Below are 144,179 nucleotides of genomic sequence, written 5' to 3'. Positions count from 1 at the left end.
ACGTTACTATGGCGATCCTTCCCTTACCGCACGTTACTATGGCGATCCTCCCGTTACAGCACGTTACTATGGCAATTCCCCCCTTACCGCACGTTACTATGGCGATCCTCCCTGTACCGCAGTTACTATGGTGATTCCCCCCTTACCGCATGTTACTATGGCGATTCCCCTCTTACCGTACGTTACTAAGGTGATCCTACCCTTAACGCACGTTACTATGGTGATCCTACCATTACTGCACGTTACTATGGCTATCCTCCCATTACTGCACGTTACTATGGCTATCCTCCCATTACTGCACGTTACTATGGCTATCCTCCCATTACTGCACGTTACTATGGCTATCCTCCCATTACTGCACGTTACTATGGCTATCCTCCCATTACTGCACGTTACTATGGCTATCCTCCCATTACTGCACGTTACTATGGCTATCCTCCCATTACTGCACGTTACTATGGCTATCCTCCCATTACTGCACGTTACTATGGCTATCCTCCCATTACTGCACGTTACTATGGCTATCCTCCCATTACTGCACGTTACTATGGCTATCCTCCCATTACTGCATTTGCATCTCAACTAACGATCTGTGTGTGTGTTCGTTCCAGGCATGCGTTGTATGCCGCTGACCCCGTGGGAGAACACAGTGGTCAATCGTCTGCTACAGCCCACACACTCCTACTTGGCACGCAGCCGCAGCGCCATGAGCCTGTCTGGAGACACAGGTAACACACCTGAACACACACACACACACACCAACTATATCTCACTGATGGGTGCAGTGAGCTCTGATTGATTACATCACTAACCTGTCTGATGTACTGATGGGTTTAGGTCCTGACCAGTATCAACAAATTCTCCTTCTCTTATTCTCTCTCCCTCTGCTCCATCCCTCACCACCTCTCTCCCCTCACCACCTCTCTCCCCTCACCACCTCTCTCCCCTCACCACCTCTCTCCCTCACCACCTCTCTCCCTCACCACCTCTCTCCCTCACCACCTCTCTCCCCTCACCACCTCTCTCCCCTCACCACCTCTCTCCCTCACCACCTCTCTCCCCTCACCACCTCTCTCCCTCACCACCTCTCTCTCCCCTCACCACCTCTCTCTCCCCTCACCACCTCTCTCTCCCCTCACCACCTCTCTCTCCCCTCACCACCTCTCTCTCCCCTCACCACCTCTCTCTCCCCTCACCACCTCTCTCTCCCCTCACCACCTCTCTCTCCCTCACCACCTCTCTCTCCCTCACCACCTCTCTCTCCTCACCACCTCTCTCCCCTCACCACCTCTCTCCCCTCACCACCTCTCTCCCCTCACCACCTCTCTCTCCCCCTCACCACCTCTCTCTCCCCCTCACCACCTCTCTCTCCCCTCACCACCTCTCTCTCCCCTCGCCACCTCTCTCTCCCCTCGCCACCTCTCTCTCCCCTCGCCACCTCTCTCTCCCCTCGCCACCTCTCTCTCCCCTCGCCACCTCTCTCTCCCCTCGCCACCTCTCTCCCTCTGCTCCACCCGATCGATCGCTCCTTTCACCCATCCTGTCCATGTCTAACCCCTGATTTGGTGGTGACCGTGTGACAGGAGCCATGCCTGTATGTCCTCGCTCGGTGTCCTGCCATCCTATGGGATCTATGTCCTTCAAGTCCATCCAGTCCCAGCCTCTGACCGTCTGCCGCAGCCAAGAGCCACGCCTCCCCAGGGACATGACCAACCGCAGGAGGACCACCGGCAACGCACCGGTAAGATATCCCATGACGACAACAACCCGCGCCGGTAAGATGTCACATGACAATAACAACCCGCGCCGGTAAGATATCCCATGACGATAACAACCTGCGCCGGTAAGATATCACATGACGTCAACCCGCGCCGGTAAGATATCTCATGACGATGTCAACCCACGCCGGTAAGATATATCATGACGATAACAACCTGTCATGTGTAAGATATCCCATGACGATAACAACCCGCGCCGGTAAGATATCACATGACGACAACAACCCGCACCGGTAAGATATCACATGACGACAACCCGCGCCGGTAAGATATCCCATGACGATAACAAACTGCGCCGGTAAGTTATCACATGACGACGTCAACCCGCGCCGGTAAGATATCACATGACGACAACAACCTGTCATGGGTAAGATATCCCATGACGATAACAACCCGCGCCGGTAAGATATCACATGACGACGTCAACCCGCGCCGGTAAGATATCACATGACGACAACAACCCGCGCCGGTAAGACATCACATGACGACAACCCGCGCCGGTAAGATATCACATGACGACAACAATCCGCGCCGGTTAGACATCACATGACGACAACCCGCGCCGGTAAGATATCACATGACGACAACCCGCGCCGGTAAGATATCACATGACGACAACCCGCGCCGGTAAGATATCCCATGACGATAACAACCCGCGCCGGTAAGATATCACATGACGACAACCCGCGCCGGTAAGATATCCCATGACGATAACAAACCGCGCCGGTAAGATATCACATGACGACAACAACCCGCGCCGGTAAGACATCACATGACGACAACCCGCGCCGGTAAGATATCACATGACGACAACCCGCGCCGGTAAGATATCCCATGACGATAACAAACCGCGCCGGTAAGATATCACATGACGATAACAAACCGCGCCGGTAAGATATCCCATGACGACGTCAACCCGCGCCGGTAAGATATCACATGACGACGTCAACCCGCGCCGGTAAGATATCACATGACGACGTCAACCCGCGCCGGTAGGACTTGATGCGTGCATCGGTGAAAACCAGGTCAGTCAGACACAAAAGATCAGTCAGACTGTGGGCTCTGCACCCATCTCTCTGTCTGTTTGGGTTTGTGATGGATTATGACATTATTAAAGCTGAACTATGCAGAAATCCCTCCATTCTAATACCTGATTTCAGTATAAAGTATCATTTAACCATCTAAGCCGCTGACAAATGTATTTTTCAAAGCTGATGTTCCAAACCTGAAAGTAAAAGACACAGAAACAAATTAAGAATGTGAAGCATAGAAATAACGTACATAGAACATAGATATACCACTTCTTAGACTTGCTTTCATTGAGATCGACAGATCTATAACCCATAGTTCTATGTGAATTTGGTCAGGTCGCCCAAAAAGTGACAGTGCAGCTTTTTAAAGGCCCAGTCCAGTCAATGAGGAGACGGGAGAGGCCGGACTTGCAGAACGTCAAGATTCACAAATAGAAACAAGTTCTGGCTGTGCAAACGTGCTTGAGCAGTGTGGGCCCAGGGATTGAATTACATGTATGTGCACATTTATTTTGCAAATCCAGCTTTTTTTTGGGGGGGGGGGGGGGGGGGGCATTTTAATGTAAAACGATCATAGTTTGGACTCCCACACTGTCCCATGTTAGCATCAATACGCTACCGTCAGGACCCCACACTGTCCCAAGTTAGCATCAATACGCTAACTTCAGGACCCCCACACTGTCCCATGTTAGCATCAATACGCTACCGTCAGGACCCCACACTGTCCCATGTTAGCATCAATACGCTAACTTCAGGACCCCCACACTGTCCCATGTTAGCATCAATACGCTACCGTCAGTCAGTTTGGACCCCCACACTGTTCCATGTTAGCATCAATACGCTACCGTCAGGACCCCCACACTGTCCCATGTTAGCATCAATACGCTACCGTCAGGACCCCCACACTGTCCCATGTTAGCATCAATACGCTACCGTCAGGACCCCCACACTGTCCCATGTTAGCATCAATACGCTACCGTCAGGACCCCCACACTGTCCCATGTTAGCATCAATATGCTACCGTCAGGACCCCCACACTGTCCCATGTTAGCATCAATACGCTACCGTCAGGCCCCCTACACTGTCCCATGTTAGCATCAATATGCTACCGTCAGGACCCCCACACTGTCCCATGTTAGCATCAATACGCTACCGTCAGGACCCCCACACTGTTCCATGTTAGCATCAATACGCTACCGTCAGGACCCCCACACTGTCCCATGTTAGCATCAATACGCTACCGTCAGAACCCCCACACTGTCCCATGTTAGCGTCAATACGCTACCGTCAGGACCCCCACACTGTCCCATGTTAGCATCAATATGCTACCGTCAGGACCCCCACACTGTCCCATGTTAGCATCAATACGCGCTACCGTCAGTAGCCCCACACTGTCCCATGTTAGCATCAATATGCTACCGTCAGGACCCCCACACTGTCCCATTAGCATCAATGCGCTAACTTCAGGACCCCCACACTGTCCCATGTTAGCATCAATACGCTACCGTCAGGACCCCCACACTGTCCCATGTTAGCATCAATACGCTACCGTCAGGACCCCCACACTGTCCCATGTTAGCATCAATACGCTACCGTCAGGACCCCCACACTGTCCCATGTTAGCATCAATACGCTACCGTCAGGACCCCCACACTGTCCCATGTTAGCATCAATACGCTACCGTCAGGACCCCCACACTGTTCCATGTTAGCATCAATACGCTACCGTCAGGACCCCCACACTGTCCCATGTTAGCATCAATACGCTACCGTCAGGACCCCCACACTGTCCCATGTTAGCATCAATACGCTACCGTCAGGACCCCCACACTGTCCCATGTTAGCATCAATACGCTACCGTCAGGACCCCCACACTGTCCCATGTTAGCATCAATACGCTACCGTCAGGACCCCCACACTGTCCCATGTTAGCATCAATACGCTACCGTCAGGACCCCCACACTGTCCCATGTTAGCATCAACACGCTACCGTCAGTCAGTTTGGACCCCCTTCTGTCATGTGGTGTCAGAGGAAGAGGAGGCAGTTCCACATTAATTGAAGATCGTTTCATCCGTATGTGTGTCTGTGTGTGTTTAAGGATAAACATAAAGACTTTGTCAGGAAGTCTTGGAGCAACCTCTCCCTGCCTCTGACCACACCTCCTCTGACCACGCTGCCTCTGACCACGCCTACTGCCAAGAGGTTCCGGTCACCAGGGAAACAGCAGAGTAGAGTGACAGCGCCCTCACCTGGCAGGTTGGTGGAATAGCAGCTCATAGACATCCTAGTGTTGTCCTCTTTCTATACTATGACTTTGTATGTCATTCTATGGACCGTCTCCTGAACTACCTCATCTAGTGTTAGTAACTGTTAGGTTCTGACCCACTAACATTGCTCTAAGGCTCTGGTTAAAAGCTCTGGTTAAAGGCTCTGGTTAAAGGCTCTGGTTAAAGGCTCTGGTTAAAGGCTCTGGTTAAAGGCTCTGGTTAAAGGCTCTGGTTAAAGGCTCTGGTTAAAGACTAGGCACTAGGCAGGTAGCCTAGTGGTTAGAGCATTGGGCAAGTAACCAAAAGGTTGCTAGATCGAATAACTGAACTGACAGTTCATCTGTCATTCTGCCCCTGAACAAGGCAGTTAACCCACTATTCCTAGGCCGTCATGGTTAAGAACACATTGTTATTTACAGACTTAGTTAAATAAAGGTTAAATATAAATAAAAGTACTGAACTATATAGCGAATAGGGTGCCATTTCAGAGTAGCCAAATACGCTCTCCCCTTCCTCCCTCCAGACCCCCCCAGAAGCTGTCCCTTCCTCCCTCCAGACCCCCCGAGAAGCTGTCCCCTCGCCCATCCACCCCCAAGCAGCTACGGTCTCCCAGGGGAGAGGACTTGGGGAACCTCAGGCCCAGTAGGACAGTGCCAGAGAGCCTGTCTCTGATTGGACTACAGGCAGGAGGACCTGAGGGAGACCAGGGGGCTGTGACCCCCTCCCAGCCCCGCCCCCAGAGCCTGGGCCAACCCAAAGCCTGCCCCAGCACAGACACGAAGGACACACTGTCATCAGTCAGCGGTGAGTGGAGGCCACACACATCAACAGCTAGCGTTCTGTTCTGTTACTGCAGCTGGTCTGTTACTGCAGCTGGTCTGTTACTGCTGCTGGTCTGTTACTGCTGCTGGTCTGTTACTGCTGCTGGTCTGTTACTGCAGCTGGTCTGTTACTGCAGCTGGTCTGTTACTGCAGCTGGTCTGTTACTGCTGCTGGTCTGTTACTGCTGCTGGTCTGTTACTGCTGCTGGTCTGTTACTGCTGCTGGTCTGTTACTGCTGCTGGTCTGGTCTGTTACTGCTGCTGGTCTGTTACTGCTACTGGTCTGTTACTGCTGCTGGTCTGTTACTGCTGCTGGTCTGTTACTGCTGCTGGTCTGGTCTGTTACTGCTGCTGGTCTGTTCTGTTACTGCAGCTGGTCTGTTCTGTTACTGCAGCTGGTCTGTTCTGTTACTGCTGCTGGTCTGTTCTGTTACTGCAGCTGGTCTGTTCTGTTACTGCTGCTGGTCTGTTCTGTTACTGCAGCTGGTCTGTTCTGTTACTGCAGCTGGTCTGTTCTGTTACTGCAGCTGGTCTGTTCTGTTACTGCAGCTGGTCTGTTCTGTTACTGCAGCTGGTCTGCTCTGTTACTGCTGCTGGTCTGTTCTGTTACTGCTGCTGGTCTGTTCTGTTACTGCTGCTGGTCTGTTCTGTTACTGCTGCTGGTCTGTTCTGTTACTGCTGCTGGTCTGTTCTGTTACTGCTGCTGGTCTGTTCTGTTACTGCTGCTGGTCTGTTCTGTTACTGCTGGTCTGTTCTGTTACTGCAGCTGGTCTGTTCTGTTACTGCTGCTGGTCTGTTCTGTTACTGCTGGTTTGTTCTGTTACTGCTGGTCTGTTCTGTTACAGCTGGTCTGTTCTGTTACTGCAGCTGGTCTGTTCTGTTACTGCAGCTGGTCTGTTCTGTTACTGCAGCTGGTCTGTTCTGTTACTGCAGCTGGTCTGGTCTGGTACTGCAGCTGGTCTGTTCTGTTACTGCAGCTGGTCTGTTCTGTTACTGCATCTGGTCTGTTCTGTTACTGCTGCTGGTCTGTTCTGTTACTGCAGCTGGTCTGTTCTGTTACTGCAGCTGGTCTGTTCTGTTACTGCTGCTGGTCTGTTCTGTTACTGCTGCTGGTCTGTTCTGTTACTGCTGCTGGTCTGTTCTGTTACTGCTGCTGGTCTGTTCTGTTACTGCAGCTGGTCTGTTCTGTTACTGCAGCTGGTCTGTTCTGTTACTGCAGCTGGTCTGTTTATGTTACTGCAGCTGGTCTGTTCTGTTTCTGTTACTGCAGCTGGTCTGTTCTGTTTCTGTTACTGCAGCTGGTCTGTTCTGTTACTGCAGCTGGTCTGTTCTGTTACTGCAGCTGGTCTGTTCTGTTTCTGTTACTGCAGCTGGTCTGTTCTGTTTCTGTTACTGCAGCTGGTCTGTTCTGTTACTGCTGCTGGTCTGGTCTGTTGCTGCTGCTGGTCTGGTCTGTTACTGCTGCTGGTCTGGTCTGTTACTGCTGCTGCTCTGGTCTGTTACTGCTGCTGGTCTGTTAATGCTGCTGTTCTGTTACTGCAGCTGGTCTGTTAATGCTGCTGTTCTGTTACTGCAGCTGTTCTGTTACTGCAGCTGGTCTGGTCTGGTATTGCAGCTGGTCTGGTCTGTTACTAAGGCTGGTCTGTTACTGCAGCTGGTCTGTTACTGCAGCTGGTCTGTTACTGCAGCTGGTCTGTTACTGCAGCTAGTTGGATACTCAGCAGCTTTTCTGGATATTCCACAACACAGCATTGTACAGCCACATGACGTGTGTGTGTGTGTGTGTGTGTGTGTGTGTGTGTGTGTGTGTGTGCGTATATAGAGAGTGTGGGCAGTTCCCCAGCCCATAAGTCTACTACAGGCACCACAGACCCAGAGGAGGCCACACGGGTCCTGGCAGAGAAACGCAGACAAGCCCGGGAACAGAGGGAGAGAGGGGAGGAGAGGAGAGGGATACAGGAGGAGGCAGAGAGGTACAACTGTGTGTTCTGTGTGTGTTCTGTGTACTGTGTGTGTACTGTGTGTGTGTGCTTACTCTCTGTGTATACAGGTGTGGTAAGGCTGAGGAGAGACAGAGGAGAGAGGAGGAGGAGGAGAGAAGGAGGGAGGAGGAGGAGAGAGCCCAGCAGGATAGAGAGGAGGCAGAGCGACAGCAGAAACAGGTCAGACTCTCTCTCTCACACTCTGCCTGTCTGTAGAGGGGTTGCCCTGCCTGTAGAGGGGTCGCCCTGCCTGTAGAGGGGTCGCCCTGCCTGTAGAGGGGTCGCCCTGCCTGTAGTGGGGTCGCCCGGCCTGTAGAGGGGTCGCCCTGCCTGTAGAGGGGTCGCCCGGCCTGTAGAGAGGTCGCCCGGCCTGTAGAGGTGTTGACGTTATTATCTTTACTCATACACCCATATTTCTCTGTCTCTCTCTGTGTGTGTTCTCAGAGAGAGGAGGAGGAATGTCGTCAGAGGGAGGATGCAGACAGACTGAGGAAGGAGAGAGAGAAACATTTTCAGAATGAAGAGGCTGAAAGGTTGGAGAGGAAGAAGGTAACACGTTACAGGGTTTCCCGTCTTAACAGAATGCGACCGGAGAGGGTGTTTCCATGGCGACAACTAAAACCGGAGATGGTGTTTGGTGTTTCCGTTATATTGTGCCGCTGCTAAGTTGTTGTCACCATGGCGACAACTAAAACGTCAAATTATACTCCTAACGAGGCACACTTTCAAGATGGGAGAGCTACGGTATCTACACTTTCAAGATGGTAGAGCTACGGTATCTATGCTTTAGAAATGCTAGAGCTACGGTATCTATGCTTTCATGATGGTAGAGCTACGGTATCTACACTTTCAAGATGGTAGAGCTACGGTATCTATGCTTTAGAAATGCTAGAGCTACGGTATCTATGCTTTCATGATGGTAGAGCTACGGTATCTACACTTTCAAGATGGTAGAGCTACGGTATCTATGCTTTAGAAATGCTAGAGCTACGGTATCTATGCTTTCATGATGGTAGAGCTACGGTATCTATGCTTTAGAGATGGTAGAGCTACGGTATCTATGCTTTCATGATGGTAGAGCTACGGTATCTATGCTTTAGAGATGGTAGAGCTACGGTATCTACGCTTTCATGATGGTAGAGCTACGGTATCTACGCTTTCATGATGGTAGAGCTACGGTATCTATGCTTTCATGATGGTAGAGCTACGGTATCTATGCTTTAGAAATGCTAGAGGTACGGTATCTATGCTTTAGAAATGCTAGAGCTACGGTATCTATGCTTTCATGATGGTAGAGCTACGGTATCTATGCTTTCATGACGGTAGAGCTACGGTATCTATGCTTTCATGATGGTAGAGCTACGGTATCTATGCTTTAGAGATGGTAGAGCTACGGTATCTATGCTTTCATGATGGTAGAGCTACGGTATCTATGTTTTCATGATGGTAGAGCTACGGTATCTATGTTTTAGAGATGCTAGAGGTACGGTATCTACGCTTTAGAAATATCCACGAATGGCCGACACGCACTCGTATCCACGAATGGCCGACATGCACTCGTATCCACGAATGGCCGACACGCACTCATATCCACGAATGGCCTTCACGCACTCGTATCCACGAATGGCCGACACGCACTCGTATCCACGAATGGCCGACACGCACTCGTATCCACGAATGGCCGACACGCACTCGTATCCACGAATGGCCGACACGCACTCGTATCCACGAATGGCCGACACGCACTCGTATCCACGAATGGCCCGACACGCACTCGTATCCACGAATGGCCGACACGCTCTCGTATCCACGAATGGCCGACACGCTCTCGTATCCACGAATGGCCGACACGCACTCGTATCCACGAATGGCCCGACACGCACTCGTATCCACGAATGGCCCGACACGCACTCGTATCCACGAATGGCCCGACACGCACTCGTATCCACGAATGGCCCGACACGCACTCGTATCCACGAATGGCCGACACGCACTCGTATCCACGAATGGCCGACACGCACTCGTATCCACGAATGGCCGACACGCACTCGTATCCACGAATGGCCCGACACGCACTCGTATCCACGAATGGCCGACACGCACTCGTATCCACGAATGGCCGACACGCACTCGTATCCACGAATGGCCGACACGCACTCGTATCCACGAATGGCCGACACGCACTCGTATCCACGAATGGCCGACACGCACTCGTATCCACGAATGGCCGACACGCACTCGTATCCACGAATGGCCGACACGCACTCGTATCCACGAATGGCCGACACGCTCTCGTATCCACGAATGGCCGACACGCACTCGTATCCACGAATGGCCCGACACGCACTCGTATCCACGAATGGCCGACACGCACTCGTATCCACGAATGGCCGACACGCACTCGTATCCACGAATGGCCGACACGCACTCGTATCCACGAATGGCAGACACGCACTCGTATCCACGAATGGCCGACACGCACTCGTATCCACGAATGGCCCGACACGCACTCGTATCCACGAATGGCCGACACGCACTCGTATCCACGAATGGCCGACACGCACTCGTATCCACGAATGGCCGACACGCACTCGTATCCACGAATGGCCGACACGCACTCGTATCCACGAATGGCCGACACGCACTCGTATCCACGAATGGCAGACACGCACTCGTATCCACGAATGGCCGACACGCACTCGTATCCACGAATGGCCCGACACGCACTCGTATCCACGAATGGCCGACACGCACTCGTATCCACGAATGGCCGACACGCACTCGTATCCACGAATGGCCGACACGCACTCGTATCCACGAATGGCCGACACGCACTCGTATCCACGAATGGCCGACACGCACTCGTATCCACGAATGGCCGACACGCTCTCGTATCCACGAATGGCCGACACGCTCTCGTATCCACGAATGGCCGACACGCACTCGTATCCACGAATGGCCGACACGCACTCGTATCCACGAATGGCCGACACGCACTCGTATCCACGAATGGCCGACACGCACTCGTATCCACGAATGGCCGACACGCACTCGTATCCACGAATGGCCCGACACGCACTCGTATCCACGAATGGCCCGACACGCACTCGTATCCACGAATGGCCCGACACGCACTCGTATCCACGAATGGCCCGACACGCACTCGTATCCACGAATGGCCGACACGCACTCGTATCCACGAATGGCCGACACGCACTCGTATCCACGAATGGCCGACACTCATGAACGGGTGCGTTTTTAAACCATGTTTACTCTGTTAATCGCTTCTTTTGATCGATCAATATTGTGATTTAAGAAATACATTTGGCACCGTTTAAAACCTGTCTTTCTGATAACCAGAGAGATATTTTTATAGGAACATAATGGACACATGCCTCCCATGCAGACAAAAGTACAGATATGTAATACTGAATGAGTACACTGACACTGAATGAGGACACTGACACTGAATGAGGACACTGACACTGAATGAGGACACTGACACTGAATGAGGACACTGACACTGAATGAGGACACTGACACTGAATGAGGACACTGAATGAGGACACTGAAGGAGGACACTGACACTGAAGGAGGACACTGGTTTATACCATGTTCTGGTTGCAGGGTCATGAAATAGGCTACAACATCTAATATTCCCCTTCCTGGGCCGCTACTGGGTGTTCATACTGTTGTTCAAACACTCACATCAGACTGTTCCACATCAGACTGTTCCACATCATACTGTTCCACATCAGACTGACACAGGCACCCTGTGTTTACTTCCAAATGCAGGCACCCTGTGTTTACTTCCAAATGCAGGCACCCTGTGTTTACGATTCTACCCAAAGCTGTTCATTATGGTGTGTTGAGTGTCATTTCTCTCCTACCTCTATCCTCTCCCAGCGGCTGGAGGAGATCATGAAGAGGACGCGTCGCTCAGATCAAGTGGAGAAGGTAGGAACCACTATTGCTATATAACTGGTTAGGGTATGTGTTTTACCAGGATTCAAATGATGCCACTCTCTCTCTCTCCTCTCTATAGAAAGCCGCTCCTCAAAAGAACATAGACGAATCAGGTAACTCCTTACATATCTGTCCTCTCAGTGGTCAATTCTTATAATACCATAGTATAGGTTCAGTCCCATATTCACAGTTCTTTTTATAATGAGTATCCCTGTGTTTTTGTGATTGGTTGCGTGTGTTTTTCTCCAGCGTCAAACTGTGATTCTCCGGGCCCCTCAGTGCGCCTGTCAGGGGCCGAGCACAGCGACCGCAACGGAGCCTCCAACCCTAACACTGACCCCAGCCTCAACACTGACCCCAGTACAGCACTGCTGCCACCTGCTGACGAGAGGTAGGACACACCACTACTAATAATACACTGCAACTAGAACATCTAATAAAGGATATTCCTCTCTCTCTGTGTGTCTGTCTCTCTGTGTGTCTGTCTCTCTGTGTGTCTGTCTCTCTGTGTGTGTGTCTCTCTGTGTGTGTGTCTCTCTGTGTGTGTGTCTCTCTGTGTGTGTGTCTCTCTGTGTGTGTGTCTCTCTGTGTGTGTGTCTCTCTGTTTCTGTCTCTCTCTCTGTCTCTCTCTCTCTGTCTCTGTCTCTCTCTGTCTCTGTCTCTGTCTCTCTCTGTCTCTCTGTCGTGGAAATTTCCTCTATTTACCAAATCATGGGAGCAAACCACACACAAGTCAGAGTTAGTTATCAAAGTCCATTTTTAATTATATCAGCTCTATCACAATCCTGTGACTCTCAGATAAATTCAGTGTCTATAAATGAATTCTCTTAGAGCCCCTTCTACATTTCAAATGAGGTCCTTTATAGCAAAGACACACACAGGATAAGACAGCATTGGCATAATTCATCGTTCAGCTTTGTCTCCTTTCTCAAACTCAGAACCATAAACCAACCCTCCATATCAACAGGCATATATCAAATTGTCATTTAGATACAACCAACTCTAAATACAACCAATCCTATCTTGACAAGATCACAGAGACACACTGACTGGCACACAGACATTGTGGAGCCAAGAGATATATTTACACATGATGATACTTTAACCTCTCCCCTCTCTGCGGCCCAAGCAACTTAGTCTTGACATAGAACAGATAACTGCAACCCTGCCACAGTATTATACAAAAATAACATTCTTGATGAGAAGTAACTTACAAACATATGATGAATATAAAACATTTTACATATGTTACCAACTAATTCTGATTCTTCCACAACATCTCTCTCTCTGTCTCTCTCTCTCTGTCTCTCTCTGTCTCTGTCTCTCTCTCTCTGTGTCTCTGTGTCAGGGAGAATGGGTTGTTTGAGGAGGTGATTGTTCTCCCTGCTGACTCCAGACTTCCTCCTGGTGAGGAGCAGCATGTACCTACCACTGCGTTCCAGGAGAACGGGATCGTGAAGCCGCTGCGTGAAGGAGTAGATGACCCTCCAACACAACACACAGCAGGTCAATAGACATCTTCCTCTCTTCAGCTTGTATATCATTTTCACATTGCAATAAACAATTTACTCTTCACTATTTCCATCTCCACTTTGTAATGGAATTAGATTTTAAAACGTCAGTTTAATAGTGACTCTTCTCCTTGGCTCACAGATGTCTGATGGCTGGAAAAGAGGAGATGGTGAGAGATGAAGGAGAGGTGGAGCCATGGACAGGGCCTCCTGGTGTCCAGGTTTCTCCCCATGTTACCAGAACCTCCTTCCAACGCTGCCCTCCTTCTCAAGACTTCTCACAGCATCTTCTGGCCTGGAAAGAATCTGTTCCCAACTCAACGCTGCCCTCCTTCTCAAGACTTCTCACAGCATCTTCTGGCCTGGAGAGAATCTGTTCCCAACTCAACGCTGCCCTCCTTCTCAAGACTTCTCACAGCATCTTCTGGCCTGGAGAGAATCTGTTCCCAACTCAACGCTGCCCTCCTTCTCAAGACTTCTCACAGCATCTTCTGGCCTGGAGAGAATCTGTTCCCAACTCAACGCTGCCCTCCTTCTCAAGACTTCTCACAGCATCTTCTGGCCTGGAGAGAATCTGTTCCCAACTCAACGCTGCCCTCCTTCTCAAGACTTCTAACAGCATCTTCTGGCCTGGAGAGAATCTGTTCCCAACTCAACGCTGCCCTCCTTCTCAAGACTTCTAACAGCATCTTCTGGCCTGGAGAGAATCTGTTCCCAACTCAACGCTGCCCTCCTTCTCAAGACTTCTCACAGCATCTTCTGGCCTGGAGAGAATCTGTTCCCAACTCAACGCTGCCCTCCTTCTCAAGACTTCTAACAGCATCTTCTGGCCTGGAGAGAATCTGTTCCCAACTCAACGCTGCCCTCCTTCTCAAGACTTCTAACAGCATCTTCTGGCCTGGAGAGGATCTGTTCCCAACTCAACCTAGAGGTTTCTACAGGGGTGGAAGGGGATAATAAACCTAGAGATTTCTACGGGGGTGGATGATGAGGTAAACCTAGAGGTTTCTACGGGGGTGGAAGGTGAGGAGGTAAACCTAGAGGTTTCTACGGGGGTGGATGATGAGGTAAACCTAGAGGTTTCTACAGGGGTGGAAGGTGAGGAGGTAAACCTAGAGGTTTCTACAGGGGTGGAAGGTGAGGAGGTAAACCTAGAGGTTTCTACGGGGGTGGAAGGTGAGGAGGTCAACCTAGAGGTTTCTACAGGGGTGGAAGGTGAGGAGGTAAACCTAGAGGTTTCTACAGGGGTGGAAGGTGAGGAGGTAAACCTAGAGGTTTCTACGGGGGTGGAAGGTGAGGAGGTAAACCTAGAGGTTTCTACAGGGGTGGAAGGTGAGGAGGTAAACCTAGAGGTTTCTACGGGGGTGGAAGGTGAGGAGGTAAACCTAGAGGTTTCTACAGGGGTGGAAGGTGAGGAGGTAAACCTAGAGGTTTCTACAGGGGTGGAAGGTGAGGAGGTAAACCTAGAGGTTTCTACAGGGGTGGAAGGTGAGGTAAACCTAGAGGTTTCTACAGGGGTGGAAGGTGAGGAGGTAAACCTAGAGGTTTCTACGGGGGTGGAAGGTGAGGAGGTAAACCTAGAGGTTTCTACGGGGGTGGAAGGTGAGGAGGTAAACCTAGAGGTTTCTACAGGGGTGGAAGGTGAGGAGGTAAACCTAGAGGTTTCTACAGGGGTGGAAGGTGAGGAGGTAAACCTAGAGGTTTCTACAGGGGTGGAAGGTGAGGAGGTAAACCTAGAGGTTTCTACAGGGGTGGAAGGTGAGGAGGTAAACCTAGAGGTTTCTACAGGGGTGGAAGGTGAGGAGGTAAACCTAGAGGTTTCTACGGGGGTGGAAGGTGAGGAGGTAAACCTAGAGGTTTCTACAGGGGTGGAAGGTGAGGAGGTAAACCTAGAGGTTTCTACGGGGGTGGAAGGTGAGGAGGTAAACCTAGAGGTTTCTACGGGGGTGGAAGGTGAGGAGGTAAACCTAGAGGTTTCTACAGGGGTGGAAGGTGAGGTAAACCTAGAGGTTTCTACAGGGGTGGAAGGTGAGGAGGTAAACCTAGAGGTTTCTACGGGGGTGGAAGGTGAGGAGGTAAACCTAGAGGTTTCTACGGGGGTGGAAGGTGAGGAGGTAAACCTAGAGGTTTCTACAGGGGTGGAAGGTGAGGAGGTAAACCTAGAGGTTTCTACAGGGGTGGAAGGTGAGGAGATAAACCTAGAGGTCTCTACAGGGGTGGAAGGTGAGGAGGTAAACCTAGAGGTTTCTACGGGGGTGGAAGGTGAGGAGGTAAACCTAGAGGTTTCTACAGGGGTGGAAGGTGAGGAGGTAAACCTAGAGGTTTCTACAGGGGTGGAAGGTGAGGTAAACCTAGAGGTTTCTACAGGGGTGGAAGGTGAGGTAAACCTAGAGGTTTCTACAGGGGTGGAAGGGGAGGTAAAGAATAGTGTACACTACTGATTCATGTTTTAGTTTGATACTTATTGCTGTAAAGAATAGTGTACACTACTGATTCATGTTTTAGTTTGATACTCATTGCTGTAAAGAATAGTGTACACTACTGATTCATGTTTTAGTTTGATACTCATTGCTGTAAAGAATAGTGTACACTACTGATTCATGTTTTAGTTTGATACTCATTGCTGTAAAGAATAGTGTACACTACTGATTCATGTTTTAGTTTGATACTTATTGCTCTAAAGAATAGTGTACACTACTGATTCATGTTTTAGTTTGATACTCATTGCTGTAAAGAATAGTGTACACTACTGATTCATGTTTTAGTTTGATACTCATTGCTGTAAAGAATAGTGTACACTACTGATTTATGTTTTAGTTTGATACTTATTGCTGTAAAGAATAGTGTACACTACTGATTCATGTTTTAGTTTGATACTTATTGCTGTAAAGAATAGTGTACACTACTGATTCATGTTTTAGTTTGATACTCATTGCTGTAAAGAATAGTGTACACTACTGATTCATGTTTTAGTTTGATACTCATCGCTGTAAAGATGAAATGGGATTTTTCTCACTCTTGCGTTTCTTCTGTAGAGCTTAAAAACATTTCCTTTCTGTTTTTGCTATTTTTTCTATGACGATCAGATTTAGTGATTGATTAACCTCCGAACCCAAAGATCCCGCCAAATTCACATCGTGTCAGTGATTTGATTGGCTCCTCTCTCAAAGCCAGTCAGCAGGAAGGGGTGGTTCCCCCCTGTAACAGTCATCTCCTCCTCTAGATGACTCCCTCTAGATGAAGGAAGGGGTGGTTCCCCCCTGTAACAGTCATCTCCTCCTCCTCTAGATGACTCCCTCTAGATGAAGGAAGGGGTGGTTCCCCCATGTAACAGACATCTCCTCCTCTAGATGACTCTGTAGTGAAGGAAGGGGTGGTTCCCCCCTGTAACAGTCATCTCCTCCTCTAGATGACTCCCTCTAGATGAAGGAAGGGGTGGTTCCCCCCTGTAACAGACATCTCCTCCTCTAGATGACTCCCTCTAGATGAAGGAAGGGGTGGTTCCCCCCTGTAACAGTCATCTCCTCCTCCTCTAGATGACTCTGTAGTGAAGGAAGGGGTGGTTCCCCCCTGTAACAGACATCTCCTCCTCTAGATGACTCCCTCTAGATGAAGGAAGGGGTGGTTCCCCCCTGTAACAGACATCTCCTCCTCCTCTAGATGACTCTGTAGTGAAGGAAGGGGTGGTTCCCCCCTGTAACAGTCATCTCCTCCTCTAGATGACTCCCTCTAGATGAAGGAAGGGGTGGTTCCCCCCTGTAACAGACACCTCCTCCTCCTCTAGATGACTGTAGTGAAGGAAGGGGTGGTTCCCCCCTGTAACAGACATCTCCTCCTCTAGATGACTCCCTCTAGATGAAGGAAGGTGTGGTTCCCCCCGGTAACAGACACCTCCTCTAGATGACTCTGTAGTGAAGGAAGGGGTGGTTCCCCCCTGTAACAGTCATCTCCTCCTCTAGATGACTCTGTAGTGAAGGAAGGGGTGGTTCCCCCCTGTAACAGTCATCTCCTCCTCTAGATGACTCCCTCTAGATGAAGGAAGGGGTGGTTCCCCCCTGTAACAGACATCTCCTCCTCCTCTAGATGACTCTGTAGTGAAGGAAGGGGTGGTTCCCCCCTGTAACAGTCATCTCCTCCTCTAGATGACTCCCTCTAGATGAAGGAAGGGGTGGTTCCCCCCTGTAACAGACACCTCCTCCTCCTCTAGATGACTGTAGTGAAGGAAGGGGTGGTTCCCCCCTGTAACAGTCATCTCCTCTAGATGACTCCCTCTAGATGAAGGAAGGGGTGGTTCCCCCCTGTAACAGACATCTCCTCCTCTAGATGACTCCCTCTAGATGAAGGAAGGGGTGGTTCCCCCCTGTAACAGTCATCTCCTCCTCTAGATGACTCCCTCTAGATGAAGGAAGGGGTGGTTCCCCCCTGTAACAGTCATCTCCTCCTCCTCTAGATGACTCTGTAGTGAAGGAAGGGGTGGTTCCCCCCTGTAACAGACATCTCCTCCTCTAGATGACTCCCTCTAGATGAAGGAAGGGGTGGTTCCACCCTGTAACAGACATCTCCTCCTCCTCTAGATGACTCTGTAGTGAAGGAAGGGGTGGTTCCCCCCTGTAACAGTCATCTCCTCCTCTAGATGACTCCCTCTAGATGAAGGAAGAGGTGGTTCCCCCCTGTAACAGTCATCTCCTCCTCCTCTAGATGACTCTGTAGTGAAGGAAGGGGTGGTTCCCCCCTGTAACAGACATCTCCTCCTCTAGCTGACTCTGTAGTGAAGGAAGGGGTGGTTCCCCCTGTAACAGTCATCTCCTTCTCTAGATGACTCTGTAGTGAAGGAAGGGGTGGTTCCCCCCTGTAACAGACATCTCCTCCTCTAGATGACTCCCTCTAGATGAAGGAAGGGGTGGTTCCCCCCTGTAACAGACATCTCCTCCTCTAGATGACTCCCTCTAGATGAAGGAAGGGGTGGTTCCCCCCTGTAACAGACATCTCCTCCTCTAGATGACTCCCTCTAGATGAAGGAAGGGGTGGTTCCACCCTGTAACAGTCATCTCCTCCTCCTCTAGATGACTCCCTCTAGATGAAGGAAGGGGTGGTTCCCCCCTGTAACAGACATCTCCTCCTCTAGATGACTCTGTAGTGGAGGAAGTGTGGGTGGTTGTTGTTTCGGCCACACAGCCAACAGATAGTTCAATATTCAATACTGTTCAATCGTTGACCCCTGGCATTTCTATGAATTCTAAAATAACCTTATCCGATAGATTTGAATCGTCTTATGATCACTATCAAGGGTTTATTAAATGAAGTTGATGCTGCTGCTATTTGACTTTCCTTTGCCTTATCATTTCACAGAGAGAGAGAGAGAGAGAGAGAGAGGGAGAGGGCAGTTCAGAGACTGTCAGAGAGTCTACACCATAGAGAGATACATTCAAAGATGTTCCCTTGAATTCTATGGTAAACACACAGTAAAGTAATGATATGCATTCCCAACATGTCAATAGTGTTTCAGGGGGTTAGTTTGAGCAAGGCGAGGCACAGAATCACTCATCTTGATCAAATAATAGTTGAAAATAACTTGAATACATAGTTATTTGATATGCAAGGAGATGTATAAATCAGTAATGCTGTGAAGTCTGACTGCAACGCAGTTGATCTCAAAGACCGTGAAGTCTGCACATAGTAAACTAATTCCAAAGACCGTAAACACAGTCTGCACATAGTAAACTAATTCCCATATTCTACTACTCTTCAGCTCTCGGTTCTCTTAGCTTAGCACCAATGGTTCCATGTTATGTCAGAACCCTCTGAACTGTTAGCTTAGCACCAATGGTTCCATGTTATGTCAGAACCCTCTGAACTGTTAGCTTAGCACCAATGGTTCCATGTTATGTCAGAACCCTCTGAACTGTTAGCTTAGCACCAATGGTTCCATGTTCTGTTAGAACCCTCTGAACTGTTAGCTTAGCACCAATGGTTCCATGTTCTGTCAGAACCCTCTGAACTGTTAGCTTAGCACCAATAGTTCCATGTTCTGTTAGAACCCTCTGAACTGTTAGCTTAGCACCAATAGTTCCATGTTCTGTTAGAACCCTCTGAACTGTTAGCTTAGCACTAATGGTTCCATGTTCTGTTAGAACCCTCTGAACTGTCACAGAACCATAAAACATAGATATGGAATGATCTTAGGTCGTCTGTGACTTGATGTTCCATGGCCGGCATGCTGTCCTATCCTGGGCAACGGGTGGGGCAGTCATGACACGGTTGGGACTTGATTGACCTTTCTGTTCTATGATCTTTTAAAAGCACGTAGGCATTACTACCATCGCTTCCCAAATGGCACCCTAGCCATTACATAGTGCACATTTGGGATGCGGTCTACATTTCTTTCAAATGAAGGTTTGAAGGGGGTAACTACATGAAGAACATATTAATACATATATTATATATTATGTATATATTTTACTAAGACTGACCACAAATAAATGGTCCTTCACTGAGACGGAGAAGGCTGGAAACAGAATGGGTTCTATAATATTACTCTAATGGTTCTGAACCATAGGGTGGGTTCTCTAATATTACTCTAATGGTTCTGAACCATAGGGTGGGTTCTATAATATTACTCTAATGGTTCTGAACCATAGGGTGGGTTCTCTAATATTACTCTAATGGTTCTGAACCATAGGGTGGGTTCTATAATATTACTCTAATGGTTCTGAACCATAGGGTGGGTTCTCTAATATTACTCTAATGGTTCTGAACCATAGGGTGGGTTCTATAATATTACTCTAATGGTTCTGAACCATAGGGTGGGTTCTATAATACAACTCTAATGGTTCTGAACCATAGGGTGGGTTCTATAATACAACTCTAATGGTTCTGAACCATAGGGTGGGTTCTATAATATTACTCTAATGGTTCTGAACCATAGGGTGGGTTCTATAATATTACTCTAATGGTTCTGAACCATAGGGTGGGTTCTATAATACAAGTCTAATGGTTCTGAACCATAGGGTGGGTTCTATAATAGAACTCTAATGGTTCTGAACCATAGGGTGGGTTCTGTAAGAGAACTCTAGTGGTTCTAGGGTTCTTCTGACTCCGTGCTCCTGTCTGGCTTCATAGTAACTGCTTGTCAGAGCTTCTGTCAAGTCGTTTCCCAACTGTTCCATCTGTATAGCATGTCAATAAAACACATTTTGTCTGGAGGATGTTTCTGACTGTTTTTCTGATTGTTAATACACATCTGACCAGCAGAGGGCAGACTATACCACAGCCTGCAACAGCCTCGTCTACCGTGTTACAGCCTCGTCTACCGTGTTACAGCCTCGTCTACCGTGTTACAGCCTCGTCTACTGGTACAATCTGGAAGTGGTTTAAATAAATGGATACGTGTGTGTGGTTATATAGCCTGGGTGGTGAGAAGCAGCACAGGCCTCTTGATTTGGGCCGGAGCTCCTCAGTTAGTGTGATCATCTTTATAGATGTTGTGGTGTTAATGGTGGATAAGGTGTCTGTCTGAGGCACTCTGGGAGACAATAGGTCCAAGTCAGACCTACAGGGATGTTCCAAATGGACCCTACTGTATATCCTGCATGCACTAGCACACTATATAGGGAATAGGGTGTCATTTGGAACACAAAAGGCCCAAATTAGACAGCACTTTAAATGAACCACACGTTTTAGACGACTCACTAGTCAGACGACACTCTGCTACTGAACGGTGGGACAGTACAGGCTAGTCAGACGACACTCTGCTACTGAACGGTGGGACAGTACAGGCTAGTCAGACAACACTCTGCTACTGAACGGTGGGACAGTACAGGCTAGCCAGACGACACTCTGCTACTGAACAGTGAGACAGTACAGGCTAGTCAGACGACACTCTGCTACTGAACGGTGGGACAGTACAGGCTAGTCAGACGACACTCTGCTACTGAACGGTGGGACAGTACAGGCTAGTCAGACGACACTCTGATACTGAACGGTGGGACAGTACAGGCGTGCAATCACTGGAGAATAAACTGGATGAGCTCTGTTTGAGACTATCCTGTCAACGTGATCTGACGAAATCTAATGTAAATATATATCTAGCCTGTTTTTTTTTTTTATAGATCGGCAGGACAGAACAGTGGTGTCGGGGGACCGTTCAGTAGCAGAGTGTCGTCTGACGTTTAACAAGAACTGTTCTCTAATATTAAGGAAGTCTCGAGGTTCTGCTCGCCTGAGTTTTAAATATATATTTTTTCACCTTTATTTAACCAGGTTGGACAGTTGAGAACAACTTCTCATTTACAACTGGAGCAAAATAAATGAAATAACAGCCCATCCAACTACCTCATCCCCATACTATTTACAGATGAGCTATGTACAGTCGTGACCAAAAGTTTTGAGAATGACACAAAAATTAATTTCCACAGTTTGCAGCTTCAGTGTCTTTAGATATTTTTGTCAGATGTTACTGTGGAATACTGACGTATAATTACAAGCATTTCATACATGTCAAAAGCTTTTATTGACAATTACATGAAGTTGATGCAAAGAGTCAATATTTGCGGTGTTGAGCCTTCTTTTTCAAGACCTCTGCAATCCGCCCTGGCACGCTATCAATTAACATCTGGGCCACATCCTGACTGATGGCAGCCCATTCTTGCATAATCAATGCTTGGAGTTTGTCAGAATTCGTGGGGTTTTGTTTGTCCACCCGCCTCTTGAGGATTGACCACAGGTTCTCAATGGGATTAAGGTCTGGGGAGTTTCCTGGCCATGGACCCAAAATATTTATATTTTGTTCCCCGAGCCACTTAGTTATCACTTTTTCCTTATGGGAAGGTGCTCCATCATGCTGGAAAAGTCATTGTTTGTCACCAAACTGCTCCTGGATGGTTGGGAGAAGTTGCTCTCGGAGGATGTGTTGGTACCATTCTTTATTCATGGCTGTTTTCTTAGGCAAAATTGTGAGTGAGTCCACTCCCTTGGCGGAGAAGCAACCCCACACGAGTGGTCTCAGGGTGCTTTAATATTGGCATGACACAGGACTGATGGTAGCGCTCACCTTGTCTTCTCCGGATAAGCTTTTTTTCCGGATGCCCCAAACAATCGGAAAGGGGATTTGTCAGAGAAAATGACTATACCCCAGTCCTCAGCAGTCCAATCCCTGTACCTTTTGCAGAGTATCAGTCTGTCCCTGATGTTTTCCTGGAGAGAAGTGGCTTCTTTGTTGGCCTTCTTGACACCAGGCCATTCTCCAAAAGTATTCGCCTCACTGTGCATGCAGATGCACTCACACCTGCCTGCTGCCATTCCTGAGCAAGCTCTGTACTGGTGGTGCCCCGATCCCGCAGCTGAATCAACTGTAGGAGATGGCCCTGGCTCTTGCTGGACTTTCTTGGGCACCCGGAAGCCTTCTTCACAACAATTGAACCGCTCTCCTTGAAGTTCTTGATCATCCGATTAATGGTTGATTTAGGTGCAATCTTACTGGCAGGTAAGGTAACCATGGTTGACAAAGGAAGAACAAGGATTCCACCCCTCCTTTTGAAGCTTTCAGTCTGTTTTTCAAACTCAATCAGCATGACAGAGTGATCTCCAGCGTTGCAATTCATCTGATTATTATTCATGGAGACTTCATACCTGTAGTGTAAATACTTTTCAAGCTGCAGTATTTCCTTGATAACCTTTTTAATGACATCACAAAATAACAACTAATTAGCGTTATATAGATCATCACTGACCATTCCACACATTCCTATGTTAAAAATATTGTCCCCGTATTTGTTTTTTGAACATGTCAGAGATTCAGCAGGAAAAGGTATGTTAACAAAGAACATTCTTTGGTGGATTTTGGAAAGGGAGATCTCTCTGTATCTCTTCTCCATTAATGTACGACACGGTGTGAGCTGTCAAACCGTCCCACTTCTGTGGGTGAGAGAAGTCTGGTTACTATCAACCATCAGCCAAGATCATCTGACCCATTCGACTCCTGACAGTACAGTCATGACAGTTGTGAAATAAGTTATATTGGTGGTAGTGTCTACAGTAGTAATGGTAGTGTCTGGTTATAGTAATGGTAGTGTCTGGTTATAGTATTGGTAGTGACTGGTTATAGTTATAGTATTGGTAGTGACTGGGTATAGTTATAGCATTGGTAGTGACTGGTTATAGTAGTGGTAGTGACTACAGTAGTAATGGTAGTGGCTGGTTATAGTAGTGGTAGTGTCTACAGTAGTAATGGTCGTGACTGGTTATAGTAGTGGTAGTGACTGGTTATAGTAGTGGTAGTGACTACAGTAGTAATGGTAGCAACTGGTTATAGTAGTGGTAGTGGTAGTGACTGGTTATAGTAATGGTAGTGACTGGTTATAGTAATGGTAGTGACTGGTTATAGTTGTGGTAGTGACTGGTTATAGTAGTTATAGTTATGGTTGTTTCTCCACCATGTACGGTAGACTTTTACCTGACCATGTCATGAGATCAGGAAAAACTCCAGGACCCAGTAAAGATGTACGAATTTTGCCACTCAACTTTTGAACCTGTGGTGCCACCTTCTGTAGAGAGCAGAGTTTCGTTTCATCCCAGCACTAATCACATAATCTGACAGAGAGGAACGGTCTTCAGGTCCGTTGATGGAATTCTGCTGGCACGCCGCGCCCCCCTCGGCTGTACTCCACTGGACGCGCTGCGCTTTAAATAGCAGGTGTTTGAAAACTGTTCATGCTCAGCCTGTCACTACTGTAGGTCTGCCTGCTGCGTCCCTCTCTCTTTAACTCCGTCAAAACACACGCGATGTCAGCCGCCAGCACCGAGACGAGCGCCCAGTTGCCCGCGTCCGCCAGCCGGGTGTTCTTCCAGCCGCCGGCCGGGGTTGGGTGCGCTGGTTCCGGCCCCATTCCGCGTGATGACCCGGTCCAAAGGAAGCAGGGAAAAGTGACGGTGAAGTACGACAGGAAGGAGCTGCGGAAGAGACTGATACTGGAGGAGTGGATCATTGAACAACTCAGCGATCTGTACGACTGTGAGGTGAGGAGAGGAGGAGGTTTTAATTGTCGCTTTTTGTCGGTTATTTTTGGAGGATTCGGGATGAATTATTAATTGCCAAGATAATCAGTGTATAAAATGTTACCTTTAGATTTTGGAGTGTGTTTTGGTATGTTTGCAGTGGTGGTGCGTAATGCCCGGGGAAGGGGACATGGAGGTGGTTTGGTTAGCTGTGTAAATCCGCGGGTCACACCGGTCTATTGTCCCCTCTCTCCCCGGCTACATTGTCTCACCCCTGGGCAGGCAGCTTCCAAGAGAGGGTCGCACAGAACAGATGAACCACTGGACAGAAACGGTTTGAATCAACGTTTCCACGTCATTTCAACCAAATATGTTATCAATGTTAGGGCATTTCGTAATTTTTCCACCGAACTTTTAACCTAAATCCAATGACATTGTGACATTTGTTGAGTTCACGTTGAATTCACGTTAGTTGACAACCCAACCAAATGTAGACATTGAACTGAAGTCTGTGCCCAGTGGAAAATGACTGTTTTGAGGTCGTAAAACACACCACGCAGCTGCGCTTTAAGCATCAGAGTCTTTTTGTAGACGAGTCCCGTCTCCTTTAACTGCTGCGTTCACAGTCGGCTCTAGAGGGCTGATTTGTTAACAGGCCGACAGACAGACAAACATTGTCTGACACTATTTTTTCTTTCCGGGAAAGGCATTAAATAATCTGCGCTCTTTACCAGAATACACAATCTGTTTCATTAATTCATAATGTTGACCCGAATAGCTTGTGTTTTCTATTGATTCAAAATAATGCTTGAAGCAAGGGCAAACTGCTGGTCTAGATAATGATTGGTTGTCTGGTATGTGAGTCCATTCATGTTACCATCTGCCTGTGATGTGTCGAGTCGGGAATATTCTTAACCCTTCTGATCACAGGCAAGTCTGTGTCTTTCCCTGAGAGATGGTATTGACCGAGACATTGGAATGCGTTCTCACTCGCTCTGCGGTGGTCGGTACATAATTTAACATTTGAAGAGCTGAGAGCTTCTCCACAGTGCTGTGTGATCCATATCATGCAGGATGCTGCTAGAGAGGAGAGGAGAGGACAGAGCAGTGGGTTAACCAATGAAATGAGGACAGAGCAGTGGGTTAACCAATGTGGGTTAACCAATGACAGGAGGAGGAAAGGACTGTGGGTTAACCAATGAGATGAGGACAGAGCAGTGGGTTAACCAATGACAGGAGGAGAGGGCAGTGGGTTAACCAATGACAGGAGGAGAGGGCAGTGGGTTAACCAATGACAGGAGGAGAGCAGGGCAGTGGGCTAACCAATGAGATGAAGAGGACAGGGCAGTGGGCTAACCAATGAGATGAGGAGGACAGGGCAGTGGGCTAACCAATGAGATGAGGAGGACAGGGCAGTGGGTTAACCAATGAGATGAGGAGGACAGGGCAGTGGGTTAACCAATGAGATGAGGAGGACAGGGCAGTGGGTTAACCAATGAGATGAGGAGGACAGGGCAGTGGGTTAACCAATGAGATGAGGAGAGCAGGGCAGTGGGTTAACCAATGCGAGGAGGGCAGTGGGCTAACCAATGAGATGAGGAGAGGGCAGGGCTCCAGAGGTACAGACCCTGCGCAGACTGATAGGAACTGTGTTAGCTGTATCCACTAGCGGTTCTGAGGTGGGGTGGGTGGGGAGGTGGGGTGGGTGGGGGGGGGGGGGCAGTGCCCCTGTGACAACAATTTCTGCCCCCCTTGTGGCCCCCGAAATAATTTTTACATAACTAATTTCTGCTATCATTCTTTTTTTTTTTTTTTTTTTTTTTACATCTGTTAATCATGTAACTGGCCCCTCTAACAGTACAACTGCCCCCAGCTTGGCCCCTCTAACAGTACAACTGGCCCCAGCTTGGACCCTCTAACAGTACAACTGGCCCCAGGCTGGCCCCTCTAACAGTACAACTGGCCCCAGGCTGGCCCCTCTAACAGTACAACTGCCCCCAGCTTGGCCCCTCTAACAGTACAACTGCCCCCAGCTTGGCCCCTCTAACAGTACAACTGGCCCCAGCTTGGACCCTCTAACAGTACAACTGGCCCCAGGCTGGCCCCTCTAACAGTACAACTGGCCCCAGCTTGGCCCCTCTAACAGTACAACTGGCCCCAGCTTGGACCCTCTAACAGTACAACTGGCCCCAGCCTGGCCCCTCTAACAGTACAACTGGCCCCAGCTTGGCCCCCCCAGTTGAAATGGTCTAGAACCGCCACTGGCTGTATCCCAAAGCATTGGTCTCTCGCTCAATCCTGGCAACAATGTGACAAATGTTCTCTATTGAAACATCCCCCTGATACCTGCATGATGAAGACTGAGCACTTCTGAACTGACAGTTGTAATGATCTGTAGCCATGCCAGTCCTTCCTGGCCTTAGCTGGTTATCCCTGGTCTGTAGCCATGCCAGTCCCTCCTGTCTGTAGCTGGTTATCGCTGGTCTGTAGCCATGCCAGACCCTCCTGGCTGTAGCTGGTTATCCCTGGTCTGTAGCCATGCCAGTCCCTCCTGGCTGTAGCTGGTTATCGCTGGTCTGTAGCCATGCCAGACCCTCCTGGCTGTAGCTGGTTATCCCTGGTCTGTAGCCATGCCAGACCCTCCTGGCTGTAGCTGGTTATCCCTGGTCTGTAGCCATGCCAGTCCCTCCTGGCTGTAGTTGGTTATCCCTGGTCTGTAGCCATGCCAGTCCCTCCTGGCTGTAGCTGGTTATCCCTGGTCTGTAGCCATGCCAGTCCCTCCTGGCTATAGCTGGTTATCGCTGGTCTGTAGCCATGCCAGTCCCTCCTGGCCGTAGCTGGTTATCCCTGGTCTGTTGCCATGCCAGTCCTTCCTGGCCTTAGCTGGTTATCCCTGGTCTGTAGCCATGCCAGTCCCTCCTGTCTGTAGCTGGTTATCGCTGGTCTGTAGCCATGCCAGACCCTCCTGGCTGTAGCTGGTTATCCCTGGTCTGTAGCCATGCCAGTCCCTCCTGGCTGTAGCTGGTTATCCCTGGTCTGTAGCCATGCCAGACCCTCCTGGCTGTAGCTGGTTATCCCTGGTCTGTAGCCATGCCAGTCCCTCCTGGCTATAGCTGGTTATCGCTGGTCTGTAGCCATGCCAGTCCCTCCTGGCTATAGCTGGTTATCGCTGGTCTGTAGCCATGCCAGACCCTCCTGGCTGTAGCTGGTTATCCCTGTTCTGTAGCCATGCCAGACCCTCCTGGCTGTAGCTGGTTATCCCTGGTCTGTAGCCATGCCAGTCCCTCCTGACTGTAGCTGGTTATCCCTGTTCTGTAGCCGTGCCAGTCCCCCCTGGCTGTAGCTGGTTATCCCTGGTCTGTAGCCATGCAAGTTCCTCCTGGCCTTAGCTGGTTATCCCTGGTCTGTAGCCATCCCAGTCCCTCCTGGCTGTAGCTGGTTATCCCTGGTCTGTAGCCATGCCAGACCCTCCTGTCTGTAGCTGGTTATCCCTGGTCTGTAGCCATGCCAGACCCTCCTGTCCGTAGCTGGTTATCCCTGGTCTGTAGCCATGCCAGACCCTCCTGTCCGTAGCTGGTTATCCCTGGTCTGTAGCCATGCCAGACCCTCCTGGCTGTAGCTGGTTATCCCTGGTCTGTAGCCATTCCAGTCCCTCCTGGCTGTAGCTGGTTATCCCTGGTCTGTAGCCATTCCAGTCCCTCCTGGCTGTAGCTGGTTATCCCTGGTCTGTAGCCATGCCAGACCCTCCTGGCTGCAGCTGGTTAGACCTGGTCTGTAGCCATGCCAGACCCTCCTGGCTGTAGCTGGTTATCCCTGGTCTGTAGCCATGCCAGACCCTTCTGGCTGTAGCTGGTTATCCCTGGTCTGTGGCCATGCCAGTCCCTCCCTGATGTAGCTGGTTATCCCTGTTCTGTAGCCATGCCAGCCCCTCCTGGCTGTATCTGGTTATCCCTGGTCTGTAGCCATGCCAGTCCCTCCTGGCTGTAGCTGGTTATCCCTGTTCTGTAGCCATGCCAGACCCTCCTGTCCGTAGCTGCTTATCCCTGGTCTGTAGCCGTGCCAGACCCTCCTGTCCGTAGCTGGTTATCCCTGGTCTGTAGCCATGCCAGACCCTCCTGGCCTTAGCTGGTTATCCCTGGTCTGTAGCCATGCCAGTCCCTCCTGGCTGTAGCTGGTTATCCCTGGTCTGTAGCCATGCCAGTCCCTCCTGGCCTTAGCTGGTTATCCCTGGTCTGTAGCCATGCCAGTCCCTCCTGGCTGTAGCTGGTTATCCCTGGTCTGTAGCCATGCCAGTCCCTCCTGGCCTTACCTGGTTATCCCTGGTCTGTAGCCATGCCAGGCCCTCCTGGCTGTAGCTGGTTATCCCTGGTCTGTAGCCATTCCAGACCCTCCTGGCTGTAGCTGGTTTTCCCTGGTCTGTAGCCATGCCAGACCCTCCTGGCTGTAGCTGGTTATCCCTGGTCTGTAGCCATGCCAGACCCTCCTGGCTGTAGCTGGTTATCGCTGGTCTGTAGCCATGCCAGTCCCTCCTGGCTATAGCTGGTTATCCCTCGTCTGTAGCCATGCCAGTCCCTCCTGGCTATAGCTGGTTATCCCTGGTCTGTAGCCATGCCAGACCCTCCTGGCTATAGCTGGTTATCCCTGGTCTGTAGCCATGCCAGTCCCTCCTGGCTGTAGCTGGTTATCCCTGGTCTGTAGCCATTCCAGACCCTCCTGGCTGTAGCTGGTTATCCCTGGTCTGTAGCCATGCCAGACCCTCCTGGCTGTAGCTGGTTATCCCTTGTCTTAGCCATGCCTGTTTGTCTGTCTGCCTGTCCGTCCGTCCGTCCGACTACATTAGTATCATGGTACTACATTAGTTTCATGGTACTACATTAGTATCATGGTACTTCATTAGGGGCGGCAGGGTAGCCTAGTGATTAGAGCGTTGGACTAGTAACCGGAAGGTTGCAAGTTAAAATCCCAGAGCTGACAAGGTACGAATCTGTCGTTCTGCCCCTGAACAGGCAGTTAACCCACTGTTTCTAGGCCGTCATTGAAAATAAGAATTTGTTGTCAACTGACTTGCCTAGTTAAATAAAGTTTTTTTACATTTTTATTATGGTACTACATTAGTATTATGGTACTACATTAGTATTATATCTACTATTGTTGTCGCTGTTGTTTTCATATTTGTTATGTGTATCACTTGGCAACATTGACCTTGCCCTTCATGCCACTACAGAATATTGAATTTGAGAGAGGAGAGGGAGGGGAGAGGGCGACTGGGGTGGTGTTTACTCCAACGCTGCCAGAGGCTTGCGGCTATCAAGAATGATGCTTACGGTGACCAGGGATTATCAGAGGAAGTTTCAGGATGAACAGACGGGGCATCCATTTCGACGACAGTTGGGAAGTGATGCGAAACCATAGTTTTTCTCCCTTCAGAACTGAAGTTTAGAGGTAACGTAACGTTAGCTAGCTTGCTAGCCTAGCTGGACTAAGGAAGTTAGCAAGCTTATGTTACTGTCCTGTATTGAACTCCTAAAGCCATCAGCTAAATCAAACATTCAGAAAGTATTCAGATCAATCTATGGATTTCACATGACTTGGCAGGGGCATGAGAGGTGCTGGGAAGGCAGGGCCATGAGAGGGGCTGGGAAGGCAGGGCATGGGAGGGGCTGGGAAGGCAGGGGCATGGGAGGGGCTGGGAAGACAGGGCCAAAGGAGGGGCTGGGAAGGCATGGCCATGGGAGGTGCTGGGAAGGCAGGGCCAAAGGAGGGGCTGGGAAGGCATGGCCATGGGAGGTGCTGGGAAGGCAGGGCCATGGGAGGGGCTGGGAAGGCAGGGCCATGAGAGGGGCTGGGAAGGCAGGGGCATGGGAGGGGCTGGGAAGGTAGGGCCATAGGAGGGGCTGGGAAGGCAGGGCCATTGGAGGGGCTGGGAAGGCAGGGCCATGGGAGGGGCTGGGAAGGCAGGGCCATGGGAGGGGCTGGGAAGGCAGGGCCATGAGAGGGGCTGGGAAGACAGGGCCATGGGAGGGGCTGGGAAGACATGGGCATGGGAGGGGCTGGGAAGGTAGGGCCATAGGAGGGGCTGGGAAGGCAGGGCCATGGGAGGGGCTTGGAAGGCAGGGCCATGGGAGGGGCTGGGAAGGCAGGGCCATGAGAGGGGCTGGGAAGGCAGGGCCATGCGAGGGGCTGGGAAGACAGGGCCATGGGAGGGGCTGGGAAGGCAGGGCCATGGGAGTGGCTGGGAAGGTAGGGCCATGCGAGGGGCTGGGAAGGCAGGGCCATGGGAGGGGCTGGGAAGGCAGGGCGATGAGGAATTTAAAAACTGTATGGTTGAATGAGATGGGGCAACAGGAGTGGCTAGTAAGTCTGGCTACACATCTGACTGACTGACTGCAAATTGAGAAATGATGTGACTAAACTCAACAAGAAGAAGAAGAAACTGTAAAAGATGGCATATTCATTTGATGTTGCCAATTATTTTAATGTATTACATTTTAATATTATGTCATTGGCAAGGTGGGCAAACTTATGCAGGAAATGCCAACAACGAACAGTGAGCCATCGTACTGACAATTTAGATTACAAATAATAATAATAATAATAATGAAAAAATAATTGTACGTTTTGAATTTGAGTCTTATTATCAATTTCTTTCAACCAATCAGTGAATTGTGTCAGTGCAGTACATGTTGAGTGCCCTTCTCCATAAGCATGCTGAGAGTCTGTTATTAATTTGTTTACAGAGAAATAGCATTGTATTTGGTCAAACACATTTTTTTCCAACAGTTACCTAAGAGCTGGCAGCTGATAGGTCTGCTGTTAGAACCAGTAAAGTCCACTTCACCACTCTTGGGTAGCGGAATGACTTTGGCTTCCCACCAGGCCTGAGGACAAAGACTTTCCTCTAGGCTCAGATTAAAGATGTGACAGATAGCAGTGGCTATAGAGTCAGCTACCATCCTCAGTAGCTTTCCATCTAAGTTGTCAAGGAGTTTTGTCATTATTGATGGATAACAATCATTTTCCCACCTCTCCCACACTAACTTTACTCAGAGGGTCTCTTCTTAAATGGAAGCTTCTCTAATGTCAAACAAATTCAATCATATTTACAGTGAAATGCTTACTTACAAGCCCTTAACCAATTATGATTTACTAAAGAAACTAAAGTAAAAAATTAACACAAATAACAATAACGAGGCTATATACAGGGTATTACGGTACAGAGTCAATGTGGAGGCTATATACAGGGGGTACCGGTACAGAGTCAATGTGGAGGCTATATACAGGGTGTTACGGTACAGAGTCAATGTGGAGGCTATATACAGGGGGTACCGGTACAGAGTCAATGTGGAGGCTATATACAGGGGGTACCGGTACAGAGTCAATGTGGAGGCTATATACAGGGTGTTACGGTACAGAGTCAATGTGGAGGCTATATACAAGGGGTACCGGTACAGAGTCAATGTGGAGGCTATATACAGGGGGTACCGGTACAGAGTCAATGTGGAGGCTATATACAGGGGGTACCGGTACAGAGTCAATGTGGAGGCTATATACAGGGTGTTACGGTACAGAGTCAATGTGGAGGCTATATACAAGGGGTACCGGTACAGAGTCAATGTGGAGGCTATATACAGGGGGTACCGGTACAGAGTCAATGTGGAGGCTATATACAGAGGGTACCGGTACAGAGTCAATGTGGAGGCTATATACAGGGGGTACCGGTACAGAGTCAATGTGGAGGCTATATACAGAGGGTACCGGTACAGAGTCAATGTGGAGGCTATATACAGGGGGTACCGGTACAGAGTCAATGTGGAGGCTATATACAGGGGGCACCGGTACAGAGTCAATGTGGAGACTATATACAGGGGGTACCAATACAGATGTGGTTAGTCGAGGTAATTGAGGTAATATTTACATGTAGGTAGAGTTAACCCTATCGGCTGTCTCCTCGTTGTCGGTGATCAGGCCTACCACTGTTGTCATCAGCAAACTTAATGATGGTGTTGGAGTCGTGCTTGGCCACGCAGTCATGGGTGAACAGGGGTGTACAGGAGGGGGCTAATCACGCACCCCTGAAGGACCCCCATGTTGAGGATCAGCGTGGCAGATGTGTTGTTGCCCGGGGGGGCGGCCCGGCAGGATGTCCTTGTGAATGTCGACCTGTTTAAAAAGGTCTTGCTCACATTGGCTACTGAGAGCATGATCACACAGTCGTCCGGAACAGCTGGGGCTCTCATGCATGCTTCAGTCTCGCTTGCCTCGAAGCGAGCATAAAAGGCATTATAGCTCATATGGAAGGCTTGCATCACTGGGCAGCTCACCCTGCCATGTCCAACGGGCATCAGAGTAAGTAGGATTCAATCTTAGACTTGTATTAACGCTTTGCCTGTTTGATGGTTCGTTTGAGGGCATAGCGGGATTTAGTGTCCCGCTCCTCTAGCCTTTTGCTCGGTGCGGATGTTGCCTGTAATCCATGGCTTCTGTTTGGGATATGTAAATACGGTCACTGTGGGGATGACGTCGTCGATGTTCTTATTGATGAAGCCAGTGACTGAGGTGGTGTACTCCTCAACGTCATTGGATGAATCCCGGAATATATTCCAGTCTGTGCTAGCTAAACAGTCCAGACCCCTTCCGTATTGAGTGAGCCACTGGTACTTCCTGCTTAGTTTTTTCTTGTAAACAAGAATGAGGAGGATAGATTTATGGTCAGATTTGCCAAATGGAGGGTGTCTCTGTGTGTGGGGTCTAGATTTTTCCCCCTCTGTTTGCACGTGACATGCTGGTAGAAGTTAGGTAAAACCGATTTGAGTTCCCCTGCATTAAAGTCCCCGGCCACTAGGAGCACCACTTCTGGATCAGCATTTTCTTCTTTGTTTATGACCTTATACAGCTGGTTGAGTGGCCTTATACAGCTGGTTGAGTGGCCTTATACAGCTGGTTGAGTGGCCTTATACAGCTGGTTGAGTGACCTTATATAACTGGTTGAGTGGCCTTATACAGCTGGTTGAGTGGCCTTATACAGCTGGTTGAGTGACCTTATATAACTGGTTGAGTGGCCTTATACAGCTGGTTGAGTGGCCTTATACAGCTGGTTGAGTGGCCTTATACAGCTGGTTGAGTGGCCTTACACAGCTGGTTGAGTGACCTTATACAGCTGGTTGAGTGGCCTTATACGGCTGGTTGAGTGGCCTTATACAGCTGGTTGAGTGGCCTTATACAGCTGGTTGAGTGGCCTTATACAGCTGGTTGAGTGGCCTTACACAGCTGGTTGAGTGACCTTATACAGCTGGTTGAGTGGCCTTATACAGCTGGTTGAGTGACCTTATACAGCTGGTTGAGTGGCCTTATACAGCTGGTTGAGTGGCCTTATACAGCTGGTTGAGTGGCCTTATACAGCTGGTTGAGTGGCCTTATACAGCTGGTTGAGTGGCCTTACACAGCTGGTTGAGTGACCTTATACAGCTGGTTGAGTGGCCTTACACAGCTGGTTGAGTGGCCTTATACAGCTGGTTGAGTGGCCTTATACAGCTGGTTGAGTGACCTTATACAGCTGGTTGAGTGGCCTTATACAGCTGGTTGAGTGGCCTTATACAGCTGGTTGAGTGGCCTTATACAGCTGGTTGAGTGGCCTTATACAGCTGGTTGAGTGGCCTTATACAGCTGGTTGAGTGGCCTTATACAGCTGGTTGAGTGACCTTATACAGCTGGTTGAGTGACCTTATACAGCTGGTTGAGTGACCTTATACAGCTGGTTGAGTGACCTTATACAGCTGGTTGAGTGGCCTTATACAGCTGGTTGAGTGACCTTATACAGCTGGTTGAGTGACCTTACACAGCTGGTTGAGTGACCTTACACAGCTGGTTGAGTGACCTTACACAGCTGGTTGAGTGACCTTATACAGCTGGTTGAGTGACCTTATACAGCTGGTTGAGTGACCTTATACAGCTGGTTGAGTGACCTTATACAGCTGGTTGAGTGACCTTATACAGCTGGTTGAGTGACCTTATACAGCTGGTTGAGTGACCTTATACAGCTGGTTGAGTGGCCTTATACAGCTGGTTGAGTGGCCTTATACAGCTGGTTGAGTGGCCTTATGATGCACAGAAGACCTAGCCAATCCATGTCGTCGTTCAGCCACGACTTGGTGAAACATAAGATATTACAGTTTAATATCCCGTTGGTAGGATAGTCTGGAACGGAGATCATCCAGTTTATTCTCCAGTGATTGCATGTTGTCCGATAGAACGGATGGTAGAGGCGGGTTACCCACTCACCGACGAGGCACCCTGATTTCCGCCCCCTGTACTTCTGTCTTTTCTTCACGCGAATGACGGGGATTTGGGCCTGTTCTCCGGATAGCAGTGTATCCTTCTCGTCGGACTCATTAAAGTAAAATATTTGTCAGTTCGAGGTGAGTAATCGCTGTTCTGATATCCAGAAGCTCTTTTCGGTCATAAGAGAGGGTAGCAGCAACATTATCGGTAGGGTTATGCATTACGGTTAGCAGTGTGGTTAGGGTTAGGCATGAGGTTAGCAGTGTGGTTAGGGTTAGGCATGAGGTTAGCAGTGTGGTTAGGGTTATGCATTACGGTTAGCAGTGTGGTTAGGGTTAGGCATGAGGTTAGCAGTGTGGTTAGGGTTAGGCATGAGGTTAGCAGTGTGGTTAGGGTTATGCATTACGGTTAGCAGTGTGGTTAGGGTTAGGCATGAGGTTAGCAGTGTGGTTAGGGTTAGGCATCAAAATCAAATCAAATCAAATGTATTTATATAGCCCTTCGTACATCAGCTGATATCTCAAAGTGCTGTACAGAAACCCAGCCTAAAACCCCAAACAGCAAGCAATGCAGGTGTAGAAGCACGGTGGCTAGGAAAAACTCCCTAGAAAGGCCAAAACCTAGGAAGAAACATAGAGAGGAACCAGGCTATGTGGGGTGGCCAGTCCTCTTCTGGCTGTGCCGGGTGGAGATTATGACAAAACATGGTCAAGATGTTCAAATGTTCATAGATGACCAGCAGGGTCGAATAATAATAATAAGGCAGAATAGTTGAAACTGGAGCAGCAGCACAGTCAGGTGGACTGGGGACAGCAAGGAGTCATCATGTCAGGTATTCCTGGGGCATGGTCCTAGAGCTCAGGTCCTCCGAGAGAGAGAAAGAAAGAGAGAATTAGAGAGAGCATATGTGGGATGGCCAGTCCTCTTCTGGCTGTGCAGGGTGGAGATTATAACAGAACATGGCCAAGATGTTCAAATGTTCATAAATGACCAGCATGGTCGAATAATAATAAGGCAGAACAGTTGAAACTGGAGCAGCAGCACAGCCAGGTGGACTGGGGACAGCAAGGAGTCATCATGTCAGGTAGTCCTGGGGCATGGTCCTAGGGCTCAGTTCCTCCGAGAGAGAGAAAGGTTAGCAGTGAGGTTAGCAGTGTGGTTAGGGTTAGGCATGAGGTTAGCAGTGTGGTTAGGGTTAGGCATGAGGTTAGCAGTGTGGTTAGGGTTATGCATTACGGTTAGCAGTGTGGTTAGGGTTAGGCATGAGGTTAGCAGTGTGGTTAGGGTTAGGCATGAGGTTAGCAGTGTGGTTAGGGTTTGGCATGAGGTTAGCAGTGTGGTTAGGGTTAGGCATGAGGTTAGCAGTGTGGTTAGGGTTAGGCATGAGGTTAGCAGTGTGGTTAGGGTTTGGCATGAGGTTAGCAGTGTGGTTAGGGTTAGGCATGAGGTTAGCAGTGTGGTTAGGGTTAGGCATGAGGTTAGCAGTGTGGTTAGGGTTAGGCATGAGGTTAGCAGTGTGGTTAGGGTTAGGCATGAGGTTAGCAGTGTGGTTAGGGTTAGGCATGAGGCTAGCAGTGTGGTTAGGGTTAGGCATGAGGTTAGCAGTGTGGTTAGGGTTAGGCATGAGGTTAGCAGTGTGGTTAGGGTTAGGCATGAGGTTAGCAGTGTGGTTAGGGTTAGGCATGAGGATAGCAGTGTGGTTAGGCATGAGGTTAGCAGTGTGGTTAGGGTTAGGCATGAGGTTAGCAGTGTGGTTAGGGTTAGGCATGAGGTTAGCAGTGTGGTTAGGGTTAGGCATGAGGTTAGCAGTGTGGTTAGGGTTAGGCATGAGGTTAGCAGTGTGGTTAGGGTTAGGCATGAGGTTAGCAGTGTGGTTAGGGTTTGGCATGAGGTTAGCAGTGTGGTTAGGGTTAGGCATGAGGTTAGCAGTGTGGTTAGGGTTAGGCATGAGGTTAGCAGTGTGGTTAGGGTTAGGCATGAGGTTAGCAGTGTGGTTAGGGTTTGGCATGAGGTTAGCGGTGTGGTTAGGGTTAGGCATGAGGTTAGCAGTGTGGTTAGGGTTAGGCATGAGGTTAGCAGTGTGGTTAGGGTTAGGCATGAGGTTAGCAGTGTGGTTAGGGTTAGGCATGAGGTTAGCAGTGTGGTTAGGGTTAGGCATGAGGTTAGCAGTGTGGTTAGGGTTTGGTATTTTTAAATGTTAATTTTATTATGCTCCCCTCACCCTACCACCACTCCCCTCACCCTAACACCCCTCCCCTCACCCTACCACCCCTCCCCTCACCCTACCACCCCTCCCCTCACCCTCCCACCCCTCCCCTCACCCTACCACCCCTCCCCTCACTCTCCCACCCCTCCCCTCACCCTACCACCCATCCCCTCACCCTACCACCCCTCCCCTCACCCTACCACCCCTCCCCTCACCCTACCACCCCTCCCCTCACCCTACCACCCCTCCCCTAATTGCAGTAAACTAATGAACAACAACACTTAGGCTTCTACTTCCACTTATACACATTATACAGTCTGGTTTTCAGAGCTTAACTATAAGTCCTAGCTTCTATCTCTCTCTCTCTGTCTGTGTCTCCTATGACCTTGTCAACAACACGTCTCCTCCCCCTCTCTTCCTTTTCCTCTGTTAGAACCAGATCCACACTATCATGTGAAGCTCAATGTTAGACAAACGGAGAACAGATCATTCATGAAAATGAAGCTGATGCGTTGGTCAATATGTTATACAGTACTGTGAAGACTGTCCTCTACTGTGGCTACAGTCTATTGATTGAACACTGAATCCCCTATGTCCTTGAAGGTTTGGGAAAAGCCAACTGACATTTACTCCTGAAGTGTTGAACTGCTGCACCCAAAGTAGTTATAATTTGACCCTACTGGTTATCTATGTTTGACCATCTTGAAGAACGATCTGGCCTAAATGGCAATGCCCTCCTATAATCTCTACTCGGTACAGCCAGCAGAGGACTGGTCACCCCTGGAAGCCTGGTTCCTCTGGTCTACCCAGTACAGCAGAGGACTGGTCACCCCTCAGAACCTGGTTCCTCTCTACCCAGTACAGCCAGTAGAGGACTGGTCACCCCTCAGAGCCTGGTTCCTCTCTACCCAGTACAGCCAGTAGAGGACTGGTCACCCCTCAGAGCCTGGTTCCTCTCTACCCAGTACAGCCAGTAGAGGACTGGTCACCCCTCAGAGCCTGGTTCCTCTGGTCTACCCAGTACAGCCAGTAGAGGACTGGTCACCCCTCAGAACCTGCTTCCTCTCTACCCAGTACAGCCAGTAGAGGACTGGTCACCCCTCAGAACCTGGTTCCTCTCTACCCAGTACAGCCAGAAGAGGACTGGTCACCCCTCAGAGCCTGGTTCCTCTCTACCCAGTACAGCCAGTAGAGGACTGGTCACCCCTCAGAACCTGGTTCCTCTCTACCCAGTACAGCCAGTAGAGGACTGGTCACCCCTCAGAACCTGGTTCCTCTGGTCTACCCAGTACAGCCAGTAGAGGTCTGGTCACCCCTCAGAGCCTGGTTCCTCTCTACCCAGTACAGCCAGTAGTGGACTGGTCACCCCTCAGAGCCTGGTTCCTCTGGTCTACCCAGTACAGCCAGTAGAGGACTGGTCACCCCTCAGAGCCTGGTTCCTCTCTACCCAGTACAGCCAGAAGAGGACTGGTCACCCCTCAGAGCCTGGTTCCTCTCTACCCAGTACAGCCAGTAGAGGACTGGTCACCCCTCAGAACCTGGTTCCTCTCTACCCAGTACAGCCAGAAGAGGTCTGGTCACCCCTCAGAGCCTGGTTCCTCTCTACCCAGTACAGCCAGTAGTGGACTGGTCACCCCTCAGAGCCTGGTTCCTCTGGTCTACCCAGTACAGCCAGTAGAGGACTGGTCACCCCTCAGAGCCTGGTTCCTCTCTACCCAGTACAGCCAGTAGAGGACTGGTCACCCCTCAGAGCCTGGTTCCTCTGGTCTACCCAGTACAGCCAGTAGAGGACTGGTCACCCCTCAGAGCCTGGTTCCTCTGGTCTACCCAGTACAGCCAGTAGAGGACTGGTCACCCCTCAGAGCCTGGTTCCTCTCTACCCAGTACAGCCAGTAGAGGATTGGTCACCCCTCAGAGCCTTGTTCCTCTGGTCTACCCAGTACAGCCAGTAGAGGACTGGTCACCCCTCAGAGCCTGTTTCTTCTAGGGCTGAGACGCTACCAGTATGACGATATTCGTTAGTATCGTGGCAAGGAAACAAAACACAAAGTGGATGTAACTTCTTTAGGAAAACAGCCCTGATGTTGAAAACAAACATTATGTTGTTATCCAGAGTCTCATGTATTTATTTTCCAAGCTGTAGCACACTATATTATAACACACAGCAGGACAATACTGGTCCCATCCCAGCCCCAGTTCCTTCCGGTTCCTGTCTTTCTAGGGAGGTTTCCTAGCCACTGTTGATGCTTTATAAAATACATTTGACTGGGAGCTCGATTTCCTGGTCTGGTCTGTGCTTCATTCTGTCCTGGTTGGAGTGTTTTGTTAATGTATGTGATCTGTCTCTGTGATCGATTGAACAGGTCTGGCCTGTGCTTCATTCGGTCCTGGTTGGAGTGTATGTGATCTGTCTCTGTGATCGATTGAACAGGTCTGGTCTGTGCTTCATTCGATCCTGGTTGGAGTGTTTTTGTTAATGTATGTGATCTGTCTCTGTAATCGATTGAACAGGTCTGGCCTGTGCTTCATTCGGTCCTGGTTGGAGTGTATGTGATCTGTCTCTGTGATCGATTGAACAGGTCTGGTCTGTGCTTCATTCGATCCTGGTTGGAGTGTTTTGTTAATGTATGTGATCTGTCTCTGTGATCGATTGAACAGGTCTGGTCTGTGCTTCATTCGATCCTGGTTGTAGTGTTTTTGTTAATGTATGTGATCTGTCTCTGTAATCGATTGAACAGGTCTGGCCTATTGACCTTTTTATAGAATGAATGTACAGAAGTCAAGTCTGGTTTCATTTGACCTCAAAGGCGACCTTGAATTAAAGTAACACTGGACAACAGCCATGTTGTCCAACTAAATCTCAGAAGACATTGTTATTATATTATCGGTCTTCACTAAGCCATTAGACCTGCGTATTTCCATGGTTACATCTGTCAGTATAGGCTACATTATTACCATGGACAGACAGGCTACATTATTACCATGGACAGACAGGCTACATTATTACCATGGACAGACAGGCTACATTATTACCATGGACAGACAGGCTACATTATTACCATGGACAGACAGGCTACATTATTACCATGGACAGACAGGCTACATTATTACCATGGACAGACAGGCTACATTATTACCATGGACAGACAGGCTACATTATTACCATGGACAGACAGGCTACATTATTACCATGGACAGACAGGCTACATTATTACCATGGACAGACAGGCTACATTATTACCATGGACAGACAGGCTACATTATTACCATGGACAGACAGGCTACATTATTACCATGGACAGACAGGCTACATTATTACCATGGACAGACAGGCTACATGATTACCATGGACAGACAGGCTACATGATTACCATGGACAGACAGGCTACATATTAACTCATTATTACCATGGACAGACAGGCTACATTATTACCATGGACAGACAGGCTACATTATTACCATGGACATACAGGCTACATTATTACCATGGACAGACAGGCTACATTATTACCATGGACAGACAGGCTACATTATTACCATGGACAGACAGGCTACATATAAACACATTATTACCATGGACAGACAGGCTACATTATTACCATGGACAGACAGGCTACATTATTACCATGGACAGACAGGCTACATGATTACCATGGACAGACAGGCTACATTATTACCATGGACAGACAGACCACATTATTACCATGGACAGACAGACCACATATAAACACATTATTAGTAATGCACTAATGATTACAGGAGTTCTAGGTCAGACTAACCAACAAACACGTGTACCAGCCATCATATGTGAACTTTCCGTCCATCATTGAACAGATTGCCATTGATCATTAGGCCCTGCAGGTTCCCCAGACTGACTGACTGACAGGTCAGGCCTGAGGGGAACGAGCTCCTCGAAACACCATAAATGATAACGGCTGTTTAAACGACTGACCCTGATCCCCCCCGTAGCTAAGTAAAGGGTTTTTCTCCTGGCTGAGGGGGGAGGGGTTTTATAGGTATTTTTTTTCTCCTAGTCTTCCTCTGTGTGATTTATTTACTAGCCGCTGTAGAGAACAAACCGCGTTTCCATTCTTCATTTTCACATCATACCGTATAAAAAATAGTAATGACAGCTGTGATGGAAACAGGACGTTTCTGGTACCATTTTTCTAAATGTTGACAGGTAATTTGTTCATTCAACATTGGTGGGATCTTTTTGTGTCGGTAAAATTAATTATGAGGGGAAATGGCGTTCGAAACACTTATTTATGCACAAATATTAACCTAAAAACCATCATATCGAAGTGAACTTGGATTCACGCATGATACACTACTTGGCCCAAAGTATGTGGACACCCCTTCAAATTAGTGGATTCGTTGCTGACGGGTGTATAAAAATCAAGCCCACCGCCATGCGATCTCCATAGACAATCATTGTCAGTAGAATGACCCGTACTGAAGAGCTCAGTGACTTTCAACATGGCACCGTCACAGGATGCACACCTTTCCAACAAGTCAGCTCGTCAAATCTGCTCAAGCTTCCCCTGGTCAACTGTAAGTGCTGATTTTGTGAAGCGGAAAGGTCTAGAAGCAACAACGGCTTAGCCGCTAAAATCTGTCCCCAATTATAGATGGATAGCTAGATAGTGCTAGATGCTGACTGGAATAGATTCAAAACATACACAGATAAGTGTGTATATTACAACACACAGCTGGCCCAGTGCCAGATATCTGACTTAAAACAAGGAGAAAAGGTCAGAGGTTGTTTAGACTCCTCTCTCTCTCTCGCCCTCTCTCACCCTCCCTCTCTGTCTCACGTTCTCTCTCTCTCCCTTTCTCTCTCTCCTCTCTCCTCAAATGTTCCTATTCCTCCCCAGAGAGACCAGGAAGATACAACCCTTTATAGAGACATGACTAGAGAGAATGTGTATTGTCAGGCCAGCTTAGGACCCCTTATAGAGACATGACTAGAGAGAATGTGTATTGTCAGGCCAGCTTAGGACCCTTTATAGAGACATCACTAGAGAGAGAATGTGTATTGTCAGGCCAGCTTAGGACCCTTTATAGAGACCTCACTAGAGAGAATGTGTATTGTCAGGCCAGCTTAGGACCCTTTATAGAGAGAATGTGTATCGTCAGGCCAGCTTAGGACCCCTTATAGAGAGAATGTGTATTGTCAGGCCAGCTTAGGACCCTTTATAGAGACCTCACTAGAGAGAATGTGTATTGTCAGGCCAGCTTAGGACCCTTTATAGAGACCTCACTAGAGAGAATGTGTATTGTCAGGCCAGCTTAGGACCCTTTATAGAGAGAATGTGTATTGTCAGGCCAGCTTAGGACCCCTTATAGAGAGAATGTGTATTGTCAGGCCAGCTTAGGACCCTTTATAGAGACCTCACTAGAGAGAATGTGTATTGTCAGGCCAGCTTAGGACCCTTTATAGAGACCTCACTAGAGAGAATGTGTATTGTCAGGCCAGCTTAGGACCCTTTATAGAGACCTCACTAGAGAGAATGTGTATTGTCAGGCCAGCTTAGGACCCTTTATAGAGACCTCACTAGAGAGAATGTGTATTGTCAGGCCAGCTTAGGACCCCTTATAGAGACATCACTAGAGAGAATGTGTATTGTCAGGCCAGCTTAGGACCCTTTATAGAGACATGACTAGAGAGAATGTTTATTGTCAGGCCAGCTTAGGACCCCTTTATAGAGAGAATGTGTATTGTCAGGCCAGCTTAGGACCCCTTATAGAGACATCACTAGAGAGAATGTGTATTGTCAGGCCAGCTTAGGACCCCTTTATAGAGAGAATGTGTATTGTCAGGCCAGCTAGGACCCTTTATAGAGACATCACTAGAGAGAATGTGTATTGTCAGGCCAGCTTAGGACCCTTTATAGAGACATCACTAGAGAGAGAATGTGTATTGTCAGGCCAGCTTAGGACCCTTTATAGAGACCTCACTAGAGAGAATGTGTATTGTCAGGCCAGCTTAGGACCCTTTATAGAGACATGACTAGAGAGAATGTGTATTGTCAGGCCAGCTTAGGACCCTTTATAGAGACATCACTAGAGAGAATGTGTATTGTCAGGCCAGCTTAGGACGCTTTATAGAGACATCACTAGAGAGAATGTGTATTGTCAGGCCAGCTTAGGACCCTTTATAGAGAGAATGTGTATTGTCAGGCCAGCTTAGGACCCTTTATAGAGACATGACTAGAGAGAATGTGTATTGTCAGGCCAGCTTAGGACCCTTTATAGAGAGAATGTGTATTGTCAGGCCAGCTTAGGACCCTTTATAGAGACATGACTAGAGAGAATGTGTATTGTCAGGCCAGCTTAGGACCCTTTATAGAGAGAATGTGTATTGTCAGGCCAGCTTAGGACCCTTTATAGAGACCTCACTAGAGAGAATGTGTATTGTCAGGCCAGCTTAGGACCCTTTATAGAGACATGACTAGAGGGAATGTGTATTGTCAGGCCAGCTTAGGACCCCTTATAGAGACATCACTAGAGAGAATGTGTATTGTCAGGCCAGCTTAGGACCCTTTATAGAGACAGCACTAGAGAGAGACCTGACAGTTAGGCCAGCCAGTCAATATGCAGCTTGTTCAAGATTTCTGAATGGGTTATAAACATTAACATCATTAGTTTATGGGTTTTAAACATTAACACCATTATTTTAAAGACGCACAGCCTTCTTTCAAATCAAATCAAATCAAATTTATTTATATAGCCCTATTAGCTGATATCTCAAAGTGCTGTACAGAAACCCAGCCTAAAACCCCAAACAGCAAGCAATGCAGGTGTAGAAGCACGGTGGCTAGGAAAAACTCCCTAGAAAGGCCAAAACCTAGGAAGAAACCTAGAGAGGAACCAGGCTATGTGGGGTGGCCAGTCCTCTTCTGGCTGTGCAGGGTGGAGATTATAACAGAACATGGCCAAGATGTTCAAATGTTCATAAATGACCAGCATGGTCGAATAATAATAAGGCAGAACAGTTGAAACTGGAGCAGCAGCACAGCCAGGTGGACTGGGGACAGCGAGGAGTCATCATGTCAGGTAGTCCTGGGGCATGGTCCTAGGGCTCAGGTCCTCCGAGAGAGAGAAAGAAAGAGAGAAGGAGAGAATTAGAGAACGCACACTTAGATTCACACAGGACACCGAATAGGACAGGAGAAGTACTCCAGATATAACAAACTGACCCTAGCCCCCTGACACAAACTACTGCAGCATAAATATTGGAGGCTGAGACAGGAGGGGTCAGGAGACACTGTGGCCCCATCCGAGGACACCCCCGGACAGGGCCAAACAGGAAGGATATAACCCCACCCACTTTGCCAAAGCACAGCCCCCACACCACTAGAGGGATATCTTCAACCACCAACTTACCATCCTGAGACAAGGCTGAGTATAGCCCACAAAGACCTCCGCCACAGCACAACCCAAGGGGGAGGGGGGGGGGGTGCCAACCCAGACAGGATGACCACATCAGTGAATCAACCCACTCAGGTGACGCACCCCCTCCAGGGACGGCATGAGAGAGCCCCAGTAAGCCAGTGACTCAGCCCCTGTAATAGGGTTAGAGGCAGAGAATCCCAGTGGAAAGAGGGGAACCGGCCAGGCAGAGACAGCAAGGGCGGTTCGTTGCTCCAGAGCCTTTCCGTTCACCTTCCCAATCCTGGGCCAGACTACACTCAATCATATGACCCACTGAAGAGATGAGTCTTCAGTAGAGACTTAAAGGTTGAGACCGAGTTTGAGTCTCTGACATGGGTAGGCAGACCGTTCCATAAAAATGGAGCTCTATAGGAGAAAGCCCTGCCTCCAGCTGTTTGCTTAGAAATTCTAGGGACAATTAGGAGGCCTGCGTCTTGTGACCGTAGCGTACGTGTAGGTACAGTGCCTTGCGAAAGTATTCGGCCCCCTTGAACTTTGCGACCTTTTGCCACATTTCAGGCTTCAAACATAAAGATATAAAACTGTATTTTTTTGTGAAGAATCAACAACAAGTGGGACACAATCATGAAGTGGAACGACATTTATTGGATATTTCAAACTTTTTTAACAAATCAAAAACTGAAAAATTGGGCGTGCAAAATTATTCAGCCCCCTTAAGTTAATACTTTGTAGCGCCACCTTTTGCTGCGATTACAGCTGTAAGTCGCTTGGGGTATGTCTCTATCAGTTTTGCACATCGAGAGACTGAAATTTTTGCCCATTCCTCCTTGCAAAACAGCTCGAGCACAGTGAGGTTGGATGGAGAGCATTTGTGAACAGCAGTTTTCAGTTCTTTCCACAGATTCTCGATTGGATTCAGGTCTGGACTTTGACGTGGCCATTCTAACACCTGGATATGTTTATTTTTGAACCATTCAATTGTAGATTTTGCTTTATGTTTTGGATCTTTGTCTTGTTGGAAGACAAATCTCCATCCCAGTCTCAGGTCTTTTGCAGACTCCATCAGGTTTTCTTCCAGAATGGTCCTGTATTTGGCTCCATCCATCTTCCCATCAATTTTAACCATCTTCCCTGTCCCTGCTGAAGAAAAGCAGGCCCAAACCATGATGCTGCCACCAACATGTTTGACAGTGGGGATGGTGTGTTCAGCTGTGTTGCTTTTACGCCAAACATAACGCTTTGCATTGTTGCCAAAAAGTTCAATTTTGGTTTCATCTGACCAGAGCACCTTCTTCCACATGTTTGGTGTGTCTCCCAGGTGGCTTGTGGCAAACTTTAAACTAAACTTTTTATGGATATCTTTAAGAAATGGCTTTCTTCTTGCCACTCTTCCATAAAGGCCAGATTTGTGCAATATACGACTGATTGTTGTCCTATGGACAGAGTCTCCCACCTCAGCTGTAGATCTCTGCAGTTCATCCAGAGTGATCATGGGCCTCTTGGCTGCATCTCTGATCAGTCTTCTCCTTGTATGAGCTGAAAGTTTAGAGGGACGGCCAGGTATTGGTAGATTTGCAGTGGTCTGATACTCCTTCCATTTCAATATTATCGCTTGCACAGTGCTCCTTGGGATGTTTAAAGCTTGGGAAATATTTTTGTATCCAAATCCGGCTTTAAACTTCTTCACAACAGTATCTCGGACCTGCCTGGTGTGTTCCTTGTTCTTCATGATGCTCTCTGCGCTTTTAACGGACCTCTGAGACTATCACAGTGCAGGTGCATTTATACGGAGACTTGATTACACACAGGTGGATTGTATTTATCATCATTAGTCATTTAGGTCAACATTGGATCATTCAGAGATCCTCACTGAACTTCTGGAGAGAGTTTGCTGCAATGAAAGTAAAGGGGCTGAATAATTTTGCACGCCCAATTTTTCAGTTTTTGATTTGTTAAAAAAGTTTGAAATATCCAATAAATGTTGTTCCACTTCATGATTGTGTCCCACTTGTTGTTGATTCTTCACAAAAAAATACAGTTTTATATCTTTATGTTTGAACCCTGAAATGTGGCAAAAGGTCGCAAAGTTCAAGGGTGCCGAATACTTTCGCAAGGCACTGTATGTACGGCAGGACCAAATCAGAGAGATAGGTAGGAGCAAGCCCATGTAATACTTTGTAGGTTAGCAGTAAAACCTTGAAATCAGCCCTTGCTTTGACAGGAAACCAGTGTAGAGAGGCTAGCACTGAAGTAATATGATCACATTTTTTGGTTCTAGTCAGGATTCTAGCAGCCGTATTTAGCACTAACTGAAGTTTATTTAGTGCTTTATCCGGGTAGCCGGAAAGTAGAGCATTGCAGTAGTCTAACCTAGAAGTGACAAAAGCATGGATTAATTTTTCTGCATCATTTTTGGACAGAACGTTTCTGATTTTTGCAATGTTACGTAGATGGAATAAAGCTGTCCTTGAAATGGTCTTGATATGTTCTTCAAAAGAGAGATCAGGGTCCAGAGTAACTCTGAGGTCCTTCACAGTTTTATTTGAGACGACTGTACAACCATTAAGATTAATTGTCAGATTCAACAGAAGATCTCTTTGTTTCTTGGGACCTAGAACAAGCATCTCTGTTTTGTCTGAGTTTAAAAGTAGAACGTTTGCAGCCATCCACTTCCTTATGTCTGAAACACATGCTTCTAGCAAAGGCAATTTTGGGGCTTCACCATGTTTCATTGAAATGTACAGCTGTGTGTCATCCGCATAGCAGTGAAAGTTAACATTATGTTTTCGAATAACATCCCCAAGAGGTAAAATATATAGTGAAAACAATAGTGGTCCTAAAACGGAACCTTGAGGAACACCGACATTTACAGTTGATTTATCAGAGGACAAACCATTCACAGAGACAAACTGATATCTTTCCGACAGATAAGATCTAAACCAGGCCAGAACTTGTCCGTGTAGACCAATTTGGGTTTCCAATCTCTCCAAAAGAATGTGGTGATCGATGGTATCAAAAGCAGCACTAAGGTCTAGGAGCACGAGGACAGATGCAGAGCCTCGGTCCGATGCCTTTAAAATGTCATTTACCACCTTCACAAGTGCCGTCTCAGTGCTATGATGGGGTCTAAAACCAGACTGAAGCATTTCGTATACATTGTTTGTCTTCAGTAAGGCAGTGAGTTGCTGCGCAACAGCCTTTTCTAAAATTTTTGAGAGGAATGGAAGATTCGATATAGGCCGATAGTTTTTTATATTTTCTGGGTCAAGGTTTGGCTTTTTCAAGAGAGGCTTTATTACTGCCACTTTTAGTGAGTTTGGTACACATCCGGTGGATAGAGAGCCGTGAGAGTGGTAGAGGAAGGGAAAGGTTCTTAGCTGTTAGCTGTGTCTTCATTCCACAATTCACTGTATCCCTTCACTGTTCTTTAAGCCTGTTCAGTATGATTCACTTAGCTGTTTCTTCATTCCACAGCTCACCGTGTCCCTTCCTCCATCTAAGGAGCACTACAGCTACAGGATGTATTTAGGGAATATAGAGGGAGGGGAGGGAGAGGGAGAGCTTCTCTCTTTTCTCATCTTTAACCTTTCCCTTCCTCTACCACTCTCTCTGTCTCAATGGGGGAGGGATCTTCCCTTCTCGCTCACCTTGTTGCGCAGCAGATTAGAGGGCTGAGCTTTGACATTTCCCGACGCCCACTCCTCCTCCTCCTGTTACTCCTCCTCATCATCATCATCATGTCCTCAGCCCCACAGACCTCATATAATCACCATGACCCACTTATCTCTCTCTCATTCTGCTGTGTGTTCTATATTATACATATTGCAGGACTGTGCACGTGCACCCGTTTTGGTTGCAAGAATGTTCTATCGCTTGCTTCATATACCCTAGGGGTTCTTCTTCACTGAACTGAACCAAATATAGAACCCCTAGAGTTCCTCTTCACTGAACCAAATATAGAACCCCAAGAGTTCCTCTTCACTGAACCAAATATAGAACCCCAAGAGTTCCTCTTCACTGAACCAAATATAAAACCCCAAGAGTTCCTCTTCACTGAACCAAATAGAAAACCCCAAGAGTTCCTCTTCACTGAGCCAAAATGTGTTCCATATAGAACCCTGTATGGTGCCATTGATGAATTATGGATGATGCTAATAGTCATATTCCTAGCTAAGAATATGACGTAATACACAATGAAATCATTATGTGCAAACATAGTTTGTAAATATTCCCAGGTGGCCAGTGAGGAATGATGACCCAGTTCAATCTTTGTACCAACTCTGCCTGACTTCTTTATGGAACAGAATAGTATGGGTTATTGTCTGACTTCTTTATGGAACAGAATAGTATGGGTTGTTGTCTGTCTTCTTTATGGAACAGAATAGTATGGGTTGTTGTCTGTCTTCTTTATGGAACAGAATAGTATGGGTTATTGTCTGTCTTCTTTATGGAACAGAATAGTATGGGTTGTTGTCTGTCTTCCTTATGGAACAGAATAGTATGGGTTGTTGTCTGTCTTCTTTATGGAACAGAATAGTATGGGTTGTTGTCTGTCTTCTTTATGGAACAGAATAGTGTGGGTTGTTGGTCTTCTTTATGGAACAGAATAGTATGTATTGTTGTCTGGCTGTCTTCCTTATGGAACAGAATAGTATGGGTTGTTGTCTGTCTTCTTTATGGAACAGAATAGTATGGGTTGTTGTCTGGCTGACTTCTTTATGCAACAGAATAGTATGGGTTGTTGTCTGTCTTTATGGAACAGAATAGTATGGGTTATTGTCTGTCTTCTTTATGGAACAGAATAGTATGGGTTGTTGTCTGTCTTCCTTATGGAACAGAATAGTATGGGTTGTTGTCTGTCTTCTTTATGGAACAGAATAGTATGGGTTGTTGTCTGTCTTCTTTATGGAACAGAATAGTGTGGGTTGTTGGTCTTCTTTATGGAACAGAATAGTATGTATTGTTGTCTGGCTGTCTTCCTTATGGAACAGAATAGTATTGGTTGTTGTCTGTCTTCTTTATGGAACAGAATGGTATGGGTTGTTGTCTGGCTGACTTCCTTATGGAACAGAATAGTATGGGTTGTTGTCTGTCTTCTTTATGGAACAGAATAGTATGGGTTGTTGTCTGTCTTCTTTATGGAACAGAATAGTATGGGTTGTTGTCTGGCTGACTTCTTTATGCAACAGAATAGTATGGGTTGTTGTCTGGCTGTCTTTATGGAACAGAATAGTATGGGTTGTTGTCTGTCTTCTTTATGGAACAGAATAGTATGGGTTGTTGTCTGTCTTCTTTATGGAACAGAATAGTATGGGTTGTTGTCTGTCTTCTTTATGGAACAGAATAGTATGGGTTGTTGTCTGTCTGTCTTTATGGAACAGAATAGTATGGGTTGTTGGCTGCCTTCTTTATGGAACAGAATAGTATGGGTTGTTGTTTTCTGTCTTCTTTATGGAACAGAATAGTATGGGTTGTTGTCTGTCTTCCTTATGGAACAGAATAGTATGGGTTGTTGTCTGTCTTCTTTATGGAACAGAATAGTATGGGTTGTTGTCTGTCTTTATGGAACAGAATAGTATGGGTTGTTGTCTGTCTTCCTTATGGAACAGAATAGTATGGGTTGTTGTCTGTCTTCTTTATGGAACAGAATAGTATGGGTTGTTGTCTGTCTTCCTTATGGAACAGAATAGTGTGGGTTGTTGTCTGTCTTTATGGAACAGAATAGTATGGGTTGTTGTTGTCTGTCTTCTTTATGGAACATAATAGTATGGGTTGTTGTCTGTCTTCCTTATGGAACAGAATAGTATGGGTTGTTGTCTGTCTTCCTTATGGAACAGAATAGTGTGGGTTGTTGTCTGTCTTTATGGAACAGAATAGTATGGGTTGTTTTTGTCTGTCTTCTTTATGGAACATAATAGTATGGGTTGTTGTCTGTCTTCCTTATGGAACAGAATAGTATGGGTTGTTGTCTTTCTTTATGGAACAGAATAGTATGGGTTGTTGTCTGTCTTCCTTATGGAACAGAATAGTATGGGTTGTTGTCTGTCTTCCTTATGGAACAGAATAGTATGGGTTGTTGTTTGTCTTCTTTATGGAACAGAATAGTATGGGTTATTGTCTTTCTTTATGGAACAGAATAGTATGGGTTGTTGTCTGTCTTCCTTATGGAACAGAATAGTATGGGTTGTTGTCTGTCTTCTTTATGGAACAGAATAGTATGGGTTGTTGTCTGTCTTCTTCATGGAACAGAATAGTATGGGTTGTTGTCTGTCTTCTTTATGGAACAGAATAGTATGGGTTGTTGTCTGTCTTCTTTATGGAACAGAATAGTATGGGTTGTTGTCTGTCTTCTTTATGGAACAGAATAGTATGGGTTGTTGTCTGGCTGTCTTCCTTATGGAACAGAATAGTATGGGTTGTTGTCTGTCTTCTTTATGGAACAGAATAGTATGGGTTGTTGTCTGTCTGTCTTTATGGAACAGAATAGTATGGGTTGTTGGCTGTCTTCTTTATGGAACAGAATAGTATGGGTTGTTGTTGTCTGTCTTCTTTATGGAACAGAATAGTATGGGTTGTTGGCTGTCTTCTTTATGGAACAGAATAGTATGGGTTGTTGTCTGTCTTCTTTATGGAACAGAATAGTATGGGTTGTTGTTGTCTGTCTTCTTTATGGAACAGAATAGTATGGGTTGTTGTCTGTCTTCTTTATGGAACAGAATAGTATGGGTTGTTGTCTGTCTTTATGGAACAGAATAGTATGGGTTGTTGTCTGTCTTCTTTATGGAACAGAATAGTATGGGTTGTTGTCTGTCTTCTTTATGGAACAGAATAGTATGGGTTGTTGTTGTCTGTCTTCTTTATGGAACAGAATAGTATGGGTTGTTGTCTGTCTTCCTTATGGAACAGAATAGTATGGGTTGTTGTCTGTCTTCTTTATGGAACAGAATAGTATGGGTTGTTGTCTGTCTTCCTTATGGAACAGAATAGTATGGGTTGTTGTCTGTCTTCTTTATGGAACAGAATAGTATGGGTTGTTGTCTGTCTTCTTTATGGAACAGAATAGTATGGGTTGTTGTCTGTCTTCTTTATGGAACAGAATAGTATGGGTTGTTGTTGTCTGTCTTCTTTATGGAACAGAATAGTATGGGTTGTTGTCTGTCTTCCTTATGGAACAGAATAGTATGGGTTGTTGTCTGTCTTCTTTATGGAACAGAATAGTATGGGTTGTTGTCTGTCTTCTTTATGGAACAGAATAGTATGGGTTGTTGTCTGTCTTCTTTATGGAACAGAATAGTATGGGTTGTTGTCTGTCTTCTTTATGGAACAGAATAGTATGGGTTGTTGTCTGTCTTCTTTATGGAACAGAATAGTATGGGTTGTTGTCTGTCTTCCTTATGGAACAGAATAGTGTGGGTTGTTGTCTCTCTTTATGGAACAGAATAGTATGGGTTGTTGGCTGTCTTCTTTATGGAACAGAATAGTATGGGTTGTTGTTGTCTGTCTTCTTTATGGAACAGAATAGTATGGGTTGTTGTCTGTCTTCTTTATGGAACAGAATAGTATGGGTTGTTGTCTGTCTTCTTTATGGAACAGAATAGTATGGGTTGTTGTCTGGCTGTCTTCCTTATGGAACAGAATAGTATGGGTTGTTGTCTGTCTTCTTTATGGAACAGAATAGTATGGGTTGTTGTCTGTCTGTCTTTATGGAACAGAATAGTATGGGTTGTTGGCTGTCTTCTTTATGGAACAGAATAGTATGGGTTGTTGTTGTCTGTCTTCTTTATGGAACAGAATAGTATGGGTTGTTGGCTGTCTTCTTTATGGAACAGAATAGTATGGGTTGTTGGCTGTCTTCTTTATGGAACAGAATAGTATGGGTTGTTGTTTGTCTTCTTTATGGAACAGAATAGTATGGGTTGTTGTCTGTCTTCTTTATGGAACAGAATTGTATGGGTTGTTGTCTGTCTTTATGGAACAGAATAGTATGGGTTGTTGTCTGTCTTCTTTATGGAACAGAATAGTATGGGTTGTTGTCTGTCTTCTTTATGGAACAGAATAGTATGGGTTGTTGTCTGTCTTCTTTATGGAACAGAATAGTATGGGTTGTTGTCTGTCTTCTTTATGGAACAGAATAGTATGGGTTGTTGTCTGTCTTCTTTATGGAACAGAATAGTATGGGTTGTTGTCTGGCTGTCTTCCTTATGGAACAGAATAGTATGGGTTGTTGTCTGTCTTCTTTATGGAACAGAATAGTATGGGTTGTTGTCTGTCTGTCTTTATGGAACAGAATAGTATGGGTTGTTGGCTGTCTTCTTTATGGAACAGAATAGTATGGGTTGTTGTTGTCTGTCTTCTTTATGGAACAGAATAGTATGGGTTGTTGGCTGTCTTCTTTATGGAACAGAATAGTATGGGTTGTTGTCTGTCTTCTTTATGGAACAGAATAGTATGGGTTGTTGTTGTCTGTCTTCTTTATGGAACAGAATAGTATGGGTTGTTGTCTGTCTTCTTTATGGAACAGAATAGTATGGGTTGTTGTCTGTCTTTATGGAACAGAATAGTATGGGTTGTTGTCTGTCTTCTTTATGGAACAGAATAGTATGGGTTGTTGTCTGTCTTCTTTATGGAACAGAATAGTATGGGTTGTTGTTGTCTGTCTTCTTTATGGAACAGAATAGTATGGGTTGTTGTCTGTCTTCCTTATGGAACAGAATAGTATGGGTTGTTGTCTGTCTTCTTTATGGAACAGAATAGTATGGGTTGTTGTCTGTCTTCCTTATGGAACAGAATAGTATGGGTTGTTGTCTGTCTTCTTTATGGAACAGAATAGTATGGGTTGTTGTCTGTCTTCTTTATGGAACAGAATAGTATGGGTTGTTGTCTGTCTTCTTTATGGAACAGAATAGTATGGGTTGTTGTTGTCTGTCTTCTTTATGGAACAGAATAGTATGGGTTGTTGTCTGTCTTCCTTATGGAACAGAATAGTATGGGTTGTTGTCTGTCTTCTTTATGGAACAGAATAGTATGGGTTGTTGTCTGTCTTCTTTATGGAACAGAATAGTATGGGTTGTTGTCTGTCTTCTTTATGGAACAGAATAGTATGGGTTGTTGTCTGTCTTCTTTATGGAACAGAATAGTATGGGTTGTTGTCTGTCTTCTTTATGGAACAGAATAGTATGGGTTGTTGTCTGTCTTCCTTATGGAACAGAATAGTGTGGGTTGTTGTCTCTCTTTATGGAACAGAATAGTATGGGTTGTTGGCTGTCTTCTTTATGGAACAGAATAGTATGGGTTGTTGTTGTCTGTCTTCTTTATGGAACAGAATAGTATGGGTTGTTGTCTGTCTTCTTTATGGAACAGAATAGTATGGGTTGTTGTCTGTCTTCTTTATGGAACAGAATAGTATGGGTTGTTGTCTGGCTGTCTTCCTTATGGAACAGAATAGTATGGGTTGTTGTCTGTCTTCTTTATGGAACAGAATAGTATGGGTTGTTGTCTGTCTGTCTTTATGGAACAGAATAGTATGGGTTGTTGGCTGTCTTCTTTATGGAACAGAATAGTATGGGTTGTTGTTGTCTGTCTTCTTTATGGAACAGAATAGTATGGGTTGTTGGCTGTCTTCTTTATGGAACAGAATAGTATGGGTTGTTGGCTGTCTTCTTTATGGAACAGAATAGTATGGGTTGTTGTTGTCTGTCTTCTTTATGGAACAGAATAGTATGGGTTGTTGTCTGTCTTCTTTATGGAACAGAATTGTATGGGTTGTTGTCTGTCTTTATGGAACAGAATAGTATGGGTTGTTGTCTGTCTTCTTTATGGAACAGAATAGTATGGGTTGTTGTCTGTCTTCTTTATGGAACAGAATAGTATGGGTTGTTGTCTGTCTTCTTTATGGAACAGAATAGTATGGGTTGTTGTCTGTCTTCTTTATGGAACAGAATAGTATGGGTTGTTGTCTGTCTTCTTTATGGAACAGAATAGTATGGGTTGTTGTCTGTCTTCCTTATGGAACAGAATAGTATGGGTTGTTGTCTGTCTTCTTTATGGAACAGAATAGTATGGGTTGTTGTCTGTCTTCCTTATGGAACAGAATAGTGTGGGTTGTTGTCTGTCTTTATGGAACAGAATAGTATGGGTTGTTGTTGTCTGTCTTCTTTATGGAACATAATAGTATGGGTTGTTGTCTTTCTTTATGGAACAGAATAGTATGGGTTGTTTTCTGTCTTCCTTATGGAACATAATTGTATGGGTTGTTGTCTGTCTTCCTTATGGAACAGAATAGTATGGGTTGTTGTCTGTCTTCTTTATGGAACAGAATAGTATGGGTTGTTGTCTGGCTGTCTTCCTTATGGAACAGAATAGTATGGGTTGTTGTCTGTCTTCTTTATGGAACAGAATAGTATGGGTTGTTGTCTGTCTGTCTTTATGGAACAGAATAGTATGGGTTGTTGGCTGTCTTCTTTATGGAACAGAATAGTATGGGTTGTTGTTGTCTGTCTTCTTTATGGAACAGAATAGTATGGGTTGTTGGCTGTCTTCTTTATGGAACAGAATAGTATGGGTTGTTGGCTGTCTTCTTTATGGAACAGAATAGTATGGGTTGTTGTTGTCTGTCTTCTTTATGGAACAGAATAGTATGGGTTGTTGTCTGTCTTCTTTATGGAACAGAATAGTATGGGTTGTTGTCTGTCTTTATGGAACAGAATAGTATGGGTTGTTGTCTGTCTTCTTTATGGAACATAATAGTATGGGTTGTTGTCTGTCTTCTTTATGGAACAGAATAGTATGGGTTGTTGTCTGTCTTCTTTATGGAACAGAATAGTATGGGTTGTTGTCTGTCTTCTTTATGGAACAGAATAGTATGGGTTGTTGTCTGTCTTCCTTATGGAACAGAATAGTATGGGTTGTTGTCTGTCTTCTTTATGGAACAGAATAGTATGGGTTGTTGTCTGTCTTCCTTATGGAACAGAATAGTGTGGGTTGTTGTCTGTCTTTATGGAACAGAATAGTATGGGTTGTTGTTGTCTGTCTTCTTTATGGAACATAATAGTATGGGTTGTTGTCTGTCTTCCTTATGGAACAGAATAGTATGGGTTGTTGTCTGTCTTCCTTATGGAACAGAATAGTGTGAGTTGTTGTCTGTCTTTATGGAACAGAATAGTATGGGTTGTTGTTGTCTGTCTTCTTTATGGAACATAATAGTATGGGTTGTTGTCTTTCTTTATGGAACAGAATAGTATGGGTTGTTGTCTGTCTTCCTTATGGAACAGAATAGTATGGGTTGTTGTCTGTCTTCCTTATGGAACAGAATAGTATGGGTTGTTGTCTGTCTTCTTTATGGAACAGAATAGTATGGGTTGTTGTCTGTCTTCTTTATGGAACAGAATAGTATGGGTTGTTGTCTGTCTTTATGGAACAGAATAGTATGGGTTGTTGTCTGTCTTCTTTATGGAACAGAATAGTATGGGTTGTTGTCTGTCTTCCTTATGGAACAGAATAGTATGGGTTGTTGTCTGTCTTCTTTATGGAACAGAATAGTATGGGTTGTTGTCTGTCTTCTTTATGGAACAGAATAGTATGGGTTGTTGTCTGTCTTCTTTATGGAACAGAATAGTATGGGTTGTTGTCTGTCTTCTTTATGGAACAGAATAGTATGGGTTGTTGTCTGGCTGTCTTCCTTATGGAACAGAATAGTATGGGTTGTTGTCTGTCTTCTTTATGGAACAGAATAGTATGGGTTGTTGTCTGTCTTTATGGAACAGAATAGTATGGGTTGTTGTCTGGCTGTCTTCCTTATGGAACAGAATAGTATGGGTTGTTGTCTGTCTTCTTTATGGAACAGAATAGTATGGGTTGTTGGCTGACTTCTTTATGCAACAGAATAGTATGGGTTGTTGTCTGGCTGTCTTCCTTATGGAACAGAATAGTATGGGTTGTTGTCTGTCTTTATGGAACAGAATAGTATGGGTTGTTGTCTGTCTTCTTTATGGAACAGAATAGTATGGGTTGTTGTCTGTCTTCTTTATGGAACAGAATAGTATGGGTTGTTGTCTGGCTGTCTTCCTTATGGAACAGAATAGTATGGGTTGTTGTCTGTCTTCTTTATGGAACAGAATAGTATGGGTTGTTGGCTGACTTCTTTATGCAACAGAATAGTATGGGTTGTTGTCTGGCTGTCTTCCTTATGGAACAGAATAGTATGGGTTGTTGTCTGTCTTCTTTATGGAACAGAATAGTATGGGTTGTTGTCTGTCTTCTTTATGGAACAGAATAGTATGGGTTGTTGTCTGTCTTCTTTATGGAACAGAATAGTATGGGTTGTTGTCTGTCTTCTTTATGGAACAGAATAGTATGGGTTGTTGTCTGTCTTCTTTATGGAACAGAATAGTATGGGTTGTTGTCTGGCTGTCTTCCTTATGGAACAGAATAGTATGGGTTGTTGTCTGTCTTCTTTATGGAACAGAACAGTATGGGTTGTTGTCTGTCTTCTTTATGGAACAGAATAGTATGGGTTGTTGGCTGACTTCTTTATGCAACAGAATACTATTGGTTGTTGCCTGCATTCCTGAGAAGATAAAAGGAGCAAAAACAAGAGTTAATGTTCAGAAAAAAACTTGAGTTAATCTGCCAAAATGAAGACAACGCAATGCAGACATATACATCTGATGCTGCACATTTAGCTGACCCAATGTTACAACGTAGTGATTGGTGCTTTGGAAACATGCTGAAGTACGGACCGACTGATGGGAACATGTCTACAACTTCATCAGAAATCTGTCAAACTCTCCTAAATAAGTGACAAGCTACATGGTGTTTATCAGTGCATTACCCAACATCCTTAGCTTGCTAGCTGACATTACATCCATGTGTTTACCAGTGATGCTAGCTAGCAACAGGCTGGCTACAACAAGCTAATAGAAGCTGGGTTTACACAACCAACGAATTTCTGCACATGCTGGAGAAGTTTGCCCTTCACAGATGAATCCCAGTTTCAACTGTTCCCGGGCAGATGGTGTGGGCAAGCGGTTTTCTGATGTCAAAGTTTTGAACAGAGTAGTACCCCATGTGGCAGTGGGGGTTCTGGTATGAGCAGGCATGAAGCTACGGACAAGGAACACAATGTGAATGAACAGAGATGCCGTGACGACGTCCTCCCATTGTCGTGCTTGATCTCCATATGTAATACTTTCTGGTGTGTGTATCACTGACTGTGTGTGTGTGTCTTGTGTTGCAGGAAGAGGAGATGCCGGAGGTAGAGATAGATATTGATGACCTGCTGGAAGTCAACAGTGAAGATGACAGAGCTGTAAAACTACAGGTAAATTGTATTTATTTATTAATATTTTGGGCGGGGGGGGGGGGGTGCAATTTTCTGCATCATTTCCAACCCCCCATATATTTATTTTGTAAATATACACAGTCAAAAGTTTGGACACACCTACTCATTCAAGGGTTTTTCTTTATATATTTTGTTACTATTTTCTACATTGTAGAATAATAGTGAAGACATCAACACTATAAAATAACACATTTGGAATAATGTAGTAACCAACAAAGTGTTAAACAAATCAAATATATATTTTAGATTCTTCAAATTAGCCAACCCTTTGCCTTGTTGACAGGTGTCATGACTGTCCTGTGAGGATCACAATGGGTCAGATCAGCTTGGATATTGCTGACAATAGCAGACGCTCTCTCACCCGTAAAGGGGGGAACTGTGGAGGGAACTGTAGGGTTTTTGACACCTCTACACCTGGTAGTAAATTTAGGCAGGAGAGAGCTCTCTCTTTACCCTTTAGTATCAAGCAAAGGAATAGTCTAGAGTCTAGAGAGACTTTTGCCTGCCCAAAACTCTATCTTCCAAACATGGATAATGGAAAAATAATTATAACATGAAGAATGTGGGGACCGGTTAGTGGGGAACTATGGAAAATAAATGTCATATTTATTGGTTTTCATTTTGTGATGTCAAAACTGTATTGATCAAATACTGTAACTTGGAAAGGATACCCCTTTATCTGTCAAGTCTCCATCCAATATGTTGTGAACACAATATGAACACTGATTAAAATATTTTTGATGAGATATGAATGTGATTTTAGGAGGGATAAGAGAATCAATATCCTATGAACTGTACATAAGTAAGTAGCCACGCCCTGAGTGAGGTCGGCGAGCATGTCAGTCGGATGAAGCCGCCCCCTTTGATGAGAGTGCATATAAAGCATTGCCGACGAAATTAACATTAGACAAGGAAACGTGAGCGATGTACGTTTGAAATGGTTGAAACCAACCTCAACACAAGGTGAAGAAATGAACTCACCTACCAGAGCAAGACACTGCCAGTCTGCAGCTGTGTGTTTGGAACTTTGACTATCTACCCGAGGTGGCGAGAGGACGTTAAGTAGCTGTTCTGAGGAATGGACACTCACTAGAGACCAGACAACTAAGATGGACATTGTGACCTCTTCTGGACAATCAGAGCCTTACACCTACAGGTGACTCAGCCAAAATACTTTCCAAGAAGAGGTTTCGACGGAGATAGATGATGATCGAAGGCATTTCACACGTAAAAGCATTCATGATTTCTTACTCCAAACAGCCGGGGGTTCATGGGGAAACTATATGACTTCCGTTACTGTGAGAATAATTCTGAAATGTCTCGACGAACGGTGAACTCACCCCCCCCCCCTCCATCTATGTTGTAACAAGCCATCATATGTTGTCAAACCTTTGTCTCATGTAGTAAGTGTTATTCTATGTTATTATTTAGTTAGCTTGTAAATCAGTTGTTAAACCAATTGGTGTAGTACTGAATCACGAGTAAGGCTAGGGTTTTTGCAGATGCATGAGGTTACGACTGTTCAGAATGATGATATGATAAGATATGATTAATAAGATGACGGTTTATTAATGTATATAATAGATACCTTTTTATAGAGTTTAATTCAAGAGATGGTAACTCTTTAAACAACCTCTGCAGGATTTTTAATGAATTTATTTGCAAATTATGGTGGAAAATAAGTATTTGGTCACCTACAAACAAGCAAGATTTCTGGCTCTCACAGACCTGTAACTTCTTCTTTAAGAGGCTCCTCTGTCATAAATAAATGCATTAAAAATCCTACAAAGTGATTTTCTGTTTTTTTTCTCATTTTGTCTGTCATAGTTGAAGTGTACCTATGATGAAAATTACAGGCCTCTCATCTTTTTAAGTGGGAGAACTTGCACAATTGGTGGCTGACTAAATACTTTTTTGCCCCAATGTATATCTCACTAGGTCAGGATATTAAACCTCCTCCATGTATATCTCACTAGGTCAGGATATTAAACCTCCTCCATGTATATCTCAGGATATTAAACCTCCTCCATGTATATCTCACTAGGTCAGGATATTAAACCTCCTCCATGTATATCTCACTAGGTCAGGGTATTAAACCTCCATGTATATATCTCACTAGGTCAGGATATTAAAACCTCCATGTATATCTCACTAGGTCAGGATATTAAACCTCCTCCATGTATATCTCACTGGCTCAGGATATTAAACCTCCATGTATATCTCACTAGGTCAGGGAATTAAACCTCCTCCATGTATATCTCACTAGGTCAGGATATTAAACCTCCATGTATATCTCACTAGGTCAAGATATTAAACCTCCTCCATGCATATCTCACTAGGTCAGGATATTAAACCTCCTCCATGTATATCTCACTAGGTCAGGATATTAAACCTCCTCCATGCATATCTCACTAGGTCAGGATATTAAACCTCCATCTATATCTCACTAGACCTTCATTATACTTCTTAAACAACATTATACTCATTTATCGTAATTTGCTGGCTCTCTTGGTGCCTGGCTGTTTATAAACAGTTGTGCTTAATATCTCTGGTCTCTATTTAGTTCAATAAACTTTATTGATATGGAATGTTAATCACTTACGTTGTAAACAATCTACGTCTCTCTCTCCCTCCCTTTCTCTCTCTCTCTCTCTCTATCTCTCTCTTCCTCTCTCTGTCTCTCTCTCTCGGTCTCTCTCTCTCTCTCTCTCTCTCTCTCTCTGTGTCTCTCTGTCTCTCTCTCTCGGTCTCTCTCTCTCTCTCTCTCTCTCTCTGTGTCTCTCTGTCTCTCTGTATCTGTGTCTCTGTGTCTGTCTCTGTGTCTCTCTGTGTCTGTCTCTCTGTCCCTGTCTCTCTGTCCCTGTGTCTCCCTCTCTCTGTCTCTGTGTCTCTCTCTCTGTCTCTCTGTGTCTCTCTCTCTGTATCTGTGTCACTGTGTCTCTCTGTCTCTGTGTCTCTCTGTCTCTGTATCTGTGTCTCTCTGTGTCTCTCTGTGTCTGTGTTTCTCTGTCTCTGTGTCTCTCTCTCTGTCTCTGTCTCTCTCTCTGTCTCTCTGTCTCTCTCTCTGTCTCTGTGTCTCTCTCTCTGTCTCTGTGTCTCTCTCTGTCTCTTTGTCTCTCTGTCTCTGTGTCTGTGTCTCTCTGTGTTGGTGTCTCTCTGTGTCTCTCTGTCTCTGTGTCTCTGTCTCTGTGTCTGTGTCTTTCTGTCTCCTTGTCTCTCTGTATCTCTCTCTCTCTCTCTCTCTCTCTCTCTCTCTCTCTCTCTCTCTCTGTGTCTGTCTCTCTTTGTCTCTGTGTCTGTGTCTCTCTATCTCTCTAGGAATCCTTAATAGACTGCTATAAACCCACGGAGGTGAGTAGGGACCCTGTGTGTTCCTGATAGCGTTGACGTTATCCATGAATTCCTATGGAAAACTGTCGATGGCGCATGAATGCTGAATGGCACCAAATAAATCCCATTAGATGTTGTTTTTTGGATTCGCTAGGACGGCACCCTGAGGGTCTGGTGGGAGTGGCTACTGGAGGGGGTGGATGTCGGGCTCAACGCACAGGCAACCAAACACACCCTCTCTCTCTGCTGACCTGAATACACACAAGTGCTGAATGGATAACGCACACACACTGAACCCTCTCTCTATACGTTCATAACCTGAAAACACTCACACTGAGTGTGAGTTAATCTCCCAGTTGACTTGTGTGTGTTTAGGTGGTGAGTGTTTGGGTGGAACAGGGGTTAAGCTGTTTTGTGAAAAGGAGAACACACCTAAATTTCATCTCAGGACACCCCATTCTGACTGTCCACTCTAAAGGACACCCCATTCTGACTGTCCACCCTAAAGGACACCCCATTCTGACTGTCCACTCTAATGGACACCAGGACACCCCATTCTGACTGTCCACCCTAAAGGACACCCCATTCTGACTGTCCACTCTAATGGACACCAGGACACCCCATTCTGACTGTCCACTCTAAAGGACACCCCATTCTGACTGCCCACCCTAAAGGACACCCCATTCTGACTGTCCACCCTAAAGGACACCCCATTCTGACTGTCCACTCTAATGGACACCAGGACACCCCATTCTGACTGTCCACTCTAAAGGACACCCCATTCTGACTGTCCACCCTAAAGGACACCCCATTCTGACTGTCCCCCCTAAAGGACACCAGGACACCCCATTCTGACTGTCCACTCTGAAGGACACCAGGACACCGCATTCTGACTGTCCACTCTGGACACCAGGACACCCCATTCTGACTGTCCACTCTGAAGGACAGCAGGACACCCCATTCTGACTGTCCACCCTACTGGACACCCCATTCTGACTGTCCACTCTAAAGGACACCCCATTCTAACTGTCCACTCTAAAGGACACCCCATGCTGACTGTCCACTCTAATGGACACCCCATTCTGACTGTCCACTCTGAAGGACAGCAGGACACCCCATTCTGACTGTCCACTCTGAAGGACACCAGGACACCCCATTCTGACTGTCCACCCTACAGGACACCCCATTCTGACTGTCCACTCTAAAGGACACCCCATTATAACTGTCCACTCTAAAGAACACCCTATGCTGACTGTCCACTCTAATGGACACCGCATTCTGACTGTCCACTCTAAAGGACAACAGGACACCCCATTCTGACTGTCCACCCTAAAGGACACCCCATTCTGACTGTCCACTCTAATGGACACCCCATTCTGACTGTCCACCCTAATGGACACCCCATTCTGACTGTCCACCCTAAAGGACACCCCATTCTGACTGTCCACCCTAAAGGACACCCCATTCTGACTGTCCACTCTAATGGACACCAGGACACCCCATTCTGACTGTCCACTCTAAAGGACACCCCATTCTGACTGTCCATCCTAAAGGACACCCCATTCTGACTGTCCCCCCTAAAGGACACCAGGACACCCCACTCTGACTGTCCACTCTGAAGGACACCAGGACACCCCATTCTGACTGTCCACTCTGAAGGACACCAGGACACCCCATTCTGACTGTCCACTCTGAAGGACACCAGGACACCCCATTCTGACTGTCCACTCTGAAGGACAGCAGGACACCCCATTCTGACTGTCCACTCTGAAGGACACCAGGACACCCCATTCTGACTGTCCACCCTACAGGACACCCCATTCTGAATGTCCACTCGAAAGGACACCCCATGCTGACTGTCCACTCTAATGGACACCCCATTCTGACTGTCCACCCTAAAGGACACCAGGACACCGCATTCTGACTGTCCACTCTAATGGACACCCCATTCTGACTGTCCACCCTAAAGAACACCAGGACACCCCATTCTGACTGTCCACCCTAAAGGACACCCCATTCTGACTGTCCACTCTAAAGGACACCCCATTCTAACTGTCCACTCTAAAGGACACCCCATTCTGACTGGCCACCCTAAGGAACACCCCATTCTGACTGTCCACTTAAAGGACACCAGGAGACCCCATTCTGACTGTCCACCCTAAAGGACACCCCATTCTGACTGGCCACCCTAATGGACACCCCATTCTGACTGTCCACTCTAATGGACACCCCATTCTGACTGTCCACTCTAAAGGACACCAGGACACCCCATTCTGACTGTCCACCCTAAAGGACACCCCATTCTGACTGTCCACTCTAATGGACACCCCATTCTGACTGTCCACCCTAATGGACACCCCATTCTGACTGTCCACCCTAAAGGACACCCCATTCTGACTGTCCACCCTAAAGGACACCCCATTCTGACTGTCCACTCTAAAGGACACCCTATCTGACTGTCCACCCTAAATGACACTCCATTCTGACTGTCCCCTCTAAAGGACACCCCATGCTGACTGTCTACCCTAAAGGACACCCCATGCTGACTGTCAACCCTAAAGGACACCCCATTCTGACTGTCCACTCTAAAGGACACCCAATTCTGACTGTCCACTCTAAAGGACACCAGGACACCCCATTCCGACTGTCCACCCTAAAGGACACCCCATTCTGACTGTCAACCCTAAAGGACACCCCATTCTGACTGTCCACTCTAAAGGACACCCAATTCTGACTGTCCACTCTAAAGGACACCCCATTCTGACTTTCCACTCTAAAGGACACCCCATTCTGACTGTCCACTCTAAAGGACACCCCATTCTGACTGGCCACCCTAATGGACACCCCATTCTGACTGTCCACTCTAATGGACACCCCATTCTGACTGTCCACTCTAAAGGACACCAGGACACCCCATTCCGACTGTCCACCCTAAAGGACACCCCATTCTGACTGTCCACTCTAATGGACACCCCATTCTGACTGTCCACCCTAATGGACACCCCATTCTGACTGTCCACCCTAAAGGACACCCCATTCTGACTGTCCACTCTAAAGGACACCCCATTCTGACTGTCCACTCTAAAGGACACCCCATTCTGCCTGTCCACCCTAAAGGACACCCCATTCTGACTGTCCACCCTAAATGACACTCCATTCTGACTGTACCCTCTAAAGGACACCCCATGCTGACTGTCTACCCTAAAGGACACCCCATGCTGACTGTCTACCCTAAAGGACACTCCATTCTGACTGTCCACTCTAAAGGACACTCCATTCTGACTGTCCACCCTAAAGGACACTCCATTCTGACTGTCCACTCTAAAGGACACCCCATTCTGACTGTCCACTCTGAAGGACACCACCACACCCCATTCTGACTGTCCACTCTGAAAGACATCAGGACACCTCATTCTGACTGTCCACTCTGAAGGACACCAGGACACCCCATTCCGACTGTCCACCCTAAAGGACACCCCATTCTGACTGTCCACTCTAATGGACACCCCATTCTGACTGTCCACTCTAATGGACACCCCATTCTGACTGTCCACCCTAATGGACACCCCATTCTGACTGTCCACCCTAAAGGACACCCCATTCTGACTGTCCACTCTAAAGGACACCCCATTCTGACTGTCCACTCTAAAGGACACCCCATTCTGACTGTCCACTCTAAAGGACACCCCATTCTGACTGTCCACCCTAAAGGACACCCCATTCTGACTGTCCACCCTAAAGGACACCCCATTCTGACTGTCCACCCTAAATGACACTCCATTCTGACTGTACCCTCTAAAGGACACCCCATGCTGACTGTCTACCCTAAAGGACACCCCATGCTGACTGTCTACCCTAAAGGACACTCCATTCTGACTGTCCACCCTAAAGGACACTCCATTCTGACTGTCCACTCTAAAGGACACCCCATTCTGACTGTCCACTCTGAAGGACACCACCACACCCCATTCTGACTGTCCACTCTGAAAGACATCAGGACACCTCATTCTGACTGTCCACTCTGAAGGACACCAGCACACCCCATTCTGACTGTCTACTCTGAAGGACATCAGGACAACCCATTCTGAGTGTCCACTCGGAAGGACACCAGGACAACCCATTCTGACTGTCCACCCTAAAGGACACCCCATTCTGACTGTCAACCCTAAAGGACACCCCATTCTGACTGTCCACTCTAAAGGACACCCAATTCTGACTGTCCACTCTAAAGGACACCCCATTCTGACTTTCCACTCTAAAGGACACCCCATTCTGACTGTCCACCCTAAAGGACACCCCATTCTGACTTTCCACTCTAATGGACACAAGGACACCCCATTCTGACTGTCCACTCTAAAGGACACCCAATTCTGACTGTCCACTCTAAAGGACACCCCATTCTGACTTTCCACTCTAAAGGACACCCCATGCTGACTGTCCACTCTAAAGGACACCCCATTCTGACTGGCCACCCTAATGGACACCCCATTCTGACTGTCCACTCTAATGGACACCCCATTCTGACTGTCCACTCTAAAGGACACAAGGACACCCCATTCTGACTGTCCACTCTAAAGGACACCCAATTCTGACTGTCCACTCTAAAGGACACCCCATTCTGACTTTCCACTCTAAAGGACACCCCATTCTGACTGTCCACTCTAAAGGACACCCCATTCTGACTGGCCACCCTAATGGACACCCCATTCTGACTGTCCACCCTAAAGGACACCCCATTCTGACTGTCCACTCTAATGGACACCCCATTCTGACTGTCCACCCTAATGGACACCCCATTCTGACTGTCCACCCTAAAGGACACCCCATTCTGACTGTCCACTCTAAAGGACACCCCATTCTGACTGTCCACTCTAAAGGACACCCCATTCTGACTGTCCACTCTAAAGGACACCCCATTCTGACTGTCCACCCTAAAGGACACCCCATTCTGACTGTCCACCCTAAATGACACTCCATTCTGACTGTCCCCTCTAAAGGATAAACCATGCTGACTGTCTACCCTAAAGGACACTCCATTCTGACTGTCCACTCTAAAGGACACTCCATTCTGACTGTCCACCCTAAAGGACACTCCATTCTGACTGTCCACTCTAAAGGACACCCCATTCTGACTGTCCACCCTAAAGGACACCCCATTCTGACTGTCCACTCTAATGGACACCAGGACACCCCATTCTGACTGTCCACTCTAAAGGACACCCCATTCTGACTGTCCATCCTAAAGGACACCCCATTCTGACTGTCCCCCCTAAAGGACACCAGGACACCCCACTCTGACTGTCCACTCTGAAGGACACCAGGACACCCCATTCTGACTGTCCACTCTGAAGGACACCAGGACACCCCATTCTGACTGTCCACTCTGAAGGACACCAGGACACCCCATTCTGACTGTCCACTCTGAAGGACAGCAGGACACCCCATTCTGACTGTCCACTCTGAAGGACACCAGGACACCCCATTCTGACTGTCCACCCTACAGGACACCCCATTCTGACTGTCCACTCTAAAGGACACCCCATTCTGACTGTCCACCCTAAAGGACACCCCATTCTGACTGTCCACTCTAATGGACACCAGGACACCCCATTCTGACTGTCCACCCTAAAGGACACCCCATTCTGACTGTCCACTCTAATGGACACCAGGACACCCCATTCTGACTGTCCACTCTAAAGGACACCCCATTCTGACTGCCCACCCTAAAGGACACCCCATTCTGACTGTCCACCCTAAAGGACACCCCATTCTGACTGTCCACTCTAATGGACACCCCATTCTGACTGTCCACCCTAAAGGACACCCCATTCTGACTGTCCACCCTAAAGGACACCCCATTCTGACTGTCCACTCTAATGGACACCAGGACACCCCATTCTGACTGTCCACTCTAAAGGACACCCCATTCTGACTGTCCATCCTAAAGGACACCCCATTCTGACTGTCCCCCCTAAAGGACACCAGGACACCCCACTCTGACTGTCCACTCTGAAGGACACCAGGACACCCCATTCTGACTGTCCACTCTGAAGGACACCAGGACACCCCATTCTGACTGTCCACTCTGAAGGACACCAGGACACCCCATTCTGACTGTCCACTCTGAAGGACAGCAGGACACCCCATTCTGACTGTCCACTCTGAAGGACACCAGGACACCCCATTCTGACTGTCCACCCTACAGGACACCCCATTCTGAATGTCCACTCGAAAGGACACCCCATGCTGACTGTCCACTCTAATGGACACCCCATTCTGACTGTCCACCCTAAAGGACACCAGGACACCGCATTCTGACTGTCCACTCTAATGGACACCCCATTCTGACTGTCCACCCTAAAGAACACCAGGACACCCCATTCTGACTGTCCACCCTAAAGGACACCCCATTCTGACTGTCCACTCTAAAGGACACCCCATTCTAACTGTCCTCTCTAAAGGACACCCCATTCTGACTGGCCACCCTAAGGAACACCCCATTCTGACTGTCCACTTAAAGGACACCAGGAGACCCCATTCTGACTGTCCACCCTAAAGGACACCCCATTCTGACTGGCCACCCTAATGGACACCCCATTCTGACTGTCCACTCTAATGGACACCCCATTCTGACTGTCCACTCTAAAGGACACCAGGACACCCCATTCTGACTGTCCACCCTAAAGGACACCCCATTCTGACTGTCCACTCTAATGGACACCCCATTCTGACTGTCCACCCTAATGGACACCCCATTCTGACTGTCCACCCTAAAGGACACCCCATTCTGACTGTCCACCCTAAAGGACACCCCATTCTGACTGTCCACTCTAAAGGACACCCTATCTGACTGTCCACTCTAAAGGACACCCCATTCTGACTGTCCACCCTAAAGGACACCCCATTCTGACTGTCCACCCTAAATGACACTCCATTCTGACTGTCCCCTCTAAAGGACACCCCATGCTGACTGTCTACCCTAAAGGACACCCCATGCTGACTGTCTACCCTAGAGGACACTCCATTCTGACTGTCCACTCTAAAGGACACTCCATTCTGACTGTCCACCCTAAAGGACACTCCATTCTGACTGTCCACTCAAAAGGACACCCCATTCTGACTGGCCACCCTAAGGAACACCCCATTCTGACTGTCCACTTAAAGGACACCAGGAGACCCCATTCTGACTGTCCACCCTAAAGGACACCCCATTCTGACTGTCCCCCCTAAAGGACACCAGGACACCCCACTCTGACTGTCCACTCTGAAGGACACCAGGACACCCCATTCTGACTGTCCACTCTGAAGGACACCAGGACACCCCATTCTGACTGTCCACTCTGAAGGACACCAGGACACCCCATTCTGACTGTCCACTCTGAAGGACAGCAGGACACCCCATTCTGACTGTCCACTCTGAAGGACACCAGGACACCCCATTCTGACTGTCCACCCTACAGGACACCCCATTCTGAATGTCCACTCGAAAGGACACCCCATGCTGACTGTCCACTCTAATGGACACCCCATTCTGACTGTCCACCCTAAAGGACACCAGGACACCGCATTCTGACTGTCCACTCTAATGGACACCCCATTCTGACTGTCCACCCTAAAGAACACCAGGACACCCCATTCTGACTGTCCACCCTAAAGGACACCCCATTCTGACTGTCCACTCTAAAGGACACCCCATTCTAACTGTCCTCTCTAAAGGACACCCCATTCTGACTGGCCACCCTAAGGAACACCCCATTCTGACTGTCCACTTAAAGGACACCAGGAGACCCCATTCTGACTGTCCACCCTAAAGGACACCCCATTCTGACTGGCCACCCTAATGGACACCCCATTCTGACTGTCCACTCTAATGGACACCCCATTCTGACTGTCCACTCTAAAGGACACCAGGACACCCCATTCTGACTGTCCACCCTAAAGGACACCCCATTCTGACTGTCCACTCTAATGGACACCCCATTCTGACTGTCCACCCTAATGGACACCCCATTCTGACTGTCCACCCTAAAGGACACCCCATTCTGACTGTCCACCCTAAAGGACACCCCATTCTGACTGTCCACTCTAAAGGACACCCTATCTGACTGTCCACTCTAAAGGACACCCCATTCTGACTGTCCACCCTAAAGGACACCCCATTCTGACTGTCCACCCTAAATGACACTCCATTCTGACTGTCCCCTCTAAAGGACACCCCATGCTGACTGTCTACCCTAAAGGACACCCCATGCTGACTGTCTACCCTAGAGGACACTCCATTCTGACTGTCCACTCTAAAGGACACTCCATTCTGACTGTCCACCCTAAAGGACACTCCATTCTGACTGTCCACTCAAAAGGACACCCCATTCTGACTGGCCACCCTAAGGAACACCCCATTCTGACTGTCCACTTAAAGGACACCAGGAGACCCCATTCTGACTGTCCACCCTAAAGGACACCCCATTCTGACTGGCCACCCTAATGGACACCCCATTCTGACTGTCCACTCTAATGGACACCCCATTCTGACTGTCCACTCTAAAGGACACCAGGACACCCCATTCTGACTGTCCACCCTAAAGGACACCCCATTCTGACTGTCCACTCTAATGGACACCCCATTCTGACTGTCCACCCTAATGGACACCCCATTCTGACTGTCCACCCTAAAGGACACCCCATTCTGACTGTCCACCCTAAATGACACTCCATTCTGACTGTCCCCTCTAAAGGACACCCCATGCTGACTGTCTACCCTAAAGGACACCCCATGCTGACTGTCTACCCTAGAGGACACTCCATTCTGACTGTCCACTCTAAAGGACACTCCATTCTGACTGTCCACCCTAAAGGACACTCCATTCTGACTGTCCACTCAAAAGGACACCCCATTCTGACTGTCCACTCTGAAGGACACCAGCACACCCCATTCTGACTGTCCACTCTGAAAGACATCAGGACACCTCATTCTGACTGTCCACTCTGAAGGACACCAGCACACCCCATTCTGACTGTCTACTCTGAAGGACATCAGGACAACCCATTCTGAGTGTCCACTCGGAAGGACACCAGGACACCCCATTCTGACTGTCCACCCTAAAGGACACCCCATTCTGACTGTCAACCCTAAAGGACGCCCCATTCTGACTGTCCACTCTAAAGGACACCCCATGCTGACTGTCTACCCTAAAGGACACTCCATTCTGACTGTCCACCCTAAAGGACACCCCATTCTGACTGTCCACTCTAATGGACACCCCATTCTGACTGTCCACTCTAATGGACACCCCATTCTGACTGTCCACCCTAATGGACACCCCATTCTGACTGTCCACCCTAAAGGACACCCCATTCTGACTGTCCACTCTAAAGGACACCCCATTCTGACTGTCCACTCTAAAGGACACCCCATTCTGACTGTCCACCCTAAAGGACACCCCATTCTGACTGTCAACCCTAAAGGACACCCCATTCTGACTGTCCACTCTAAAGGACACCCAATTCTGACTGTCCACTCTAAAGGACACCCCATTCTGACTTTCCACTCTAAAGGACACCCCATTCTGACTGTCCACTCTAAAGGACACCCCATTCTGACTGGCCACCCTAATGGACACCCCATTCTGACTGTCCACTCTAATGGACACCCCATTCTGACTGTCCACTCTAAAGGACACCAGGACACCCCATTCCGACTGTCCACCCTAAAGGACACCCCATTCTGACTGTCCACTCTAATGGACACCCCATTCTGACTGTCCACCCTAATGGACACCCCATTCTGACTGTCCACCCTAAAGGACACCCCATTCTGACTGTCCACTCTAAAGGACACCCCATTCTGACTGTCCACTCTAAAGGACACCCCATTCTGACTGTCCACCCTAAAGGACACCCCATTCTGACTGTCCAACCTAAATGACACTCCATTCTGACTGTACCTTCTAAAGGACACCCCATGCTGACTGTCTACCCTAAAGGACACCCCATGCTGACTGTCTACCCTAAAGGACACTCCATTCTGACTGTCCACTCTAAAGGACACTCCATTCTGACTGTCCACCCTAAAGGACACTCCATTCTGACTGTCCACTCTAAAGGACACCCCATTCTGACTGTCCACTCTGAAGGACACCACCACACCCCATTCTGACTGTCCACTCTGAAAGACATCAGGACACCTCATTCTGACTGTCCACTCTGAAGGACACCAGGACACCCCATTCCGACTGTCCACCCTAAAGGACACCCCATTCTGACTGTCCACTCTAATGGACACCCCATTCTGACTGTCCACTCTAATGGACACCCCATTCTGACTGTCCACCCTAATGGACACCCCATTCTGACTGTCCACCCTAAAGGACACCCCATTCTGACTGTCCACTCTAAAGGACACCCCATTCTGACTGTCCACTCTAAAGGACACCCCATTCTGACTGTCCACCCTAAAGGACACCCCATTCTGACTGTCCACCCTAAATGACACTCCATTCTGACTGTACCCTCTAAAGGACACCCCATTCTGACTGTCCACCCTAAAGGACACTCCATTCTGAATATCCACTCTAAAGGACACCCCATTCTGACTGTCCACTCTGAAGGACACCACCACACCCCATTCTGACTGTCCACTCTGAAAGACATCAGGACACCTCATTCTGACTGTCCACTCTGAAGGACACCAGCACACCCCATTCTGACTGTCTACTCTGAAGGACATCAGGACAACCCATTCTGAGTGTCCACTCGGAAGGACACCAGGACAACCCATTCTGACTGTCCACCCTAAAGGACACCCCATTCTGACTGTCAACCCTAAAGGACACCCCATTCTGACTGTCCACTCTAAAGGACACCCAATTCTGACTGTCCACTCTAAAGGACACCCCATTCTGACTTTCCACTCTAAAGGACACCCCATTCTGACTGTCCACCCTAAAGGACACCCCATTCTGACTTTCCACTCTAATGGACACAAGGACACCCCATTCTGACTGTCCACTCTAAAGGACACCCAATTCTGACTGTCCACTCTAAAGGACACCCCATTCTGACTTTCCACTCTAAAGGACACCCCATGCTGACTGTCCACTCTAAAGGACACCCCATTCTGACTGGCCACCCTAATGGACACCCCATTCTGACTGTCCACTCTAATGGACACCCCATTCTGACTGTCCACTCTAAAGGACACAAGGACACCCCATTCTGACTGTCCACTCTAAAGGACACCCAATTCTGACTGTCCACTCTAAAGGACACCCCATTCTGACTGTCCACTCTAAAGGACACCCAATTCTGACTGTCCACTCTAAAGGACACCCCATTCTGACTTTCCACTCTAAAGGACACCCCATTCTGACTGTCCACTCTAAAGGACACCCCATTCTGACTGGCCACCCTAATGGACACCCCATTCTGACTGTCCACCCTAAAGGACACCCCATTCTGACTGTCCACTCTAATGGACACCCCATTCTGACTGTCCACCCTAATGGACACCCCATTCTGACTGTCCACCCTAAAGGACACCCCATTCTGACTGTCCACTCTAAAGGACACCCCATTCTGACTGTCCACTCTAAAGGACACCCCATTCTGACTGTCCACTCTAAAGGACACCCCATTCTGACGGTCCACCCTAAAGGACACCCCATTCTGACTGTCCACCCTAAATGACACTCCATTCTGACTGTCCCCTCTAAAGGATACCCCATGCTGACTGTCTACCCTAAAGGACACTCCATTCTGACTGTCCACTCTGAAGGACACTTCATTCTGACTGTCCACCCTAAAGGACACTCCATTCTGACTGTCCACTCTAAAGGACACCCCATTCTGACTGTCCACTCTGAAGAACACCAGCACACCCCATTCTGACTGTCCACTCTGAAGGACACCAGCACACCCCATTCTGACTGTCTACTCTGAAGGACATCAGGACAACCCATTCTGAGTGTCCACTCGGAAGGACACCAGGACAACCCTTTCTAACTGTCCACCCTAAAGGACACCCCATTCCGACTGTCAACCCTAAAGGACACCCCATTCTGACTGTCCACTCTAAAGGACACCCCATTCTGACTTTCCACTCTAAAGGACACCCCATTCTGACTGTCCACCCTAAAGGACACCCCATTCTGACTTTCCACTCTAATGGACACCAGGACACCCCATTCTGACTGTCCACTCTGAAGTAAACCAGGACACCCCATTCTGACTGTCAACTCTAATGGACACCCTATTCTGACTGTCCACCCTAAAGGACACCAGGACACCCCATTCTGACTGTCCTCTCTAATGGACACCCCATTCTGACTGTCCACCCTAAAGGACACCCCATTCCGACTGTCAACCCTAAAGGACACCCCATTCTGACTGTCCACTCTAAAGGACACCCAATTCTGACTGTCCACTCTAAAGGACACCCCATTCTGACTTTCCACTCTAAAGGACACCCCATTCTGACTGTCCACCCTAAAGGACACCCCATTCTGACTTTCCACTCTAATGGACAGCAGGACACCCCATTCTGACTGTCCACTCTAGAGGACACCCCATTCTGTCTGTCCACTCTGAAGTAAACCAGGACACCCCATTCTGACTGTCAACTCTAATGGACACCCTATTCTGACTGTCCACCCTAAAGGACACCAGGACACCCCATTCTGACTGTCCTCTCTAATGGACACCCCATTCTGACTGTCCACCCTAAAGGACACCCCATTCTGACTGTCCACTCTAAAGGACACCCCATTCTGACTGGCCACCCTAAAGGACACCCCATTCTGACTGTCCACCCTAAAGGACACCCCATTCTGACTGGCCACCCTAATGGACACCCCATTCTGACTGTCCACCCTAAAGGACACCCCATTCTGACTGTCCACCCTAAAGGACACCCCATTCTGACTGTCCACTCTAAAGGACACCCCATTCTGACTGGCCACCCTAAAGGACGCCCCATTCTGACTGTCCACCCTAAAGGACACCCCATTCTGACTGGCCACCCTAATGGACACCCCATTCTGACTGGCCACCCTAAAGGACGCCCCATTCTGACTGGCCACCCTAAAGGACGCCCCATTCTGACTGTCCACCCTAAAGGACACCCCATTCTGACTGGCCACCCTAATGGACACCCCATTCTGACTGTCCACCCTAAAGGACACCCCATTCTGACTGTCCACCCTAAAGGACACCCCATTCTGACTGTCCACTCTAAAGGACACCCCATTCTGACTGGCCACCCTAAAGGACGCCCCATTCTGACTGTCCACCCTAAAGGACACCCCATTCTGACTGGCCACCCTAATGGACACCCCATTCTGACTGTCCACCCTAATGGACACCCCATTCTGACTGTCCACCCTAAAGGACACCCCATTCTGACTGTCCACCCTAAAGGACACCCAATTCTGACTGTCCACTCTGAAGGACATCAGGACACCCCATTCTGACTGTCCACTCTGAAGGACACCCCTTCTGACTGTCCACTCTGAAGGAAATCAGGACACCCCATTCTGACTGTCCACTCTGAAGGACATCAGGACACCCCATTCTGACTGTCCACTCTGAAGGACACCAGGACACCCCATTCTGACTGTCCACCCTACAGGACACCCCATTCTGACTGTCCACTCTAAAGGACACCCCATTCTGACTGTCCACCCTAAAGGACACCCTATTCTGACTGTCCACCCTAAAAAAGGACACCCCATTCTGACTGTCCACTCTAAAGGACACTCCATTCTGACTGTCCACCCTAAAGGACACTCCATTCTGACTGTCCACTCTAAAGGACACCCCATTCTGATTGTCCACTCTGAAGGACACCAGCACACCCCATTCTGACTGTCCACTCTGAAGGACACCAGCACACCCAATTCTGACTGTCTACTCTGAAGGACATCAGGACAACCCATTCTGAGTGTCCACTCTAAAGGACATCAGGACACCCCATTCTGACTGTCCACTCGGAAGGACACCAGGACACCCCATTCTGACTGTCCACCCTAAAGGACACCCCATTCTGACTGTCAACCCTAAAGGACACCCCATTCTGACTGTCCACTCTAAAGGACACCCAATTCTGACTGTCCACTCTAAAGGACACCCCATTCTGACGTTCCACTCTAAAGGACACCCCATTCTGACTGTCCACCCTAAAGGACACCCCATTCTGACTGTCCACTCTAATGGACACCAGGACACCCCATTCTGACTGTCCACTCTAGAGGACACCCCATTCTGTCTGTCCACTCTGAAGGACACCAGGACACCCCATTCTGACTGTCAACTCTAATGGACACCCCATTCTGACTGTCCACCCTAAAGGACACCAGGACACCCCATTCTGACTGTCCTCTCTAATGGACACCCCATTCTGACTGTCCACCCTAAAGGACACCCCATTCTGACTGGCCACCCTAAAGGACGCCCCATTCTGACTGTCCACCCTAAAGGACACCACATTCTGACTGGCCACCCTAATGGACACCCCATTCTGACTGTTCACCCTAAAGGACACCCCATTCTGACTGTCCACTCTAATGGACACCCCATTCTGACTGTCCACTCTAAAGGACACCAGGACACCCCATTCTGACTGTCCACTCTAATGGACACCCCATTCTGACTGTCCACTCTAATGGACACCCCATTCTGACTGTCCACCCTAATGGACACCCCATTCTGACTGTCCACCCTAAAGGACACCCCATTCTGACTGTCCACCCTAAAGGACACCCCATTCTGACTGTCCACTCTAAAGGACACCCCATTCTGACTGTCCACCCTAAAGGACATCCAATTCTGACTTTCCACTCTAAAGGACACCCCATTCTTACTGTCCACTCTAAAGGACACCCCATTCTGACTGTCCACTCTGAAGGACACCAGGACACCCCATTCCGACTGTCCACCCTAAAGGACACCCCATTCTGACTGTCCACTCTAATGGACACCCCATTCTGACTGTCCACTCTAATGGACACCCCATTCTGACTGTCCACCCTAATGGACACCCCATTCTGACTGTCCACCCTAAAGGACACCCCATTCTGACTGTCCACTCTAAAGGACACCCCATTCTGACTGTCCACTCTAAAGGACACCCCATTCTGACTGTCCACCCTAAAGGACACCCCATTCTGACTGTCCACCCTAAATGACACTCCATTCTGACTGTACCCTCTAAAGGACACCCCATGCTGACTGTCTACCCTAAAGGACACCCCATGCTGACTGTCTACCCTAAAGGACACTCCATTCTGACTGTCCACCCTAAAGGACACTCCATTCTGAATATCCACTCTAAAGGACACCCCATTCTGACTGTCCACTCTGAAGGACACCACCACACCCCATTCTGACTGTCCACTCTGAAAGACATCAGGACACCTCATTCTGACTGTCCACTCTGAAGGACACCAGCACACCCCATTCTGACTGTCTACTCTGAAGGACATCAGGACAACCCATTCTGAGTGTCCACTCGGAAGGACACCAGGACAACCCATTCTGACTGTCCACCCTAAAGGACACCCCATTCTGACTGTCAACCCTAAAGGACACCCCATTCTGACTGTCCACTCTAAAGGACACCCAATTCTGACTGTCCACTCTAAAGGACACCCCATTCTGACTTTCCACTCTAAAGGACACCCCATTCTGACTGTCCACCCTAAAGGACACCCCATTCTGACTTTCCACTCTAATGGACACAAGGACACCCCATTCTGACTGTCCACTCTAAAGGACACCCAATTCTGACTGTCCACTCTAAAGGACACCCCATTCTGACTTTCCACTCTAAAGGACACCCCATGCTGACTGTCCACTCTAAAGGACACCCCATTCTGACTGGCCACCCTAATGGACACCCCATTCTGACTGTCCACTCTAATGGACACCCCATTCTGACTGTCCACTCTAAAGGACACAAGGACACCCCATTCTGACTGTCCACTCTAAAGGACACCCAATTCTGACTGTCCACTCTAAAGGACACCCCATTCTGACTGTCCACTCTAAAGGACACCCAATTCTGACTGTCCACTCTAAAGGACACCCCATTCTGACTTTCCACTCTAAAGGACACCCCATTCTGACTGTCCACTCTAAAGGACACCCCATTCTGACTGGCCACCCTAATGGACACCCCATTCTGACTGTCCACCCTAAAGGACACCCCATTCTGACTGTCCACTCTAATGGACACCCCATTCTGACTGTCCACCCTAATGGACACCCCATTCTGACTGTCCACCCTAAAGGACACCCCATTCTGACTGTCCACTCTAAAGGACACCCTATTCTGACTGTCCACTCTAAAGGACACCCCATTCTGACTGTCCACTCTAAAGGACACCCCATTCTGACGGTCCACCCTAAAGGACACCCCATTCTGACTGTCCACCCTAAATGACACTCCATTCTGACTGTCCCCTCTAAAGGATACCCCATGCTGACTGTCTACCCTAAAGGACACTCCATTCTGACTGTCCACTCTGAAGGACACTTCATTCTGACTGTCCACCCTAAAGGACACTCCATTCTGACTGTCCACTCTAAAGGACACCCCATTCTGACTGTCCACTCTGAAGGACACCAGCACACCCCATTCTGACTGTCCACTCTGAAGGACACCAGCACACCCCATTCTGACTGTCTACTCTGAAGGACATCAGGACAACCCATTCTGAGTGTCCACTCGGAAGGACACCAGGACAACCCATTCTAACTGTCCACCCTAAAGGACACCCCATTCCGACTGTCAACCCTAAAGGACACCCCATTCTGACTGTCCACTCTAAAGGACACCCAATTCTGACTGTCCACTCTAAAGGACACCCCATTCTGACTTTCCACTCTAAAGGACACCCCATTCTGACTGTCCACCCTAAAGGACACCCCATTCTGACTTTCCACTCTAATGGACACCAGGACACCCCATTCTGACTGTCCACTCTGAAGTAAACCAGGACACCCCATTCTGACTGTCAACTCTAATGGACACCCTATTCTGACTGTCCACCCTAAAGGACACCAGGACACCCCATTCTGACTGTCCTCTCTAATGGACACCCCATTCTGACTGTCCACCCTAAAGGACACCCCATTCCGACTGTCAACCCTAAAGGACACCCCATTCTGACTGTCCACTCTAAAGGACACCCAATTCTGACTGTCCACTCTAAAGGACACCCCATTCTGACTTTCCACTCTAAAGGACACCCCATTCTGACTGTCCACCCTAAAGGACACCCCATTCTGACTTTCCACTCTAATGGACAGCAGGACACCCCATTCTGACTGTCCACTCTAGAGGACACCCCATTCTGTCTGTCCACTCTGAAGTAAACCAGGACACCCCATTCTGACTGTCAACTCTAATGGACACCCTATTCTGACTGTCCACCCTAAAGGACACCAGGACACCCCATTCTGACTGTCCTCTCTAATGGACACCCCATTCTGACTGTCCACCCTAAAGGACACCCCATTCTGACTGTCCACTCTAAAGGACACCCCATTTTTACTGGCCACCCTAAAGGACGCCCCATTCTGACTGTCCACCCTAAAGGACACCCCATTCTGACTGGCCACCCTAATGGACACCCCATTCTGACTGTCCACCCTAAAGGACACCCCATTCTGACTGTCCACCCTAAAGGACACCCCATTCTGACTGTCCACTCTAAAGGACACCCCATTCTGACTGGCCACCCTAAAGGACGCCCCATTCTGACTGTCCACCCTAAAGGACACCCCATTCTGACTGGCCACCCTAATGGACACCCCATTCTGACTGTCCACCCTAAAGGACGCCCCATTCTGACTGGCCACCCTAAAGGACGCCCCATTCTGACTGTCCACCCTAAAGGACACCCCATTCTGACTGGCCACCCTAATGGACACCCCATTCTGACTGTCCACCCTAAAGGACACCCCATTCTGACTGTCCACCCTAAAGGACACCCCATTCTGACTGTCCACTCTAAAGGACACCCCATTCTGACTGGCCACCCTAAAGGACGCCCCATTCTGACTGTCCACCCTAAAGGACACCCCATTCTGACTGGCCACCCTAATGGACACCCCATTCTGACTGTCCACCCTAATGGACACCCCATTCTGACTGTCCACCCTAAAGGACACCCCATTCTGACTGTCCACCCTAAAGGACACCCAATTCTGACTGTCCACTCTGAAGGACATCAGGACACCCCATTCTGACTGTCCACTCTGAAGGACACCCCTTCTGACTGTCCACTCTGAAGGAAATCAGGACACCCCATTCTGACTGTCCACTCTGAAGGACATCAGGACACCCCATTCTGACTGTCCACTCTGAAGGACACCAGGACACCCCATTCTGACTGTCCACCCTACAGGACACCCCATTCTGACTGTCCACTCTAAAGGACACCCCATTCTGACTGTCCACCCTAAAGGACACCCTATTCTGACTGTCCACCCTAAAAAAGGACACCCCATTCTGACTGTCCACTCTAAAGGACACTCCATTCTGACTGTCCACCCTAAAGGACACTCCATTCTGACTGTCCACTCTAAAGGACACCCCATTCTGATTGTCCACTCTGAAGGACACCAGCACACCCCATTCTGACTGTCCACTCTGAAGGACACCAGCACACCCAATTCTGACTGTCTACTCTGAAGGACATCAGGACAACCCATTCTGAGTGTCCACTCTAAAGGACATCAGGACACCCCATTCTGACTGTCCACTCGGAAGGACACCAGGACACCCCATTCTGACTGTCCACCCTAAAGGACACCCCATTCTGACTGTCAACCCTAAAGGACACCCCATTCTGACTGTCCACTCTAAAGGACACCCAATTCTGACTGTCCACTCTAAAGGACACCCCATTCTGACGTTCCACTCTAAAGGACACCCCATTCTGACTGTCCACCCTAAAGGACACCCCATTCTGACTGTCCACTCTAATGGACACCAGGACACCCCATTCTGACTGTCCACTCTAGAGGACACCCCATTCTGTCTGTCCACTCTGAAGGACACCAGGACACCCCATTCTGACTGTCAACTCTAATGGACACCCCATTCTGACTGTCCACCCTAAAGGACACCAGGACACCCCATTCTGACTGTCCTCTCTAATGGACACCCCATTCTGACTGTCCACCCTAAAGGACACCCCATTCTGACTGGCCACCCTAAAGGACGCCCCATTCTGACTGTCCACCCTAAAGGACACCACATTCTGACTGGCCACCCTAATGGACACCCCATTCTGACTGTTCACCCTAAAGGACACCCCATTCTGACTGTCCACTCTAATGGACACCCCATTCTGACTGTCCACTCTAAAGGACACCAGGACACCCCATTCTGACTGTCCACCCTAATGGACACCCCATTCTGACTGTCCACCCTAAAGGACACCCCATTCTGACTGTCCACCCTAAAGGACACCCCATTCTGACTGTCCACTCTAAAGGACACCCCATTCTGACTGTCCACCCTAAAGGACATCCAATTCTGACTTTCCACTCTAAAGGACACCCCATTCTTACTGTCCACTCTAAAGGACACCCCATTCTGACTGTCCACTCTGAAGGACATCAGGACACCCCATTCTGACTTTCCACTCTGATGGACACCCCTTCTGACTGTCCACTCTGAAGGAAATCAGGACACCCCATTCTGACTGTCCACTCTGAAAGACATCAGGACACCTCATTCTGACTGTCCACTCTGAAGGACACCAGCACACCCCATTCTGACTGTCTACTCTGAAGGACATCAGGACAACCCATTCTGAGTGTCCACTCTAAAGGACATCAGGACACCCCATTCTGTCTGTCCACTCTGAAGTACACCAGGACACCCCATTCTGACTGTCAACTCTAATGGACACCCCATTCTGACTGTCCACTCTAATGGACACCCCATTCTGACTGTCCACTCTAATGGACACCCCATTCTGACTGTCCACTCTGAAGGACATCAGGACACCCCATTCTGACTGTCCACTCTGAAGGACACCCCTTCTGACTGTCCACTCTGAAGGAAATCAGGACACCCCATTCTGACTGTCCACTCTGAAGGACATCAGGACACCCCATTCTGACTGTCCACTCTGAAGGACACCAGGACACCCCATTCTGACTGTCCACCCTACAGGACACCCCATTCTGACTGTCCACTCTAAAGGACACCCCATTCTGACTGTCCACCCTAAAGGACACCCTATTCTGACTGTCCACCCTAAAAAAGGACACCCCATTCTGACTGTCCACTCTAAAGGACACTCCATTCTGACTGTCCACCCTAAAGGACACTCCATTCTGACTGTCCACTCTAAAGGACACCCCATTCTGATTGTCCACCCTAAAGGACACCCCATTCTGACTGTCCACTCTAATGGACACCAGGACACCCCATTCTGACTGTCCACTCGGAAGGACACCAGGACACCCCATTCTGACTGTCCACCCTAAAGGACACCCCATTCTGACTGTCAACCCTAAAGGACACCCCATTCTGACTGTCCACTCTAAAGGACACCCAATTCTGACTGTCCACTCTAAAGGACACCCCATTCTGACGTTCCACTCTAAAGGACACCCCATTCTGACTGTCCACCCTAAAGGACACCCCATTCTGACTGTCCACTCTAATGGACACCAGGACACCCCATTCTGACTGTCCACTCTAGAGGACACCCCATTCTGTCTGTCCACTCTGAAGGACACCAGGACACCCCATTCTGACTGTCAACTCTAATGGACACCCCATTCTGACTGTCCACCCTAAAGGACACCAGGACACCCCATTCTGACTGTCCTCTCTAATGGACACCCCATTCTGACTGTCCACCCTAAAGGACACCCCATTCTGACTGGCCACCCTAAAGGACGCCCCATTCTGACTGTCCACCCTAAAGGACACCACATTCTGACTGGCCACCCTAATGGACACCCCATTCTGACTGTTCACCCTAAAGGACACCCCATTCTGACTGTCCACTCTAATGGACACCCCATTCTGACTGTCCACTCTAAAGGACACCAGGACACCCCATTCTGACTGTCCACTCTAATGGACACCCCATTCTGACTGTCCACTCTAATGGACACCCCATTCTGACTGTCCACCCTAATGGACACCCCATTCTGACTGTCCACCCTAAAGGACACCCCATTCTGACTGTCCACCCTAAAGGACACCCCATTCTGACTGTCCACTCTAAAGGACACCCCATTCTGACTGTCCACCCTAAAGGACATCCAATTCTGACTTTCCACTCTAAAGGACACCCCATTCTTACTGTCCACTCTAAAGGACACCCCATTCTGACTGTCCACTCTGAAGGACATCAGGACACCCCATTCTGACTTTCCACTCTGATGGACACCCCTTCTGACTGTCCACTCTGAAGGAAATCAGGACACCCCATTCTGACTGTCCACTCTGAAAGACATCAGGACACCTCATTCTGACTGTCCACTCTGAAGGACACCAGCACACCCCATTCTGACTGTCTACTCTGAAGGACATCAGGACAACCCATTCTGAGTGTCCACTCTAAAGGACATCAGGACACCCCATTCTGTCTGTCCACTCTGAAGTACACCAGGACACCCCATTCTGACTGTCAACTCTAATGGACACCCCATTCTGACTGTCCACTCTAATGGACACCCCATTCTGACTGTCCACTCTAATGGACACCCCATTCTGACTGTCCACTCTAATGGACACCCCATTCTGACTGTCCACCCTAATGGACACCCCATTCTGACTGTCCACCCTAAAGTACACCCCATTATTACTGTCCACCCTAAAGGACACCCCATTCTGACTGTCCACTCTAAAGGACACCCCATTCTGACTGTCCACCCTAAAGGACACCCAATTCTGACTGTCCACTCTAAAGGACACTCCATTCTGACTGTCCACTCTAAAGGACACCCCATTCTGACTGTCCACTCTGAAGGACACCAGCACACCCCATTCTGACTGTCCACTCTGAAAGACATCAGGACACCTCATTCTGACTGTCCACTCTGAAGGACACCAGCACACCCCATTCTGACTGTCTACTCTGAAGGACATCAGGACAACCCATTCTGAGTGTCCACTCGGAAGGACACCAGGACAACCCATTCTGACTGTCCACCCTAAAGGACACCCCATTCTGACTGTCAACCCTAAAGGACACCCCATTCTGACTGTCCACTCTAAAGGACACCCAATTCTGACTGTCCACTCTAAAGGACACCCCACTCTGACTTTCCACTCTAAAGGACACCCCATTCTGACTGTCCACCCTAAAGGACACCCCATTCTGACTGTCCACTCTAATGGACACCAGGACACCCCATTCTGACTGTCCACTCTAGAGGACACCCCATTCTGACTGTCCACTCTAGAGGACACCCCATTCTGTCTGTCCACTCTGAAGTACACCAGGACACCCCATTCTGACTGTCAACTCTAACGGACACCCCATTCTGACTGTCCACCCTAAAGGACACCAGGACACCCCATTCTGACTGTCCTCTCTAATGGACACCCCATTCTGACTGTCCACCCTAAAGGACACCCCATTCTGACTGTCCACTCTAAAGGACGCCCCATTCTGACTGTCCACCCTAAAGGACACCCCATTCTGACTGTCTACTCTGAAGGACATCAGGACAACCCATTCTGAGTGTCCACTCTAAAGGACATCAGGACACCCCATTCTGACTGTCCACCCTAAAGGACACCCCATTCTGACTGTCAACCCTAGAGGACACCCCATTCTGACTGTCCACTCTAAAGGACACCCAATTCTGACTGTCCACTCTAAAGGACACCCCATTCTGACGTTCCACTCTAAAGGACACCCCATTCTGACTGTCCACCCTAAAGGACACCCCATTCTGACTGTCCACTCTAATGGACACCAGGACACCCCATTCTGACTGTCCACTCTAGAGGACACCCCATTCTGTCTGTCCACTCTGAAGGACACCAGGACACCCCATTCTGTCTGTCCACTCTGAAGTACACCAGGACACCCCATTCTGACTGTCCTCTCTAATGGACACCCCATTCTGACTGTCCACCCTAAAGGACACCAGGACACCCCATTCTGACTGTCCTCTCTAATGGACACCCCATTCTGACTGTCCACCCTAAAGGACACCCCATTCTGACTGTCCACTCTAAGGGACACCCCATTCTGACTGGCCACCCTAAAGGACGTCCCATTCTGACTGTCCACCCTAAAGGACACCCCATTCTGACTGGCCACCCTAATGGACACCCCATTCTGACTGTTCACCCTAAAGGACACCCCATTCTGACTGTCCACTCTAATGGACACCCCATTCTGACTGTCCACTCTAAAGGACACCAGGACACCCCATTCTGACTGTCCACTCTAATGGACACCCCATTCTGACTGTCCACTCTAATGGACACCCCATTCTGACTGTCCACCCTAATGGACACCCCATTCTGACTGTCCACCCTAAAGGACACCCCATTCTGACTGTCCACTCTAAAGGACACCCCATTCTGACTGTCCACCCTAAAGGACACCCAATTCTGACTTTCCACTCTAAAGGACACCCCATTCTGACTGTCCACTCTAAAGGACACCCCATTCTGACTGTCCACTCTGAAGGACATCAGGACACCCCATTCTGACTGTCCACTCTGAAGGACACCCCTTCTGACTGTCCACTTTGAAGGAAATCAGGACACCCCATTCTGACTGTCCACTCTGAAGGACACCAGGACACCCCATTCTGACTGTCCACCCTACAGGACACCCCATTCTGACTGTCCACTCTAAAGGACACCCCATTCTGACTGTCCACCCTAAAGGACACCCCATTCTGACTGTCCACTCTAAAGGACACCCCATTCTGACTGGCCACCCTAAAGGACGCCCCATTCTGACTGTCCACCCTAAAGGACACCCCATTCTGACTGGCCACCCTAATGGACACCCCATTCTGACTGTCCACCCTAAAGGACACCCCATTCTGACTGTCCACCCTAAAGGACACCCCATTCTGACTGTCCACTCTAAAGGACACCCCATTCTGACTGGCCACCCTAAAGGACGCCCCATTCTGACTGTCCACCCTAAAGGACACCCCATTCTGACTGGCCACCCTAATGGACACCCCATTCTGACTGTCCACCCTAAAGGACACCCCATTCTGACTGTCCACTCTAATGGACACCCCATTCTGACTGTCCACTCTAAAGGACACCAGGACACCCCATTCTGACTGTCCACTCTAATGGACACCCCATTCTGACTGTCCACTCTAATGGACACCCCATTCTGACTGTCCACCCTAATGGACACCCCATTCTGACTGTCCACCCTAAAGGACACCCCATTCTGACTGTCCACCCTAAAGGACACCCAATTCTGACTGTCCACTCTAAAGGACACCCCATTCTGACTGTCCACTCTGAAGGACATCAGGACACCCCATTCTGACTGTCCACTCTGAAGGACACCCCTTCTGACTGTCCACTCTGAAGGAAATCAGGACACCCCATTCTGACTGTCCACTCTGAAGGACATCAGGACACCCCATTCTGACTGTCCACTCTGAAGGACACCAGGACACCCCATTCTGACTGTCCACCCTACAGGACACCCCATTCTGACTGTCCACTCTAAAGGACACCCCATTCTGACTGTCCACCCTAAAGGACACCCTATTCTGACTGTCCACCCTAAAAAAGGACACCCCATTCTGACTGTCCACTCTAAAGGACACTCCATTCTGACTGTCCACCCTAAAGGACACTCCATTCTGACTGTCCACTCTAAAGGACACCCCATTCTGATTGTCCACTCTGAAGGACACCAGCACACCCCATTCTGACTGTCCACTCTGAAAGACATCAGGACACCTCATTCTGACTGTCCACTCTGAAGGACACCAGCACACCCAATTCTGACTGTCTACTCTGAAGGACATCAGGACAACCCATTCTGAGTGTCCACTCTAAAGGACATCAGGACACCCCATTCTGACTGTCCACTCGGAAGGACACCAGGACACCCCATTCTGACTGTCCACCCTAAAGGACACCCCATTCTGACTGTCAACCCTAAAGGACACCCCATTCTGACTGTCCACTCTAAAGGACACCCAATTCTGACTGTCCACTCTAAAGGACACCCCATTCTGACGTTCCACTCTAAAGGACACCCCATTCTGACTGTCCACCCTAAAGGACACCCCATTCTGACTGTCCACTCTAGAGGACACCCCATTCTGTCTGTCCACTCTGAAGGACACCAGGACACCCCATTCTGACTGTCAACTCTAATGGACACCCCATTCTGACTGTCCACCCTAAAGGACACCAGGACACCCCATTCTGACTGTCCTCTCTAATGGACACCCCATTCTGACTGTCCACCCTAAAGGACACCCCATTCTGACTGGCCACCCTAAAGGACGCCCCATTCTGACTGTCCACCCTAAAGGACACCACATTCTGACTGGCCACCCTAATGGACACCCCATTCTGACTGTTCACCCTAAAGGACACCCCATTCTGACTGTCCACTCTAATGGACACCCCATTCTGACTGTCCACTCTAAAGGACACCAGGACACCCCATTCTGACTGTCCACTCTAATGGACACCCCATTCTGACTGTCCACTCTAATGGACACCCCATTCTGACTGTCCACCCTAATGGACACCCCATTCTGACTGTCCACCCTAAAGGACACCCCATTCTGACTGTCCACCCTAAAGGACACCCCATTCTGACTGTCCACTCTAAAGGACACCCCATTCTGACTGTCCACCCTAAAGGACATCCAATTCTGACTTTCCACTCTAAAGGACACCCCATTCTTACTGTCCACTCTAAAGGACCACCCATTCTGACTGTCCACTCTGAAGGACATCAGGACACCCCATTCTGACTTTCCACTCTGAAGGACACCCCTTCTGACTGTCCACTCTGAAGGAAATCAGGACACCCCATTCTGACTGTCCACTCTGAAAGACATCAGGACACCTCATTCTGACTGTCCACTCTGAAGGACACCAGCACACCCCATTCTGACTGTCTACTCTGAAGGACATCAGGACAACCCATTCTGAGTGTCCACTCTAAAGGACATCAGGACACCCCATTCTGTCTGTCCACTCTGAAGTACACCAGGACACCGCATTCTGACTGTCAACTCTAATGGACACCCCATTCTGACTGTCCACTCTAATGGACACCCCATTCTGACTGTCCACTCTAATGGACACCCCATTCTGACTGTCCACTCTAATGGACACCCCATTCTGACTGTCCACCCTAATGGACACCCCATTCTGACTGTCCACCCTAAAGGACACCCCATTATTACTGTCCACCCTAAAGGACACCCCATTCTGACTGTCCACTCTAAAGGACACCCCATTCTGACTGTTCACCCTAAAGGACACCCAATTCTGACTGTCCACTCTAAAGTACACTCCATTCTGACTGTCCACTCTAAAGGACACCCCATTCTGACTGTCCACTCTGAAGGACACCAGCACACCCCATTCTGACTGTCCACTCTGAAAGACATCAGGACACATCATTCTGACTGTCCACTCTGAAGGACACCAGCACACCCCATTCTGACTGTCTACTCTGAAGGACATCAGGACAACCCATTCTGAGTGTCCACTCGGAAGGACACCAGGACAACCCATTCTGACTGTCCACCCTAAAGGACACCCCATTCTGACTGTCAACCCTAAAGGACACCCCATTCTGACTGTCCACTCTAAAGGACACCCAATTCTGACTGTCCACTCTAAAGGACACCCCACTCTGATTTTCCACTCTAAAGGACACCCCATTCTGACTGTCCACCCTAAAGGACACCCCATTCTGACTGTCCACTCTAATGGACACCAGGACACCCCATTCTGACTGTCCACTCTAGAGGACACCCCATTCTGTCTGTCCACTCTGAAGTACACCAGGACACCCCATTCTGACTGTCAACTCTAACGGACACCCCATTCTGACTGTCCACCCTAAAGGACACCAGGACACCCCATTCTGACTGTCCTCTCTAATGGACACCCCATTCTGACTGTCCACCCTAAAGGACACCCCATTCTGACTGTCCACTCTAAAGGACGCCCCATTCTGACTGTCCACCCTAAAGGACACCCCATTCTGACTGTCTACTCTGAAGGACATCAGGACAACCCATTCTGAGTGTCCACTCTAAAGGACATCAGGACACCCCATTCTGACTGTCCACTCGGAAGGACACCAGGACACCCCATTCTGACTGTCCACCCTAAAGGACACCCCATTCTGACTGTCAACCCTAAAGGACACCCCATTCTGACTGTCCACTCTAAAGGACACCCAATTCTGACTGTCCACTCTAAAGGACACCCCATTCTGACGTTCCACTCTAAAGGACACCCCATTCTGACTGTCCACCCTAAAGGACACCCCATTCTGACTGTCCACTCTAATGGACACCAGGACACCCCATTCTGACTGTCCACTCTAGAGGACACCCCATTCTGTCTGTCCACTCTGAAGGACACCAGGACACCCCATTCTGTCTGTCCACTCTGAAGTACACCAGGACACCCCATTCTGACTGTCCTCTCTAATGGACACCCCATTCTGACTGTCCACCCTAAAGGACACCAGGACACCCCATTCTGACTGTCCTCTCTAATGGACACCCCATTCTGACTGTCCACCCTAAAGGACACCCCATTCTGACTGTCCACTCTAAGGGACACCCCATTCTGACTGGCCACCCTAAAGGACGTCCCATTCTGACTGTCCACCCTAAAGGACACCCCATTCTGACTGGCCACCCTAATGGACACCCCATTCTGACTGTTCACCCTAAAGGACACCCCATTCTGACTGTCCACTCTAATGGACACCCCATTCTGACTGTCCACTCTAAAGGACACCAGGACACCCCATTCTGACTGTCCACTCTAATGGACACCCCATTCTGACTGTCCACTCTAATGGACACCCCATTCTGACTGTCCACCCTAATGGACACCCCATTCTGACTGTCCACCCTAAAGGACACCCCATTCTGACTGTCCACTCTAAAGGACACCCCATTCTGACTGTCCACCCTAAAGGACACCCAATTCTGACTTTCCACTCTAAAGGACACCCCATTCTGACTGTCCACTCTAAATGACACCCCATTCTGACTGTCCACTCTGAAGGACATCAGGACACCCCATTCTGACTGTCCACTCTGAAGGACACCCCTTCTGACTGTCCACTCTGAAGGAAATCAGGACAACCCATTCTGAGTGTGCACTCTAAAGGACATCAGGACACCCCATTCTGACTGTCCACTCGGAAGGACACCAGGACACCCCATTCTGACTGTCCACCCTAAAGGACACCCCATTCTGACTGTCAACCCTGAAGGACACCCCATTCTGACTGTCCACTCTAAAGGACACCCAATTCTGACTGTCCACTCTAAAGGACACCCCATTCTGACGTTCCACTCTAAAGGACACCCCATTCTGACTGTCCACCCTAAAGGACACCCCATTCTGACTGTCCACTCTAATGGACACCAGGACACCCCATTCTGACTGTCCACTCTAGAGGACACCCCATTCTGTCTGTCCACTCTGAAGGACACCAGGACACCCCATTCTGTCTGTCCACTCTGAAGTACACAAGGACACCCCATTCTGACTGTCCTCTCTAATGGACACCCCATTCTGACTGTCCACCCTAAAGGACACCAGGACACCCCATTCTGACTGTCCTCTCTAATGGACACCCCATTCTGACTGTCCACCCTAAAGGACACCCCATTCTGACTGTCCACTCTAAGGGACACCCCATTCTGACTGGCCACCCTAAAGGACGTCCCATTCTGACTGTCCACCCTAAAGGACACCCCATTCTGACTGGCCACCCTAATGGACACCCCATTCTGACTGTTCACCCTAAAGGACACCCCATTCTGACTGTCCACTCTAATGGACACCCCATTCTGACTGTCCACTCTAAAGGACACCAGGACACCCCATTCTGACTGTCCACTCTAATGGACACCCCATTCTGACTGTCCACTCTAATGGACACCCCATTCTGACTGTCCACCCTAATGGACACCCCATTCTGACTGTCCACCCTAAAGGACACCCCATTCTGACTGTCCACTCTAAAGGACACCCCATTCTGACTGTCCACCCTAAAGGACACCCAATTCTGACTTTCCACTCTAAAGGACACCCCATTCTGACTGTCCACTCTAAATGACACCCCATTCTGACTGTCCACTCTGAAGGACATCAGGACACCCCATTCTGACTGTCCACTCTGAAGGACACCCCTTCTGACTGTCCACTCTGAAGGAAATCAGGACACCCCATTCTGACTGTCCACTCTGAAGGACATCAGGACACCCCATTCTGACTGTCCACTCTGAAGGACACCAGGACACCCCATTCTGACTGTCCACCCTACAGGACACCCCATTCTGACTGTCCACTCTAAAGGACACCCCATTCTGATTGTCCACCCTAAAGGACACCCTATTCTGACTGTCCACCCTAAAAAAGGACACCCCATTCTGACTGTCCACTCTAAAGGACACTCCATTCTGACTGTCCACCCTAAAGGACACTTCATTCTGACTGTCCACTCTAAAGGACACCCCATTCTGATTGTCCACTCTGAAGGACACCAGCACACCCCATTCTGACTGTCCACTCTGAAAGACATCAGGACACCTCATTCTGACTGTCCACTCTGAAGGACACCAGCACACCCCATTCTGACTGTCTACTCTGAAGGACATCAGGACAACCCATTCTGAGTGTCCACTCTAAAGGACATCAGGACACCCCATTCTGACTGTCCACTCGGAAGGACACCAGGACACCCCATTCTGACTGTCCACTCTAATGGACACCCCATTCTGACTGTCCACTCTAATGGACACCCCATTCTGACTGTCAACCCTAATGGACACCCCATTCTGACTGTCCACCCTAAAGGACACCCCATTCTTACTGTCCACCATAAAGGACACCCCATTCTGACTGTCCACTCTAAAGGACACCCCATTCTGACTGTCCACCCTAAAGGACACTCAATTCTGACTGTCCACTCTAAAGGACACTCCATTCTGACTGTCCACTCTAAAGGACACCCCATTCTGACTGTCCACTCTAAAGGACACCAGGACACCCCATTCTGACTGTCCACCCTAAAGGACACCCCATTCTGACTGTCAACCCTAAAGGACACCCAATTCTGACTGTCCACTCTAAAGGACACCCCATTCTGACGTTCCACTCTAAAGGACACCCCATTCTGACTGTCCACCCTAAAGGACACCCCATTCTGACTGTCCACTCTAATGGACACCAGGACACCTCATTCTGACTGTCCACTCTAGAGGACACCCCATTCTGTCTGTCCACTCTGAAGGAAACCAGGACACCCCATTCTGTCTGTCCACTCTGAAGTACACCAGGACACCCCATTCTGACTGTCAACTCTAATGGACACCCCATTCTGACTGTCCACCCTAAAGGACACCAGGACACCCCATTCTGACTGTCCACTCTAATGGACACCCCATTCTGACTGTCCACTCTAATGGACACCCCATTCTGACTTTCCACTCTAAAGGACACCCCATTCTGACTGTCCACCCTAAAGGACACCCCATTATTACTGTCCACTCTAATGGACACCAGGACACCCCATTCTGACTGTCCACTCTAGAGGACACCCCATTCTGTCTGTCCACTCTGAAGTACACCAGGACACCCCATTCTGACTGTCAACTCTAATGGACACCCCATTCTGACTGTCCACCCTAAAGGACACCAGGACACCCCATTCTGACTGTCCTCTCTAATGGACACCCCATTCTGACTGTCCACCCTAAAGGACACCCCATTCTGACTGTCCACTCTAAAGGACACCCCATTCTGACTGGCCACCCTAAAGGATGCCCCATTCTGACTGTCCACCCTAAAGGACACCCCATTCTGACTGGCCACCCTAATGGACACCCCATTCTGACTGTCCACCCTAAAGGACACCCCATTCTGACTGTCCACTCTAATGGACACCCCATTCTGACTGTCCACTCTAAAGGACACCAGGACACCCCATTCTGACTGTCCACTCTAATGGACACCCCATTCTGACTGTCCACTCTAAAGGACACCCCATTCTGACTGTCCACTCTGAAGGACACCAGCACACCCCATTCTGACTGTCCACTCTGAAAGACATCAGGACACCTCATTCTGACTGTCCACTCTGAAGGACACCAGCACACCCCATTCTGACTGTCTACTCTGAAGGACATCAGGACAACCCATTCTGAGTGTCCACTCGGAAGGACACCAGGACAACCCATTCTGACTGTCCACCCTAAAGGACACCCCATTCCGACTGTCAACCCTAAAGGACACCCCATTCTGACTGTCCACTCTAAAGGACACCCAATTCTGACTGTCCACTCTAAAGGACACCCCATTCTGACTTTCCACTCTAAAGGACACCCCATTCTGACTGTCCACCCTAAAGGACACCCCATTCTGACTTTCCACTCTAATGGACACCAGGACACCCCATTCTGACTGTCCACTCTAGAGGACACCCCATTCTGTCTGTCCACTCTGAAGTAAACCAGGACACCCCATTCTGACTGTCAACTCTAATGGACACCCCATTCTGACTGTCCACCCTAAAGGACACCAGGACACCCCATTCTGACTGTCCTCTCTAATGGACACCCCATTCTGACTGTCCACCCTAAAGGACACCCCATTCTGACTGTCCACTCTAAAGGACACCCCATTCTGACTGGCCACCCTAAAGGACGCCCCATTCTGACTGTCCACCCTAAAGGACACCCCATTCTGACTGGCCACCCTAATGGACACCCCATTCTGACTGTCCACCCTAAAGGACACCCCATTCTGACTGTCCACCCTAAAGGACACCCCATTCTGACTGTCCACTCTAAAGGACACCCCATTCTGACTGGCCACCCTAAAGGACGCCCCATTCTGACTGTCCACCCTAAAGGACACCCCATTCTGACTGTCCACCCTAAAGGACGCCCCATTCTGACTGTCCACCCTAAAGGACGCCCCATTCTGACTGGCCACCCTAAAGGACGCCCCATTCTGACTGTCCACCCTAAAGGACACCCCATTCTGACTGGCCACCCTAATGGACACCCCATTCTGACTGTCCACCCTAAAGGACACCCCATTCTGACTGTCCACCCTAAAGGACACCCCATTCTGACTGTCCACTCTAAAGGACACCCCATTCTGACTGGCCACCCTAAAGGACGCCCCATTCTGACTGTCCACCCTAAAGGACACCCCATTCTGACTGGCCACCCTAATGGACACCCCATTCTGACTGTCCACCCTAAAGGACACCAAATTCTGACTGTCCACTCTAATGGACACCCCATTCTGACTGTCCACTCTAAAGGACACCAGGACACCCCATTCTGACTGTCCACTCTAATGGACACCCCATTCTGACTGTCCACTCTAATGGACACCCCATTCTGACTGTCCACCCTAATGGACACCCCATTCTGACTGTCCACCCTAAAGGACACCCCATTCTGACTGTCCACCCTAAAGGACACCCAATTCTGACTTTCCACTCTAAAGGACACCCCATTCTGGCTGTCCACTCTAAAGGACACCCCATTCTGACTGTCCACTCTGAAGGACATCAGGACACCCCATTCTGACTGTCCACTCTGAAGGACACCCCTTCTGACTGTCCACTCTGAAGGAAATCAGGACACCCCGTTCTGACTGTCCACTCTGAAGGACATCAGGACACCCCATTCTGACTGTCCACTCTGAAGGACACCAGGACACCCCATTCTGACTGTCCACCCTACAGGACACCCCATTCTGACTGTCCACTCTAAAGGACACCCCATTCTGACTGTCCACCCTAAAGGACACCCTATTCTGACTGTCCACCCTAAAAAAGGACACCCCATTCTGACTGTCCACTCTAAAGGACACTCCATTCTGACTGTCCACCCTAAAGGACACTCCATTCTGACTGTCCACTCTAAAGGACACCCCATTCTGATTGTCCACTCTGAAGGACACCAGCACACCCCATTCTGACTGTCCACTCTGAAAGACATCAGGACACCTCATTCTGACTGTCCACTCTGAAGGACACCAGCACACCCAATTCTGACTGTCTACTCTGAAGGACATCAGGACAACCCATTCTGAGTGTCCACTCTAAAGGACATCAGGACACCCCATTCTGACTGTCAACCCTAAAGGACACCCCATTCTGACTGTCCACTCTAAAGGACACCCAATTCTGACTGTCCACTCTAAAGGACACCCCATTCTGACGTTCCACTCTAAAGGACACCCCATTCTGACTGTCCACCCTAAAGGACACCCCATTCTGACTGTCCACTCTAATGGACACCAGGACACCCCATTCTGACTGTCCACTCTAGAGGACACCCCATTCTGTCTGTCCACTCTGAAGGACACCAGGACACCCCATTCTGACTGTCAACTCTAATGGACACCCCATTCTGACTGTCCACCCTAAAGGACACCAGGACACCCCATTCTGACTGTCCTCTCTAATGGACACCCCATTCTGACTGTCCACCCTAAAGGACACCCCATTCTGACTGGCCACCCTAAAGGACGCCCCATTCTGACTGTCCACCCTAAAGGACACCACATTCTGACTGGCCACCCTAATGGACACCCCATTCTGACTGTTCACCCTAAAGGACACCCCATTCTGACTGTCCACTCTAATGGACACCCCATTCTGACTGTCCACTCTAAAGGACACCAGGACACCCCATTCTGACTGTCCACTCTAATGGACACCCCATTCTCACTGTCCACTCTAATGGACACCCCATTCTGACTGTCCACCCTAATGGACACCCCATTCTGACTGTCCACCCTAAAGGACACCCCATTCTGACTGTCCACCCTAAAGGATACCCCATTCTGACTGTCCACTCTAAAGGACACCCCATTCTGACTGTCCACCCTAAAGGACATCCAATTCTGACTTTCCATTCTAAAGGACACCCCATTCTTACTGTCCACTCTAAAGGACACCCCATTCTGACTGTCCACTCTGAAGGACATCAGGACACCCCATTCTGACTTTCCACTCTGAAGGACACCCCTTCTGACTGTCCACTCTGAAGGAAATCAGGACACCCCATTCTGACTGTCCACTCTGAAAGACATTAGGACACCTCATTCTGACTGTCCACTCTGAAGGACACCAGCACACCCCATTCTGACTGTCTACTCTGAAGGACATCAGGACAACCCATTCTGAGTGTCCACTCTAAAGGACATCAGGACACCCCATTCTGTCTGTCCACTCTGAAGTACACCAGGACACCCCATTCTGACTGTCAACTCTAATGGACACCCCATTCTGACTGTCCACTCTAATGGACACCCCATTCTGACTGTCCACTCTAATGGACACCCCATTCTGACTGTCCACTCTAATGGACACCCCATTCTGACTGTCCACCCTAATGGACACCCCATTCTGACTGTCCACCCTAAAGGACACCCCATTATTACTGTCCACCCTAAAGGACACCCCATTCTGACTGTCCACTCTAAAGGACACCCCATTCTGACTGTCCACCCTAAAGGACACCCAATTCTGACTGTCCACTCTAAAGGACACTCCATTCTGACTGTCCACTCTAAAGGACACCCCATTCTGACTGTCCACTCTGAAAGACATCAGGACACCTCATTCTGACTGTCCACTCTGAAGGACACCAGCACACCCCATTCTGACTGTCTACTCTGAAGGACATCAGGACAACCCATTCTGAGTGTCCACTCGGAAGGACACCAGGACACCCCATTCTGACTGTCCACCCTAAAGGACACCCCATTCTGACTGTCAACCCTAAAGGACACCCCATTCTGACTGTCCACTCTAAAGGACACCCAATTCTGACTGTCCACTCTAAAGGACACCCCATTCTGACGTTCCACTCTAAAGGACACCCCATTCTGACTGTCCACCCTAAAGGACACCCCATTCTGACTGTCCACTCTAATGGACACCAGGACACCCCATTCTGACTGTCCACTCTAGAGGACACCCCATTCTGTCTGTCCACTCTGAAGGACACCAGGACACCCCATTCTGACTGTCAACTCTAATGGACACCCCATTCTGACTGTCCACCCTAAAGGACACCAGGACACCCCATTCTGACTGTCCTCTCTAATGGACACCCCATTCTGACTGTCCACCCTAAAGGACACCCCATTCTGACTGGCCACCCTAAAGGACGCCCCATTCTGACTGTCCACCCTAAAGGACACCACATTCTGACTGGCCACCCTAATGGACACCCCATTCTGACTGTTCACCCTAAAGGACACCCCATTCTGACTGTCCACTCTAATGGACACCCCATTCTGACTGTCCACTCTAAAGGACACCAGGACACCCCATTCTGACTGTCCACTCTAATGGACACCCCATTCTGACTGTCCACTCTAATGGACACCCCATTCTGACTGTCCACCCTAATGGACACCCCATTCTGACTGTCCACCCTAAAGGACACCCCATTCTGACTGTCCACCCTAAAGGATACCCCATTCTGACTGTCCACTCTAAAGGACACCCCATTCTGACTGTCCACCCTAAAGGACATCCAATTCTGACTTTCCATTCTAAAGGACACCCCATTCTTACTGTCCACTCTAAAGGACACCCCATTCTGACTGTCCACTCTGAAGGACATCAGGACACCCCATTCTGACTTTCCACTCTGAAGGACACCCCTTCTGACTGTCCACTCTGAAGGAAATCAGGACACCCCATTCTGACTGTCCACTCTGAAAGACATTAGGACACCTCATTCTGACTGTCCACTCTGAAGGACACCAGCACACCCCATTCTGACTGTCTACTCTGAAGGACATCAGGACAACCCATTCTGAGTGTCCACTCTAAAGGACATCAGGACACCCCATTCTGTCTGTCCACTCTGAAGTACACCAGGACACCCCATTCTGACTGTCAACTCTAATGGACACCCCATTCTGACTGTCCACTCTAATGGACACCCCATTCTGACTGTCCACTCTAATGGACACCCCATTCTGACTGTCCACTCTAATGGACACCCCATTCTGACTGTCCACCCTAATGGACACCCCATTCTGACTGTCCACCCTAAAGGACACCCCATTATTACTGTCCACCCTAAAGGACACCCCATTCTGACTGTCCACTCTAAAGGACACCCCATTCTGACTGTCCACCCTAAAGGACACCCAATTCTGACTGTCCACTCTGAAGGACACTCCATTCTGACTGTCCACTCTAAAGGACACCCCATTCTGACTGTCCACTCTGAAGGACACCAGCACACCCCATTCTGACTGTCCACTCTGAAAGACATCAGGACACCTCATTCTGACTGTCCACTCTGAAGGACACCAGCACACCCCATTCTGACTGTCTACTCTGAAGGACATCAGGACAACCCATTCTGAGTGTCCACTCGGAAGGACACCAGGACACCCCATTCTGACTGTCCACCCTAAAGGACACCCCATTCTGACTGTCAACCCTAAAGGACACCCCATTCTGACTGTCCACTCTAAAGGACACCCAATTCTGACTGTCCACTCTAAAGGACACCCCATTCTGACGTTCCACTCTAAAGGACACCCCATTCTGACTGTCCACCCTAAAGGACACCCCATTCTGACTGTCCACTCTAATGGACACCAGGACACCCCATTCTGACTGTCCACTCTAGAGGACACCCCATTCTGTCTGTCCACTCTGAAGGACACCAGGACACCCCATTCTGACTGTCAACTCTAATGGACACCCCATTCTGACTGTCCACCCTAAAGGACACCAGGACACCCCATTCTGACTGTCCTCTCTAATGGACACCCCATTCTGACTGTCCACCCTAAAGGACACCCCATTCTGACTGGCCACCCTAAAGGACGCCCCATTCTGACTGTCCACCCTAAAGGACACCACATTCTGACTGGCCACCCTAATGGACACCCCATTCTGACTGTTCACCCTAAAGGACACCCCATTCTGACTGTCCACTCTAATGGACACCCCATTCTGACTGTCCACTCTAAAGGACACCAGGACACCCCATTCTGACTGTCCACTCTAATGGACACCCCATTCTGACTGTCCACTCTAATGGACACCCCATTCTGACTGTCCACCCTAATGGACACCCCATTCTGACTGTCCACCCTAAAGGACACCCCATTCTGACTGTCCACCCTAAAGGACACCCCATTCTGACTGTCCACTCTAAAGGACACCCCATTCTGACTGTCCACCCTAAAGGACATCCAATTCTGACTTTCCACTCTAAAGGACACCCCATTCTTACTGTCCACTCTAAAGGACACCCCATTCTGACTGTCCACTCTGAAGGACATCAGGACTCCCCATTCTGACTTTCCACTCTGAAGGACACCCCTTCTGACTGTCCACTCTGAAGGAAATCAGGACACCCCATTCTGACTGTCCACTCTGAAAGACATCAGGACACCTCATTCTGACTGTCCACTCTGAAGGACACCAGCACACCCCATTCTGACTGTCTACTCTGAAGGACATCAGGACAACCCATTCTGAGTGTCCACTCTAAAGGACATCAGGACACCCCATTCTGTCTGTCCACTCTGAAGTACACCAGGACACCCCATTCTGACTGTCAACTCTAATGGACACCCCATTCTGACTGTCCACTCTAATGGACACCCCATTCTGACTGTCCACTCTAATGGACACCCCATTCTGACTGTCCACTCTAATGGACACCCCATTCTGACTGTCCACCCTAATGGACACCCCATTCTGACTGTCCACCCTAAAGGACACCCCATTATTACTGTCCACCCTAAAGGACACCCCATTCTGACTGTCCACTCTAAAGGACACCCCATTCTGACTGTCCACCCTAAAGGACACCCAATTCTGACTGTCCACTCTAAAGGACACCCCATTCTGACTGTCCACTCTGAAGGACACCAGCACACCCCATTCTGACTGTCCACTCTGAAAGACATCAGGACACCTCATTCTGACTGTCCACTCTGAAGGACACCAGCACACCCCATTCTGACTGTCTACTCTGAAGGACATCAGGACAACCCATTCTGAGTGTCCACTCGGAAGGACACCAGGACAACCCATTCTGACTGTCCACCCTAAAGGACACCCCATTCTGACTGTCAACCCTAAAGGACACCCCATTCTGACTGTCCACTCTAAAGGACACCCAATTCTGACTGTCCACTCTAAAGGACACCCCACTCTGACTTTCCACTCTAAAGGACACCCCATTCTGACTGTCCACCCTAAAGGACACCCCATTCTGACTGTCCACTCTAATGGACACCAGGACACCCCATTCTGACTGTCCACTCTAGAGGACACCCCATTCTGTCTGTCCACTCTGAAGGACACCAGGACACCCCATTCTGACTGTCAACTCTAATGGACACCCCATTCTGACTGTCCACCCTAAAGGACACCAGGACACCCCATTCTGACTGTCCTCTCTAATGGACACCCCATTCTGACTGTCCACCCTAAAGGACACCCCATTCTGACTGTCCACCCTAAAGGACACCACATTCTGACTGGCCACCCTAATGGACACCCCATTCTGACTGTTCACCCTAAAGGACACCCCATTCTGACTGTCCACTCTAATGGACACCCCATTCTGACTGTCCACTCTAAAGGACACCAGGACACCCCATTCTGACTGTCCACTCTAATGGACACCCCATTCTGACTGTCCACTCTAATGGACACCCCATTCTGACTGTCCACCCTAATGGACACCCCATTCTGACTGTCCACCCTAAAGGACACCCCATTCTGACTGTCCACCCTAAAGGACACCCCATTCTGACTGTCCACTCTAAAGGACACCCCATTCTGACTGTCCACCCTAAAGGACATCCAATTCTGACTTTCCACTCTAAAGGACACCCCATTCTTACTGTCCACTCTAAAGGACACCCCATTCTGACTGTCCACTCGGAAGGACACCAGGACACCCCATTCTGACTGTCCACCCTAAAGGACACCCCATTCTGACTGTCAACCCTAAAGGACACCCCATTCTGACTGTCCACTCTAAAGGACACCCAATTCTGACTGTCCACTCTAAAGGACACCCCATTCTGACGTTCCACTCTAAAGGACACCCCATTCTGACTGTCCACCCTAAAGGACACCCCATTCTGACTGTCCACTCTAATGGACACCAGGACACCCCATTCTGACTGTCCACTCTAGAGGACACCCCATTCTGTCTGTCCACTCTGAAGGACACCAGGACACCCCATTCTGACTGTCAACTCTAATGGACACCCCATTCTGACTGTCCACTCTAATGGACACCCCATTCTGACTGTCCACTCTAATGGACACCCCATTCTGACTGTCCACTCTAATGGACACCCCATTCTGACTGTCCACCCTAATGGACACCCCATTCTGACTGTCCACCCTAAAGGACACCCCATTATTACTGTCCACCCTAAAGGACACCCCATTCTGACTGTCCACTCTAAAGGACACCCCATTCTGACTGTCCACCCTAAAGGACACCCAATTCTGACTGTCCACTCTAAAGGACACCCCATTCTGACTGTCCACTCTGAAGGACACCAGCACACCCCATTCTGACTGTCCACTCTGAAAGACATCAGGACACCTCATTCTGACTGTCCACTCTGAAGGACACCAGCACACCCCATTCTGACTGTCTACTCTGAAGGACATCAGGACAACCCATTCTGAGTGTCCACTCGGAAGGACACCAGGACAACCCATTCTGACTGTCCACCCTAAAGGACACCCCATTCTGACTGTCAACCCTAAAGGACACCCCATTCTGACTGTCCACTCTAAAGGACACCCAATTCTGACTGTCCACTCTAAAGGACACCCCACTCTGACTTTCCACTCTAAAGGACACCCCATTCTGACTGTCCACCCTAAAGGACACCCCATTCTGACTGTCCACTCTAATGGACACCAGGACACCCCATTCTGACTGTCCACTCTAGAGGACACCCCATTCTGTCTGTCCACTCTGAAGGACACCAGGACACCCCATTCTGACTGTCAACTCTAATGGACACCCCATTCTGACTGTCCACCCTAAAGGACACCAGGACACCCCATTCTGACTGTACTCTCTAATGGACACCCCATTCTGACTGTCCACCCTAAAGGACAACCCATTCTGACTGGCCACCCTAAAGGACGCCCCATTCTGACTGTCCACCCTAAAGGACACCACATTCTGACTGGCCACCCTAATGGACACCCCATTCTGACTGTTCACCCTAAAGGACACCCCATTCTGACTGTCCACTCTAATGGACACCCCATTCTGACTGTCCACTCTAAAGGACACCAGGACACCCCATTCTGACTGTCCACTCTAATGGACACCCCATTCTGACTGTCCACTCTAATGGACACCCCATTCTGACTGTCCACCCTAATGGACACCCCATTCTGACTGTCCACCCTAAAGGACACCCCATTCTGACTGTCCACCCTAAAGGACACCCCATTCTGACTGTCCACTCTAAAGGACACCCCATTCTGACTGTCCACCCTAAAGGACATCCAATTCTGACTTTCCACTCTAAAGGACACCCCATTCTTACTGTCCACTCTAAAGGACACCCCATTCTGACTGTCCACTCGGAAGGACACCAGGACACCCCATTCTGACTGTCCACCCTAAAGGACACCCCATTCTGACTGTCAACCCTAAAGGACACCCCATTCTGACTGTCCACTCTAAAGGACACCCCATTCTGACTGTCCACTCTGAAGGACATCAGGACACCCCATTCTGACTTTCCACTCTGATGGACACCCCTTCTGACTGTCCACTCTGAAGGAAATCAGGACACCCCATTCTGACTGTCCACTCTGAAAGACATCAGGACACCTCATTCTGACTGTCCACTCTGAAGGACACCAGCACACCCCATTCTGACTGTCTACTCTGAAGGACATCAGGACAACCCATTCTGAGTGTCCACTCTAAAGGACATCAGGACACCCCATTCTGTCTGTCCACTCTGAAGTACACCAGGACACCCCATTCTGACTGTCAACTCTAATGGACACCCCATTCTGACTGTCCACTCTAATGGACACCCCATTCTGACTGTCCACTCTAATGGACACCCCATTCTGACTGTCCACTCTAATGGACACCCCATTCTGACTGTCCACCCTAATGGACACCCCATTCTGACTGTCCACCCTAAAGGACACCCCATTATTACTGTCCACCCTAAAGGACACCCCATTCTGACTGTCCACTCTAAAGGACACCCCATTCTGACTGTCCACCCTAAAGGACACCCAATTCTGACTGTCCACTCTAAAGGACACTCCATTCTGACTGTCCACTCTAAAGGACACCCCATTCTGACTGTCCACTCTGAAGGACACCAGCACACCCCATTCTGACTGTCCACTCTGAAAGACATCAGGACACCTCATTCTGACTGTCCACTCTGAAGGACACCAGCACACCCCATTCTGACTGTCTACTCTGAAGGACATCAGGACAACCCATTCTGAGTGTCCACTCGGAAGGACACCAGGACAACCCATTCTGACTGTCCACCCTAAAGGACACCCCATTCTGACTGTCAACCCTAAAGGACACCCCATTCTGACTGTCCACTCTAAAGGACACCCAATTCTGACTGTCCACTCTAAAGGACACCCCACTCTGACTTTCCACTCTAAAGGACACCCCATTCTGACTGTCCACCCTAAAGGACACCCCATTCTGACTGTCCACTCTAATGGACACCAGGACACCCCATTCTGACTGTCCACTCTAGAGGACACCCCATTCTGTCTGTCCACTCTGAAGGACACCAGGACACCCCATTCTGACTGTCAACTCTAATGGACACCCCATTCTGACTGTCCACCCTAAAGGACACCAGGACACCCCATTCTGACTGTCCTCTCTAATGGACACCCCATTCTGACTGTCCACCCTAAAGGACACCCCATTCTGACTGGCCACCCTAAAGGACGCCCCATTCTGACTGTCCACCCTAAAGGACACCACATTCTGACTGGCCACCCTAATGGACACCCCATTCTGACTGTTCACCCTAAAGGACACCCCATTCTGACTGTCCACTCTAATGGACACCCCATTCTGACTGTCCACTCTAAAGGACACCAGGACACCCCATTCTGACTGTCCACTCTAATGGACACCCCATTCTGACTGTCCACTCTAATGGACACCCCATTCTGACTGTCCACCCTAATGGACACCCCATTCTGACTGTCCACCCTAAAGGACACCCCATTCTGACTGTCCACCCTAAAGGACACCCCATTCTGACTGTCCACTCTAAAGGACACCCCATTCTGACTGTCCACCCTAAAGGACATCCAATTCTGACTTTCCACTCTAAAGGAAACCCCATTCTTACTGTCCACTCTAAAGGACACCCCATTCTGACTGTCCACTCTGAAGGACATCAGGACACCCCATTCTGACTTTCCACTCTGAAGGACACCCCTTCTGACTGTCCACTCTGAAGGAAATCAGGACACCCCATTCTGACTGTCCACTCTGAAAGACATCAGGACACCTCATTCTGACTGTCCACTCTGAAGGACACCAGCACACCCCATTCTGACTGTCTACTCTGAAGGACATCAGGACAACCCATTCTGAGTGTCCACTCTAAAGGACATCAGGACACCCCATTCTGTCTGTCCACTCTGAAGTACACCAGGACACCCCATTCTGACTGTCAACTCTAATGGACACCCCATTCTGACTGTCCACTCTAAAGGACACCCCATTCTGACTGTCCACTCTAATGGACACCCCATTCTGACTGTCCACTCTAATGGACACCCCATTCTGACTGTCCACCCTAATGGACAACCCATTCTGACTGTCCACCCTAAAGGACACCCCATTATTACTGTCCACCCTAAAGGACACCCCATTCTGACTGTCCACTCTAAAGGACACCCCATTCTGACTGTCCACCCTAAAAGACACCCAATTCTGACTGTCCACTCTAAAGGACACTCCATTCTGACTGTCCACTCTAAAGGACACCCCATTCTGACTGTCCACTCTGAAGGACACCAGCACACCCCATTCTGACTGTCCACTCTGAAAGACATCAGGACACCTCATTCTGACTGTCCACTCTGAAGGACACCAGCACACCCCATTCTGACTGTCTACTCTGAAGGACATCAGGACAACCCATTCTGAGTGTCCACTCGGAAGGACACCAGGACAACCCATTCTGACTGTCCACCCTAAAGGACACCCCATTCTGACTGTCAACCCTAAAGGACACCCCATTCTGACTGTCCACTCTAAAGGACACCCAATTCTGACTGTCCACTCTAAAGGACACCCCACTCTGACTTTCTACTCTAAAGGACACCCCATTCTGACTGTCCACCCTAAAGGACACCCCATTCTGACTGTCCACTCTAATGGACACCAGGACACCCCATTCTGACTGTCCACTCTAGAGGACACCCCATTCTGTCTGTCCACTCTGAAGTACACCAGGACACCCCATTCTGACTGTCAACTCTAACGGACACCCCATTCTGACTGTCCACCCTAAAGGACACCAGGACACCCCATTCTGACTGTCCTCTCTAATGGACACCCCATTCTGACTGTCCACCCTAAAGGACACCCCATTCTGACTGTCCACTCTAAAGGACACCCCATTCTGACTGGCCACCCTAAAGGACGCCCCATTCTGACTGTCCACCCTAAAGGACACCCCATTCTGACTGTCTACTCTGAAGGACATCAGGACAACCCATTCTGAGTGTCCACTCTAAAGGACATCAGGACACCCCATTCTGACTGTCCACTCGGAAGGACACCAGGACACCCCATTCTGACTGTCCACCCTAAAGGACACCCCATTCTGACTGTCAACCCTAAAGGACACCCCATTCTGACTGTCCACTCTAAAGGACACCCAATTCTGACTGTCCACTCTAAAGGACACCCCATTCTGACGTTCCACTCTAAAGGACACCCCATTCTGACTGTCCACCCTAAAGGACACCCCATTCTGACTGTCCACTCTAATGGACACCAGGACACCCCATTCTGACTGTCCACTCTAGAGGACACCCCATTCTGTCTGTCCACTCTGAAGGACACCAGGACACCCCATTCTGTCTGTCCACTCTGAAGTACACCAGGACACCCCATTCTGACTGTCCTCTCTAATGGACACCCCATTCTGACTGTCCACCCTAAAGGACACCAGGACACCCCATTCTGACTGTCCTCTCTAATGGACACCCCATTCTGACTGTCCACCCTAAAGGACACCCCATTCTGACTGGCCACCCTAAAGGACGTCCCATTCTGACTGTCCACCCTAAAGGACACCCCATTCTGACTGGCCACCCTAATGGACACCCCATTCTGACTGTTCACCCTAAAGGACACCCCATTCTGACTGTCCACTCTAATGGACACCCCATTCTGACTGTCCACTCTAAAGGACACCAGGACACCCCATTCTGACTGTCCACTCTAATGGACACCCCATTCTGACTGTCCACTCTAATGGACACCCCATTCTGACTGTCCACCCTAATGGACACCCCATTCTGACTGTCCACCCTAAAGGACACCCCATTCTGACTGTCCACTCTAAAGGACACCCCATTCTGACTGTCCACCCTAAAGGACACCCAATTCTGACTTTCCACTCTAAAGGACACCCCATTCTGACTGTCCACTCTAAAGGACACCCCATTCTGACTGTCCACTCTGAAGGACATCAGGACACCCCATTCTGACTGTCCACTCTGAAGGACACCCCTTCTGACTGTCCACTCTGAAGGAAATCAGGACACCCCATTCTGACTGTCCACTCTGAAGGACATCAGGACACCCCATTCTGACTGTCCACTCTGAAGGACACCAGGACACCCCATTCTGACTGTCCACCCTACAGGACACCCCATTCTGACTGTCCACTCTAAAGGACACCAGGACACCCCATTCTGACTGTCCACTCTAATGGACACCCCATTCTGACTGTCCACTCTAATGGACACCCCATTCTGACTGTCCACCCTAATGGACACCCCATTCTGACTGTCCACCCTAAAGGACACCCCATTCTGACTGTCCACTCTAAAGGACACCCCATTCTGACTGTCCACCCTAAAGGACACCCAATTCTGACTTTCCACTCTAAAGGACACCCCATTCTGACTGTCCACTCTAAAGGACACCCCATTCTGACTGTCCACTCTGAAGGACATCAGGACACCCCATTCTGACTGTCCACTCTGAAGGACACCCCTTCTGACTGTCCACTCTGAAGGAAATCAGGACACCCCATTCTGACTGTCCACTCTGAAGGACATCAGGACACCCCATTCTGACTGTCCACTCTGAAGGACACCAGGACACCCCATTCTGACTGTCCACCCTACAGGACACCCCATTCTGACTGTCCACTCTAAAGGACACCCCATTCTGACTGTCCACCCTAAAGGACACCCTATTCTGACTGTCCACCCTAAAAAAGGACACCCCATTCTGACTGTCCACTCTAAAGGACACTCCATTCTGACTGTCCACCCTAAAGGACACTCCATTCTGACTGTCCACTCTAAAGGACACCCCATTCTGATTGTCCACTCTGAAGGACACCAGCACACCCCATTCTGACTGTCCACTCTGAAAGACATCAGGACACCTCATTCTGACTGTCCACTCTGAAGGACACCAGCACACCCCATTCTGACTGTCTACTCTGAAGGACATCAGGACAACCCATTCTGAGTGTCCACTCTAAAGGACATCAGGACACCCCATTCTGACTGTCCACTCGGAAGGACACCAGGACACCCCATTCTGACTGTCCACTCTAATGGACACCCCATTCTGACTGTCCACCCTAATGGACACCCCATTCTGACTGTCCACCCTAAAGGACACCCCATTCTTACTGTCCACCATAAAGGACACCCCATTCTGACTGTCCACTCTAAAGGACACCCCATTCTGACTATCCACCCTAAAGGACACTCAATTCTGACTGTCCACTCTAAAGGACACTCCATTCTGACTGTCCACTCTAAAGGACACCCCATTCTGACTGTCCACTCTAAAGGACACCAGGACACCCCATTCTGACTGTCCACCCTAAAGGACACCCCATTCTGACTGTCAACCCTAAAGGACACCCCATTCTGACTGTCCACTCTAAAGGACACCCAATTCTGACTGTCCACTCTAAAGGACACCCCATTCTGACGTTCCACTCTAAAGGACACCCCATTCTGACTGTCCACCCTAAAGGACACCCCATTCTGACTGTCCACTCTAATGGACACCAGGACACCTCATTCTGACTGTCCACTCTAGAGGACACCCCATTCTGTCTGTCCACTCTGAAGGAAACCAGGACACACCATTCTGTCTGTCCACTCTGAAGTACACCAGGACACCCCATTCTGACTGTCAACTCTAATGGACACCCCATTCTGACTGTCCACCCTAAAGGACACCAGGACACCCCATTCTGACTGTCCACTCTAATGGACACCCCATTCTGACTGTCCACTCTAATGGACACCCCATTCTGACTGTCCACCCTAATGGACACCCCATTCTGACTGTCCACCCTAAAGGACACCCCATTATTACTATCCACCCTAAAGGACACCCCATTCTGACTGCCCACTCTAAAGGACACCCCATTCTGACTGTCCACCCTAAAGGACACCCAATTCTGACTGTCCACTCTAAAGGACACTCCATTCTGACTGTCCACTCTAAAGGACACCCCATTCTGACTGTCCACTCTGAAGGACACCAGCACACCCCATTCTGACTGTCCACTCTGAAAGACATCAGGACACCTCATTCTGACTGTCCACTCTGAAGGACACCAGCACACCCCATTCTGACTGTCTACTCTGAAGGACATCAGGACAACCCATTCTGAGTGTCCACTCGGAAGGACACCAGGACAACCCATTCTGACTGTCCACCCTAAAGGACACCCCATTCTGACTGTCAACCCTAAAGGACACCCCATTCTGACTGTCCACTCTAAAGGACACCCAATTCTGACTGTCCACTCTAAAGGACACCCCATTCTGACTTTCCACCCTAAAGGACACCCCATTCTGACTGTCCACTCTAATGGACACCAGGACACCCCATTCTGACTGTCCACTCTAGAGGACACCCCATTCTGTCTGTCCACTCTGAAGTACACCAGGACACCCCATTCTGACTGTCCTCTCTAATGGACACCCCATTCTGACTGTCCACCCTAAAGGACACCCCATTCTGACTGTCCACTCTAAAGGACACCCCATTCTGACTGGCCACCCTAATATATGCCCCATTCTGACTGTCCACCCTAAAGGACACCCCATTCTGACTGGCCACCCTAATGGACACCCCATTCTGACTGTCCACCCTAAAGGACACCCCATTCTGACTGTCCACTCTAATGGACACCCCATTCTGACTGTCCACTCTAAAGGACACCAGGACACCCCATTCTGACTGTCCACTCTAATGGACACCCCATTCTGACTGTCCACTCTAATGGACACCCCATTCTGACTGTCCACCCTAATGGACACCCCATTCTGACTGTCCACCCTAAAGGACACCCCATTCTGACTGTCCACCCTAAAGGACACCCCATTCTGACTGTCCACCCTAAAGGACACCCAATTCTGACTTTCCACTCTAAAGGACACCCCATTCTGACTGTCCACTCTAAAGGACACCCCATTCTGACTGTCCACTCTGAAGGACATCAGGACACCCCATTCTGACTGTCCACTCTGAAGGACACCCCTTCTGACTGTCCACTCTGAAGGAAATCAGGACACCCCATTCTGACTGTCCACTCTGAAGGACATCAGGACACCCCATTCTGACTGTCCACTCTGAAGGACACCAGGACACCCCATTCTGACTGTCCACCCTACAGGACACCCCATTCTGACTGTCCACCCTAAAGGACACTCCATTCTGACTGTCCACTCTAAAGGACACCCCATTCTGACTGTCCACTCTGAAGGACACCAGCACACCCCATTCTGACTGTCCACTCTGAAAGACATCAGGACACCTCATTCTGACTGTCCACTCTGAAGGACACCAGCACACCCCATTCTGACTGTCTACTCTGAAGGACATCAGGACAACCCATTCTGAGTGTCCACTCTAAAGGACATCAGGACACCCCATTCTGACTGTCCACTCGGAAGGACACCAGGACACCCCATTCTGACTGTCCACCCTAAATGACACCCCATTCTGACTGTCAACCCTAAAGGACACCCCATTCTGACTGTCCACTCTAAAGGACACCCAATTCTGACTGTCCACTCTAAAGGACACCCCATTCTGACGTTCCACTCTAAAGGACACCCCATTCTGACTGTCCACCCTAAAGGACACCCCATTCTGACTGTCCACTCTAATGGACACCAGGACACCCCATTCTGACTGTCCACTCTAGAGGACACCCCATTCTGTCTGTCCACTCTGAAGGACACCAGGACACCCCATTCTGTCTGTCCACTCGGAAGGACACCAGGACACCCCATTCTGACTGTCCACCCTAAATGACACCCCATTCTGACTGTCAACCCTAAAGGACACCCCATTCTGACTGTCCACTCTAAAGGACACCCAATTCTGACTGTCCACTCTAAAGGACACCCCATTCTGACGATCCACTCTAAAGGACACCCCATTCTGACTGTCAACTCTAATGGACACCCCATTCTGACTGTCCACCCTAAAGGACACCAGGACACCCCATTCTGACTGTCCACTCTAATGGACACCCCATTCTGACTGTCCACTCTAATGGACACCCCATTCTGACTGTCCACCCTAATGGACACCCCATTCTGACTGTCCACCCTAAAGGACACCCCATTCTTACTGTCCACCCTAAAGGACACCCCATTCTGACTGTCCACTCTAAAGGACACCCCATTCTGACTGTCCACCCTAAAGGACACCCAATTCTGACTGTCCACTCTAAAGGACACTCCATTCTGACTGTCCACTCTAAAGGACACCCCATTCTGACTGTCCACTCTAAAGGACATCAGGACACCCCATTCTGACTGTCCACTCTGAAGGACACCCCTTCTGACTGTCCACTCTGAAGGAAATCAGGACACCCCATTCTGACTGTCCACTCTAAAGGATACCCCATTCTGACTGTCCACTCTGAAGGACATCAGGACACCCCATTCTGACTGTCCACTCTGAAGGACACCAGGACACCCCATTCTGACTGTCCACCCTACAGGACACCCCATTCTGACTGTCCACTCTAAAGGACACCCCATTCTGACTGTCCACCCTAAAGGACACCCCATTCTGACTGTCCACTCTAAAGGACACCAGGACACCCCATTCAAATTGTCCACCCCATTCTAACTGTCCACCCTAAAGGACACCCCATTCTGACTGTCCACCCTAAAGGACACCCCATTCTGACTGTCCACTCTAAAGGACACCAGGACACCCCATTCAAATTGTCCACCCCATTCTAACTGTCCACCCTAAAGGACACCCCATTCTGACTGTCCACCCTAAAGGACACCCCATTCTGACTGTCCACTCTAATGGACACCCCATTCTGACTGTCCACTCTAATGGACACTCCATTCTGACTGTCCACCCTAAAGGACACCCCATTCTGACTGTCCACTCTAAAAGACACCCCATTCAGAGTGGCCATTTTTAATGACACCCCACTCTCTCTGCCTCTATGTCTATCTCTCTCTCTCTCTCTCTCTCTCTCTCTCTCTCTCTCTCTCTCTCTCTCTCTCTCTCTGTGTCTGTCTATCTATCTTTCTCTGTCTCTGTCTCTGCAGGTCTTTGTCAGGGAGTTGTTAGGGAGGATACGAGGGATGAGGAAACTCAGTGCGCCCACCAAGAAGGGCCTATAATGGTCGTCTACCCACTCTGCTGTGGATCGGCCATGACCCAGCTGCAGTTCATCCACAACGACTGCAGCTAGACCGCAAATGGACAAGTACAGACTGGACTCAACTGCTAGTGTCAACATGGATTTAGCTACCCAGTAGCTTTGTGACCATTACCCCTAAATCACTTTACAACAGTACAGCTGAGATACAGCACCTCTACAGCTGAGATACATCACCTCTACAGCTGAGATACAGCACCTCTACAGCTGAGATACATCACCTCTACAGCTGAGATACATCACCTCTACAGCTGAGATACAGCACCTCTACAGCTGAGATACATCACCTCTACAGCTGAGATACAGCACCTCTACAGCTGAGATACATCACCTCTCTACAGCTGAGATACATCACCTCTACATCACCTCTACAGCTGAGATACAGCACCTCTACGGCTGAGATACATCCCCTCTACAGCTGAGATACATCACCTCTCTACAGCTGAGATACAGCACCTCTACGGCTGAGATACATCACCTCTACAGCTGAGATACAGCACCTCTACAGCTGAGATACATCACCTCTACAGCTGAGATACATCACCTCTCTACAGCTGAGAAACAGCACCTATCTACAGCTGAGATACAGCACCTCTACGGCTGAGATACATCACCTCTACAGCTGATATACAGCACCTCTACAGCTGATATACAGCACCTCTCTACAGCTGAGATACATCACCTCTACAGCTGAGATACATCACCTCTACGGCTGAGATACAGCACCTCTACGGCTGAGATACAGCACCTCTACAGCTGAGATACATCACCTCTACAGCTGAGATACATCACCTCTACATGTGAGATACAGCACCTCTACAGCTGAGATACAGCACCTCTACAGCTGAGATACATCACCTCTACATCACCTCTACAGCTGAGATACAGCACCTCTACAGCTGAGATACATCACCTCTACAGCTGAGATACAGCACCTCTCTACAGCTGAGATACATCACCTCTACAGCTGAGATACATCACCTCTACATCACCTCTACAGCTGAGATACAGCACCTCTACAGCTGAGATACATCACCTCTACAGCTGAGATACAGCACCTCTCTACAGCTGAGATACAGCACCTCTACAGCTGAGATACATCACCTCTACAGCTGAGATACAGCACCTCTACAGCTGAGATACAGCACCTCTACATCACCTCTACAGCTGAGATACAGCACCTCTTCAGCTGAGATACAGCACCTCTACATCACCTCTCTACAGCTGAGATACATCACCTCTACAGCTGAGATACAGCACCTCTACAGCTGAGATACAGCACCTCTACATCACCTCTACAGCTGAGATACAGCACCTCTTCAGCTGAGATACAGCACCTCTACATCACCTCTCTACAGCTGAGATACATCACCTCTACAGCTGAGATACAGCACCTCTACAGCTGAGATACATCACCTCTACAGCTGAGATACATCACCTCTACAGCTGAGATACAGCACCTCTACAGCTGAGAAACAGCACCTCTACAGCTGAGATACATCACCTCTCAGCACCTCTACAGCTGAGATACATCACCTCTACAGCTGAGATACAGCACCTCTACAGCTGAGATACATCCCCTCTCAGCACCTCTACAGCTGAGATACATCACCTCTACAGCTGAGATACATCACCTGTACAGCTGAGATACAGCACCCCTCTACAGCTGAGATACAGCACCTCTACAGCTGAGATACATCACCTCTACAGCTGAGATATATCACCTCTACAGCTGAGATACAGCACCTCTACAGCTGAGATACAGCACCTCTACAGCTGAGATACAGCACCTCTACAGCTGAGATACATCACCTCTACAGCTGAGATATATCACCTCTACAGCTAAGATACATCACCTCTACAGCTGAGATACAGCACCTCTACAGCTGAGATACAGCACCTCTACAGCTGAGATACAGCACCTCTACAGCTGAGATACAGCACCTCTACAGCTGAGATACATCACCTCTACAGCTGAGATACAGCACCTCTACAGCTGAGATACAGCACCCCTCTACAGCTGAGATACAGCACCTCTACAGCTGAGATACAGCACCTCTACAGCTGAGATACAGCACCTCTACAGCTGAGATACAGCACCTCTACAGCTGAGATACAGCACCTCTACAGCTGAGATACAGCACCTCTACAGCTGAGATACAGCACCTCTACAGCTGATATACAGCACCTCTACAGCTGAGATACAGCACCTCTACAGCTGAGATACATCACCTCTACAGCTGAGATACAGCACCTCTACAGCTGAGATACAGCACCTCTACAGCTGATATACAGCACCTCTACAGCTGAGATACAGCACCTCTACAGCTGAGATACAGCACCTCTACAGCTGATATACAGCACCTCTACAGCTGAGATACAGCACCTCTACAGCTGAGATACATCACCTCTACAGCTGAGATACAGCACCTCTACAGCTGAGATACAGCACCTCTACAGCTGATATACAGCACCTCTACAGCTGAGATACAGCACCTCTACAGCTGAGATACAGCACCTCTACAGCTGAGATACAGCACCTCTACAGCTGAGATACAGCACCTCTACAGCTGAGATACAGCACCTCTACAGCTGAGATACAGCACCTCTCTACAGCTGAGATACAGCACCTCTACAGCTGAGATACAGCACCTCTACAGCTGAGATACAGCACCTCTACAGCTGATATACAGCACCTCTACAGCTGAGATACAGCACCTCTACAGCTGAGATACATCACCTCTACAGCTGAGATACAGCACCTCTACAGCTGAGATACAGCACCTCTACAGCTGAGATACAGCACCTCTACAGCTGAGATACAGCACCTCTACAGCTGAGATACAGCACCTCTCTACAGCTGAGAAACAGCACCTCTACAGCTGAGATACAGCACCTCTACAGCTGAGATACAGCACCTCTACATCACCTCTACAGCTGAGATACAGCACCTCTACAGCTGAGATACAGCACCTCTACAGCTGAGATACAGCACCTCTACAGCTGAGATACAGCACCTCTACAGCTGAGATACAGCACCTCTACAGCTGAGATACAGCACCTCTACAGCTAAGATACAGCACCTCTACAGCTGAGATACAGCACCTCTACAGCTGAGATACAGCACCTCTACAGCTGAGATACAGCACCTCTACAGCTGAGATACAGCACCTCTACAGCTGAGATACAGCACCTCTCTACAGCTGAGATACAGCACCTCTACAGCTGAGATACAGCACCTCTACAGCTGAGATACAGCACCTCTGTACAATAACTTCACAAACACGCTTTGTTGTGCAATTAAAGTTCAAATCCACTGCATTTAAAACAGCAATAATGTCATGAATTCAGGTTTGGTGAAATTATACCCAGGATAAATATAAGCCTTCCACAACCACAAGACCCACTAATAATTGAATTTTATTTTATCAAAAATAGTTGTCCCTGCTTTCATTTGTTTGTTGTTGCAATAATCACTGGTCTGTCTTTTCAGCTGAGATACAGCACCTCTACAGCTGAGATACAGCACCTCTACAATAATCACTGGTCTGTCTTTTCAGCTGAGATACAGCACCTCTACAATAATCACTGGTCTGTCTTTTCAGCTGAGATACAGCACCTCTACAATAATCACTGGTCTGTCTTTTCAGCTGAGATACAGCACCTCTACAATAATCACTGGTCTGTCTTTTCAGCTGAGATACAGCACCTCTACAATAATCACTGGTCTGTCTTTTCAGCTGAGATACAGCACCTCTACAATAATCACTGGTCTGTCTTTTCAGCTGAGATACAGCACCTCTACAATAATCACTGGTCTGTCTTTTCAGCTGAGATACAGCACCTCTACAATAATCACTGGTCTGTCTTTTCAGCTGAGATACAGCACCTCTACAATAATCACTGGTCTGTCTTTTCAGCTGAGATACAGCACCTCTACAATAATCACTGGTCTGTCTTTTCAGCTGAGATACAGCACCTCTACAATAATCACTGGTCTGTCTTTTCAGCTGAGATACAGCACCTCTACAATAATCACTGGTCTGTCTTTTCAGCTGAGATACAGCACCTCTACAATAATCACTGGTCTGTCTTTTCAGCTGAGATACAGCACCTCTACAATAATCACTGGTCTGTCTTTTCAGCTGAGATACAGCACCTCTACAATAATCACTGGTCTGTCTTTTCAGCTGAGATACAGCACCTCTACAATAATCACTGGTCTGTCTTTTCAGCTGAGATACAGCACCTCTACAATAATCACTGGTCTGTCTTTTCAGCTGAGATACAGCACCTCTACAATAATCACTGGTCTGTCTTTTCAGCTGAGATACAGCACCTCTACAATAATCACTGGTCTGTCTTTTCAGCTGAGATACAGCACCTCTACAATAATCACTGGTCTGTCTTTTCAGCTGAGATACAGCACCTCTACAATAATCACTGGTCTGTCTTTTCAGCTGAGATACAGCACCTCTACAGCTGAGATACAGCACCTCTACAATAATCACTGGTCTGTCTTTTCAGCTGAGATACAGCACCTCTACAATAATCACTGGTCTGTCTTTTCAGCTGAGATACAGCACCTCTACAGCTGAGATACAGCACCTCTACAATAATCACTGGTCTGTCTTTTCAGCTGAGATACAGCACCTCTACAATAATCACTGGTCTGTCTTTTCAGCTGAGATACAGCACCTCTACAATAATCACTGGTCTGTCTTTTCAGCTGAGATACAGCACCTCTACAATAATCACTGGTCTGTCTTTTCAGCTGAGATACAGCACCTCTACAATAATCACTGGTCTGTCTTTTCAGCTGAGATACAGCACCTCTACAATAATCACTGGTCTGTCTTTTCAGCTGAGATACAGCACCTCTACAATAATCACTGGTCTGTCTTTTCAGCTGAGATACAGCACCTCTACAGCTGAGATACAGCACCTCTACAATAATCACTGGTCTGTCTTTTCAGCTGAGATACAGCACCTCTACAATAATCACTGGTCTGTCTTTTCAGCTGAGATACAGCACCTCTACAGCTGAGATACAGCACCTCTACAATAATCACTGGTCTGTCTTTTCAGCTGAGATACAGCACCTCTACAATAATCACTGGTCTGTCTTTTCAGCTGAGATACAGCACCTCTACAATAATCACTGGTCTGTCTTTTCAGCTGAGATACAGCACCTCTACAATAATCACTGGTCTGTCTTTTCAGCTGAGATACAGCACCTCTACAATAATCACTGGTCTGTCTTTTCAGCTGAGATACAGCACCTCTACAATAATCACTGGTCTGTCTTTTCAGCTGAGATACAGCACCTCTACAATAATCACTGGTCTGTCTTTTCAGCTGAGATACAGCACCTCTACAGCTGAGATACAGCACCTCTACAATAATCACTGGTCTGTCTTTTCAGCTGAGATACAGCACCTCTACAATAATCACTGGTCTGTCTTTTCAGCTGAGATACAGCACCTCTACAGCTGAGATACAGCACCTCTACAATAATCACTGGTCTGTCTTTTCAGCTGAGATACAGCACCTCTACAGCTGAGATACAGCACCTCTACTTTTCAGCACTGACTATAAAAATGGCCTTCTTTTGTTGTTGTTGCATAATGCACGTTCACTGGTCTCATCAACTCTCTCTCAACCACAAGCCCACGTGATAGTCCAGTCCAAGTTCAGCCATCTTGGATCTCGGTATAATTTCACCAGCTCTACATTCAGTAGTTTATTAGTTATGACCCTGCCTTCCGTTAACAGCATGTTAGCCTGTCCACTTTGTTCAGATGTTGAAATCAAGTGGTCGTCCTTATTTTCTCAGAATGAGAACGAGTTGCCAATTCTTGATAGAAATGTTACATGTTTATTGCATACTTAATAAACACAGACTAAACAGCTAGTTTAACAGTCTTTATGTGACTAAAATGCTGCTAACTATAATTTCACACTACAGCCGTAACTCCACACTACAGCCGTATCTCTACACTACAGCCGTAACTCTACACTACAGCCGTAACTCTACACTACAGCCGTAACTCTACACCACAGCCGTAACTCTACACTACAGCCGTAACTCTACACTACAGCCGTATCTCTACACTACAGCCGTAACTCTACACTACAGCCGTAACTCTACACCACAGCCGTAACTCTACACCACAGCCGTAACTCTACACTACAGCCGTAACTCTACACTACAGCCGTATCTCTACACTACAGCCGTAACTCTACACTACAGCCGTAACTCTACACTACAGCCGTAACTCTACACTACAGCCGTAACTCTACTCTACACTACAGCCGTATCTCTACTCTACACTACAGCCGTAACTCTACTCTACAGCCGTAACCCTACTCTACACTACAGCCGTAACTCTACACTGCAGCCGTATCTCTACTTTAAAACAGCCGTAACTCTACACTACAGCCGTATCTCCACACTACAGCCGTATCTCTACTCTACAGCCGTAACTCTACACTACAGCCGTATCTCCACACTACAGCCGTATCGCTACACTACAGCCGTATCCCTACACTACAGCCGTAACTCCACACTACAGCCGTATCTCCACACTACAGCCGTATCACTACACTACAGCCGTATCTCCACACTACAGCCACAACTATACACTACAGCCGTAACTACACTACAGCCGTATCTCTACTCTACACTACAGCCGTATCTCTAGTCTACACTACAGCCATATCTCTACACTACAGCCGTATCCCTACACTACAGCCGTAACTCTACACTACAGCCGTAACTACAATACAGCCGTGTCTCTACACTACAGCCGTATCTCTACTCTACACTACAGCCGTATCTCTAGTCTACACTACAGCCATATCTCTACACTACAGCCGTATCCCTACACTACAGCCGTATCTCTACTCTACACTACAGCCGTAACTCTACTCTACAGCCGTAACCCTACTCTACACTACAGCCGTAACTCTACACTGCAGCCGTATCTCTACTTTCAGCCATCTTTCACCCTACACTACAGCCGTAACTCCACACTACAGCCGTATCTCTACACTACAGCCGTAACTCTACACTACAGCCGTAACTCTACACTACAGCCGTAACTCTACACCACAGCCGTAACTCTACACTACAGCCGTAACTCTACACTACAGCCGTATCTCTACACTACAGCCGTAACTCTACACTACAGCCGTAACTCTACACCACAGCCGTAACTCTACACCACAGCCGTAACTCTACACTACAGCCGTAACTCTACACTACAGCCGTATCTCTACACTACAGCCGTAACTCTACACTACAGCCGTAACTCTACACTACAGCCGTAACTCTACACTACAGCCGTAACTCTACTCTACACTACAGCCGTATCTCTACTCTACACTACAGCCGTAACTCTACTCTACAGCCGTAACCCTACTCTACACTACAGCCGTAACTCTACACTGCAGCCGTATCTCTACTTTAAAACAGCCGTAACTCTACACTACAGCCGTATCTCCACACTACAGCCGTATCTCTACTCTACAGCCGTAACTCTACACTACAGCCGTATCTCCACACTACAGCCGTATCGCTACACTACAGCCGTATCCCTACACTACAGCCGTAACTCCACACTACAGCCGTATCTCCACACTACAGCCGTATCACTACACTACAGCCGTATCTCCACACTACAGCCACAACTATACACTACAGCCGTAACTACACTACAGCCGTATCTCTACTCTACACTACAGCCGTATCTCTAGTCTACACTACAGCCATATCTCTACACTACAGCCGTATCCCTACACTACAGCCGTAACTCTACACTACAGCCGTAACTACAATACAGCCGTGTCTCTACACTACAGCCGTATCTCTACTCTACACTACAGCCGTATCTCTAGTCTACACTACAGCCATATCTCTACACTACAGCCGTATCCCTACACTACAGCCGTATCTCTACTCTACACTACAGCCGTAACTCTACTCTACAGCCGTAACCCTACTCTACACTACAGCCGTAACTCTACACTGCAGCCGTATCTCTACTTTAAAACAGCCGTAACTCTACACTACAGCCGTATCTCCACACTACAGCCGTATCTCTACTCTACAGCCGTAACTCTACACTACAGCCGTATCTCCACACTACAGCCGTAACTCTACACTACAGCCGTATCTCTACACTACAGCCGTATCGCTACACTACAGCCGTATCCCTACACTACAGCCGTATCTCTACACTACAGCCGTAACTCTACTCTACACTACAGCCGTATCTCTACACTACAGCCGTAACTCCACACTACAGCCGTATCTCTGCACTACAGCCGTATCTCTACACTACAGCCGTATCTCTACACTACAGCCGTAACTACACTACAGCCGTGTCTCTACACTACAGCCGTAACTCTACTCTACAGCCGTAACTCTACACTACAGCCGTAACTACACTACAGCCGTGTCTCTACACTACATCCGTAACTCTACTCTACAGCCGTAACTCTACTCTACAGCCGAAACCCTACTCTACACTACAGCCGTAACTCTACACTACAGCCGTATCTCTACTCTACAGCCGTAACTCTACACTGCAGCCATATCTCCACACTACAGCCGTATCTCTACTCTACAGCCGTAACTCTACACTACAGCCGTAACTCTACTCTACACTACAGCCGTATCTCTACACTACAGCCGTAACTCCACACTACAGCCGTATCTCTGCACTACAGCCGTATCTCTACACTACAGCCGTATCTCTACACTACAGCCGTATCTCTACACTACAGCCGTAACTACACTACAGCCGTGTCTCTACACTACAGCCGTATCTCTACTCTACACTACAGCCGTATCTCTAGTCTACACTACAGCCATATCTCTACACTACAGCCGTATCCCTTCACTACAGCCGTAACTCTACACTACAGCCGTATCGCTACTCTACACTACAGCCGTATTTCTACACTACAGCCGTATCTCTACTCTACACTACAGCCGTATCTCTAGTCTACACTACAGCCATATCTCTACACTACAGCCGTATCCCTACACTACAGCCGTAACTCTACACTACAGCCGTATCTCCACACTACAGCCGTAACTCTACTCTACAGCCGTAACTCTACTCTACAGCCAAAACCCTACTCTACACTACAGCCGTAACTCTACACTACAGCCGTATCTCTACTCTACAGCCGTAACTCTACACTACAGCCATATCTCCACACTACAGCCGTATCTCTACTCTACAGCCGTAACTCTACACTACAGCCGTAATTCTACTCTACACTACAGCCGTATCTCTACACTACAGCCGTAACTCCACACTACAGCCGTATCTCTGCACTACAGCCGTATCTCTACACTACAGCCGTATCTCCACACTACAGCCATAACTCTACACTACAGCCGTAACTCTACAATACAGCCGTAACTACACTACAGCCGTGTCTCTACACTACAGCCGTATCTCTACTCTACACTAGAGCCGTATCTCTAGTCTACACTACAGCCATATCTCTACACTACAGCCGTATCCCTTCACTACAGCCGTATTTCTACACTACAGCCGTATCTCTACTCGACACTACAGCCGTATCTCTACACTACAGCCGTATCTCTACACTACAGCCGTAAGTCTACACTACAGCCGTATCTCTACACTACAGCCGTATCTCTACACTACACTACAGCCGTATCTCTACACTACACTACAGCCGTATCTCTACACTACACTACAGCCGTAACTCTACACTACAGCCGTAACTCTACACTACAGCCGTGTCTCTACACTACAGCCGTATCTCTACACAACAGCCGTATCTCTACACTACAGCCGTAACTCTACACTACAGCCGTAACTCTACACTACAGCCGTATCTCTACACTACAGCCGTAACCCTACTCTACACTACAGCCGTAACTCTTCACTACAGCCGTATCTCTACTCTACAGCCGTAACTCTACACTACAGCCATATCTCCACACTACAGCCGTATCTCTACTCTACAGCCGTAACTCTACACTACAGCCGTATCTCCACACTACAGCCGTAACTCTACTCTACAGCCGTAACTCTACTCTACAGCCGAAACCCTACTCTACACTACAGCCGTAACTCTACACTACAGCCGTATCTCTACTCTACAGCCGTAACGCTACACTACAGCCATATCTCCACACTACAGCCGTATCTCTACTCTACAGACGTAACTCTACACTACAGCCTTATCTCCACACTACAGCAGTAACTCTACACTACAGCCGTATCCCTACACTACAGCAGTATCTCTACACTACAGCTGTATCTCTTCACTACAGCCGTATCTCTACACTACAGCCGTAACTCTACTCTACACTACAGCCGTATCTCTACACTACAGCCGTAACTCCACACTACAGCCGTAACTCTACACTACAGCCGTAACTCTACACCACAGCCGTAACTCTACACCAAAGCCGTAACTCTACACTACAGCCGTGTCTCTACACTACAGCCGTAACTCTACTCTACAGCCGTAACTCTACACTACAGCCGTAACTACACTACAGCCGTGTCTCTACACTACATCCGTAACTCTACTCTACAGCCGTAACTCTACTCTACAGCCGAAACCCTACTCTACACTACAGCCGTAACTCTACACTACAGCCGTATCTCTACTCTACAGCCGTAACTCTACACTGCAGCCATATCTCCACACTACAGCCGTATCTCTACTCTACAGCCGTAACTCTACACTACAGCCGTAACTCTACTCTACACTACAGCCGTATCTCTACACTACAGCCGTAACTCCACACTACAGCCGTATCTCTGCACTACAGCCGTATCTCTACACTACAGCCGTATCTCTACACTACAGCCGTATCTCTACACTACAGCCGTAACTACACTACAGCCGTGTCTCTACACTACAGCCGTATCTCTACTCTACACTACAGCCGTATCTCTAGTCTACACTACAGCCATATCTCTACACTACAGCCGTATCCCTTCACTACAGCCGTAACTCTACACTACAGCCGTATCGCTACTCTACACTACAGCCGTATTTCTACACTACAGCCGTATCTCTACTCTACACTACAGCCGTATCTCTAGTCTACACTACAGCCATATCTCTACACTACAGCCGTATCCCTACACTACAGCCGTAACTCTACACTACAGCCGTATCTCCACACTACAGCCGTAACTCTACTCTACAGCCGTAACTCTACTCTACAGCCAAAACCCTACTCTACACTACAGCCGTAACTCTACACTACAGCCGTATCTCTACTCTACAGCCGTAACTCTACACTACAGCCATATCTCCACACTACAGCCGTATCTCTACTCTACAGCCGTAACTCTACACTACAGCCGTAATTCTACTCTACACTACAGCCGTATCTCTACACTACAGCCGTAACTCCACACTACAGCCGTATCTCTGCACTACAGCCGTATCTCTACACTACAGCCGTATCTCCACACTACAGCCATAACTCTACACTACAGCCGTAACTCTACAATACAGCCGTAACTACACTACAGCCGTGTCTCTACACTACAGCCGTATCTCTACTCTACACTAGAGCCGTATCTCTAGTCTACACTACAGCCATATCTCTACACTACAGCCGTATCCCTTCACTACAGCCGTATTTCTACACTACAGCCGTATCTCTACTCGACACTACAGCCGTATCTCTACACTACAGCCGTATCTCTACACTACAGCCGTAAGTCTACACTACAGCCGTATCTCTACACTACAGCCGTATCTCTACACTACACTACAGCCGTATCTCTACACTACACTACAGCCGTAACTCTACACTACAGCCGTAACTCTACACTACAGCCGTGTCTCTACACTACAGCCGTATCTCTACACAACAGCCGTATCTCTACACTACAGCCGTAACTCTACACTACAGCCGTAACTCTACACTACAGCCGTATCTCTACACTACAGCCGTAACCCTACTCTACACTACAGCCGTAACTCTTCACTACAGCCGTATCTCTACTCTACAGCCGTAACTCTACACTACAGCCATATCTCCACACTACAGCCGTATCTCTACTCTACAGCCGTAACTCTACACTACAGCCGTATCTCCACACTACAGCCGTAACTCTACTCTACAGCCGTAACTCTACTCTACAGCCGAAACCCTACTCTACACTACAGCCGTAACTCTACACTACAGCCGTATCTCTACTCTACAGCCGTAACGCTACACTACAGCCATATCTCCACACTACAGCCGTATCTCTACTCTACAGACGTAACTCTACACTACAGCCTTATCTCCACACTACAGCAGTAACTCTACACTACAGCCGTATCCCTACACTACAGCAGTATCTCTACACTACAGCTGTATCTCTTCACTACAGCCGTATCTCTACACTACAGCCGTAACTCTACTCTACACTACAGCCGTATCTCTACACTACAGCCGTAACTCCACACTACAGCCGTAACTCTACACTACAGCCGTAACTCTACACCACAGCCGTATCTCTACACTACAGCCGTAACTCTACACTACAGCCGTATCTCTACACTACAGCCGTATCTCTACACTACAGCCGTATCTCTACTCTACACTACAGCCGTAACTCTACTCCACACTACAGCCATAACTCTACACTACAGCCGTAACTCTACACTACAGCCGTAACTACACTACAGCCGTGTCTCTACACTACAGCCGTATCTCTACTCTACACTACAGCCGTATCTCTAGTCTACACTACAGCCATATCTCTACACTACAGCCGTATCCCTTCACTACAGCCGTAACTCTACACTACAGCCGTATCGCTACTCTACACTACAGCCGTATTTCTACACTACAGCCGTATCTCTACTCTACACTACAGCCGTATCTCTACACTACAGCCGTAACTCTACACTACAGCCGTAACTCTACACTACAGCCGTAACTCTACACTACAGCCGTGTCTCTACACTACAGCCGTATCTCTACACTACAGCCGTATCTCTACACTACAGCCGTATCTCTACACTACAGCCGTAACTCTACACTACAGCCGTAACTCTACACTACAGCCGTATCTCTACACTACAGCCGTAACCCTACTCTACACTACAGCCGTAACTCTTCACTACAGCCGTATCTCTACTCTACAGCCGTAACTCTACACTACAGCCATATCTCCACACTACAGCCGTATCTCTACTCTACAGCCGTAACTCTACACTACAGCCGTATCTCCACACTACAGCCGTAACTCTACTCTACAGCCGTAACTCTACTCTACAGCCGAAACCCTACTCTACACTACAGCCGTAACTCTACACTACAGCCGTATCTCTACTCTACAGCCGTAACGCTACACTACAGCCATATCTCCACACTACAGCCGTATCTCTACTCTACAGACGTAACTCTACACTACAGCCTTATCTCCACACTACAGCAGTAACTCTACACTACAGCCGTATCCCTACACTACAGCAGTATCTCTACACTACAGCTGTATCTCTTCACTACAGCCGTAACTCTACACTACAGCCGTAACTACACTACAGCCGTGTCTCTACACTACAGCCGTATCTCTACTCTACACTACAGCCGTATCTCTAGTCTACACTACAGCCATATCTCTACACTACAGCCGTATCCCTTCACTACAGCCGTAACTCTACACTACAGCCGTATCGCTACTCTACACTACAGCCGTATTTCTACACTACAGCCGTATCTCTACTCTACACTACAGCCGTATCTCTAGTCTACACTACAGCCATATCTCTACACTACAGCCGTATCCCTACACTACAGCCGTAACTCTACACTACAGCCGTATCTCCACACTACAGCCGTAACTCTACTCTACAGCCGTAACTCTACTCTACAGCCAAAACCCTACTCTACACTACAGCCGTAACTCTACACTACAGCCGTATCTCTACTCTACAGCCGTAACTCTACACTACAGCCATATCTCCACACTACAGCCGTATCTCTACTCTACAGCCGTAACTCTACACTACAGCCGTAATTCTACTCTACACTACAGCCGTATCTCTACACTACAGCCGTAACTCCACACTACAGCCGTATCTCTGCACTACAGCCGTATCTCTACACTACAGCCGTATCTCCACACTACAGCCATAACTCTACACTACAGCCGTAACTCTACAATACAGCCATAACTACACTACAGCCGTGTCTCTACACTACAGCCGTATCTCTACTCTACACTAGAGCCGTATCTCTAGTCTACACTACAGCCATATCTCTACACTACAGCCGTATCCCTTCACTACAGCCGTATTTCTACACTACAGCCGTATCTCTACTCTACACTACAGCCGTATCTCTACACTACAGCCGTATCTCTACACTACAGCCGTAAGTCTACACTACAGCCGTATCTCTACACTACAGCCGTATCTCTACACTACACTACAGCCGTAACTCTACACTACAGCCGTAACTCTACACTACAGCCGTGTCTCTACACTACAGCCGTATCTCTACACTACAGCCGTATCTCTACACTACAGCCGTATCTCTACACTACAGCCGTAACTCTACACTACAGCCGTAACTCTACACTACAGCCGTATCTCTACACTACAGCCGTAACCCTACTCTACACTACAGCCGTAACTCTTCACTACAGCCGTATCTCTACTCTACAGCCGTAACTCTACACTACAGCCATATCTCCACACTACAGCCGTATCTCTACTCTACAGCCGTAACTCTACACTACAGCCGTATCTCCACACTACAGCCGTAACTCTACTCTACAGCCGTAACTCTACTCTACAGCCGAAACCCTACTCTACACTACAGCCGTAACTCTACACTACAGCCGTATCTCTACTCTACAGCCGTAACGCTACACTACAGCCATATCTCCACACTACAGCCTTATCTCTACTCTACAGACGTAACTCTACACTACAGCCTTATCTCCACACTACAGCAGTAACTCTACACTACAGCCGTATCCCTACACTACAGCAGTATCTCTACACTACAGCTGTATCTCTTCACTACAGCCGTATCTCTACACTACAGCCGTAACTCTACTCTACACTACAGCCGTATCTCTACACTACAGCCGTAACTCCACACTACAGCCGTAACTCTACACTACAGCCGTAACTCTACACTACAGCCGTAACTCTACACTACAGCCGTATCTCTACACTACAGCCGTATCTCTACACTACAGCCGTATCTCTACTCTACACTACAGCCGTAACTCTACTCCACACTACAGCCATAACTCTACACTACAGCCGTAACTCTACACTACAGCCGTAACTACACTACAGCCGTGTCTCTACACTACAGCCGTATCTCTACTCTACACTACAGCCGTATCTCTAGTCTACACTACAGCCATATCTCTACACTACAGCCGTATCCCTTCACTACAGCCGTAACTCTACACTACAGCCGTATCGCTACTCTACACTACAGCCGTATCTCTACACTACAGCCGTAACTCTACACTACAGCCGTAACTCTACACTACAGCCGTAACTCTACACTACAGCCGTGTCTCTACACTACAGCCGTAACTCTACTCTACAGCCGTAACTCTACTCTACAGCCGAAACCCTACTCTACACTACAGCCGTAACTCTACACTACAGCCGTATCTCTACTCTACAGCCGTAACTCTACACTGCAGCCATATCTCCACACTACAGCCGTATCTCTACTCTACAGCCGTAACTCTACACTACAGCCGTAACTCTACTCTACACTACAGCCGTATCTCTACACTACAGCCGTAACTCCACACTACAGCCGTATCTCTGCACTACAGCCGTATCTCTACACTACAGCCGTATCTCTACACTACAGGCGTAACTCTACACTACAGCCGTAACTACACTACAGCCGTGTCTCTACACTACAGTCGTATCTCTACTCTACACTACAGCCGTATCTCTAGTCTACACTACAGCCATATCTCTACACTACAGCCGTATCCCTTCACTACAGCCGTAACTCTACACTACAGCCGTATCGCTACTCTACACTACAGCCGTATTTCTACACTACAGCCGTATCTCTACTCTACACTACAGCCGTATCTCTAGTCTACACTACAGCCATATCCCTACACTACAGCCGTAACTCTACACTACAGCCGTATCTCCACACTACAGCCGTAACTCTACTCTACAGCCGTAACTCTACTCTACAGCCAAAACCCTACTCTACACTACAGCCGTAACTCTACACTACAGCCGTATCTCTACTCTACAGCCGTAACTCTACACTACAGCCATATCTCCACACTACAGCCGTATCTCTACTCTACAGCCGTAACTCTACACTACAGCCGTAATTCTACTCTACACTACAGCCGTATCTCTACACTACAGCCGTAACTCCACACTACAGCCGTATCTCTGCACTACAGCCGTATCTCTACACTACAGCCGTATCTCCACACTACAGCCATAACTCTACACTACAGCCGTAACTCTACAATACAGCCGTAACTACACTACAGCCGTGTCTCTACACTACAGCCGTATCTCTACTCTACACTAGAGCCGTATCTCTAGTCTACACTACAGCCATATCTCTACACTACAGCCGTATCCCTTCACTACAGCCGTATTTCTACACTACAGCCGTATCTCTACTCTACACTACAGCCGTATCTCTACACTACAGCCGTATCTCTACACTACAGCCGTAAGTCTACACTACAGCCGTATCTCTACACTACAGCCGTATCTCTACACTACACTACAGCCGTAACTCTACACTACAGCCGTAACTCTACACTACAGCCGTGTCTCTACACTACAGCCGTATCTCTACACTACAGCCGTATCTCTACACTACAGCCGTATCTCTACACTACAGCCGTAACTCTACACTACAGCCGTAACTCTACACTACAGCCGTATCTCTACACTACAGCCGTAACCCTACTCTACACTACAGCCGTAACTCTTCACTACAGCCGTATCTCTACTCTACAGCCGTAACTCTACACTACAGCCATATCTCCACACTACAGCCGTATCTCTACTCTACAGACGTAACTCTACACTACAGCCGTATCTCCACACTACAGCCGTAACTCTACTCTACAGCCGTAACTCTACTCTACAGCCGAAACCCTACTCTACACTACAGCCGTAACTCTACACTACAGCCGTATCTCTACTCTACAGCCGTAACGCTACACTACAGCCATATCTCCACACTACAGCCGTATCTCTACTCTACAGACGTAACTCTACACTACAGCCTTATCTCCACACTACAGCAGTAACTCTACACTACAGCCGTATCCCTACACTACAGCAGTATCTCTACACTACAGCTGTATCTCTTCACTACAGCCGTATCTCTACACTACAGCCGTAACTCTACTCTACACTACAGCCGTATCTCTACACTACAGCCGTAACTCCACACTACAGCCGTAACTCTACACTACAGCCGTAACTCTACACTACAGCCGTAACTCTACACTACAGCCGTATCTCTACACTACAGCCGTATCGCTACACTACAGCCGTATCGCTACTCTACACTACAGCCGTAACTCTACTCCACACTACAGCCATAACTCTACACTACAGCCGTAACTCTACACTACAGCCGTAACTACACTACAGCCGTGTCTCTACACTACAGCCGTATCTCTACTCTACACTACAGCCGTATCTCTAGTCTACACTACAGCCATATCTCTACACTACAGCCGTATCCCTTCACTACAGCCGTAACTCTACACTACAGCCGTATCGCTACTCTACACTACAGCCGTATTTCTACACTACAGCCGTATCTCTACTCTACACTACAGCCGTATCTCTACACTACAGCCGTAACTCTACACTACAGCCGTAACTCTACACTACAGCCGTAACTCTACACTACAGCCGTGTCTCTACTCTACAGCCGTATCTCTACACTACAGCCGTATCTCTACACTACAGCCGTATCTCTACACTACAGCCGTAACTCTACACTACAGCCGTAACTCTACACTACAGCCGTATCTCTACACTACAGCCGTAACCCTACTCTACACTACAGCCGTAACTCTTCACTACAGCCGTATCTCTACACTACAGCCATATCTCCACACTACAGCCGTATCTCTACTCTACAGCCGTAACTCTACACTACAGCCGTATCTCCACACTACAGCCGTATCTCTACTCTACAGCCGTAACTCTACACTACAGCCGTATCTCCACACTACAGCCGTAACTCTACACTACAGCCGTAACTCTACACTACAGCCGTGTCTCTACTCTACAGCCGTATCTCTACACTACAGCCGTATCTCTACACTACAGCCGTATCTCTACACTACAGCCGTAACTCTACACTACAGCCGTAACTCTACACTACAGCCGTATCTCTACACTACAGCCGTAACCCTACTCTACACTACAGCCGTAACTCTTCACTACAGCCGTATCTCTACTCTACAGCCGTAACTCTACACTACAGCCATATCTCCACACTACAGCCGTATCTCTACTCTACAGCCGTAACTCTACACTACAGCCGTATCTCCACACTACAGCCGTAACTCTACTCTACAGCCGTAACTCTACTCTACAGCCGAAACCCTACTCTACACTACAGCCGTAACTCTACACTACAGCCGTATCTCTACTCTACAGCCGTAACGCTACACTACAGCCATATCTCCACACTACAGCCGTATCTCTACTCTACAGACGTAACTCTACACTACAGCCTTATCTCCACACTACAGCAGTAACTCTACACTACAGCCGTATCCCTACACTACAGCAGTATCTCTACACTACAGCTGTATCTCTTCACTACAGCCGTATCTCTACACTACAGCCGTAACTCTACTCTACACTACAGCCGTATCTCTACACTACAGCCGTAACTCCACACTACAGCCGTAACTCTACACTACAGCCGTAACTCTACACCAAAGCCGTAACTCTACACTACAGCCGTAACTCTACACTACAGCCGTATCTCTACACTACAGCCGTAACTCTACACTACAGCCGTATCTCTACACTACAGCCGTATCTCTACACTACAGCCGTATCTCTACTCTACACTTCAGCCGTAACTCTACACTACAGCCGTAACTCTACACTACAGCCGTGTCTCTACACTACAGCCGTATCTCCACACTACAGCCGTATCTCTGCACTACAGCCGTATCTCTACACTACAGCCGTATCTCCACACTACAGCCATAACTCTACACTACAGCCGTAACTCTACAATACAGCCGTAACTACACTACAGCCTTGTCTCTACACTACAGCCGTATCTCTACTCTACACTAGAGCCGTATCTCTAGTCTACACTACAGCCATATCTCTACACTACAGCCGTATCCCTTCACTACAGCCGTATTTCTACACTACAGCCGTATCTCTACTCTACACTACAGCCGTATCTCTACACTACAGCCGTATCTCTACACTACAGCCGTAAGTCTACACTACAGCCGTATCTCTACACTACAGCCGTATCTCTACACTACACTACAGCCGTAACTCTACACTACAGCCGTAACTCTACACTACAGCCGTAACTCTACACTACAGCCGTGTCTCTACACTACAGCCGTATCTCTACACTACAGCCGTATCTCTACACTACAGCCGTATCTCTACACTACAGCCGTAACTCTACACTACAGCCGTATCTCTACACTACAGCCGTAACCCTACTCTACACTACAGCCGTAACTCTTCACTACAGCCGTATCTCTACTCTACAGCCGTAACTCTACACTACAGCCGTAACTCTACTCTACAGCCGTAACTCTACTCTACAGCCGAAACCCTACTCTACACTACAGCCGTAACTCTACACTACAGCCGTATCTCTACTCTACAGCCGTAACGCTACACTACAGCCATATCTCCACACTACAGCCGTATCTCTACTCTACAGACGTAACTCTACACTACAGCCTTATCTCCACACTACAGCAGTAACTCTACACTACAGCCGTATCCCTACACTACAGCAGTATCTCTACACTACAGCTGTATCTCTTCACTACAGCCGTATCTCTACACTACAGCCGTAACTCTACTCTACACTACAGCCGTATCTCTACACTACAGCCGTAACTCCACACTACAGCCGTAACTCTACACTACAGCCGTAACTCTACACCACAGCCGTAACTCTACACCAAAGCCGTAACTCTACACTACAGCCGTAACTCTACACTACAGCCGTATCTCTACACTACAGCCGTAACTCTACACTACAGCCGTATCTCTACACTACAGCCGTATCTCAAATCAAATCAAATCAAATTTTATTTGTCACATACACATGGTTAGCAGATGTTAATGCGAGTGTAGCGAAATGCTTGTGCTTCCAGTTCCGACAATGCAGTAATAACAAGTAATCTAACTAACAATTCCAAAACTACTGTCTTGTACACAGTGTAAGGGGATAAAGAATATGTACATAAGGATATATGAATGAGTGATGGTACAGAGCAGCATAGGCAAGATACAGTAGATGGTATCGGGTACAGTATGTACAAATGAGATGAGTATGTAAACAAAGTGGCATAGTATAGTATAAAGTGGCTGCACTACAGTCTCTACACTACAGCCGTTTCTCTACTCTACACTACAGCCGTAACTCTACTCCACACTACAGCCATAACTCTACACTACAGCCGTAACTCTACACTACAGCCGTAACTACACTATAGCCGTGTCTCTACACTACAGCCGTATCTCTACTCTACACTACAGCCGTATCTCTAGTCTACACTACAGCCATATCTCTACACTACAGCCGTATCCCTTCACTACAGCCGTAACTCTACACTACAGCCGTATCGCTACTCTACACTACAGCCGTATTTCTACACTACAGCCGTATCTCTACTCTACACTACAGCCGTATCTCTACACTACAGCCGTAACTCTACACTACAGCCGTAACTCTACACTACAGCCGTAACTCTACACTACAGCCGTTTCTCTACACTACAGCCGTATCTCTACACTACAGCCGAAACCCTACTCTACACTACAGCCGTTTCTCTACACTACAGCCGTATCTCCACACTACAGCCGTATCTCTACTCTACAGCCGTAACTCTACACTACAGCCGTAACTCTACTCTACACTACAGCCGTATCTCTACACTACAGCCGTAACTCCACACTACAGCCGTATCTCTGCACTACAGCCGTATCTCTACACTACAGCCGTATCTCTACACTACAGCCGTATCTCTACACTACAGCCGTAACTACACTACAGCCGTGTCTCTACACTACAGCCGTATCTCTACTCTACACTACAGCCGTATCTCTAGTCTACACTACAGCCATATCTCTACACTACAGCCGTATCCCTTCACTACAGCCGTAACTCTACACTACAGCCGTATCGCTACTCTACACTACAGCCGTATTTCTACACTACAGCCGTATCTCTACTCTACACTACAGCCGTATCTCTAGTCTACACTACAGCCATATCTCTACACTACAGCCGTATCCCTACACTACAGCCGTAACTCTACACTACAGCCGTATCTCCACACTACAGCCGTAACTCTACTCTACAGCCGTAACTCTACTCTACAGCCAAAACCCTACTCTACACTACAGCCGTAACTCTACACTACAGCCGTATCTCTACTCTACAGCCGTAACTCTACACTACAGCCATATCTCCACACTACAGCCGTATCTCTACTCTACAGCCGTAACTCTACACTACAGCCGTAATTCTACTCTACACTACAGCCGTATCTCTACACTACAGCCGTAACTCCACACTACAGCCGTATCTCTGCACTACAGCCGTATCTCTACACTACAGCCGTATCTCCACACTACAGCCATAACTCTACACTACAGCCGTAACTCTACAATACAGCCGTAACTACACTACAGCCGTGTCTCTACACTACAGCCGTATCTCTACTCTACACTAGAGCCGTATCTCTAGTCTACACTACAGCCATATCTCTACACTACAGCCGTATCCCTTCACTACAGCCGTATTTCTACACTACAGCCGTATCTCTACTCGACACTACAGCCGTATCTCTACACTACAGCCGTATCTCTACACTACAGCCGTAAGTCTACACTACAGCCGTATCTCTACACTACAGCCGTATCTCTACACTACACTACAGCCGTATCTCTACACTACACTACAGCCGTAACTCTACACTACAGCCGTAACTCTACACTACAGCCGTGTCTCTACACTACAGCCGTATCTCTACACAACAGCCGTATCTCTACACTACAGCCGTAACTCTACACTACAGCCGTAACTCTACACTACAGCCGTATCTCTACACTACAGCCGTAACCCTACTCTACACTACAGCCGTAACTCTTCACTACAGCCGTATCTCTACTCTACAGCCGTAACTCTACACTACAGCCATATCTCCACACTACAGCCGTATCTCTACTCTACAGCCGTAACTCTACACTACAGCCGTATCTCCACACTACAGCCGTAACTCTACTCTACAGCCGTAACTCTACTCTACAGCCGAAACCCTACTCTACACTACAGCCGTAACTCTACACTACAGCCGTATCTCTACTCTACAGCCGTAACGCTACACTACAGCCATATCTCCACACTACAGCCGTATCTCTACTCTACAGACGTAACTCTACACTACAGCCTTATCTCCACACTACAGCAGTAACTCTACACTACAGCCGTATCCCTACACTACAGCAGTATCTCTACACTACAGCTGTATCTCTTCACTACAGCCGTATCTCTACACTACAGCCGTAACTCTACTCTACACTACAGCCGTATCTCTACACTACAGCCGTAACTCCACACTACAGCCGTAACTCTACACTACAGCCGTAACTCTACACCACAGCCGTATCTCTACACTACAGCCGTAACTCTACACTACAGCCGTATCTCTACACTACAGCCGTATCTCTACACTACAGCCGTATCTCTACTCTACACTACAGCCGTAACTCTACTCCACACTACAGCCATAACTCTACACTACAGCCGTAACTCTACACTACAGCCGTAACTACACTACAGCCGTGTCTCTACACTACAGCCGTATCTCTACTCTACACTACAGCCGTATCTCTAGTCTACACTACAGCCATATCTCTACACTACAGCCGTATCCCTTCACTACAGCCGTAACTCTACACTACAGCCGTATCGCTACTCTACACTACAGCCGTATTTCTACACTACAGCCGTATCTCTACTCTACACTACAGCCGTATCTCTACACTACAGCCGTAACTCTACACTACAGCCGTAACTCTACACTACAGCCGTAACTCTACACTACAGCCGTGTCTCTACACTACAGCCGTATCTCTACACTACAGCCGTATCTCTACACTACAGCCGTATCTCTACACTACAGCCGTAACTCTACACTACAGCCGTAACTCTACACTACAGCCGTATCTCTACACTACAGCCGTAACCCTACTCTACACTACAGCCGTAACTCTTCACTACAGCCGTATCTCTACTCTACAGCCGTAACTCTACACTACAGCCATATCTCCACACTACAGCCGTATCTCTACTCTACAGCCGTAACTCTACACTACAGCCGTATCTCCACACTACAGCCGTAACTCTACTCTACAGCCGTAACTCTACTCTACAGCCGAAACCCTACTCTACACTACAGCCGTAACTCTACACTACAGCCGTATCTCTACTCTACAGCCGTAACGCTACACTACAGCCATATCTCCACACTACAGCCGTATCTCTACTCTACAGACGTAACTCTACACTACAGCCTTATCTCCACACTACAGCAGTAACTCTACACTACAGCCGTATCCCTACACTACAGCAGTATCTCTACACTACAGCTGTATCTCTTCACTACAGCCGTAACTCTACACTACAGCCGTAACTACACTACAGCCGTGTCTCTACACTACAGCCGTATCTCTACTCTACACTACAGCCGTATCTCTAGTCTACACTACAGCCATATCTCTACACTACAGCCGTATCCCTTCACTACAGCCGTAACTCTACACTACAGCCGTATCGCTACTCTACACTACAGCCGTATTTCTACACTACAGCCGTATCTCTACTCTACACTACAGCCGTATCTCTAGTCTACACTACAGCCATATCTCTACACTACAGCCGTATCCCTACACTACAGCCGTAACTCTACACTACAGCCGTATCTCCACACTACAGCCGTAACTCTACTCTACAGCCGTAACTCTACTCTACAGCCAAAACCCTACTCTACACTACAGCCGTAACTCTACACTACAGCCGTATCTCTACTCTACAGCCGTAACTCTACACTACAGCCATATCTCCACACTACAGCCGTATCTCTACTCTACAGCCGTAACTCTACACTACAGCCGTAATTCTACTCTACACTACAGCCGTATCTCTACACTACAGCCGTAACTCCACACTACAGCCGTATCTCTGCACTACAGCCGTATCTCTACACTACAGCCGTATCTCCACACTACAGCCATAACTCTACACTACAGCCGTAACTCTACAATACAGCCATAACTACACTACAGCCGTGTCTCTACACTACAGCCGTATCTCTACTCTACACTAGAGCCGTATCTCTAGTCTACACTACAGCCATATCTCTACACTACAGCCGTATCCCTTCACTACAGCCGTATTTCTACACTACAGCCGTATCTCTACTCTACACTACAGCCGTATCTCTACACTACAGCCGTATCTCTACACTACAGCCGTAAGTCTACACTACAGCCGTATCTCTACACTACAGCCGTATCTCTACACTACACTACAGCCGTAACTCTACACTACAGCCGTAACTCTACACTACAGCCGTGTCTCTACACTACAGCCGTATCTCTACACTACAGCCGTATCTCTACACTACAGCCGTATCTCTACACTACAGCCGTAACTCTACACTACAGCCGTAACTCTACACTACAGCCGTATCTCTACACTACAGCCGTAACCCTACTCTACACTACAGCCGTAACTCTTCACTACAGCCGTATCTCTACTCTACAGCCGTAACTCTACACTACAGCCATATCTCCACACTACAGCCGTATCTCTACTCTACAGCCGTAACTCTACACTACAGCCGTATCTCCACACTACAGCCGTAACTCTACTCTACAGCCGTAACTCTACTCTACAGCCGAAACCCTACTCTACACTACAGCCGTAACTCTACACTACAGCCGTATCTCTACTCTACAGCCGTAACGCTACACTACAGCCATATCTCCACACTACAGCCTTATCTCTACTCTACAGACGTAACTCTACACTACAGCCTTATCTCCACACTACAGCAGTAACTCTACACTACAGCCGTATCCCTACACTACAGCAGTATCTCTACACTACAGCTGTATCTCTTCACTACAGCCGTATCTCTACACTACAGCCGTAACTCTACTCTACACTACAGCCGTATCTCTACACTACAGCCGTAACTCCACACTACAGCCGTAACTCTACACTACAGCCGTAACTCTACACTACAGCCGTAACTCTACACTACAGCCGTATCTCTACACTACAGCCGTATCTCTACACTACAGCCGTATCTCTACTCTACACTACAGCCGTAACTCTACTCCACACTACAGCCATAACTCTACACTACAGCCGTAACTCTACACTACAGCCGTAACTACACTACAGCCGTGTCTCTACACTACAGCCGTATCTCTACTCTACACTACAGCCGTATCTCTAGTCTACACTACAGCCATATCTCTACACTACAGCCGTATCCCTTCACTACAGCCGTAACTCTACACTACAGCCGTATCGCTACTCTACACTACAGCCGTATCTCTACACTACAGCCGTAACTCTACACTACAGCCGTAACTCTACACTACAGCCGTAACTCTACACTACAGCCGTGTCTCTACACTACAGCCGTAACTCTACTCTACAGCCGTAACTCTACTCTACAGCCGAAACCCTACTCTACACTACAGCCGTAACTCTACACTACAGCCGTATCTCTACTCTACAGCCGTAACTCTACACTGCAGCCATATCTCCACACTACAGCCGTATCTCTACTCTACAGCCGTAACTCTACACTACAGCCGTAACTCTACTCTACACTACAGCCGTATCTCTACACTACAGCCGTAACTCCACACTACAGCCGTATCTCTGCACTACAGCCGTATCTCTACACTACAGCCGTATCTCTACACTACAGGCGTAACTCTACACTACAGCCGTAACTACACTACAGCCGTGTCTCTACACTACAGTCGTATCTCTACTCTACACTACAGCCGTATCTCTAGTCTACACTACAGCCATATCTCTACACTACAGCCGTATCCCTTCACTACAGCCGTAACTCTACACTACAGCCGTATCGCTACTCTACACTACAGCCGTATTTCTACACTACAGCCGTATCTCTACTCTACACTACAGCCGTATCTCTAGTCTACACTACAGCCATATCCCTACACTACAGCCGTAACTCTACACTACAGCCGTATCTCCACACTACAGCCGTAACTCTACTCTACAGCCGTAACTCTACTCTACAGCCAAAACCCTACTCTACACTACAGCCGTAACTCTACACTACAGCCGTATCTCTACTCTACAGCCGTAACTCTACACTACAGCCATATCTCCACACTACAGCCGTATCTCTACTCTACAGCCGTAACTCTACACTACAGCCGTAATTCTACTCTACACTACAGCCGTATCTCTACACTACAGCCGTAACTCCACACTACAGCCGTATCTCTGCACTACAGCCGTATCTCTACACTACAGCCGTATCTCCACACTACAGCCATAACTCTACACTACAGCCGTAACTCTACAATACAGCCGTAACTACACTACAGCCGTGTCTCTACACTACAGCCGTATCTCTACTCTACACTAGAGCCGTATCTCTAGTCTACACTACAGCCATATCTCTACACTACAGCCGTATCCCTTCACTACAGCCGTATTTCTACACTACAGCCGTATCTCTACTCTACACTACAGCCGTATCTCTACACTACAGCCGTATCTCTACACTACAGCCGTAAGTCTACACTACAGCCGTATCTCTACACTACAGCCGTATCTCTACACTACACTACAGCCGTAACTCTACACTACAGCCGTAACTCTACACTACAGCCGTGTCTCTACACTACAGCCGTATCTCTACACTACAGCCGTATCTCTACACTACAGCCGTATCTCTACACTACAGCCGTAACTCTACACTACAGCCGTAACTCTACACTACAGCCGTATCTCTACACTACAGCCGTAACCCTACTCTACACTACAGCCGTAACTCTTCACTACAGCCGTATCTCTACTCTACAGCCGTAACTCTACACTACAGCCATATCTCCACACTACAGCCGTATCTCTACTCTACAGACGTAACTCTACACTACAGCCGTATCTCCACACTACAGCCGTAACTCTACTCTACAGCCGTAACTCTACTCTACAGCCGAAACCCTACTCTACACTACAGCCGTAACTCTACACTACAGCCGTATCTCTACTCTACAGCCGTAACGCTACACTACAGCCATATCTCCACACTACAGCCGTATCTCTACTCTACAGACGTAACTCTACACTACAGCCTTATCTCCACACTACAGCAGTAACTCTACACTACAGCCGTATCCCTACACTACAGCAGTATCTCTACACTACAGCTGTATCTCTTCACTACAGCCGTATCTCTACACTACAGCCGTAACTCTACTCTACACTACAGCCGTATCTCTACACTACAGCCGTAACTCCACACTACAGCCGTAACTCTACACTACAGCCGTAACTCTACACTACAGCCGTAACTCTACACTACAGCCGTATCTCTACACTACAGCCGTATCGCTACACTACAGCCGTATCGCTACTCTACACTACAGCCGTAACTCTACTCCACACTACAGCCATAACTCTACACTACAGCCGTAACTCTACACTACAGCCGTAACTACACTACAGCCGTGTCTCTACACTACAGCCGTATCTCTACTCTACACTACAGCCGTATCTCTAGTCTACACTACAGCCATATCTCTACACTACAGCCGTATCCCTTCACTACAGCCGTAACTCTACACTACAGCCGTATCGCTACTCTACACTACAGCCGTATTTCTACACTACAGCCGTATCTCTACTCTACACTACAGCCGTATCTCTACACTACAGCCGTAACTCTACACTACAGCCGTAACTCTACACTACAGCCGTAACTCTACACTACAGCCGTGTCTCTACTCTACAGCCGTATCTCTACACTACAGCCGTATCTCTACACTACAGCCGTATCTCTACACTACAGCCGTAACTCTACACTACAGCCGTAACTCTACACTACAGCCGTATCTCTACACTACAGCCGTAACCCTACTCTACACTACAGCCGTAACTCTTCACTACAGCCGTATCTCTACACTACAGCCATATCTCCACACTACAGCCGTATCTCTACTCTACAGCCGTAACTCTACACTACAGCCGTATCTCCACACTACAGCCGTATCTCTACTCTACAGCCGTAACTCTACACTACAGCCGTATCTCCACACTACAGCCGTAACTCTACACTACAGCCGTAACTCTACACTACAGCCGTGTCTCTACTCTACAGCCGTATCTCTACACTACAGCCGTATCTCTACACTACAGCCGTATCTCTACACTACAGCCGTAACTCTACACTACAGCCGTAACTCTACACTACAGCCGTATCTCTACACTACAGCCGTAACCCTACTCTACACTACAGCCGTAACTCTTCACTACAGCCGTATCTCTACTCTACAGCCGTAACTCTACACTACAGCCATATCTCCACACTACAGCCGTATCTCTACTCTACAGCCGTAACTCTACACTACAGCCGTATCTCCACACTACAGCCGTAACTCTACTCTACAGCCGTAACTCTACTCTACAGCCGAAACCCTACTCTACACTACAGCCGTAACTCTACACTACAGCCGTATCTCTACTCTACAGCCGTAACGCTACACTACAGCCATATCTCCACACTACAGCCGTATCTCTACTCTACAGACGTAACTCTACACTACAGCCTTATCTCCACACTACAGCAGTAACTCTACACTACAGCCGTATCCCTACACTACAGCAGTATCTCTACACTACAGCTGTATCTCTTCACTACAGCCGTATCTCTACACTACAGCCGTAACTCTACTCTACACTACAGCCGTATCTCTACACTACAGCCGTAACTCCACACTACAGCCGTAACTCTACACTACAGCCGTAACTCTACACCAAAGCCGTAACTCTACACTACAGCCGTAACTCTACACTACAGCCGTATCTCTACACTACAGCCGTAACTCTACACTACAGCCGTATCTCTACACTACAGCCGTATCTCTACACTACAGCCGTATCTCTACTCTACACTTCAGCCGTAACTCTACACTACAGCCGTAACTCTACACTACAGCCGTGTCTCTACACTACAGCCGTATCTCCACACTACAGCCGTATCTCTGCACTACAGCCGTATCTCTACACTACAGCCGTATCTCCACACTACAGCCATAACTCTACACTACAGCCGTAACTCTACAATACAGCCGTAACTACACTACAGCCTTGTCTCTACACTACAGCCGTATCTCTACTCTACACTAGAGCCGTATCTCTAGTCTACACTACAGCCATATCTCTACACTACAGCCGTATCCCTTCACTACAGCCGTATTTCTACACTACAGCCGTATCTCTACTCTACACTACAGCCGTATCTCTACACTACAGCCGTATCTCTACACTACAGCCGTAAGTCTACACTACAGCCGTATCTCTACACTACAGCCGTATCTCTACACTACACTACAGCCGTAACTCTACACTACAGCCGTAACTCTACACTACAGCCGTAACTCTACACTACAGCCGTGTCTCTACACTACAGCCGTATCTCTACACTACAGCCGTATCTCTACACTACAGCCGTATCTCTACACTACAGCCGTAACTCTACACTACAGCCGTATCTCTACACTACAGCCGTAACCCTACTCTACACTACAGCCGTAACTCTTCACTACAGCCGTATCTCTACTCTACAGCCGTAACTCTACACTACAGCCGTAACTCTACTCTACAGCCGTAACTCTACTCTACAGCCGAAACCCTACTCTACACTACAGCCGTAACTCTACACTACAGCCGTATCTCTACTCTACAGCCGTAACGCTACACTACAGCCATATCTCCACACTACAGCCGTATCTCTACTCTACAGACGTAACTCTACACTACAGCCTTATCTCCACACTACAGCAGTAACTCTACACTACAGCCGTATCCCTACACTACAGCAGTATCTCTACACTACAGCTGTATCTCTTCACTACAGCCGTATCTCTACACTACAGCCGTAACTCTACTCTACACTACAGCCGTATCTCTACACTACAGCCGTAACTCCACACTACAGCCGTAACTCTACACTACAGCCGTAACTCTACACCACAGCCGTAACTCTACACCAAAGCCGTAACTCTACACTACAGCCGTAACTCTACACTACAGCCGTATCTCTACACTACAGCCGTAACTCTACACTACAGCCGTATCTCTACACTACAGCCGTATCTCAAATCAAATCAAATCAAATTTTATTTGTCACATACACATGGTTAGCAGATGTTAATGCGAGTGTAGCGAAATGCTTGTGCTTCCAGTTCCGACAATGCAGTAATAACAAGTAATCTAACTAACAATTCCAAAACTACTGTCTTGTACACAGTGTAAGGGGATAAAGAATATGTACATAAGGATATATGAATGAGTGATGGTACAGAGCAGCATAGGCAAGATACAGTAGATGGTATCGGGTACAGTATGTACAAATGAGATGAGTATGTAAACAAAGTGGCATAGTATAGTATAAAGTGGCTGCACTACAGTCTCTACACTACAGCCGTTTCTCTACTCTACACTACAGCCGTAACTCTACTCCACACTACAGCCATAACTCTACACTACAGCCGTAACTCTACACTACAGCCGTAACTACACTATAGCCGTGTCTCTACACTACAGCCGTATCTCTACTCTACACTACAGCCGTATCTCTAGTCTACACTACAGCCATATCTCTACACTACAGCCGTATCCCTTCACTACAGCCGTAACTCTACACTACAGCCGTATCGCTACTCTACACTACAGCCGTATTTCTACACTACAGCCGTATCTCTACTCTACACTACAGCCGTATCTCTACACTACAGCCGTAACTCTACACTACAGCCGTAACTCTACACTACAGCCGTAACTCTACACTACAGCCGTTTCTCTACACTACAGCCGTATCTCTACACTACAGCCGTAACTCTACACTACAGCCGTATCTCTACACTACAGCCGTAACCCTACTCTACACTACAGCCGTAACTCTTCACTACAGCCGTATCTCTACTCTACAGCCGTAACTCTACACTACAGCCATATCTCCACACTACAGCCGTATCTCTACTCTACAGCCGTAACTCTACACTACAGCCGTATCTCCACACTACAGCCGTAACTCTACTCTACAGCCGTAACTCTACTCTACAGCCGAAACCCTACTCTACACTACAGCCGTAACTCTACACTACAGCCGTATCTCTACTCTACAGCCGTAACGCTACACTACAGCCATATCTCCACACTACAGCCGTATCTCTACTCTACAGACGTAACTCTACACTACAGCCTTATCTCCACACTACAGCAGTAACTCTACACTACAGCCGTATCCCTACACTACAGCAGTATCTCTACACTACAGCTGTATCTCTTCACTACAGCCGTATCTCTACACTACAGCCGTAACTCTACTCTACACTACAGCCGTATCTCTACACTACAGCCGTAACTCCACACTACAGCCGTAACTCTACACTACAGCCGTAACTCTACACCACAGCCGTAACTCTACACCAAAGCCGTAACTCTACACTACAGCCGTATCTCTACACTACAGCCGTATCTCTACACTACAGCCGTAACTCTACACTACAGCCGTATCTCTACACTACAGCCGTATCTCTACACTACAGCCGTATCTCTACTCTACACTACAGCCGTAACTCTACACTACAGCCGTAACTCTACACTACAGCCGTGTCTCTACACTACAGCCGTATCTCTACACTACAGCCGTATCTCTACACTACAGCTGTATCTCTACACTACAGCTGTAACTCTACACTACAGCCGTAACTCTACTCTACAGCCGTAACTCTACTCTACAGCTGAAACCCTACTCTACACTACAGCCATATCTCCACACTACAGCCGTATCTCTACTCTACAGCCGTAACTCTACACTACAGCCGTATCTCCACACTACAGCCGTAACTCTACTCTACAGCCGTAACTCTACTCTACAGCCGAAACCCTACTCTACACTACTGCCGTAACTCTACACTACAGCCGTATCTCTACTCTACAGCCGTAATTCTACACTACAGCCATATCTCCACACTACAGCCGTATCTCTACTCTACAGCCGTAACTCTACACTACAGCCGTATCTCCACACTACAGCAGTAACTCTACACTACAGCCGTATCCCTACACTACAGCAGTATCTCTACACTACAGCCGTATCCCTACACTACAGCAGTATCTCTACACTACAGCTGTATCTCTTCACTACAGCCGTATCTCTACACTACAGCCGTAACTCTACTCTACACTACAGCCGTATCTCTACACTACAGCCGTAACTCTACTCTACAGCCGTAACTCTACACTACAGCCGTATCTCCACACTACAGCAGTAACTCTACACTACAGCCGTATCCCTACACTACAGCAGTATCTCTACACTACAGCTGTATCTCTTCACTACAGCCGTATCTCTACACTACAGCCGTAACTCTACTCTACACTACAGCCGTATCTCTATACTACAGCCGTAACTCCACACTACAGCCGTAACTCTACACTACAGCCGTAACTCTACACCACAGCCGTAACTCTACAC

The 144,179-nt window shown here is 48.3% G+C and overlaps 3 protein-coding genes across 6 annotated transcripts in view; all 3 read left to right on the top strand.

Annotated features, from left to right (window-relative positions):
- LOC110518775 (ensconsin) overlaps nt 1-15,533 on the top strand; it is a 61,430-nt gene extending 45,897 nt beyond the window's left edge. For 3 of the 4 annotated variants that reach the window (XM_090183070.1, XM_090183069.1, XM_090183068.1), the window contains 12 exons: nt 612-728; nt 1,584-1,741; nt 4,908-5,065; nt 5,600-5,880; nt 7,720-7,870; nt 7,948-8,059; nt 8,324-8,428; nt 11,786-11,836; nt 11,925-11,958; nt 12,095-12,236; nt 13,194-13,351; nt 13,499-15,348. In XM_090183070.1, the coding sequence (XP_090039196.1) occupies nt 612-728; nt 1,584-1,741; nt 4,908-5,065; nt 5,600-5,880; nt 7,720-7,870; nt 7,948-8,059; nt 8,324-8,428; nt 11,786-11,836; nt 11,925-11,958; nt 12,095-12,236; nt 13,194-13,351; nt 13,499-13,506 (1,475 nt within the window). In that variant the 3' untranslated portion in view covers nt 13,507-15,348. Of the gene's footprint in view, nt 1-611; nt 729-1,583; nt 1,742-4,907; nt 5,066-5,599; nt 5,881-7,719; nt 7,871-7,947; nt 8,060-8,323; nt 8,429-11,785; nt 11,837-11,924; nt 11,959-12,094; nt 12,237-13,193; nt 13,352-13,498 lie in introns of all 4 variants that reach the window. The other variant, XM_090183071.1, reaches the window with a different exon arrangement.
- Nucleotides 13,506-16,057, top strand: LOC118965590 (uncharacterized). The gene is made up of 3 exons (XM_090183182.1): nt 13,506-13,526; nt 14,298-15,696; nt 15,769-16,057. The coding sequence occupies exons 1-3, from the start codon at nt 13,506-13,508 to the stop codon at nt 15,795-15,797; spliced, it is 1,449 nt and encodes a 482-aa protein (XP_090039308.1). The 3' UTR covers nt 15,798-16,057.
- A 7,318-nt stretch (nt 16,058-23,375) lies between these two features.
- LOC118965476 (protein phosphatase 1 regulatory subunit 14C) lies at nt 23,376-114,723 on the top strand. Its single transcript, XM_036984533.2, has 4 exons — nt 23,376-24,369; nt 57,465-57,548; nt 60,888-60,920; nt 110,999-114,723. Exons 1-4 carry the CDS (start codon nt 24,136-24,138, stop codon nt 111,071-111,073), a joined length of 426 nt encoding a protein of 141 aa, XP_036840428.1. The 5' UTR covers nt 23,376-24,135; the 3' UTR covers nt 111,074-114,723.
- The last annotated feature ends 29,456 nt before the right edge of the window (nt 114,724-144,179 follow it).

This window comes from Oncorhynchus mykiss, chromosome 8 (assembly GCF_057628025.1).
Source record: "Oncorhynchus mykiss isolate SJ-2025 chromosome 8, ASM5762802v1, whole genome shotgun sequence".
Classification (NCBI taxonomy): Eukaryota; Metazoa; Chordata; class Actinopteri; order Salmoniformes; family Salmonidae; genus Oncorhynchus; species Oncorhynchus mykiss.
The sequence above is the reverse complement of the archived record's forward strand: the minus strand, read 5'-3'. Positions and strand labels throughout refer to the sequence as shown.

What these genes read in the sequence shown, in the direction of transcription:
- LOC118965590 (XM_090183182.1), top strand. Translation starts at nt 13,506, where the DNA reads ATGGCTGGAAAAGAGGAGATG. An exon ending in TGGCTGGAAAAGAGGAGATG is followed by an intron (nt 13,527 to 14,297) that starts GTGAGAGATGAA and finishes AGGTTTCTACAG; the next exon opens with GGGTGGAAGGGGATAATAAA. An exon ending in GGTTTCTACAGGGGTGGAAG is followed by an intron (nt 15,697 to 15,768) that starts GTGAGGTAAACC and finishes CAGGGGTGGAAG; the next exon opens with GGGAGGTAAAGAATAGTGTA.
- LOC118965476 (XM_036984533.2), top strand. Translation starts at nt 24,136, where the DNA reads ATGTCAGCCGCCAGCACCGAGACGAGCGCCCAGTTGCCCGCGTCCGCC. An exon ending in GCGATCTGTACGACTGTGAG is followed by an intron (nt 24,370 to 57,464) that starts GTGAGGAGAGGA and finishes CTTGTGTTGCAG; the next exon opens with GAAGAGGAGATGCCGGAGGT. An exon ending in ACTGCTATAAACCCACGGAG is followed by an intron (nt 60,921 to 110,998) that starts GTGAGTAGGGAC and finishes CTGTCTCTGCAG; the next exon opens with GTCTTTGTCAGGGAGTTGTT.